The sequence below is a fragment of the Eulemur rufifrons genome, chromosome 9, assembly GCF_041146395.1.
Source record: "Eulemur rufifrons isolate Redbay chromosome 9, OSU_ERuf_1, whole genome shotgun sequence".
Lineage (NCBI taxonomy): Eukaryota > Metazoa > Chordata > Mammalia > Primates > Lemuridae > Eulemur > Eulemur rufifrons.
The window spans coordinates 53,376,789-53,516,262 of NC_090991.1; the positions used below are offsets into that span (position 1 = coordinate 53,376,789).

Sequence of the window (139,474 nt, forward strand, 5' to 3'; positions counted from 1 at the left end):
ATTATTTACACCTCTGATAAATAGACTAATACTGATCCAGGGGCCGTTCTGTCTACAAGTATTTGTGAGAACCAGTGCCAGGGACCGGGCCGGCCAGACAGGCTCAGCACTGGCCCTGACGCCACCCAGACTTCAGCGGGCACTGCCCTGGTTCTCCCACCCGGAAAGTTCCGGTTTCTAGCCTGGACCCTCTTCCGTCACCTTCACAAGCTCCGGCCTAAGAGCACCCGAAGCCATTCCAGGTAGGATTACACGAAGGGGGGTGCCAGAATGGCCCCCCACACTGCTCCCACCACTGTTCTGGCAAAAGATATTTCCAGAGATGCTCACCAACACGAAAGAGATCAGAGGAGCCGTGGCGACACAGCCCTGCGGAGATCCGCGGCTCCTCACCTGCCTCCTGGCGGCAGCGCTCTACGCCAGCCCGGCCCAGGGTCGTGGAGATGGCGGCAGCCACCTGCTCTGCCCAGACCGGCATGCTGGCCTGGCTGGGCGGCAGGAGCCGCCTGGAGAGTCCCTGAGAGAACGGCAGGAGAGCGCTGGCCCGGGCGGGCGGGCCACTTGCTCACGTGCCCCATGGGGAAAAGGGTTCCAAGAGGGTGACCTTGGCCCTCTCGTCCCACTGCACCCTCTGAGCAGAGACCCGCTTCCCCTCGAGGGGACCCACCCCAAAGCTTCCAGAGTAGTCCAGTTAGGGCCGGCTGAGGCAGAAAAAGCTGAAACCCCAAGGGGCTCAGGCAGGACCTACTCGTCCTCTACAACGAGGACTGGAGTTTGGGGAGGAGAAGAAAAACCAAATATGAAACAGTCAGGTCATCCCGGACCCTCTGTCGGGATAACCTTCCTCACAGTTTTGGTTATTAGGTATTTAGCTCAAGGAAAATGCTGACTTTCTACTTTAAAGCCCAACAAGAACTTGGATTCTGAAGGAGAGAAACAACGCAAGCGTCCAGTCACTCGTCTCCTCTCCTCGGCGCCCCGCAGGCACTTGGGATGGAACAGCAGCTGCCGGAGCTGCGACCTGCACCTGCTGCGGCCGCCGGGCCCGGCCAACAGGCCCCGCAGCCTGACCGCGTCGTCCGGAGATCTCACTGCGCCTGCTGCACCCTCTGCGTCCTCTGCGGCACCCTCCCTGTCACCCCCTCGCCCAGACGAGCACCCGGCCGCGAGCTCCCCCCCACCCCCGGCTCCGGAGCACAGGGGGGCGGGCGGCCTGCCCAGGCTGACACCGCAGCAGCGGCCCAGGGAGCTCCTCTCTAGGGTGAAGCTCCCCAAACCAGATGGGCAGAGGCACCCGAACAGTGCTATGCTCTTTTTTTTTTAAAAAAAAAAAAAAACAAAAAAAAACAAAAAAAACCCCAAAAATAGATCTTTATAGTACGTGGCTTCTCTTCCTTCCCACCATTTTCTTAACATAGAATAATATATCAATACATGTATTTATGGTGCAGGGGTGAAGGCTTCTCCACGGGGAATCCACCAAGAGGTAAACAGTCCGCTCCGAGCTCTGCTATCAGACCCGCTGAGCGGAGGCTGGCAGGAGGCTGCTCTGCCGACAGCAGCTCTGCTCTGCTCAGAGAGAAGGTTCAGGAACCCGTGCTGGACAGGCAGCAGGCCCCTCTTCCCAGTAATAACTGCCCACCCTTCTCCCATTTAAAAAAAAAATAGCAAAAGCTGAAGCTAGTCTCTAGGAATTGGGGGCGGGGCCCGGTGGAGAGGACACCCGTTGGCGGCGCGTCCGTGAGGCCGGGAGACGGGCGGGGAGACGGCGCCGGGCTCCGCGGGCCTCGTGGCTGACGCCCTGGGCTCGCTCAGTGTCTTTTCGTGGAAGAGACCTTCTTTTTCCGCGCTGCGAGCATCTCGTAGAAAGGGTCCCTGCTGATGGCTGCTCTGGAGCACAGAAAGGGGAGAAAACAGAGGCGTGAGGGACACGGCCACGGAGACACGGTCCTGGGTGGGGGCTGCTCGGGGCCTCGTGCCCCCCCAACTATCCCACAGAGGCCAAGTCAGTGCGTCAACTCTTGCTGCGACCACACAGGGCTTACAGTGACCCGCTTCACAAGAGACACACAGGGACACATGACAAGATAATTTTTTTTGCCCGTTTCAATCTAATAATTAATTTACATTTAGGAACAGAATCGTTACACATTCTTACAGCTATATTCTAATTCAGAGAAAAAGACCACACGTGGGACTTTAGTGCCACGCTGACATCTGGCTTTCCTGCATGGCAGTGATCGCCGTGTCAAGCATGTCACGTGGCAGTCACCTGAGCACCTGAGCTCTGCGTGGTGGCAGCGAGTGCAGCTTCCTGAGGCACACTGCTCAGGCCAGGGGAGCAGCACCACCCTGTGTGGCTCTGGACAACTGACGTAACCCTGCTGTGCCTCAGTTTCCTCATCTGTGAGACGGGGAGATGCCTCGTGACGGGATTAAAGAGGCTGCGCTGGCAGAGCGCGGAGGGGCCTGCGAGTCCAAGGCTGGGCCAGGGAGTCCGGACGGACCGGAGGAGCGGAGCCGTCCGGGGGGCTCGGCTTCGCTGCAGCTACAGCACTGACCGATTCCACGTGTGGCTCTAAAGAACGCTTAGTTCTCCCGGCCACAGAGGTCAAAACTGTATGAGGGACAGAATGCACGACACCAGCCAAAACTGTTCTGAGAGAACGGTGGGGGGAGGGCAGCGGCGGGAAGGCTGCAGGGCCAGGGCAGCGCGGGTTGGTCCTGAGCGACACGCGGAGCAGCAGAGGCTAACCCGCGTGGGACTCGGTACTAACTAAGGGGCGTGTCACATCGGTGGGGAGAAACCCGTTGATCAATAAATGGTATCGGGTCAATCAGCTATTCATTCAGTTGTGAGAACAAAATTACAACCCTTACTTCAAACCCTGTACAAAAAAATAAATTTCATAACAATTGAGTTAAATTTTAAAAACATATGTTAAAAAGAAGACATGAAATGTGTAGGTGACATCCACCTGGCCACAGGTCCCCAGACCACAGGGCCAGCGCCATGACTGGCAGCAACTCTGACAGCTCTGCGGTGCTGCACACGCCCAGTGGGGAGTGGACCAGGCCCACCCAAGGCCACACTTCCAATGACAGCCACGAGCCCAGGGAAGCTGCCCAAGTCCAGGCAGTGGCTGGCACGCCCACTGCACACTCTGGCTGGATCCTCTAAAGAGCCCAGCGAGTTAGGAGTGACCTCCATCAGCCGGAAGGGGGAGGTCACCTGCCCTGCCAGAGACGCGCACGGTCTCAGCACAGGGTGACCGGACGCCAGACCCACACTCCCCCTGCCCAGTTCTTGTCTCAAGGCTGCTTTTGTGGGAATAAATCATTTCCTTCTTCCCACCTCCATCTTTAGTCACTCAGTACTTAAATGTGGCCAAAACACTATACTGGTTTGAGTAGAAATACCAAAAAATAAAACAAAACGAAGATTAGAGAATATTCACCCCCGTGGGGGGCTGCAGCTGGGTGGGAGAAAGCCCATCACACAGACTAACACGGGCCTCAGAGGAAACAGCTGGGCACTTCTGAAGGCTGGAGAACCCAGGAGGGAGAACAAGGAGGCGCTCTGGGGAGCCGCGATCGCCGAGAGGATGAAAAGCCAGAATGCTCAGTGCCAACCCCCACAGCAGACGGGGGCAGTTTGCACCGGGTTGCACACGGTCCCAGAGAGGAATGTTAGGGAAGAGAAGCTGCTTAGGTTCAGAAATTGCATTTCCAGACACCTGCCACATCAGGATATCTCTGTCCCTGTAATGAACCTTACACGTATGTGACCTGGAGGAGCGGACAGAGTCCGGGGTCTGCGGCTCTGTTCTTAGCTGTATGGCCCGGAGGCAGCGTTTCCCTCCTCCCAGACCCTCAGCTTCCTCCCAGCGCAGTGCGGCGTGGTGCCAAGGGACTTCTGGCAAATTTCTTAACCTCTATGGGCCTCAGTTTCCTCAGGTGTAAATGGGAAAATGGTGTCTTACAGGAGTAACAAATTATAAAACATGATCACTATCTCTACTGAGCTGTCTCCGTGAAAATGAGATCTGCTGCCTTAGACACAGAAAGACAGCTCAGCAGATGGCACCACGCCTAAGAGCTCGCTCACCTGGGGAACCCAGGCAGGAGGCGCTCTCTTAAAACTGCATAACGGCCAAGAATCCACAGGTCTCCTGGGAGGTACTCGGGGAAGCACAACCGAACCATTCCCTGGGGACCTAACACGGAGCAGGGACACGGGGGAGGCAGGGCAGTGGATTCCAGAGCTGGGACGATCGGTGTCTGACAGTGTGAGTCACGGTCAGGCAGGCCGCGCTCCTGTTTGCAGACGGCACTTACTTAATGCACTTGATCCACTCCTCCTTCTCCTCAGGCGTGGGGGCTGAGATGCGGTACACAGTGTGGTTCCCCTCCACCACGCGCCCGTCCGCCTCGGTCTTGCAGGCCTTGATCACTTGGTCTTTGTTGTCGGGGATGTACAGCTCAAAGCAGTTCTGACAAGTGACAGGGGAGAGGTGGAACAAAGGTCTTAGGGAGCTGCTGACCAGAAAAACGTTCATTTATTTCCCAAAACACTCCTTATCTGACCTTCATAAAATACAGGCAATATGTGTCTGCCCGTGGAAAAGAGGAGCCCAGGAGCAGAGCTCTAGAGAGTGTGGCTGGACGTGAACAGGGTTTATTGGCAAAGACGTCACCCAGAGCCACGGCGAGAGCCAGTTACCTCATCCTTTCTAAAGCCAAGGCGATGATATCATGATAGTCCAAAACACAGAAAAAATATTAATAAAGCATCCGAGGCATAAAATAAGCAGCCCGACCCTGAGTGCTTCCTGCTGCCATTCAGGGAGGGACAGTTTCTGCACCTCAGGTGGTGGTCATTGATACTACAGCAGACAGAAAAAAAGGTGATGCAGAGTCTCACCTTTTGGCTTCAGTGCTAAAGATAATCCAAAAAATTAGACTAAATTAAAGGCATGATACTACTTTTCAGTTTTTTTTTTTAAAACAAACAAACAAACAAACAAAGAAAACTCCGAAATTTCATTCCTTTCCAAAGAACTTCATGCTCGCTCCCTTCCTCCCCCCAAAATTTCTCAGCAAAGATACTCACTGGTTTTTTTGAGTCCTCCACTTCCCGGATACTCAGATTCTCTAAAGGGATGATGCCACGGGGCTCCTTATCCTACAGGACAGTTGAAGAGAGGGAGACGTCACCGCCCAGTTACGGACACACGCACTGTTCCACTCCTTCCCAGAGGCTCATCCTAACTCTCCTGCCTCCTCCATGACATGAAAGTCACACGTCAGCTCGAGGGACAACCCCTCATGTTCTAAAGCAAGAAGAGGTATGGAAGTATCTGGGGATCATCCCTATAACCAAAACGCCTTTGCAAGTGGAAAGCCCCGGAGGTTCAACAGATGCCAGAAGGCCCTGCCCCGCCCCCGCTTCTCGCCCTGCTCTCCTGCTCACCTCCCCCGGCCTCAGTTCTGGCGTCGGCAGCTCTAGGAAGCATTTCCTCAGCTCATCCAGTGCCCTGCTCTGTGCCCCCAATGCCCGGGACCGCAGCTGGGGCACAGACCATTCCGTACGCACTGTCTCTGCGTGCCTCCCACCTCCCCCCCCCCCCACGCCACCACCCTCCTGACAACTCTACCTGTATCTAAGGAGGCACCGAAACTCCTGCCCTGGACAGAGCAACCCCACCCCCACCGGTCCGCCCTGGCAACTCATCCTAACTCCCTGCCTCCTCCCACGACATGAAGCTCACAGCTCAGCTCGAGGGACCACCCCTTACGCCCTCCCCTCACAGCAGAGCCCCTGCACACACTTGCCCAGGTCTGCCGTCGTTGTATCTGATCAGAGTTACACATGCAAAAAGTGTTTAAAAGATCAAGTTCTACAGGTTTTGTAAACGCAAAACAGTCTTTCAGCCTTTTCCTCATCCCTGGGGGCAACTATTTCAACTGCCTTAAACCAATCTGTTCAGTCTCTACCGCTGTGTCTCACTCGTCTCTAGGATACCATGTTTGAACTGCTGCCTTTTGCGTGTTCGGTTTCAGACGTTACCTATAGCAGAAGAGGACATGGCTCCTGCTCTCGCCCTGGCGTGTTCACACTCCCCATCCTCCAAAGGAAGTATCCGGTACTTTGGGTTAGGGCCCTACACGGCGTTTGCATTAGCACTGCTTTTGTCTTCAGACTTGTGCCACATGGTAACCTTTTTCACTTTTTTTTTCCAGAAAATCTCCTCTCCCTCGACCCCCCGAACTCAAAATTACCTTTTACTGGGGGTAAGTGTTGTTTCTTTTATTTATTTTTCTATGACCTTAAAACCCAAATCAATTATAAATGGCTCACCTCTTATCACAATCTCCTTTCTACAGCTAACTGGTACCAGGCAGCCGTTAACTGCAACTTCCCGATGGCACCTCCCCGAGCCTGTTCCACCCCGGCTGCCTCAGGCTGGGCTCTCCCTCCCGCTCCTCTCTCCCTGCTTAGCGCCCCAGGCTGGCAGAGCACCCCCTCCGCCTGCATCCTGAGGGTGTGTGGGTGGGAACGTTTCTGAGATCCTGCTTGTTCAGCAATGTTTCTACTCGGCCCTCACACCTGGCTGACAGTGTGGCCGGGCGTGACGGCCCAGGCTGGACACAGTCCTCCTCCGGGACTGTGACGGGCAGCATCCTCGTCTAGCTTTCAACATCACCCTGTCCAAAGTCACTGCGGTTGCTGATGCCTTGCCTGTGACTGCTGTGCCCTTTGTCCTCAGCGTTCAGAGACTCCACGAGGATGCAGACTTGGTGGGACCTATTTTCAGCCATTACGCAGGGCACTCAGCCTTTCAACCTGGAAACATACATTCTTCATTTGGGGGGAACTTAAAAAAAATCGTCTTGTCAAGGGTCACCTCCTCTGCTTCCTTAGTCCTCTCTGGAGCATGGCGGACCTCCTGGACTGGTTCTTTTCTCTTTAAAACAATCTTTCCTTTATTATTTCCCATCTCTTTGCCTTTCTACTCTTTCTGGGAGATATTCTTGGTGTTTTTCATCCAACCCTTCAATTAAGTTTTTATTTCTACCATACTTTTAGTTCTCAAGAGTGTTTTTGATTATTTTTGTCCTTGGCTTAACACAGCTGTAGGAAGTCACCCCTTTGAGGTGTCCGAGAGTCTCTGTGACTGGTACTGGGGCTTTCTTCTCCCTAGAATCCCTGTCCTCCAAGCTGCTCCCTTGCCGTCTGGCTGTTTTGGTCTCCACCTGCTCAGGTTGGGGCGCTCAGACGTCTGGGACTGCCCGGTTGTCCCACCTGAAGAGCAGAACACTAAGTGGGGAGATTCCAGGCTGTGGGCTGCGAGTGTCTAGAAGGCCCCTCTCACTAGGCTGCCTGGTGGAGAATCTGATTTAATACCTATACGTTTCTCTTCATGTCCCTCTTCTTGGGCTGAGCAGTCTCCCACTGTCTGCAAGTTACAGACCTGGCCGCCTGTGTTCTGACACCTGCGCGGGCAGCGGGGGGAGGCCTAGCATTCAGCGTGCCTGAGTGTGTCCAGAACTCCTGTTTGGGTACGATGCCCCCACCCTCAACTGTGCCAGGGTCCCTTAGTCCAGAAACATTCAGCGCTGCCCTCTCCCGAGAAGGAGCCCTTGGACTGCTGCATGGGGGGTAGGGGCAGGCACTTAGGGGCATGGAGTGAGGGAGACAGCTGGTCTTTTTCCTAAACCGATTCTGGTTTTCACCCTCTTCACGCCCATCTCTAGGGTTATCTGGCGCCTGAACCTTTTGGGGATTCTGCTAGGCCACATGGGTTGAGTCACTGCCAGGTGAGCAAGTGAGCGGGTGAAGAGTTAGCATAATCTGGACCTTAACGAGGCTGTGACTTCATTCACACTGAGACTGCTGGGGCCTGCGACATCTGGGTTATGTGCATGATGCATGTTCTCCATGTAAGGTGATTTTAAACAGACAAGATTTACACTCTGGTCTCCAGTAGGCAGTAGGGAGCAGATGATAAGGTGACCCTTATCACCACTGGGGAACCCCGCTGGAGATCCTGGATCTTTCCCTGCCCCTGCCTGAGCCACCCTGCTGCATCGGGAACAACGCAGCCCTCCTTCCTCTTCTGCCCACACCCATCCTCTGCTTGAGACCGGCCGGCGCGAGCCAGCGCCACTCACAGGAGCACACTCCATCCCGCGGATGCTGCGGCGGAAGCAGACCGAGGGAAACTGATGGAAACGGACGATAAGCTCCTGGGCAACCATGTAAAGTCCCAAACGCGGAGAGGGCTCCCTGTCCGGGGTCCTCCTTCCTGGAACTAAGTGGACGGTCAGGCCTCAGGACAGGTAGCCGGCACGCATCACTGACGACTGTGCGCCCGGTAATCACCATGTCCCCAGGAAGACAGCACTAACCAGCACTAATGTCTTTGGCTTATCGGATTTTTCTTTAAGAACAATCACCGTTGTTTTTATAAAAACAATTGCCCATTAAAAGACCTTAAAATACTGCAGAGAAGAAAAAAGGGAAAGGTTTAAAAGCACTCCAAATCCAATCACTCCTAAATTATCACTGCTGACCTTAGGTGAAGATACTTTGTGTACAGAGGGAGAGATACAGGTTTTATGAAAATGGTATATTTTAGTTGGTATCATTTCCATAAAAGACTTTCCATTGTAATTTTACAGAATTTAAAAGAAGAAAAAAATGGAAACAGAAACTGGAGAAGCCTTGAACTTCAAAGTAAATGTTTCTTTACCCTAAGAGTTCCTAAGATGACTTTATTCAAGTTAAGAAAAAAAAGCTTATGAAAAACATTAAGAAATTTTAGTCATTCTTTTTTTAAAAAAATATGTGTTTCAATTTTACCTGTTGCTGAGGCTGGAGTGCAGTGAGGCGATCACGGCTCACCGCAGCCTCGAACTCCTGGGCTCAAGCGATCCTCCTGCCTCAGCCTCTCAAAGTGCTGAGATGATAGGCATGAGCCACCATGCCCAGGTTAACAGTATTTCTTGACTCTTTGTTTTGAAAGATAAAAAATATTCTCATAATTCTTCACATCTTTCCTCCTCCTACCTCCTGATTTTTGTTGATTATTTCATTTTTGCATTGCCCAGGTTTGTAACATTCATAGACTGTTCTGTTGCCACAATTTCCAGTTACTTACTATTAGTCCTATATCTAGCTGTATGTTAGCATTGGTTCTATGTTTCAGTATACTTTAGTATTAGTCTTACATTTATGTTAGTGTTAGTTCTATATTTAGGTGTATGCTGGAGCTAGTTCTGTGTTTCGGTGCATTAGTTCGATGCTCACCACTGGGCTTTTACTTCCTGGGGCCTTTCTTCGATTCATTCTCTTCCTGGCTAGATGCTACTGTCAAGTAGGGTTTTTCACAGTCCCAGGGTGCTACGGTTCATGTTTTCTTCTATCGTAAGGCCACTAGCTGTTACTCACTTAAATGATAATGGGTCTAGATGAAGGCTGCTGGGTCATCTTCCCCTCACACCTGTGGAGACCTTGAACCACCAGCTTCTGGCACTGAAAGCTGTCCGAGATGGTCTGCTTTTGCCAACTGAACGGCCAGAGGCCTTGCTCCAAGTTCGACTGTCTGAAGGGCTAGTTAGGCCTCGGGGCCAAGTTTTCTGTAAGTTTCCTGAAATACGGTGCACTCTATTGATTTGTACATTCAGAGTTTTTCCTCCTTTTCAGGCAAATAATCTCATGACACATCATACTTTGATTTTGCAGGCACCAATTATTCTGGTATTGGGATCATCTTCTGTCCCCCACATCCACTAGCTTTTATCTAATTGTTTCAATTCTTGTCTTTTTCTGATACAACTTCTGTGATCAGCTCAAGCCCTTCCTCCAGGACATGATTACATTTTCTGCTAATCTGTTCCACTCCTGAAAGTTTTAACTTGTGTGTTAATAAGCTATAATTCAATAATTATATAGTTACATTACAAATATATTACATAGTTTTGGTGCTCACTTGTTTTAAGACTGCAACCTCTCTTTTCTAGTCTCCCGGCTCATTCTGGTCACTCCACGAGTGGCTCCTGATTCCCTCCCCTGGATCTCTGACCACTGACTTGAGGTGGAGGGTCAGGTGGTTTGCATTCTAGCACTTTCTATAGTCTCCTAAGAGAGTGGTGAGTGAAGGAGAGCTCATCTAAGACGCTCCCTGAGCTCTGACCTCTCTTCTGGGATTGTGAATGTCCAGCGTCAGGGTTTGCTCCGCCTAGCTCAGGGCGTCACGGTACTTAGGGGAGCCCTCCATGGACGGTTTTCCCAACTGAACACATAGTCCTGAGCCTTCACCTGTGTCACAGTTAGCCCTGTTCTTTCACTTCCTATTTCACCAATTTCTACCCAGCAGCAGATTTTGCTCCTCCTTGATCAGAGGGGAAAAGAACAATTCCCACTCAGAGTGCTTCCCCCGGCCTGAGGGCACCCGCAAGGGCCGCTGTCACCTCCCAGGCCTGTGAGCTGGGACCCTCCACTCTGCTCCCGGAGCTGCTGCAGATGCCCTGCGGCCAGCGGCTGGAGTTCACCGAATTACTCAGGCTCCTTTCCTCGCTTGGTTGCTGTTTTGCCTCACTCATTTTTACTAGTTTCCTGCTCTGTTAGACAATTCTGTGTGGAAGTTTCAATCTACCATCTTAACCCCGGCAACTCCCTCTCTGCAGCTTAAGGAAAGCATTCGCCTCTGTGTTTCCATTGCCTGATAAAATGCTGGCATTTTGCTGAATAAATGTTGCTGAATTGAGTTGAGGTGACGCCACCATGGTCAGCATCACAAGGAACACAGGATTCTATCACACAATCTCAGAGTACCGGGACTGCCTAGCACCTAGGACTACACTGCTTAGAAGCCTGAGCAAGTTTCACTTTGACCCACGGGACAGTGAAAAAAATCCAAACAAGATGTTAGTGTAGATATCTTCAAGAAAAAGGCAAAATATGGGCAGAAGGTGAACAAAACAGAAAGAAATTTACCGAGCTGTTCATAGTGATACTTTGAGGGGAGAAACAGGGAGAATCTTTCTTTTTACTACTTTCTGTATTTGAAGTGGATCACTTCATGTGAAAAGACTGTAATACCGGGAAAGTAAAGCCAGCTGCAGAACTTGCATGGCATGAGTAGAGCCCCCAGAACACACACAGTCCTGGTCAGAATTCCCTTGCAAGTTATTTCATATCATAATGAGCAGTCCACCATCAGAATGAGTGGCCTGACTTACAACCCGACACTGTGGTGAAGCTCATTCCCTGTGCAAGAAGCTACACTAGTACGATGTCCACAACGATGGGGAACACTGCAAAGTGTCAAATGCAATGGAAACCCACCCTTGCTCCCGACAGCAGTGAAACGCCAAGGCATGCACCTGTGTACTGGGCCCTAATAATCTGTCTCTAATGTGGCTAGGATTTTCCTTAAGCACAATTTTGCTCTACATTCACTAGAAAAGATAATTCTAAGTCTTAATTTTCTCAGTGGGATCAATGACTTTTACACAGTGAACATATGCTTGGACAACAAAAGTGAAGCTTTCCCAACTCAACTGCCTGGAGTTGCTTCGAGACACAAGTCCAGTGCTGCCGGCAGTACAACCATTTCGCTCCTCAGACGACCAAGAGGAGTGACAGAAATGAAAGAGCATCAAGTCTCCAGCGTGGGAGCCACAGTTTGGGCAGCAGCCACTAACCTGCCAGCCTTCCCAGGTGCTCTGCTCAGAGGAGGGAGCTCTGGAAAGAGTTTTATTTTACCATTTTTATGCTCATTGGCTATTTTACCAAAGTGATGCATATGTAACACAGACTTGCAGTTGTTAATCTCTTCCACTGAGTAAAAACCAAAACTTCCATAGTTTAAGAAAACCTCAATTCTTAAAACTTCAGATAATCTCAATTTAACTTTTCCCGTTTCACTTTACTTCTTTTTCCCCCATTATATATTTTACCCCTTGGGCTGTTTCTTCTGAATCAAAGCCTTCAGCATTTCTGCTACCCCAGAACGTCTGAATTCTCCAAATCACTATTATTTCTTTTCTTTCCATCTCCCTTTCAATAGGGCCACAGACTCTTTCCTGGCAACTGATGCCAGCTCCTTCCTTGTAGCCCAGCTCCCAAACACGGCGTCTAACGCAGTCTCTCCCCTTTCCTCCTGGCCAGGCGTCGCTGCCACCCAGGTCCCATGCTTGCTATGAACCACAGCTCCTTTCTAGGCACTCAACATCCTCTGTCGGGTTCCCCATTCTGAGATGCACCTTAGTTCTTCTACTTTGCTTAAACTCTCCCCTGACCCCTAAAGATGTGGAAGGACAATCTGACTGTCTCCCCACTGCCTCCTCTAGCCGGGCTTGGTTAGGGCCGTTTAGAAATGGACGCCTGGCCCATCCCTAGTCCCGAGGCAGACCAGCAGGTGCTCACCGTGGTATATTCAAAGTAGTAAAGGCAGTTGTCAGTCAGAATGAACCAGCGTCTTTTCCAAGTCTTTACCCTGCCACCTGCAGAGCAAAAAGAGATGCACGTTCGACCGAGACAGCCGGGCAAGCGCAGGCTCCATAACGCACAAAGCTCTCTTCTCAGAGAGGGGGAGGGGGGTGGGGGGAAGGGCTGGGCATCAGGAGAACATTTAGACCACAAATTTTACATCAGTAACGAGACACAGAGCCAAAACAGAAGCATCTTTCACAAAGTGAAAGTCTGTGGGTACAAGCGGAGCAAGCGCGTCTAGGTGACACCTGGAGATGAGATCAGGACAGCAGGATGAGAGAGCATGGGTTTGTGGAGGAAAACCCAGGGCAATAATGACGGCAATGCAAATTTGCCTCGGGCCGGAGAACCGTCAGCAAAAAGCCTGCGTGGCAGAAATGGGCAAGGAGAGAGCGGCGAGGGCCAGCGTCCCGGTGCAGGCCACGCTGCCGCCGACACGCAGCTCGGCAGAGAGCAGGCGAGCAGGGGAAGTAGGACTGAGACACTGCAGGCCCTTCACAATCAAATCCACACTTCCTTGGAACAGGAAACCAAACCCCTGCGGGTTTACCCTCACCTCACCTTCCTGATTGTACTGAATTTCTACACTGGCTTTTAGCCTCCCGGGCCAGTGTCCTGAAACCAACCTCTTCCCAGAGACCTGGGTGAGAATCAAAGCAAAATGCCTTTACTGGGGAGGAATCAACTTATAAGGAGAGGTTGGCTCAGGAGCCTTTTCAGGTCTTGGTTCTCACCCGAGCTTTTAACAAAAAGCAGCTAGCAGAGGCGGCCCTTGCTGGGAGCTGGCAAGAGCCCCCTTAGTCCCGTTCAGTATTTCTCAGTAAATAACGTGATGTCATGGAGTTACATAGAGACGGATACTAAGGAGGAAAACTTTAACTGTGGCCTCTCTGAAGGAAGCCACACCCTGGTCTCAGGACCACAAGCCTCTCTTTTCCTGCACTTCCCTCGGGTCAAGTGAAAACTTTCCAAATATGAAATTATCTGGGCCAGGCACAGTGGTACATGCCTGTAATCCCAGATGCCCAGGAGGCTGAGGTTGGAGGATTGCTTGAGCCCAAGAGTTCAAGGCCAGCCTGGGCAACATATTGAGACCCGCCTCTTTAAAAAAAATTATCCCTAAGGCCTTCACATGCTAAGCTATCCATGGCCTTCCAGAAACACTTGTGCCCTGCTCTTTTGAGCCTATGCTCTTTGGCTAAGACTTAACCTACACGGAACATCACTTCCCCAATATTCATAAAAAGCAAGGACCACAGGGCACAAATCTTGTCCCACCCGGTCATGCTTTCTCTCTTGCCCTCACCACAAACAGGTGAGCAGAGGGTGGTCTTATAGGGACTAAGTCCAACTGCCAGGACCTGCCTGCATGCTCATGCCAGAGAAGCCCAAGAGGAGAATGCAAATTGTGTCCAGTGTAAATCCTGGCAGACAAGTGTCAGGACCATGGGACTCTTAGGCTCATTTTACACTCTGCTTGGGTGCCTGAACTCTAGGGGGGCTTAAGCGACTGATCATTAACTGCCAAGATTCTATAAGACACAGACCTAGGTCATGTGAGGGAGTTTGCCGTCAGCAGGCACGTGCCACCCACCCACCCATCCTGTGCTGGTAGCAAGCAAATTGAGACTCTCTCCCTCCAGTGACTTGTGAGTTTGAGCACTTGACGCTGGTCCCCATGGGTTATATGGCATGAATAATAAAAAACTGTAAATGGATAAATATGACATGCATGTGGAAAACAGGAAGGCTGGGCAGAATTAAAATAAATAAGGAAGAGAAAGAAGACAAGGAATATATTCAGAATTGGAGCCAACTTGTTCTTAAAAAGGAACCCCCTCCCCCATTTCAGGGTCTGAGAACTTCGGTCGTCCAGCCTTGGGGGCCTCTGGTTCTCCCCGCCGGGCTTGGCACACAAGGAACATCAACCCATGCTGACCTCCCATGCACTCTGCCACAGGACGCTACCGTGGGTGACGCTCGGGACTTAGGAGATCATGGAAAAGCAGGTCAGATGCCAAAGGAACGAGATGGAAGGAAATCAAGGAGAAAAAGCAAAGCCGTAGGAAACTTTCTGCCTGATTACAAAAGCTTGGTTATTTCCCTGGACGATGTGTTGCGTTACAGAGACCTCTGCTATAAAGCATCACTGCGGGCCCATGGGGAGCATTTCCACGTGGAAAGAAAAACAGACATGAAACAAGCAGACAGATCAATGCGCGCCTAGGACAGTCCCTGTGGAACTCACAGGACCACCTCCCCGTGCACGGCTCCTCGTGCCCTCCTGTGACCCCTCAGATAGGAAGGCCAGATGCCATCTTCCCCTACAGCTGAGAACCTGACAAGTCCCTAAAACCCTTGAATAAATGTCAGTGTTTGGGGCTGTTCTTTTTAAGTTAGCTCTGCTCAAGGGATGCTTAGGCGCAAACCTGAGGAGCTCTTGGGCTAGGAAAAATGTGTTTCCCCCAAATCAGCAAATGGAGATTAGATACCAACAACAGAACTGAGAAGCCAATTTGGGGTTTTAAAAATGACTCCCTGAAAAGGAGGAGGGAACAAAACAAAAACAGAGCTGAGGCTATAATGCCCTTCCCTGACACCCAGAAAATACAAGGACTTCAGCTAGGAATTTTTGGGTTTTAGGGTTCTTTTTAAACTTTACTTGGTGCCAGTTTGAGTTTAGGAAACATCATTTCCCTTTTTCATGCAAAGGCAAGTGTCCTAAATGTCGCCTAATTTAATGCTTTTCCTAACTTGCTTTTCAATCATGGTATGTCAGAAGCACATGGCTTTGGGACTTCATTCCCTTCCTCCTCTTCCCCACTTCAGAAATTACTTTCAGTCAAGTTGATTCATGGATGTCAATTTGAATTTAACAAACATAGCACATGCTTAGCCAATAATTCCAAGTGAAAATGCAATGAATGCTTTTTTTGCTTTTTATAAACCTGCTCTTAGCATGTTTCCTTGCATTACTGCATTCAGCAAGTTAGATTACTGCACAGCTTGGTGCCTAGCTGTCCGATGCACTGTATACTGCCCCAAAAGGGAAAACATAAGAAGTGCTACAAACCCCCAGCCTGAACAGTTCCCTAGGGACTGTACGCTAAGTTAGAAGCAGCAGTAACACTACCACCAGCAATTAAAAAACAAAATAACCAAAAATAACAAAATAAGAAAACGCTGCAGCAATGACAGTGGCCTGGGCAGAGCGCGAGCACGGTGAGGGGTTACATACCTCCTGGAGTTTGGGGCAAGGAAAAGGAGAGCCAAAATCATGGAAACATACAAATGAGGGAGAAAAGAAAATTAAAACAAAGAAATCAAACCCGATTCCTTAATCTTAAAAGTGCAACGTATCAGTCACATTCATGTCTGCCTGGGGAGGGAGCTGAACTAAAAACACCGGTGGGGCAGATGACCCCCTGCTGCTGGCCGGCACGGGAACCAGAGTACATCCTACGTGCCGCAGCCCACCTGGTCAAGGCGAGATTTGAGGCTCTACTGACAACCTGGCCCCAAAGATGCCACAAATCAGTCTTTACAAAGCCAGCATTTATTGGATTGGTATATCCAGAACCGGAGCAAAGAAAGCAAAGATTACTTCAGGGAAATTAAATGTCTTTTCTTAGATGGCTGTCACTTTTTAACGTGTGTGTAAGAATGCACACACATATACCCATGAAGACACATGTACGTATGTGTATACACAGGAATACACATTCTTATGGCTATATGCATACACAGACATATACACACAACTACAGATGGCTGGAGGCCCTGCCTTCTGCAGCACATAAACACAAAGGAGTGATTCTAAGTGTGCTACAATAAAACACAATATTAAGAGTTTAGAAGGGTTTGGTGGACCGTTAGAAAAAGTAATGCAATGAGCTAAAACTGAGTCCCACATTTAGTCAATTTTTTTCTTTTTAAAAATATGGGATGCCTCATGAATTTGCATGTCATCCTGGTGCAAGAACCAAGATAATCTTTGTACTGTTCTAATTTTAGTATCTGGGCTGTCAAAGCCAACACTTAGCATTACCATTTAAACAAATTTCACTGGAGGGGGAAGTAAATCCAAACTTGGACACACTTTAAAAATTTCTAGTAGGTTTCCTTTTAACTCTATCCGTTTGACAATGAGAATGTGGAGCAGAAGGTTGCCTATGGGTTAGTAATTTTAGAGCCTTAACTTCAAAGATTCTACTGGCTTAAAGATACATGAAATGATGGCCAATTCAAGAGATATTTAAAGCTCCGCTCAGTGAAGTGGTGCTTTAAGGGGAATTTATGAATTAAGTCATTATGTATAAGCTCAAGGACATGGGATATGCTTTTGAAAGGAAATATAAATCCTACTGCTATCTGAACTCGTCAGAAATAAAAGATTCCATTTTATTCTTCCCAGATGTGTCAGTGACCAAGCGAGTAATGACTTCTAATCACTGTGGCAAGTAATTGAGATGGTAGAGGCAGGTCATTTGAATGGAACACCCCCTGCTAATGTGGGACCCCACCTCATCAAAGCCGAGGCAGGAGAAAGCAGAGGAAAAGTACTCTCTTAGTGGCCAAAAACGGACATCATGTCCAGAAGGCCTAGAGCTCTATGTTCTGAAACAATTACTAAAATCATCATATGTGGGCAGGAATGTGTATAGAAACCCTACTAATTTTTTTCCTTTGTTTACTTTGTCACCTTCATGGTGAGGCATGACCGCAAATCTCAGCAACACAAGCTCACTTTTAGCAGAGGAAAGAGGAATACACTTTCAACTTTTCTGAATGAACAAAATCATTAATGTGGCTGATTCGGATTGGGAAGGAGCGGGGGGAAAAAAAAACCACTGCCCGAGAATGAGTAAGAGTGCTGTGGATTGCGCTGCAGCCGGCGGCTCTAGGTTTGCCATGCAACTGCCTGTGGGGAGCCAGATGCAGAAGGCGGTGATGATGCGCTGGGGTGGGGCGGGAGCGCCAGATACACGTCTGGGTGACGCAAGTAGAAAGATGGACAAGGCTGGCTACCCTCCCTGTGGGTCAGGGGACAGGGAAGGGAACGGACCAGGTCCCCAGGGAACCACCTTGAAACAAAACCGGGCCAGTCGACTCAAGACTGGAAACGTGGAGCACAAACACGTGGGCACTGTTTGTGGCGGACTGAAGTCTGCCCCCCATAGTCTCCGAGTCCCGTGGGCGTGCTGACTGTGCAAGTCACTTCCTTTCTGGAGGTGGACCTTTGTTAGAATAGAACTGCTACCAAAGTCTCTCCAGAGGGCCCCGAAAGCCACCCTCTTCTCACACTGCACGTGTGTGCCTTTCTTCCCGCGTCCCTGGCTTTAAGAGCCCTCACCCAGAGACAGCACTTACCGAGTTTCAACAGCCAGCCTTCTCGGTCGGGGTTGAAGAAAGTGTGCGTGAGGTCATTCCCATCATCTTCTGGGATTTTAAAGGGTTCGTTTTTTATGCTCTCATACAGATTCTGGGATAAAAGAGGAAACTGCATGTCTCTGATTCTGGAAATATCTTTTCTTCCTCCCCTTCCTCTTCATTCATTCCACAAACATTCATTATGTGCCCACAGTAAGCCACGCACCCTACTGGGCACTGAGGCTAGAAGAACGTGACCGTTTCTGCTTTCAGGCGGCTCTCAGTGACAAAATAAATAAGATGCCCATTGGATAATTAGGAAAGAAAAGAAAGCGGCTTGACTTCTATTCAGGCCTTTAGTTTCAGATTTACAAACCACTGTCCCCTTCCTAACTCCTTAGCTAGGCCTCACTACCAATTTCTTAATGAAATTCACATAATTAAAGGAATTAAAAGAGGAGACATTTGATAAATCCTATGTCTTTCTCCTCTCCTACAAAAGAAGACGCTGTTCCAGTGAACTTTCTTGACTCCAGCGAAGGCCGAGCTCACCCGGAGCAGCTCCTCGGGCAGGTCTCCCCCATCGTTGATGCCTCGATTCATGGCGATGAACCTCTCCACGGTGGGCTTATCTTTGACATTGGGGTTGTGCAGGCTGGTGTTCAACATGATGATGGCAAAGGAGAGGACGTAACAAGTGTCTGGAGACGAGAGAAAAGCAAAGGAGAGCCCTTGTATGTTCAGAAGATCAGAAACATCCCACCCAGAAGAACAGGAAATGCCAGATGAAATCAGGAATAAGAAGCCACGCTCTCAAAAGAAGGGGACAAGTCCACACAGGTGGGTACCCCAGGGCACGCTCCTATCAGAAAGGAGCAAGGCACAAAACGTACATCAAGTATTCAAGACTTAAAGATGCTTATTTTTCAGATTGAAAAAGGAGGATGCGTACACCGTAGATCTCAAAAATGACACAATGTATAAAAAAGAAAATACAAATTACCCATGTCAATAAAAATTCTTTATGAAAACACGATTTTTAATAGTTGTGTATTTCACAGTTCAGAGGTACCGTGACTTATATTCCAAGGGCCTTAGTGTTGCACTTTTGGATTATTTTCAACTTTTTACTATTAAAAATACCATTAAATTCATGTTCCTAGGCATGAATCCAGGATCTTCAGCCCTTTTAGTAATTGTCCAGTGCCAAGAAAAGAATTCAGTGTAAATGCCCATCACACGCCAGGGCGGGTGCTCCCACGTACCCGTGGACTGGAAGACTCCGTTATTGCACTGACAGTAGCGCTGGGCGAATGCCTCCATCATCCGGTCGATCTTCTGCGCCTCCCCCGGTAGCCGGAAGCTCCACAGGAACTGCCTGAGTGGTGAGACAGGGTGAGTTCCAGGACTTGGGGAAACAATGTGTCTCTCTGTGGATCGTGAAACTCCCAGTGACTTTTAACAGGAACGAGTAAAGGGAGAACTGCCAGACTGCAGCCTTCTGGAACTCTGACCAGATGCAAACTTGCCACTCCACGTCACTGTTATCTTAATCAAAAGTGAAGTACTTAGGAAAAACTGAAAAATTAAGCTTTTCCAATTCAAAAGAATGGTTCTCAGAATACTACACAGGACTAAAATATAGATAATGCTCATCTTAAACAAACTCCACTTCCAGATAACAAGATGGGGTGGCAGGAAAAGACAAGAATGCCTTATCAAAGCATTCACAGTTGATCCCCGTAAGTCAGAGGGAGACTCATGGCCGACGGGTTTAATTCTGCATTATTTCATCCATCTAAATGGCAGCACAAAAGATACTATTTACACCTACAGCAGTGAAAACACAGAAGGACAATTTCTCAAGAAGCACAAGGTAACAGTAAAAAAGTTTACTTTTTTCATTCTAAAATGAAACTCACTACTACTTATTCTAGGGCAAGAAATTAAAGGATTTTCTAACTTAAAGACTGGAAAAGTTTAAGTATTTATCAATTTCCGAAGTTTCAAATATAAGACCCAACGAAGAGTTTTTGACGTAATCTGTTTTCAAGACATATCTATCATAGGCCAATAGATTGCTTTCCTTCAAAATACGTCAAGATATTCAAAATAGTCCCCAAAGGTATGATTTCAATAAAACGCCACCCAAGAGACATGCACAACAAAGGCCTGTGCCTACCCCTTCCCGGGTGCTCGCCTCGCGAACACTCACCGTAGCGCCTGGACAAGGTTAAGGTCGGTGAACTCGTGCAACTCCACAAACGCATGAAGAACCTGGATGTTAAACTCATCTCTACCAAGAAAAGACAAAAGATGGAGAAAGCAGGAGTCAGACACCGACTGAGAATCCAAGACCCATCCCCATCCCTGGCTGGGCAGTGTCTCCCATGCTGCGTCCCGGTGTCATGTGGCCACCCAGACAGCCACCCCCCACCCCCCACAGAGTCAGCAAGAAGCCTGGCCAGCTCTGTTTACTGGCTAACCACGCAAGGTGTCCCCACACCCCCCAGACAGACCCACCACCATTCCCCAGGACAGCTCCCCTCAATGCCAGCGTGGTTACTGCTGCCTCAGAACAAAAGCCCGTCCAGGAACCGGGAGCACTGGGAGCTGGTTTCTGCTCGTCATCCACGACCAGCCCCTCTAGCAGGCCTCACCTCTCCCCGAGGTAGTCCCCGATGGCTGTCTTGTTGAGCCCTTCGCCTTTGTACAAGAACTGGGCGATGTCTTCACACGTGTTCTTCAGCAGATCATTCTCTATTAAGAACTGGATCCCCTAGAAAGGACAAGAAATACGCCGATGGTGCTAGGCCTAGACAGCCAGAGAGAAGGGGAAAAGGCAGAGGAAGGAGCGGGTGTGGGAGCACTGGACACCGAGCATCTCATAAATACCTGCCCACTGACACAAAGGGTCAGGGGTCACAGTTGAGGAGCCAGGGCTTGCAACTCCAGACAAGCCAGGGTCTACTGCATGGCATTTGCTGCACACAGTGCAGTGCGAACTGTAACACTTGTGAAAACACCTTTGGGTTCTACCTGAGCACTGCAGAAAACCCATCCTAAAGACTCCGGGCTGTGGCCACTTCCCTCTTACTTACCTTCTTAGGGTCCATGTTAAATTTTTTCCTGCCCATGGCTACCTGTTTGTTCCTCTGCATGTTTTTCCTGTAAAACAACCAACACAGCCATTTTAGTACTTTAGGCAACTGGAAAGTTTTGAAAGACTAATATAATCCCCACACACATCCACTAATTTACAGGTATTTTTGAAAGATTTATCCAGGAAAGCAACAGGTTGGTCTAACTATGAAAGGTCAGCTGAAACCCCGACTTGGCTCCACGCTCATTTGTACGCCTTCTACCCCAGATCAGTGGTTTTCTTTTTAAACATGATTTTTTAAAAAAGCTTTATCATGGTATAATTTACTTGTCAAATAGTATACCTATTTTAAGTATACATGCGAATAATTTTAGCAATCTTATTGAATTGTGCAACCATCACCATAATCCAGTTTCTGAACATTTTCATCACCCCAATAAAATTCCTCACACCCATTTACAGTTAATTCTCACTCCTAACTCCACCCCCAGGCAACTACTCATCTATTTTCTATCTCCACGGATCTGCCTATTCTGACATTTCATATAAACAGAATCATAAAGTATCTGGACTTTCATATCAGGCTTCTTTCGCTTAGTACAATGTTTCATGGCTCCTCTGGCCAGCACTGCACTCCCTCTCACTGCTGAACACAACTCCACAGCACACACACGCCGCATCTGCTTATCCACTCGCCACGTGAGGGACATTTCGGCTGTTTGCAGTTTGGAGCTTCTATGGATAAGGTTGCTGTCAGCATCTGTGTACACGTCTTTGTGTGGACATATGTTTTTGTTTCTCTTGGGGAGATACCGAGGGGTGGACACGGCTAGATCATATGGTAAATACATACTTAACTTTTTTAAGAAACTGTCAAATGACCAGCAGTTTTCCCGACTGTGCATCAGAATGAAAAACGCAGATTCACAGACCGTGCTTCTCAAAGTGTGGCGCACACACCGGCAGCCTCGGAAGCACGCCCGACACGAAGAATCTCAGTTCTCGTATGTGTGTGCGTGTCAGCTGGGGCCTCGTTGAAGCAGATTCTGACTCTGCGTCTGCAAAGGGCCTGTGTTTCTGCACGTTTCACATGATCCCACGTGTTGACTCTGAGTAGCAAAGGACCAGCTAACTCATTCAGAACTTCAAGGGGCAGAGCCTAGGAATCTGAAGTTTTAAAACTTCCCATGGCAATCTGCCGTGCACCCAAATTTGGGAAAGACTGCAATCAATGGCAATAGTAATTTTATAATTTCAGACAGCAAAACAGTTGTTCAGAATGGAATTATAAAATGTTATTGCCTTGGGGAACAAATGTCTTCTCTGGCTAAATCCACAGTGGGGGGCGGGAATGTTCCTAAGTGTTTTGAGGTATCAGAACTTCAGGGTGTGAGATAATCAGGGATCCCCTGTGAACAGCTGCCTTAAAATACAAAGTCACAGAGGGAACACACAGTTTAATTTCAGCTAAAATGAAGGGTTATGACTAGATATGTAGAAATTCCTATTTAATTTGAATGGTTGTCTGACCTTTCTTCCTAAATCCAGAAAGATTACTTTGATCAGTATTTCCAAACAAATACCACAAGGAAAGCCTGTTCCTGACTTCCAGTAAGACGGATGTGGCAACTTCAGAGGCACCTACAGAAGCAAAGTGTGAAACCGCTAAGAATCCTCAGTTTAATCTCTAAGTAAAGCTTTCCTGTGGCCACCAGAAAGTACACTCCCAGACCTCTGCCAATCAGTTTCTGCCGTGTGACTGCCTCGCCAGAGCTGTCCCCTAATTTCATCAGCCAGCCCACCCGCTTCTCCGCCTCCCCTCATGGAGACCCTGTGGTTCTAGGTCCGAGGCGGGCACTTCTTCGGGGGCTTTCCTCAGTCCCCAGACAGGGCTGTCCCCCTGGCAGGGTCCCCAAAGCGAAACAGCCATGTTACTGCTCTCATACCACCTTAGTTAACCAACGTGTATAAACTTCAGAAAGTTTTAAATGTTTCAGTATGTGAACTATTACTTGTATTTGATTAAAGAATATTTAGTGTCATTTTACAAAATGTTGGCATCAGGTCTTTGATTAAAAACATGAATTCTTCTCCTGTGGAAAAGCTGGAACAAATGTGACACCTGTCTGAGGAACAAATCCACGTGAATCTGAGAATTATCCATGTGGAGTCTCAGGGATCTGCAGAGGAACTCCCTTTTTGGGGCTTTCAATACTGGAAAACCATTTTGAGTTCCACATTAAAAAAATGATGATAACCTTATTACCACTCCCTGACTCCCAGCTCCAGACGCAGCTGAGGGGAGCTACCAGCCTCCATAAACTCACTAGCTGAGGACAGCTGTGTGCATACATAATATGTATCACTAATATTTTCTCCCAGTCTGTGGCCTGCCTATTCACTCTTTTAACAGTTATCTTTTATAAGAGCAGGAATTTTTAAATTTTGATGAACTGCACTTCATCCATTTCTTTTAAACTATGATTGTTTAAATGGAAAGTTAGAAAGCTGTAATCCAAAACACCGAACGGACAATATAGAGCCTGGCAGTGACGCCCCGGCTGCCTTCTGTGGACACCCAGCTTCACTAACCCCAACAGCACTGCCCACAAGAGTCTAAAATAACAAACCGAACGGTCTTATGAAGCCAGACAGGGAGACTTAGGCTTAGAAAAATACAGACATAGAGTGAACTGGAAACAGACCATTTATCGCATTAAGCAGTTAGAAAACGGTCTGGGAACCCCATTCAAAACTAAACTCTCAAGGTCACTAACATTTCATGTAATTAAAATAAAAAATTCAAATGGGCCTTGCCATTTTACACCATAATTTCATTTCTACATTCTCTTCCCGTAAGCATTAGGGGAGGTACAAATAAGTCCCCAATTATACCCAGACATAACTGCGTATTCCAGCCTTTTGAAATTGTATTAGAAGAATTCATCAAGCTTTTCCTTTACACAAAGGAAAATCAGAAACTTTACAATATAAACATGGTGCACAACAGAGGGGAGTAATTCACATAAAAATTTAAGAGTAGTTTAAAGCTTTCTGGGACTCCTGAAGTTCTCTAGTTCAATCTTTGGAACAACGTAAAAAGCTTCTATAGATCAGGAGTTCCAGCAGCGAAGGCTGGAAGGCAGAAAGTATGGGTATGAACGTGCTCGTCCGGAACAGAAAGACATAAAACTTACTTTCTCTTTGCACGTGCCTGGTCAGCGCAATTAAAGCCTCTGCACTTTGAGAAGCCACAACCACAAAAACCACCCGACAGGAGGGCGACCCACCTTTCTTCTGTGGATCCCAGGTTTTCAATTTCATTAGCTACTTCTGCTATCTCATCCTTCAGCCTCTATAAAACAGACAGTCCAGAGTTACTGGAAGAGGAACATACAAATTAAGGCTTACGAAATCACACATAACCCCCTCCAACCAAAAACAAAATAAAAGCAAAACGAAATAAGACAAAAAAAATCCAAGAAAGTAAATTAGGGAAATTCATCTATTCAACAAATATTTATTGAGCTCCTACCAGACACTAAGCATTCTAGAAAACACAAAGGTAGAACAAGATGTAGCTCCTGACCTCAAAGAATTTATAGTCTAGGAAAGTTATAAGCACAGACGCTATGTAAAAAAACGCATGTTCCACTGGAAAATGGCTGCTTTATTACAGTCTTTCAGGACAAATCCGCAGCTTCCTAAACACAAGTGTGATGGAGGCTCCCAGGACAAACTCTTCCACGCGGAGCCCAGGCTGCAGTCAGCAGCAGCTGTGCCGGGCCAACACTGCCGCCAAGTGGCCAGCAGAGGGAATGTCTGCTCAAAGCGGCTGTCCGTCCACACCACCCGTCCCGTCCACATCACCCTCCCCGTTGCAGCAGGTCCTCGGTCAGAACAGACGAATTCTCACAGCAAAGGGGACCTGAGCTGAGAACTACTTAGCTTTTCTCAGCATCGACCAAGGAAACAGAAACCAAAGAATCAGGGCAAACTATGAAAATACACTCAAATTCACACCAGAGCAAGTCAAGTCTTTCCCCACTACATTGTGCCACTTTGGGGTAACTGGGTTCCCTCTCTCACCCCACCCCAATGGTTTATAAAAAATTCTAGAAGAATACCAATTGCTGCCTCAGGGCTAAAATAATCCAATTATTGGCTCCTATGACATTTCTTACAAAGCTTGACAGTTATGGAGAGAAACTTGGAAAAAGAAGAAAATTGCTAACACTGACTCGTACATCTAGGGACCAGAAATTATGCTACATCTTTTATAAGCAATAATTCATTTAATCCTTACAATCACCTGTGAAGCAGGAGTTTTCGTTCATATCTTACAGACGAAGAAACTGAAGTTCAAAGAACCAAAACTCTCTTATCTCAAACCATTTGCTAATAAGTGGCACAGCCAGGACCAGGGTGTCTAGCTTAACCCAAAGCCGTGTTCTCATCATCTCCCCTCACCCGCTCTCCACCCAGCATGGCAAACACAGCAGTGACAACTTTGCTCAGAAGACAGGGGACCTGGGAGTCCCTCCAGCTCTGAGAAGTGACAGCTGAACTTTTACAAACCACCCAACCCCTTTGAGATTCCATTTTCTCACTTGTAAAGCAAAGGTGACAATCAATACTACACACTGTGCAGAGCTGTAGTGAGAGCAGGTGACAAGTGTCGTGAGAAGACACTCTGTAAAGCACACATTTTTACACAAATAGAACTGTCGCTGTGGTTTTTACGTCGGCAAAGCCACCGTGCCGTCTCCCACCTGAATGTCGGCCAGCAGCTCCTGCTTGCGTCGTCGGATGTTCTCCAGCTCTTGCCGCTCCTCGGCAGTCAGGTCACTGGGAACTACAAAAATGGAGGGAAATGTTACTAAGAAAGCTTTTAGCTCACCCAAAATAAAGTAAAATCCAGAGACCACAAAAGGAGAAAGATACCAAGAAAGAAGCTAGAAGCCAGTTCCAGAAATGACCAACTGCCAGGAGTAGCTCTGGCTCCAACTCTCAACAGGTTTTCTAAAGAAGGAAGACCTTAAATCACACAGAAAAGCTCTGAGAAAGGAACCCTGGGAAGGAAAAACCAGAGAGAAAAGATCGCTGGAGGCTAAACTGGGATGGCTGTGCGTGAAAGAGCATGAATGACCAGCTGACTGCCTCCCTGTCTTCATCTCTCCCAGCTGGAAGACTTGGGCCACTTCTAATCAATCGCTCGAGGCCTCAGCTTCCCAGTGGTCAGAAAAAGAACATCACCACCTCACTGGGCTGGACAACGTGGAAAGATGGCCCTGACACCCTGAAGTGGGGAGGGGGTGGCAAGCTGCAAAGCAGCATGGATAGTTTTGTGCCTTTTCTGGGAGCGGTTGGAGGAAAGAGACTGTATGTACAGAAAAAACACGTAAAAGGATATCACCAACCTAAGTCGGTGCTTAACTCACGGGACTGGGATTACGGGACTTTCCCTTTGTGCTTTGTATCCTTCTATATTGTGTGAGTAATGTTTTAAAATGTGTTCCTATCATCAGAACAAAGTTACTTGATCCCGGATCCCAGTTCGCACCATGAAATACTTCTGGAGTCCTCCAATGACTCGATCCCCCTTGCCTATGCAAACAGGGGCTCGGAGAGACGCCCTCCAGGATGACCCTTCCATGCGTACTGTGGGAGCCATGTGGACCAATGGGAAGGACAAGCATTGGAACCAGCCAAACCAGGTTCAAATCCAGCTTCGATCTACCATATGCCAAACTGGGTCCCTTTGGACAAGTTACTCAACCTATTTGGGCCAAATTTTGTCGTTAATAAAGTGGACATACCATCACCCACTGCACAAGGCTGCTGTGAGGACAAAGGGAAATAGAGTGAATAAAGTGCCTGGACCCCTGCCTGGTGCTCAGCAGGAGCTCAAAAGGGTTGGCTCCTGTTCCCTCTGTGGCAAAGTAAAAGGCAGCCACAACCCCAAGGGGAAAGGCAGGACACAGGTCCTCCTATCCTTCTAGTAGGTGCCTAAATGAATTACAGCTGCATTGTATAATATGACATGGTGGTCACAAGCCCCCTGTGATATTGAGCACCTGAAATGTGACTGCTCAGTTTGATGTGTGCTGTACGTATAAAATACACACCACACTTACTACAGCAAGTAAAATATCACTCAAATAATATTTTATATTGATTATACATTGATACGACAGTAACTTGATAAATAAAACATACCATTTTAATTGATTTCACAGGGGCTACTAGGAAATAAAATTGCATTTGTGGCTTATATTAATATTATATTTCTACTGGACAGCACAGAGTTGGAATAACATCTCTGCCTGAGAGCCAGTTAGGATACACACACTTCAATGCTTGTGGCATTAAAACTTAATCTACTACATTCAAAGGGCAGTTATTTTTCCCAAAATATTTCATAAAAACCACGACAATAAAAGAGATTAGAAACAGATCGCAGTGAAGCCTACAGAATGGGTTCATTAGCTACATTAGAAAAGCTGCTTTTTTCTTTTTTATCCAGCTTTTCCCATCCTTCTCTAGAAAAGTATCTTTTAAACTTCTCCAAAATCCACAATAAGAAATGCATTTTATATCATAACCCAATCTCCCTCACATGCGAAAGTATCAAGAATAATACATCGTGTGAAATGCACTGGTATTTTCTGTGATTTCCCTGTTAGTTTCCTTAGCAATGGCTGTAGTCCAACTAAACTGATTTCATAAACTACCTAATGCATTGAGTCCTGTAGTTTGAAAAACACTCTTCTACTTTAGAGGCTGGAAAAGACAGTCACTCTGAAGATTCCAACAGACGCAGGTCATCTTCATAAGAGTGGGCCTCAGACTGCACCCCTGAGAACTGGGGGTGATCCCCAGGGATGTGTGGCAGGGTGGAGCCACAAACAGTATCACCCGCACACCTGCTCTCCGGCCTATCCCTGTGTCCAGCTCAGCAACCCGCTGGCATTACAAGGATTCTCATCTCCCCTAGTTTCTCCCCAGCCTAGGCAGTTCCCCAAAAATAAAAATAAAGAAAACATTTTAAAAACCCTACCTGCTTCAGGAGAAAGATAAATAACAAGTTAGCTCTAGTTATGGCAAAAACCACTTTGAAAAACAACATGAACTCTACTAATACATACCCCACTTAGAGAAAAACGTGCTTAAAGGAATCCATTACAATTTTTCTGGGCTTCACAGATCAGAAAAATTTCTAGTCCATGAAGACCAGAAGATCCCTTTAAGAAACTAATTTCCTGAGGTTCTAGAAGACAAATATTCATTCTAATATAACATGGTTTTGAAATTGAGGCAACAGTTCATTTTTTAAAACAGCTACTCCATGAGGGGGCTCAACAATCGGGGTTTGATTTTGGAGCTACAGAACTGGCTAACTCCGATCAGCAGTCTCTGCCCATGCAGAAGCAGGACCAAATCCGGGGTCCTTATAACCAGGCTGATGAAAACCAGGCACCATGTAAAAAACTCCTATCTCGAGACTGCTGTGTACCCTGAGAAACCAACTTCTATCATTCTGAACTGGGAACTCCCAGTGGTTGCTTTCTTTTCAGAATCTGAGCACCCAATTATTCTAGGTTAGTATTCACAGATGACAATTTTTCCAGAAGGTCACAATCTAGTTTCTGTGCTATAAATTCAAAATGTGCTGCCAGTCCTCTACCTTCCCAGCCACTATTTTAAAAATAGTAAAGGAATAAAAAAATCCATGAACCTGTAATATCAAAGAGTATGCAGAGAAGGGCCATTGGAAGAGACTTCAACAAACTCCCAGACAGAGAACGCAAAGGAAGAGTGCTAAGTGCTAATACCTTCTTGCAGAGCGTAAACTCCAGGAGGGCAGGGACCTTGCCTGCCTCCGACACTCTCGTGTTTGTGGTACCCAGCACGGGCCTAGCATACTAAGGATTCTGAAAATACAAATACCCGCAGGCAAAACCAAAAGAACGGAACCAATTTTCTGGTGAGTGGGCAGTGAGTGCGGAGCTGGTGCCCAGGGTGAAGCCCGTGTATTCTGACACTGGGAGATCTGAGAGTACCCTCCTGCAAAGTGGGTGCCCACTCACCCCAAAGCCCAGCCTCCCTGTCCACACGGCCCAGTCCACACACAGAGCTCCCCCTGGGCCACCTCTGCTTCATTCTTCCACTTACAGAGATGACCACACCTCCAGCATGAGGGAGAAAGAACGAGAGGGAACAGAAAAACCCACCCAGGACCACAGACAATGAGGGGGCAAAAGAAAACTTTAAAAGAATAGAAACTCTGGAAAAGGGACAATTACAGAAAAGGAACACATCCTCGCAAATTAAACGTATTTTTGCCCCTTATGCCTCCCTCCAAAATAAAAAAGTCAATAAGGAATTAAAAGATAAAGTTGAGGCATTCTTGTAGAACAAGGGCAAAAAGAAAAGACTTGAAAAATATAAGCAAAACTGAAAACAGAAGCAAAAACATCAACTCATTCAGTCTGATAAAACCTTTTTTTTTTTTTAAGTTCTGGAGAGAAATATTCATAGGAAAAATTCAGAAGTTCAAGGAGTAAGGAAATTCCTAAAGCATGCATGGAGGAGGGGGTGGGGCGGTGATTAATCAGACCGCCCGGAAGGCAGACTCTGGCTGGTGTCAGAATGAGAACACAGGGCACTGAAGACAGCGAGGTGCAGCTTTCAAACTTCTAAACAAAAATGACTTGAACCTAGAATTCTCAATCAAGCAGGAGGGTAAAACAGAATCATTTCAGACACACAAGGACCAGGAAGTTTGTCTCCCGTGCACCCCTTCCGAAGCAGCTACTTCAGGAGGAAGAAGATGTGAACACGAAGACCGAGACTGACTCCGGAGTCTGAGGATAACAAACACAGAAACTGGACAGACAGAAGGAAACCGGACCGGGTCAGAACAGGAAGCCAAACGGCTGCAAGAAGAATGTCACCACAAAGAATGAAATCGATAAGAAACCAGGGAGGGAAGGAGAAAGCTCCTGAGAAATATTTGGGATATGAGCGGGCATCGTTCATTCTCCTCTCAAGAGGATAAAAAGTACCAGGAGACAGGAAAAGCTACAGTAAAAGGAACCATGGAAAGAATGAAACAAGCCACGTGTGGCATCATCCGGGCCATGTAGGAACAGCTCCCTCTAAGTGGGCTGCTGGCTCTGGGGTGAGCAGCATTTACATTCTTGTCACGGTGCTGTTTACTGGTGGTTAACTTTTAGAATCAACCTGTACACAAAGCCCCAAAGACTACCCAGGCTAGAGAAGAAAAGCTACCTGTTATCAATGGTGAAGGAAGAGCTGGCACAAGTGTGAAGGATGTGGGGGCAAAGTTGAGAGACAAGCAGGGTCCCCACAGCTTCCTCCTACGACGCTGGAGACCAGAGGCACAAGCAAGGCTGATGGAACAAGAAATCCGAGCAGTAGACATGCTTGTGGAAGTTTCAATGGTACAAATATAGGAAGTGAAAATTGGGATAAACTATCAAACATGGATAGGCAGAATGATGTGAGTTGTATCCTCACCCATCACGGGAGGAAGGCAGGAGACAATCTTTGACAAAATAACCAGCAATGTAAGAACTTGGCAGCGTCTTACAGAAGATCTAAAATCAGAAAAAGTTAATTAATAGTGGCTGCTTTGGTACCTACGAATAAATTTACCCAAGGAGGTAAAAGATCTCTATAAGGTAAACTACAAAACACTGATGGTAGAAATTGAAGTGGACACAAACAAATGGAAAGACATTCCATGTTCATGGATTGTAAGACTTAATATCATTAAAATGACAATACTGCCCAAAGCAATCAACAGATTCAATGTGATCCCTATCAAAATGCCAATGTCATTTTTCACAGAATTAGAAAAAACAATCCTAAAACTCATACAGAACCAGAAAAGAACCTGAATAGCCAAAGCAATCCTGAGCAAAAAGAACAAAGCTAGAGGCATCAAACTACCTGACCTCAAAATATATTATTACAAGCCTATAGTAACCAAAACAGCATGATATTGGTATAAAACAGACACATAGATCAATGGAACAGAATAGAGAATCCAGAAATAAAGCCACATATTTACAGCCAATAGGTTTTCAACAAAGGTACCAAGAACATACACTGGGGAAAGGACACCTTTTTCAATAAATGGAGCTGGGAAGATTAGATATCCATATGCAGAAGAATGAAAGTGGACCCCCATCTCTCATTACATACAAAAATTAACTCAAGATGGATTAAAAACTTAAACATAAGACCCCAAAACTATAAAACTACTAGAAGGAACCATAGGGAAAACACTTCAGGACATTGATCTAGGCAAAGATTTTATGGCCAAGACCTCAAAAGCATAGACAACAAAAACAATAATAGACAAATAACTATATTAAACTTAAAAAGCTTCTGCACAGCAAAGGAAGCCATCAACAGAGTGAAGAGACAACCTATTGAATGGAGGGAGATATTTGTAAACTATTTATCTGACAAGGGGCTAATATCCAGAAAATGCAAGGAACTCAAATCAACAGTAAAAAGAAAAAATAATCCCATTAAAAAGTGAGCAAAAGACATGAATAGACACTTCTCAAAAGAAGACACACAAATGGCCAACAACTATACAAAAAATGCTCAACATCACTAGTCACCAGGGAAATGCAAATCAAAACCACAATGAGATATCATCTTACCCCAGTTAAAATGTCGATTAATAAAAAGACAAAAAATAACAGATGCTGATGAGGACGCAGAGAAAAGGGAACTCTTATCCAGTAATCTCACAACTGGGTATTTATCCAAAAGAATCAGTATATCAATCAGATACCTGCACTCACATGTTTATCACAGCACTTTTCACAATAGCAAAGGTAGGGAACCAACCTAAGTGTTCACCAAGGACAAACTGATAAAGATGTGGTATATACAAACAATGGAATACTATTCAGCCATAAAAATAATGAAATCATGTCATTTGCAGCAATATGGATGGAAGCGGAGGTCATAATGTTAAATAAAATACGCCAGGCACAAAAAGACAAATATTGTATGTTCCCACTCATATGTAGGAGCCAAAAACTTGATGTCACGGAGGCAGAGAATAGAATGACAGATACCAGGGGCCAAGAAGGGAGTGTGGGTGGGAGCGGGAACGAAGACAGGTTGGTCAGTGGGTAGCAACACACAGCTGGATGGAAGAGAGAAGTTCTAATATTCTGCAACAGAGTACGGTGACCACAGTCAGCAACAACGTACTGTATATTTCAAAGAAGCTAGAAGAGAGGATTTGAAACCTTCCCAACACAGAAATGACAAACACTCAAGGTAACAGAAACCCCAAATACCCTTACTTAATTATACATTCTATGCATGTAATACTCACATGTACCCCATAAATATGTAAAATATGTATCAATAAAAAAATGGTGGCTGCTTTTAGGAGTGGGTCTGGGAGTGGAGAGATGGAATGTACTAGCCCCTGAATACTTGCTTTGAAATAAATACATGTTATGTACTATGACAATTTAAAAACAAAAGATAAAAATGTTAATCTATGGTTACTAGAAAAGATGGGCCTTCTGTGTCCTTTGGTCAGACAGAAAAAGCTTCTAGCCAGTTTTCAGCTAGAACAAACAAGACATGTATTCACATTTATTTGATCCAGTCTGCTGACATTAGGCTCACGATTTCTCAACTACTTCTTTATCCCGTACTTAGTAACCTTAACCCACAATGCTGCTTCACTCTGGTTCAACAAATCGTTTAAGAACTTAAAAAAAAAAAAAGCTGATCTAGATTTCATTTTTCTAGAGGAATTTTGTTTGGAGAAGAGGAAAAATCTAACATTTTAACAAAAGTATTTATTTTCCTCTGCATAAGCTTATCAATGCAACATCAAATCTTTAATTCAAGCCTTCATTCTCATGCTGACCATGAGAGAAAAAAATTTCGAAGACAAAATGCTTGGTTTCATTTAACGGCATAAAGAATCAACGCTATTGCTGGAGAGCAGGAGGTGTCACTGATTCCCACAATCTTGGCTGGTGTCTTAAGGATGCTGCCAAGGCCACAGCTAGGACAGGAAAGGAAGAGCTGGTACTTTACACCCCGGGAGTTTCTGGGAAAGCAGCGTGAGCACCCTGGGAAGGCGGTCTATTCACGCTGCTTCTCTCCCGAGTAGCCATGAGGGTTAAACTGTAAAAGAACGGCTGGCTCCGAGGGGCCAGATGGCAGAGCAACACACAACTCCTCCCTCCCCCAACTGCCACGTGCTGCAGCCACGCTTATGTGCCAGGGAGGCGGCCAAATTCTTTTCTCTTTAGAAGAATGGACACTGGGGAGGGCAGCAGGCTGTCCCTGCCACCGGCCTGAGCACAATGGAGATGATCAGAGGGGGAGCCGCCCCGACACACCACCCACCCGCCCTCCTCGCCCACTGCCAGAGAGGCTCGGGAATCCATGCCTGCGAAGGTTAATCTGCAAGGTGTCCGGCTGGCAGTGAGGGGACGTCCAGCATCAGCCCCCTCACCGTCTCTTTCCAGGGTTCCAATTTAATGAAGGAGATTAAAGTAAGGAAAACAACAGGGGCCATTGTGCTCTGCTGTGAATAGAAAAGCCACACAAGGGAAGCTTTCATTTATTTATTTATTTAAATGTTGCTTTGCAGATTTTAACAGTCCGCAGAAACCCAGAGCTGAAATGGGTTCCATCAGCGCATACAAAGGAGGACTGTCTTAAAGGGACAGACCCTCTTTCCAAGCCAGGGGACCATTAATGAGCACATGGCCAGCTCTGGTCAAAAACCCTGCAATCCCCGCTCCACTGGCCACAGGCAGATGCCCAGTGACACGCCATGAAGTTCCATTGAAAATGCAGCCCTCTGGCAGCAGGTTCTGCTCGCAGACACACAGCAGCTGCCACCCACATGGACCACACTGTCCTCCCGCAGTCTTAACTCCCCACGGGTGATGCAAGTGTCCAAAAGGCATGCTTTAGGACCTAGGTGTCACTCTTTGAGGTCATCCTGCTACCACCAGATCCCTCTGCCCAAGAAACCACTTATTTTTTCCACCATCATTATTAACTGGCATCCTTCCTGTAGCCCCTGCCTTTCAGTGGATAAAAAGGGTCCACATTTAAACCAGTACTGCAGAGAAACATTCTAAAAAGTAATTAAGAAGCGAGCCCAAGTGTCCCAAGAGGCCTACTGTTCTGTCACTTGTGGAGAAGGTAAATATAGCTAGTTAGAGCTCCTCCCAGGCCAAGGAGGTCATGGCCATTTCCTCTTCAGCCCCCAGGTTGCCTGCTCCCAGGGGTGCCCTCCTGCTAATGGAGGCCGTGGCCCTTTACAGACCAGGGAGTTCCATGAACACTGAAAGCAGTGGAGAAATAAAGCGGCAAGCTTTCTACATCCTGTAGAAACTGCCACCTGCTCGGGGGGACAACTGACTACCTACAGACTGGGCTTTTAGGTTCAATTTCCGGCAAATTTAGGAAACCACCTCCACAGACACAGCGATCGCAGAGCCTGAGGGGGAAAGAAAACTCTGAATGTCCTGAGCACCAGCGACAGCATTCAGTACCCGCTGACCACACACCCGTAGATCCTACGAGTCAGACCCCGAACAAAACGGCCTGTTCGCCGCCCTCTGCACCACCCTACGAGCGTTTTTGTCTCCCAGGAAATCCCAGTGATTTATAATTTGAAAAACTTCAAAATACTGGGAAGAACTCAGGCTTTGGAGGCATACCAATGTTTGGCAAACTCCTAACCTCTCTGAGCCTCAGTTTGTCCATCTGTAAAACGGAATTGTCGCGCTCGACTGTTGGCACTGTTGTGAGGAGTAAGTGAAGGAAAAGAAGATAAAACAGCTGGCACAAGCAGGTGCCCAACAAATGCCAAGTTTCTTTCCTTTATCTAATTAATTATCTAATCTTCCTCTTTTGTTTCTTTCCACCTACGTCATCATTGACTCATTCAATATGTTTACTGCTTGCCTGGTAAGTGCAAGGCCATGGGGACACAACACTGAAGAGACAGATCTGGGTCCTTCCTATAGGAGGGACAGTTGCAGGAAACATCTGCAGATGCAATGACAACTTCAGGAGCGTGTGTTAAAGGGGGACCACGTGGGACATGGTATGAGTCCACAGCAGGGGCACCTCACCCAACTTCTGGGGCTGGTTTGGGGACTGCCACTCTACCTGTGGTGGTCTTGGGGTCCTAACCCCAGCCTAGGTCCACGCTCACCAGCTGCGTGACCTTGGGCGAGTTACTTCACCTATCTGTGCCTCAAAGCAAACGGTAAGATAAGAGGTTCCTTCCTGAGCAGGATGTTCTTTAAAACAGACTACAGCTTTTACACTGTAGGAGGAAAACACAAACCACCCTCAGCAATACAAAATCTGGTAAGTTAAAAACTGCAGGTTGAGAAGTTAGTGCTGTGAGGCATAGTTAAGAACTGCGGGTAAGGCAGCAAAGAAGAAAAAAAAAAGTCAAGTGCTTAAAGATAAAGTTCTTATATAGATCATTACTACACTTGGAGAATGGGTTGGTTTAGGAAAATTTTTCTCCCTAAGAAAAGTAATTTTCAACTTTCACAAAACTCTCAATTCCATGCTCACATTACAAATACGATCTTTAAGACAAGGATAAGAATGCAACCAAAAGTCAGAGTAACTTTCAGGTAAAAGGCAACAGAACAGAAATGTAAAACAAAAAGCTTGCGATTCTAAGATTTCACTGAATTCCTTAAATTTAGAGATAGGCCTCAGGATAGTTGTTAGGGATCATAGCACATGGGAAGGTAGATAGAGAAAAGGGGGTGGGACTGGAGCCCTGAGACCAGGGTGACACACGTTCTGCCAATAACATGCATACAAGTTCACTTCACACCTTTACAGAAAGTCTGTCAACTCTGGGAAACCAATTACATTTCCTTCCTATTGAGTCAAAATCATAGCAATATTTTCTAAAATTTAAACCACATCTTTCAGCCTTAAAAAGGAAGGAAATTCTGATGCATGCTACCGCATGGATGAACCTTGAGGACACTGTGCTAAGTGAAATAAGCCAGTCACAAAAGGACAAACACTGAGTAATTCTACTGACATGCGGTCCCCAGAGCAGACAAGAGACAGCAGAATGGAGGGGAGATGGACAGAAAGCTAGGATGGGGGGGGAGGAATGGGGAGTTGGTGTTTTTAATGGGGACAGAGTTTCAACTCTGCAAGATGAAAAAAAAGTTTTGGTAACTGGGTTGTACAACGATGTGAATATATTTAATACCATTGAACTGAAAATGGTTAAGAAGATAAATTTTTTGTTATATGTATTTTACCACAATTAAAAATAAATTGAATAAACATCTTAGACAAGGAAACATGAAAAAATAATAAACAAAAATTTAATAGCAATATTCTAACTTCCCAATTTCTGCTTACCTTAGTCGCTTTCCCAAGAAACTATGATTTGACTTTTGTGTAGAGCGCTTTAAAACAAGTGTCTCACCACCAACTTGCAGCCTAAGATATTTCTAAAAGAATTTACACACATTACCAGGATCAAAGAGTTAAATTAGCACACAGCTGGCATAAACGGTATTCAACACGGAGAGCCAGAGGTGCCTTCCAGCTAATTGCCAATATGAATATTTGGACTATTCTAGTTTAAATTCTTTCCATGCAAAAATCATCCAGTCTCCCCAGTAGAAGTAAGTCTGTTAAAGATTTGATTACCACATTCTGCATTTTTAAGGAAGACTTCATTGCGGTTCTCAGGCTTAGAGATATCTCCCCTAACAACTACTCTAAGAACTACCCTAACAACTGAACTCAGATGCGACGCTGCCCAGGGTTAAGAGGGGGAGGCGGGAGACACCTGCGTGGGTTTTCACTGACCACTTTCTGACCTTGGGCAGACCGTGACTTCCTCCCACCACCACTGTATGTAATGGGCATGTCATTGATGCAGCCCTTCTCCAATGAAAGAATGCATATTAAAAAAAACCGCCACGAACTGTCTTATAAATGAAAAGTATTTTACTATCTTATCTTAATCCTAGAACTCAAAGACTTAGTTTGCATGTTATGATTTATCCAGTAAATCAAAGAGAAATGAGGTCACATTTCAAGGCAGTAACAGAAACTAAGTCATAAAATTTTACCCTAAGAATGTGGTTTAGAAAAACAAAGTTAACATCTGCTTTCCATAACCGATAAAAACTAGAAAACAATTATTTTAAGATGCTTAACCTTTCCTAAAACCTCACAGTGACAACATCTGATACAGCTGGGGTTTCACAGCAGCTTCTTCCTGGCACTCAGACTTCCAGCGTCTGCCTCCACGGCTGCTTCTGGAAGGATCACAGGGACTGAAGGCAGAGCTGGGACGAGCTCAGCAGGGAAGAGCCCTCTTCCACCGCGGGCCTCCTTGAGACAAGAGGCCTGGTCCTGAACTCCAGGGAAAGCCTGTGCTTCCTGCTGCCACCAAACAAACCAAATCCTCTGTGCTCGTCCCTCCTCCCAAGGGGGCAGGGTGAAGCACTGCCACTCCTGCGCCTGCCAGCTGCAATCACTGTCAGCCTGCACAGCTGGGCCACCACACCCCTTCTGTGTTCAAAACAGAGGCTTGGTGGGGGTTTTAAGAGTCAGTTCTCTCTCACTGTACCCTCATTCCTAAAATCTATTTGTATGCCAGGCCTTTGTAAAACCCTGGATTTTTCTGTACACTTAAACGTCCTCCCTCAGTATGTCTAACAGCTGGACAGGACCCCTGGATCAAGTTAGATGTACAATTCCAACTCCTTTTCTGGGTGTACTGCTGGAAAGAGGGCTACCCATGCCCAGGAAAGGTTCCAAAGCCCGCAGGGAGCGAAACAGAAACTCGTGGGCAGGCAGGCCTAAAGGGGAAGAATCACCCCAAATTTGCCCCTCTGCTTTCTGCCACCCTATTTCTAACCTCACCAAAGCCGGAAAGGAAATTGATGTTATTGGCATGTTCCTAAGTCTCAGGCCTGGAAGAAACTAAACTGAATGCTTGAATACCTATCCAAAGCTGCCAGCGGAAAAACCCTCGGAGAAGAGAGCACAGAATGCGGAACCAAAGAACAGACATGCAGAGAAGCATCAGCTCCCGCTGCTGGCTACTGGGTGGGAGAAGAAGCAGGCAGCAGCACATAACGGGGGACCCGCAGACGTGGCTCACACACCACCCACCCGGCCTCTTACCCACAGCGAGTCCCCTCTCCTATGGCCCCGTGTCCTGGCAAGCCCTGGGAAGCAACATCAAAGCCTCGGCAGGTCGCAGTGCTCCACGTCAGAGGCCATGGTGGCTCTGTGCAGCGATCCCACAGTCCCAGGCTGCCGGGAGCTCCCACAGCTCTAGGTGCAGGGAGAGCAGCAGCAAGGACAGCATGTGTGTGCCAGCACAGCAGGGGCAGAGAAGGAGGTGTCCAGAAGAAACAAAAGCCGAGCCCCAGGTGTAAATGCGCTGAGCCTGGTAGGGAAGGCTGGCTGGAGCGGGGAGCTGGGTGCGCGGAGCTACAGCCGGGGCTGACGCGGAGTGTGTGCTGCTCGCGTCCATGAATGCGATCACAGCCCGCCCCTCCTACTACCCCCATTCCCGGCCTGGGGGAGGGGAAGCACCACCAGCATTTGCTCCCAGGCTCCACGGGCTTTCTTCTCCCCCTTAGAAGCTGAACCCTGATGGCTGCCCTCACTGGAAGGATGTTAACCCCTTACTCAAGATGCCCTCTCCTCACCGCATGGATACACAGGAGGCCGGATCTGGGGAGCGGATGCTCTGTCACCCCCAGGGCACAAAAGCCCAGCCCTTGCCACTGCTTTGCACCAGGTCAACAGCTGACCAGACTGCTGCAACACCATCCTGGAGGGGCTGCCGAGGCACTGTCCTCTGCACCACTCCTCCGGGGGGCCCCAAGCCCTCCATCTCCACATGCGCTGCTCCAGCCCTTTTAGGACTCCCCTCCTACTCCGTGTGCTCGCCGGCCGCTATCCCCACACCGCCCACAGGTCTTTCTCCACCAGAGGCTGCAGCATCGCCTTTGAGGACACTCTAGTCGGGATAAGTTAGGCAAGTGGATTTTAGGGGTGACAATATAAGATGGCAGAGGATGAAAAACACGGCCCCAGCCTGAGTGCAGCAGCTTGCAAACTTCTGAGGGCTCGAGAGTCACCAAGAGCACTTGTTAAACACACAGATTTGGGACCCCAGTCCCCAAAGCACAAGCTTCACACAGCCAGCCTCCCCACATTAAACAGAACACAAGGTGACTACAGACCACACTGAGAAATACAGTATGTTTCACCAACAAGGGGAGAGATATAGGTTTTTTAAACAGTTATAAAATAAGCAAGGAGGAAAAACAAAAATAAATCACTGTGCTAGACCAGGGCAGCACTGACATTTGGAGATCATGCTTTGCTGTGGGGGCTTCCCCGGGCATTGTAGGGTGTGTAGCTGCATCCCTGGCCTCTATCCACTAGATGCCAGCAGCATCCCTACCACCATCACCTCTTCCCTACAACCAACTGTGACAACCAAAAATGTCCCCAGACATTGCCAAATGTCCCCTTGGGGCTGAAACTGCCCTGGTTAAGAACTACTGTTCCAGATAAACAACAAAGAGGGGAACCCTAAAAACACCCCCATGCCCTCCCTCCTTTCCAGTCTTCTGCCACTAGGAAGTCACTAACGGAGGCACCCACCCCTCTGCGAGCCCTGCCCGGTGCCATGCCACGGGGGTTGGGCCCACCTAGGGAACTCAGACAGACTTCTTCATCACCAGGCAGTGCCACCAGCCCTGACCCAAATACTCTGGCTCTACATTCCAGCTTGTGTCTTTTAAGAAACAGCCATAGTATGAACAATTTTACTTTAGTGTCAAGATGGTAGTACTCATTTAAAAGAATCATACCAAGTCTGTGAAAAACAAACCCTAAAATTATAAAATTTTTGCTTTAAGCTATAAAAGGACACAAGTTTTCAACAAAAATGTGGACTGAGCATCCCAGTGCCACACGTGCCTTGGCCGCCTGTCTTCTTGCCTCTCACTGTCTGGTGAGCTGCCCCACCTCTCCTCCCTGGCTCCCCCCAGGTGCTCGGGCCCACTCTCTTTGCTTCTTTCTTCTTGAGGGCTCATCTTCGCCACCCATCACAGGGCAGGACTCCCCAGTTACTCCAGCCGAGCTCCTGGCTCCTTTTACGTGTACTAACCAGCCCTGGAGCTCTTCTGAGTCCACACTGTCTTCTCTGTGTTCGTATCATGCAATTTACCATCTGGTCATACACCACCTTGTTCCCAGGGATTTCACATGTACATGAAATTAAGCTCTCGCTTTTCAGGAGTAATGTCTTATACCATGAGTGTTCTCATAGTACCTTTCAGTCCTAAGAGGTGTACCCCTTATTTTGAGGTAACATCACTGGTTTTTATACAAGTACACATACATTCCAGGGACCGAAAGACCCCAGCAGGTGAATCCCGACCTATCACTTCCTAGGAAAGACCCAGTGGTCACGTGCAAGGCCCTGTGGCTCTGCCTTTAACCTGGCCAGCTTCCACTGAAGTATCCACAGCTGGGAGTTACTTGCAGCGTCTGAATCCAGGCCAGAGGCAGCTGGTAGCAAAGCCTGCACCGACAGTCAATTCTAGGCACAAACAACAGGACACAAGGACGGGAGCAGGTAAGAAGAGAAAAAAGCTACAAACAAAAAGTCCACAGTGTGGCCCTTCTCATATCTACAGAATACAGACGCCAAAATAAACTGTGGCACACTCAAGTTTATGAAATCACAGTGACCAGAGAGCAGAGAAAATGACTGCTCACAGAATAGGAATCTCAGGAATCCCAACACAGAAAAGGAAAGTTTTTAAAAATAATTTTCTGAGACTCATAATTCAACAATCTTAAAAAAAAAAAAAAAAGGCTGTCCATATACACAGGCACCCTATCAGGAACTGTGGAAGATACGAAGCTGGAGAGACATGGCTTTGGCCCTCAAAGAGCTCACACATTACTAGCCTTTTAACAAAAAATTAATCAGGCAACCCCTAAGTGCCAAATAAATGCTGCCCACAAGGGGCCGCTCGGGGTTGGGGGACAGAGAAGAGCGTGGCCGAGGTTAGCTCAGGACGGCTGCTCGGGAGAGCTGGGACTGCCACCGAGCCTCGGGGCGAGCCAGGACAGAGCGGGCATCCCCGCAGAGGTGGGAAGGGCATTGCCCAGGGGCCCTGCCAGGAAAAGCAAGCTCCAGTCAGAGCCTCTGAATCGGACGCTGGGAGCCGGCTCCGGCTGGCGCCTGCTCTGCTGTCAGGCTGGGTGAGATAAAGAAAGCAGCACTTCCGGAATAGCAAGAAGTGGCGGTGCCTCGTCATGAGAAAGCAGAGGGGCTGGAAGCTCTCCAGTGGTCGCAAGGGTTGCAAAGGATGCAGGGCATTTGTCCAATGCGGTAAAAACCGGGTCAGAAGTGGTAGCAAAGAAGTGTTTTCTCCCTCTTCTCGTGGCTCACAGCTTAGATTACCACCTCACCCAGTACTGATTCCCCAAACGCCATGGCCAACTCCCCACCTCTCCTCAGTTCTGTCTCAGGCACAGGACTGCTGGAACCAGACTGTGACCCTCTGAAACGTGTGCCCGGGGAATGGGCATCAGCCACTTTGTTTCCCTGACAGCTTCTGAAGTGGAAAACAAGGTGCAGAGGCTACACAAGTATCGTGCACACAAAGACCCTTGGTGCACATGAGGGTTACCCAACCCCAAATTACCTGGGCCACAGGTTCTAAGCACCAACAGGCATGATAAGCACGAAGCCTATAGGCCAATCGTAGGGTCCCAATCTCCCCTCCTTCTGTCTCCCAGAGCCCTGGAGTTTTTTTTTGTTTGTTTGTTTTTTTAACTCTACTCCATTCCTTATACTTAAAAATGCCTCGTTATTCTTTAGTAAAAGCTAGAAGCATAAAATGCTTCTTCAAAGAAGCAAAAGCTGGCTCCTGCTCCTGCTCTGAGAAGGGACTGAAGATTTCTTGGGAGGGAATTTGTTTCTACTCCCCTCAGAGAGTAGGGAACTGCCTCCAGGACCAGACATCACACACTGCAGGTAGGGTGCAAATTCATGCAACATTTGGCACTACCAAAATTTAAAATGCACACACCTTTTGATTTGATGTGAATCAAAGTTAAGATTTTTTTTTTTTTTTTTTTTTTTTTGAGACAGAGTCTTGCTCTGTCACCCAGGCTGGAGTGCAGTGGCATGATTGTAACTCACTGCAGCCTCCAACTCCTGGGCTCAAGCAATCCTCCTGACTCAGCCTCCTGAGTAGCTGGGACTACAGGTGCCACCCACCACACTCAGCTAATTTTTTCTATTTTTAGTAGAGACAGGGTCTCACTCTTGCTGTGGCTAGTCTGAAACTCCTGACCTCAAGTGATCCTCCTGCCTTGGCCTCCTGGAGTGCTAAGATTATAGGCATCAGCCGCAGCATCCAGCCAAGTTTAAGAATTGGAGTCTTAAATTCTATTTAAGAGTTTACCCAGCTGGGTGCAGTGGCTCATGCCTGTATTCCCAGCACTTTGGGAGGCCAAGGTGGGAGGATCACTTGAAGCCAGGAGTTCTAGACCAGCCTGGGCAACACAGTGAGACCCCTTCTCTACAAAAAATTTAAAAATCATCCAGGCAGTCATCTGTAGTCCTAGCTACTTGGAAGGCTGAGGCAGGAAGATCACTCGAGCCCAGGAGTTCAAAGTTATAGTGAGCTATGATCACATCACTGCACTCCAGCCTGGGCGACACAGCAAGACCCAGTCTCAAAAAAAAAAAAAAAAAAAAGAAGAAGAAGAAGAGAAAAAACAGTTTACCCATTGGATACTGTTGCAAAATTTGGAAACTACTTAAACACTATGTGGTGATTAAAAGAATGGGGTGATTTGTAATGCTAATATAAAAAGATCTCTAAGACACGTTAAAGGCAGCAGGAATGTACAGATCACTGTGTAAGGATGCCTTCTCGCATGTGACACGTGTGTGTGGTAAGTACACAGGGCTCCTGAGAAGGACCCACTTGACACCACTGGCAATGATCACCTTTAGAAGGACTGACTGTGGACGGGAGCGAGGGCAGGCTTTGACTCTTCCTTTTCTGCCTTGCTGTATATTTGGATCCATAAATAACACAAAATTTGATGTTAAAATTTCTATTCAAAGAAAATACAAAAATGCTACCAGCCACTTACATTTCTCAGGTTGGTGCTAAGTATTTCTTTTGTCGAAGAAATCCCTGAGTTCTATTCTAACATCCATGAGATACCTGTTGTAACAACACCCATTCTGCTATAATTTCACATGTAGTCTTTCACCTAAATTCTCTGACTCAGAACCCTGACTCTCAACAGAAAATACAAAGGGAAAGAGACTTTAGATGCCAGAAAGAAAGGAGAATCAGAAACAGCCACTGATTCAGAAAAGAAATTCACTGGATCTTTTTTAGGTCAGAAGTTGAGCTTTCATGATTCCTCAACAGAGGAAGGAAGAACATGACACAAGTCAAGAAGTTATATTCTGGACTGGGTGTGGTGGCTCATGCCTGTAATCTTAGCACTCTGGGAGGCCCAGGGAGGAGGATCACTGGAGGTCAGGAGTTCAAGAACAGCCTGAGCAAGAGCGAGACCCCGTCTTTGCTAAAAAATAGAAAAAATTAGCCGAGCAACTAAAAAAAACAAAAACAAAAACAAAAAAAAACCTAGCCAGGCATGGTGGCACGAGCCTGTAGTCCCAGCTACTCAGGAGGCTGAGGTGGGAGGATCACTTGAGTCCAGGAGTTAGAGGTTGCTGTGAGCTAGGCTGATGCCATGGCACTATAGCCAGGGCTACAGTGAGACTCTGTCTCAAAAAAAAAAAAAAGTTATTTTCTTAAGAAAGGAAGGAATGTGCTGGGATGAGTGCTCACACACCAGCTGATCTGTAGGGCAGCAGGACTTGACTTCTCTGTCTCCATTTTTTCCCCTAGTGTTTTATTTAGGTCTAGAGAATCAAACACACCATGTAGTCAGGAGAAAAACAAAAAGGTAACTATTAATAGTAACATATGAGACCATCCTATCTCAACAATGGCTATTTAACTTAAATTTCTGGCTGATGTTGGCTCCGTTTTCAGAGAGTCCCTGCCAGGGGCCACAGCAATGGCTTTTATTTGCAGAGCTGACCAGGGCTGGACTAGATAACTTCCAAGGCACCTCATGGCTTTAAATGTCCTTGATTACACTGCTTTTAGTGACTCTGTCTCAGCTAATTAGTTCATGGCTCCATCTGCAAGAGGAAACCCATCTGAATTCCCTACAAGTTGAAGTTCTTCAGAAGGTCAGCAGGAGAAGATGGCAGTAGTTACAAGAGTCCTTTTTTAAAAAGGAAATCTCAGCTGAGCCGAAAACAAACAGAAAGAAGAACAGAGACAAGAATCCCATAAATTTGGTAAAGTTGTCTTTGGAGGGCTGTCAAAATCCAAGAGAAAAATGAGAGATGGATACTATAAAAAAAATCCAGAAGGTCTAGCCCTCCATCTGTGATTTAACCAGCAGTAAACTATATGTTGGTTCCGTCAGCCCCCAGCCACAAACACATTCCAGCAAACCTTTCTGAACCACAGGCAGGGCTGAACAAAAACTGAAATGTCTCCTGTTTCCTCAGGCCACTCCTGCCCCATCTCTGACTCCTACCTGGACCTACAGCACCTGACTTTGTCCTCACCTCAGCTGACCCCTCTGCAGGCTGAGAAAGGCTCTTACTACCTCAGATCCTTGCCCGCCAAGACCCACAATACCTGCCTTTTCTTTCCACTAATACTGGCTTCTTAGAAAATTCCACCTGCTGCCTTCCACATTCCTCCTGTCCAACTGGACTTTGGGTCATGACCACCCCCAGCCACTCCTATGCTTTTATTAGTATTAATATATCCCATAACTAAGAGCAAACCTGGCAGACAACAGGAAGCCTCCGACAATGGAGAAAACTCAACTTCTTTCAGAGGGGCAAAATCCAAGCCCTTGTTTCTATTCACTGCCTTCACTAAGAAGAAAGGGCAGTTCTAACTCTGTGCAACACCACGAGAATTCATCTCCGGGATGCTCAGTACGAAAGCCTTTAAAATTCAAACCAGAGCAAGTCCCCTTCAAAACTTGTCACAGCAGATGGTGATGCAGGTTTCTTGCTATGATGTGTACTTCGTACAATGCCAAACATGCTCCTGCTTAAAAATAAAGATGTAACCATTTTTGATTCTGCAAAATACAAACCCAATCCATAAGGAAGGGAGTGAGAAATATCTATGGGGATATTCATTTATAGTTACAGTGCCTCGGGTGTTCCTGCTAATACCTCAACCTAAGCAACTGTCCAACGCCAGGCTAGCACAATCACAAGGAATGCAGTAAAAGAACGGGAAAATGCAGAAAGTTAGTATCAAGGTTATCATTTGAGATGCAACCTGAAAATCCGATGTCCCATTAGAGAGGCACTATACTTAATTCTATTTGACATATTTTCCTACAAACAATACTATTTTATACTCACATGGTATCTTATAGCTTAAAATGTTTTTTTCATTTCCATTTTTCTTAACTTTACAGCATAGCTCAAATATAAACTCTGAAAATTTCCTGACATTAAACTATTCACTGTTCCCATCAGTTTACAGATGAGGTAAAAGGCTCAACAAGTCATAACTAATCTACCTAAGGTAAGCCGCCAACAGGCAGAGCCCACTCACACTTGGGGTCACTGGCGGTGTCCTCCGCTCCGTCTTTTTTCTTACTGGGGTACACGGATTTACTTCATCTCAGCATTTACTGAGCATCTGCCACAGGCGCAGCCTGTGCTTGGAGCTGGGATTTAAATAGATCCAGTCCCTGCCCCGCGTGGAGCGTGAAGGCCAGTGGGGAGAGGCGTGTAAGCCCGTAACAGCAACACACCAGGCCACCAAGCACTCAGAGAATGCCCAGGCATGCCCGGAGGCTTCAGAGAGGGGCCAGCCTCCGCGCCAGGACTTGAAGGACCAACAGAGTCCCCAAATGGAGAATTGGAGAAAATGGCGCACACCAAACAAGGTGAGGTGGCTGGGGAGTGACTGGGAGTCAGGGACAACAGCCACATCACAGGTCAGGCCCAGGGCACAGGTGGCACCAGGAAGAGGGCTTAGCATATGCCTGTGAAGGGCCTCAGGGCCCACACCAAGGAGTTTGAATTTCATCCCAAAGAGAGGGTTCAAAGGCAAATCAAGGGGAACTAACTGTTAAAAAAGACAAGATTAAACAGCAAAACCCCCCAATGTATAGCAGTTAAGAAAACAGTGCCCAGTTAATTACACTGGTTAATTCTCACCTATACATACACACGTAATACTGGAATGAAAATGGACGACTGTATGCACCAGGTAAGGATGGAAATAGAACGCAACGTTTTTGACTTAAGGATCATGGGTTTGAGATCAGCACAACAGGAAAGAGTCTGCCCTCCTTAAAGAGTATTTTCAAAAGCCCCACCCACCCTTTATTAGGTGTGCTCTTCAGGGCAGTAGATCTAGTAAAGGCACCTCTAGGAGGAGCAAATGCTGACACTTAACTTCTATCTTCCCCTGGGATCTTGGGGACCTGCCAGGGAAAACTCCATTTGTTCTCTTCACTCTCACACCTGCCTAAATGCCACTCTCTCCTCTAAGTACCTACGGCATCTATTTCAGCAGTGGTTAGAAGGGCAATGTTGTCCCCCTACTGCCTCAGACAGACAACACCCCAGAACGGGGTGAGGGAAATGGAGAGGCACCGGCTCTTTCAGGTTACTTAATCAAAGCAAAGTTGTTCAGCAATCCAATCTCTAAAGTCCCTGCCCCAAATCATGTCCCAGACCCACTGCACCTACTGTGGAATCAAAGGTACACATATGGGGCAGTTTATGTTGAATTTTTAAGCCTCTAGGATGGCCAGGGGCCGAGGACATATGAGCCCTCTGACTTAGACTCTGCAGGCATTATCAAACAGCACCCCGAGTGGGTCTGACGCTGGGCTCACCAGAACCACCAGAAGCAAGTAAGCGTGAGGGACCACGGCCAGGCCTGGCGTACCCACTGTCCCAACACAATCAGTATAGTATCCTCCGCCACTCTCACAAGTGTTCCCTCTGGAAATAAAGACCTTGGCTAGTGTGGACTTATCCTTCAGACACAAAAACACCCACGTGGGCAGGTCAGCCTGGCCTGGAACTGCCCCTCACTGCTGCGCCCTGGTTCAAATGCAAGCGTGGCACCCCCAACACCTGTACGTCCTTCTCTCCCAAAGTCTCTCACACACGGTACAGCTTTCCGAGTCACCCCACGGACACTGTCCACGATCACCTGCACTTAGATGTGAGACTTTAAAATATGTGTTTTATAGGAAAAACATAAAAAGGATCGCCCAAATTTATTATAACTTTCACAAGATTCACCTTGAAATGCAGTCTAATGTTCATTTCAAACTTACTGGTATCACTGATTACCAGCTACAAATCAGCACATATTCTTCTATTTTGTCGTGCGGCATGCAAACATTGTCATCTGATGAAGGCACTGCAACGAAATACACGCACATCCACACACTCCTGTGCTGACCTAGGGTGCTTGAAGACACAGTTCTTTGGCACGATCTTTTAGGATTTAGAAGCCACCAAGTTTGTCATCCCATTACTCATAGCTCCACTGTTTACGGTATGGGTGTGGAGCAGATGAAGGAAGTCCTAGAGCCGTGAGGCTTTAAACACTCTAATACCAAAAGAGGAAGACCAAATTAATTATGTCTTTTCTCTTGGTTACATTTTATTTAAGAAAAATATTATTTATCCGGAATCTCACTGGTGCTTTCAATCTGGTCTCTAACTTCTTACGTTTTAGTATCAGATTCATTCTGGATATTCCAGAACTTTTCACCAACTGTTATTCATATACAGGAAGTATAGACACAATCACCACGTACAAAGCAATAATCCACTAAGAAACACCCATGGCGGAACTCGAACAAAAGCAAGACTGGAAGGGGGACCTCTGGTTTAAAAACACAATGATTTACCTTATTCTCTCTCTCTCTCTCTCTCTCTCACACACACACACAAACACACACCAACGAGAGCCTCAGCTTCTTAACCACTACAGCACTATGTAGCCTTTCTCCTGAAAACAGTAAGATAAAAACTACAGTCTGGGTTGGTCCTTAACTCTCCCCGCCCTCCCCTCAGTAAAATTGTCTTCACAGAATTTCACAGATTGATCCAAAGAGAGACCTAAAACTCCACTCCATTCGACATAGGCCGCCTCAGTCCTGGACTGGGGCTGTGACTCACCATCTTCCCCTTCGGTTTTAAGGACCATCTTGTTCCCTTACAGCACAACACGAAAGGTTTGCTCCTTTCTGTCCTTCAAAGGAGAGCTGTAACTAACTCCAAGCCAAGTTTTCCTGTGGGGTACGACTGGGAGGGCCCAGGGATACCTGAGGGGCTGTCCAGCCACTGGGACAGCCCAGAGCTGCTTCCTGAATGGGCGGGGAAGGGCTGGCTGCAGGCCTGGCCAATCAGCCTCCAGTCTCAAAGCAGCGGCACTCCCAGTCGCTGCCACCACCCAGTTCCTGAAGTCAAGCTCGGGCACCTTGCGAGTGCATTAACCACCTGCTTCCTGACACAGTCTCACACTGCAGCCGGACGGGCTCAGTGCAGCTCCTCGTCTCCTCTCAGACGCGGCCGAAGCAAGGCATGGGCTTGCTGCGGGCTTTCTCTTGGCTTCCTAGCACAACTGTCCCTCGGCAGCCACGGGGGACTGGTGCCAGACCCCACCCCAGATACCAAAATCCACGTTCAAGTCCCTCACATAAAATGGTGTAGCATTTCATATAACCTATATGAATCCACCTGTATACTTTAAATCACCTCTACTTATCAGTGTAAATGCTACATAAATAATTGTCATACTACATTAAGGGAATAATGACAAGGAAAACAAAGTCTGTACATGTTCAGTACAGACTCAACTACCCTTTTTTCGCCCCTGAATATTTTTGATCCATACCTGGCCCATGGATATGGAGGGCCAACTATAATTTCTTACAAAGGAATCACTTAGAACCCCTGGTCCTCTCACAATGATATAACAGCACGTTGCCCAAGTGAATGACTAAGAGATCGTAATGTATGAGGTCACAGACTAAAACCACAAGGGAAGTTTTAGAGGCAAAAAACATCCAAGGGCCAAACTCCCAATACGTTTAATTTTATGCTCATTATAATTTCTAATGTGTTGCACCAAATAAGACTTTTCTGCATGATGTGTTCACGATACATACATGATTAGAAAACACTGATAAGGGAAAAAACACCTTGATCCTATCTCCTAGTGATAACCACTAATGACATTTTAGTGTGTATTTTTCAGACTTTTGTTATATTTATTCTCTTTCTCTTTACATACATACACACACACACACACACACACACACCCCTGGATATTTTACGTGCTGTTATAACCACCTATACATAGAACATTTTTCCAAAACTATAAATGGTCATCTATCACATTTTTTATTACTCACGGTCTAGACATAATATTTAACCAGACCCCTATTTAAAGACTTTTATTAGTAAATGGTTTCCATTTTTCTGCCAATCTCAATACCCATGTGCATACCTTTTGTCATATCTCTTTAATTCTCTCCATAGAAAAGATTCTTAGAAGTAGAATTGCTGGATTTGGATATAGCGTCCATGTGCACATGGGAAGGGCTAAGGGGTCCCATAACTCAGTTATTTATACTTACAAGGAACAAGTGACAGAAGAACAACCTGTACCTGGTGCATCACCATTGTAGGTGATGCTGTCTACTTTGTGCCCAGCTTGAGGTGACCTAACTCATGTCATCCTAAAAGCACCTGTGTGGTCTGTGTCCTCTCCATCCCCAGTTCCCGAGGACAAGCACCCAGAAAGGACATGTGGCTCGCCCGGAGTCTGGGACCTGGCTGCCGAGCCCACTCCGGGCACCCTGCTCTCTGCTGGACTCCCAGGGCCCTCTCCTGTTAGTGCTGGTATAAACGCAAACCCCCGCTGCAGCTCTCCAGGAGGCTGGGCCCTGCTGGACTCTGGCCAGGTCCCCATTTTGGAGTAAGAGACACATGCATCTACAGCAAGACAGCAGAGCACTGTCTCCAGTCACACTCTGAAGGTGACCACAGGTGCTGACATGCCTCAAGGGCAGTGGTTCCATCCCACTCTCTTCCTTCTTGCTTAATAAATATATATGCATGTACTTTTTAAAAAAAAAACACTTTGTTTTTAGAGGCAACTAATATAAATCCAACTTATTACCTTTTAGCTTAGTGTGTCAAAATAGTGTGCTTTGTCCTTTCCAATCCCCATCCACACTAAATCCCAGTGTAAGTTTTCCACCACGAGCCATTTCAAAACCTAAGTTCAATGATTCCCAAATTGGCCTTTCTATCTTCTGATGTGAGCTCTGATTCATACATGGTGATCCTAACTTACAAGAGGACAGGTCACTTCTATTTTCTACCCACTGTCAAATGGCACAGCACTTCCCTGGAACAGACACCCAACGGCAGAACAGCTGGTCAGGAGTCTGAGTACTCAGCGTTCACGGACGCTGCCAAAGTGCCTGCCCCTTCCCTGATGGAACAAACGGAATTTCTGCCAGTCTCATATGGAAAATGGTTTCTCAACACTGTTGACAGCTTGCACCGACCTGACTACCGGTGATGGTGACTGCCTTTCCATACCTTTTGAGGGATATGCTTGCTCTCTTGCGAATTGCTTGTTCAAATCCTTTGCCCACTTTCCTACCGGTTATCATTTTTCTTAATGATTTCTAGATTACTAATATTTTGTATTAAATGTTGCAAGTATTTTCTCAGAATCTGTCATCTGTTTTTAACTCTGTCTCTTGTCTTACAGATGTTTTTATTTTGTAATAATCAAATCCAAAATCTTATCATTTGTTTCATTCAACAAACATTCGATAAGCACACTGAGCACACTGCATGCCAGGCACTAGGGAGACTTCAGAGAACCAAACAGATGAAACACCTGTCCTCATGGCGTGTCTGCTTCACTGAGACGGAAAACACAGCGAGACAAACAAGGAAGAAAAGGATGCAGCGTGCCAGGTGCTGAGCGCTACTCGGGGACAGCCAGCAGGCCAGCGCAGGGGAGTGGAAGAGACAGTCTGAGGAGTGAGGAGGGTGATGGAGGGCTCCATGGGGGCTTGGGGGCTATTTTAAGGGCTCTGGTTTCTATTTTGGCTGAGATGGGTGGCCGCTGCCAGGCTTCTGAGCAACACAGAGCAAAGTGACTTCCTCAGTAACAAGACCACTCTAGCTGTGGATAAGAACAGACTGGGACAGCAAGGGCAGGAGCTAGAGACCAGCTGGGAGGCTGCTACAGTCCTCCAGAGGAGACAGAGTGGAGGCTTAAGTAGCAAAAGTGGCCAGATTTTGCTACATTTACTTTTAAGCTAGAGCCAAGGACCTGCCAATGGATTCCATGTAAGGTGTGAGACACGTCAAGGGTGATTCCACGCTTTCTGGCTTGGCAAGTAGAAGAATGGAGTTGCCATCTTCTGAGCAGGAAATGGCTGCCAGCTGGATCCCTACTCTCCACCTGCACAGCCTCTGCCCCGTCCACCCACAGTCCCTTCCGTCCCCCACTTCTCTGGACCTCGAGACTTTCAGCTTCTGCCCCCACTACTCAGTGTCTCATCCTTGCTATACTTCCCAGTTCACATCCTCAAAAGAGGGAATCTGATGGTTCATGTAGCAGCCACCATCCCTACTGGGCACGGTGGCCATCTTCTAGGCTCCTGGCCAGCCTATGTGCTGGCTGCCTTCAGGACAGGTTTGTGTCCCAGTTCCCATAAGCCCCCAGCCGAAGAGCTGCCCCGTAGGCTGTGTGAGCCAGGCAGCATCCTTTAAAGCATCCCTAAGAGCATACCTGGCCCAACACCATATTGGCATCTGTTTGATTTTTGTTGTTCTAAAGCTAGTGCAACAAACACTGTTAAAAAAGGAAATAATGAAGAGACAGGTCTTAAATTCCTTAAAATAGACATTTAACCACTGAATCACCAAATTATATGTTTGACTCACTCATGAGGAAAGTGACTATATAAGTTATTGTCCATATTGGGACATTTGTGAGATTGAAAGTGGGTGCTATAAATAATTACATCAGCGAATCGGCATAAACTGGGACTATTTCTGGCAAACTAAATATATGGCCACCCAACCAATAAGGTGCATCTATAATCCATCCCAAACAGAATGGTATAGAAAGATTACAATATATTTATCTAAATGGAAACTGTTAAAAAGTTTCAAAGTACACTTTCAAATAACTAGAAAAATAAGGGCACATTACAGAACCAGAACAACTGTCCAGGCCTCAGGGCCGTGTCTGAGCGGATGACGTGGGGAATACGCAGGAGCTGGCACAGGCCCTGTAAGCATGAAACCAACAAAGTAAACACCAGACAGTCACTCGTATCAAAACCATACACTAGAGTATTCCCATGCAGGTGTCTGACTCAGGACATTTTATATTTTCAACTAATAAATGCCTTAAATAGACTCCATGCTTGACTCCAGACTCACCCCCTCTGGTGGATAAGATGAGAATACACAAACAAGTAATGGTTTAAACTGACACTAGAAAACAATTTACATGAATATTCACGCAATACTGTAGGGAAAGTTTGTTTTTTTAGAGCATAATACCCACATCAGTCATAATCCCAAAGAGACAGAAACATACTCAGAGCAAAAGTCTGGAGAGAGTTACGAAGGGCATTATCGATTAACAGTGCACGCAGAGTTCAGGGACACCACGCGGGAGTGATGAGGCACCATGGCTGGCAACAAGGGTGGCCACATCACGGTCCAGTCAGAGGGCCGAGGTGCCCACGCTGCCGCTGAAGATGGCCACGGAGAGGCCACCTGGTCAGAGCACTGGGAGGGGATTCAGCGAGCCCTCCACTACCTGGCAGGGCCTCTCTCTTCTCCACCCTCCAATCTCCTGGCCAAGCCTCACGGGGAACCAGAGGGCCCGGAAGCAGGCAGACGCGCTCTGTCCAGGGCAGCCTCCAGTAGAGAGCAGGGAGGAGACAGGCAGGAAGTGGAGCTGGGGGTAAAATGAAGGCATCTGACACAGCCCCCAGAGGATCACAGGGGCCAGGTTTCCCACTGTTGGAAAAGGCATTTGGAAATATGGAAAGGGGAAAGGCTAGAAGAACCCCAAGGCTGGAATGGCAGGGCCGGCGTTTTTCACTGTGGCCCTGTGTGTATATATTGTAATTTACTCAGCCAGTTCTACCGCTGCACATCCACCCCCACTTCCCTCCCAGCCCATATAACCCAGCAACGTCCTGTGCCTTCGCCTCTGCTCAGCTCCAACTGGCTCCTGGGGCTTCACTCCTAGAAGTGAACTTAAGGGTTGGTCAAAACACTCAACCTATTTCACGGCTCCCTATAGGTGCCATGGAATCAATTTCCAAAATAACTGTTTCCATTACCAGCTGTTTTTCAAAGTGCTTGCCTCACCACAGCTAAATGCCCAGCAAGGATTATCATTGAAAACGTGCCAAGTAGATGCACAGACAGTAGTATTTTAACGTCTATGCTTCCGTGGTACAGTGATACCAGGGCTTTCTGTTGTGTCTATTTAATGTGGACATTTGTCCACAGCTCCACCCCCTTGTGATGGCCACTGAGCTGTGTGCCCAACCCAAACCCTTCCCAGCTCCACCCCCTTGTGATGGCCACTGAGCTGTGTGCCCAACCCAAACCTGCACATGTCGCTGGACCCTGGTCTGGCATCTCACGGCGGTTTTGAAGCCCCCCCCTTGATTCGACCCTGCTGCCTCTCCAGCCTCGGCTCTCAACACTCCTGCCTGTTTTTTTCCTTTAGCCAAAATAACACGCACACAAGATTTTAAAAGCACACAGAAAACCACAGTTTCCTAACTCTACCCCCACCCCCTGAATCCTACTCCACAGAGGTAGCTCCTTTTGCTATTTCTTCTACTAATTACCTGCCTGTTTCTAAATCACATGCCCACACCACTCACTCTCTCAACGTTTTGCCTCTAGAACATCAACCTCCTTCCCGGGATGACGAAGACTTGTCTTCCTCCCCACCCCACCCCACGCCACAAACATGCACACCCACTCGGCATAGTTACATGTACATTTGTATTAGATCAGCATTTAGTATTTGCACACCCACTCAGCATAGTTACATGTACATTTGTATTAGATCAGCATTTAGTATTTGCACACCCACTCAGCATAGTTACATGTACATTTGTATTAGATCAGCATTTAGTATTTCTACAAATATTGCTCACAACTAAGCTGTATGCTGTACCATGATTAAAATTACCATAGAGGCATTAAGTCATTTTTCTATTTGCTTAGTTTTCTATGTCTATAACCAATTAATTGCCAGGCTTTCCACCGAGGTATAAGATGCTGCCAGCAGGGTCAAACACACCATGTGATGTGTTTTCTGAGGTGCCCTCCAGAAATCACCCCCCGCCATCCAGTCTGGCTGCTCTTGCTGCTTTCACAGCCATCGTCCTGGGAACGCCCTTCACCCCTGTCCGATGCCGGATCCTGTTTCTTTGATTCTGTGTTTCTTTCTTGGATCTTGCTCGTTTTGGCAGAGCACATTCTTTAATAACTTAGGAGAAACAACGTGTAGGGGTGGATTTTTCATTGTTGTTCAGAATTTTGCATGTCTAAAAATACCTTGCTTCTTTTCACACACTTGACTGACATCTTGGCTGGGTATAGAACTCTTAAGCTGAAATTATTTTTCCTCAGAATGAAGAAAACAGCCCCGCCTTTTCTAGCTTCCCATCTTGCTGTTAGTTATGGTGCCATTCTGATGCCCACTATTTTCTATCTGACCTTTTCCTCCCTCTCAAAAATCTTTCAGGACCTTATCTTTACCCTTAGTGCTGTGAAATTTCATGAACTGTCTAGAAGTGAGTCTTTTCACACTTTATGCCAGCCACGAGATAGAGACCAGTTCTGAAGTCTTATATTCTTTAACAGTTTCCTATTCTCCTGTTTTCCAGTTCTCATTTTTTGGAATTTCTATTAGCTGGACACTGGATCTCCACTGTGGATCCTTTAATTTTTCTCATCTTTTCACTCCTACTTTTCATCTCCTTTTTGAGTTGCTTTCTAGTAAGTATTCTCTAGTTTATCTTCCAGCCTTCCCATTGACTGTCATATTTCTATTTTTAATTTGCAAGAATTCACTCTTAATCTCTGAATACAAGTTGAGCATCCCTAATCCAAAAACCCAATATCTGAAATGCTCCAAAATCTGAAACTTTCTGAATGCCAACATGATGCTCAAAGGAAATATTCATTGGAGCATTTTGGATTTCAAATTTTAAGATTAGGGATGCTCAACCAGTAAGTATAATGCAAACATTCCCAAATCCAACCTGTACTCGTTTTTTATAGCATCCTATTCTTGTTTCATTAAATATTTGAGACTCGTAAATATATAGTTTTTAAAGCTGCCTTCTGTATCTTCCATGACCTATTTCCTCCAACTTCTTCTGTTTGCTTTGTTCTCTTGTTAATGTTAAGGATTTTCCGTAAACGTCTAGTAAACATGGCTGTTTCTTCACATTTAAGAGGGAGGCACCAACAACCTGATCAGAAGCTCTGTGTAGTAGGCGTGGCCTATAGATTGGTGGGTAGCATTGCAATAAAGCAGCAATGTGTAGAGGCCCCACATGTAGGGCTCTAAGGGTTCTTTTTGCTTGGGCCAGTTACCCGAAGAAGTATTCTCCAATCTCCCACCTAGGCTGTGTGGCCTATAAACCTGGCCACCAGTATTTGGGGAACCAGGTAGACGGAGAAAGGATGAGGACCTCACAATTAAGTACGTGGACTTTCACTCACTCTCTTTGCCTTCACAGCCTTATTCAGAAATTAAATCTTCATGTTTTACCAAAAGTGCAAGAGAAAGTACTTTGCTGCAGGAGATAGAGAGGAGATCTGGGAGTCTTCACTGCCCACCACGAACACTTTCAACCTACCCTCCATGCTCAGAGGTCTTGGGTACCCTAAGGCCTTTCTGGAATATGGGGATAATTCATTTTGCTCCCTGGTGACCCTCCCCTCTACAGCTTAGATCTTTCTCACAAGCTGCCAGTGAGAGATAGCTTGGGGCACACAATCATGCAAACGTCCTCAAAGACCTGGAAGTTCATCTGCAGGTTGGGGTGGAGAGTGACAAAGATGTGCCAAGCCTCTGTAGGCAAAAATCCAGACCCCTGGAAACACTGCAAAATTCCTTCAAAGGTTACTTATACTTTGGTTAACTTAAAAACATGGATTTATGCTTTTTTTTCCGTACAGACATGAATAGCATCAATTAGACCTTGAAAAAAAAAAAAAAAAAAAGACTTGACAACAAAAGATATATGTAATGTGTCACAAAGAATTCAAAGAATGTTACCATGTCTTGCTGTGTGCCCACCGTGTACCTAGCAAAGCAAGGTATGGAATTTCTGATCACATCTGCCAGTAGGTACCTTTATGAGACAGAATTTTTGGCACTTTTATCATCAAAAGAAAACCTCAAAACCAATTAGATGTTAAAAAAAAAAAACAAACCCTAAGCCATGACCTTTGTTTTATCTACACAATTTGAAGTTATTTAAATTTTCTTTAAAAAAAGGCCATTAACTTCTGCAAGAAAGTAATAATAAGAAAGGAGTGATGCATTATAAAAACTGACCTTATTCTCTATGGCAATAAAATCCATTATCAGTGCCACAGAATGCCACAAAACTGAAAAACTGTGTGGTTTTGAGTTCATGTACATTTTGGAACTTTGTTCTTTCTGAGAAGGGGCTCAGATTCTCAGGGAGGACTATTGTCGGGGGGACTTCCTGGCGACTGCAGTCTTCTCGGCACACAGTGGGTCGGGGAGCATCATCAAGACCTAGGAGAGCTCTGGTTCAAGTGACCCCTGCATCCTGGAGGCAAGGGGACAAGCCCCTCAGGGCCCCAGCACTGCCAGCCCGTGTCAAGATGACTGGAAAATGTGAATCTGACGTATTCATGAGGCTAAAGTAAACAGAAACATCTTCCCCCATAAAGATGAAGAAGAAACAGTATGATTCACAAGTGAGAAAAAAGAATAATAAACCTGAACTGAACCAAACTTCAGACCACAGCTGGAAGCAGTGGCTACGGTAGTTCCAAAGGCCCTTTAAAGCCAAGTCAGAAGCCCTGAAGGAGCCGTGCTGTGCGTTCCGTCTGCGCTGCCCTCTGCTGGCTGAGTGAAGAGATTGTTAAAAGGCTGCCACAGACTTTCCGCTAATAAACTCAATCACCTTTTCCATGTACACAGGGAGAGAAGAGGCAATTCGTGTTCTGCCTGGCATGTGGGCCTGGCTCTGGTAATATTCACCAGGACTTATTCTCTGAAAGGGCGTTGCTGATATGAACATTGCTTTGTCCTCTGTCCACACAGGCTGGCTAACTCGGGGAATAAGTAATAGCCAATATGGGTTCATAGGGCACAGGCAGATACAGCCAGAAAAGCAATATACGCAGTCAACAATAAATTAAACAGCACGCCAGAAAGCGATGGGTGCTGGGGGAAAGAAAGACATCAGAAGTGCACGGTGGGGGCGGCAGGGATTATTAAGTTTTAAATGAGATGGTCAGAACAGGAATCACCGACAAGATGAAGTCTGAACCTTGTTACTTCTCCCCACCCCCCAAAAGACACTGTATTCAGGCTTTCCTTTCCTAAAACTCTATGGTATACAAAATGCATTTGTATTCTTCACTGAACCTCCTACTTCTTTCTATTCTGCACCATGTGGACTAATGAAATTATGCAACATCTGCAAGACGTGATTACAAAGACCATTTCTCCATGAAGAAACCTGAGCTCCGGGACCCGCGATGTGGCAACTAAGCTTCCCACTTCCTTGTGTCTTCTTAGGGTAAAATCTCACCATCTGGTAAGCTGAGATACTCCTACTTTCTACCTGAAAGAACCTAATGCCCTCAGAATAACTGTTGTTCCATTTTCTAGCTGGTGTTCACACACACATTACTCATCACAATAAAAAAAAGTATATGCTGAATACTCTGCATTCATTCAAAAAAGAGGTGACTCTATGGCGTGCTCATTCTAAATGATGCATATTGAACTGTGCTGAGTACCCCGTTAGCGAGGTGCCAGGCCTACAAAGACAAAGGGAACACAGCACCTCCCCTTCAAACCATGACAGCTCACTGGAGGACACAAGCAGCGGTGGCAGCGCTAAAATAAATCCCATGCGGCAGGCTGAGGATGGGCTGTGAAGGCCCAGGGCGCTCCAAGCTCATAGTGTAGAAGACCAAAAAGTCCCTGGGAGAGGCAGGGAGCATGCTGGAGTAGGCATCCTAGAAAGTGGGGGGAGGGGGATGACTTTTAAGAAAATCCACTATCTTAGCAGCACTATCTGGTCTTTAGGAGGAGACCTGGAGAGATTAAAATACTGCAGTGTGGTCACAATCTTGAAGGATCGAGAAACCAATGTCGGGGGTGAGGAGGAAGGACATTTTCAGACAGAGCTGTGCAGCACAAGAGACCCTCAAGACCTGGTGCTGTCTGGTTCCCCAAACTGGTCTACTGCAACCCCCGCACAGACCCCATCATCCACAGAGACCCACCCATGTTTCTGTACTTGCGTGATGAAGTCCCATCCTTCCAAGAATCTAGCCCCCGACCTAACTTTTCTCTCCCAAACAAATCCTCAGGCTAGTTTTTCTACTGTCTTTCAAAATGATTTTACGCCCGAAGTCACAGAACAAATATTTGTGTTGGCTGAACTGCACATTCCCTTCCCAGCCAACAAACCTACCTGGAGAAGTTTACATAAAAAAAGGGGCCTAGGAAAAGCAGATTCAGAGATAAAAGGGTGGGAAAGTCTTAACAAGAAACAGGCTCATCAAGCTGTTAGCCAAATAAGGTCACGATAAAGAGACAGCAACTGCTATCTGAGAATCAGCCAGGTAATTTTTAAAAGCATGTATCAGTTTGCAAAAAATACAGAAATACTTTCACAGAAATACAGAGTCTCTTTTGAGCGTCACAATAGCCGCCGTCACGTAGAGAGGCCATCCCTCCTACCATCATTGTCCCATCTCATAATGAAGTGTGCTCAGGACACACACCTGCAGAGTGGCAGGAGCCACTTCAACTGGGACCTGCCAACAGGAAACCCGGTGGAGTCACCTTCTGCCACGTGCCACTCTCCCCACTATCTGGGGACCCTCCTCCACCCTCTGTTCTCCTTGGAGCTCCTTCCACAGAAACTAGAGAGACACATACTACTTGGAAGTCTTTAGTTTTCCTTAACTCTGAAATTGCCTAAATGACAGCTCCTCTCCACTGAAACAAGTTTAAGAGCTACAAACATGAACCAGCAGGAAAGTTTTCCTAAAGCCTAAATTCTGGTCTGTTTTCATCAAAGTAAGTTATGTGCTAAAGAAAGCATAAATATTAAATGATCACCCTGAGTTTTTTTTTTTTTTTAACACAAAAAAAAGAATTATCTCATTGAAGGCAGAATATGCCATACTTACTTTCTTCTTGTTTTTAAATTACAGAAGAAATACATGATTATCGCACTTTTGGGGGGAGAAAAGGGGTACAGAGCACATAAAATACAAAAAGTAAGAGTCCCCTTTTACTGCCCTCTCCCAAATCTACTAACCTCCCCAGACGAAATCACTATTAACACTTTGATACTATCATTCCAGACCTGTTTCTTTGTATCTAACAAACATATACACATATAGCTCTACACGAAAGGTTTTTATTTTCTATGTAACAAAGATGAAAGAATATATGTTTTTCTACAAGTTACTTCTTTCAATTAATATGTGTTAGAGGCCATGTGTGGTGGCTCACGCCTGCAATCCTAGCACTCTGGGAGGCCAAGGCAGGACGATTACTTGAGGCCAGGAGTTTAAGACCAGCCTGAGCAAAAGCAAGACCTCGTCTCTACAAAAAATAGAAAAATTAGCCAGATATGGTGGCGCATGCCTGTAGCCCCAGCCACTTGGGAGGCTGAGGCAGGAGGATCGCTCCAGCTCAGGAATTTGAGGTTGCAGTGAGCTGTGATGACGCCATTGCACTTTAGCCCAGGCAACAGAGTGAGACCCTGTCTCACAAAAAAAAAAAAAAAAAAAAGTTAGAAATTTTTCTATGTCAGAATATAGGTCTACCTAAGTTTTTTTTTTTTTTAATTATTTTAATTTTTTCTTTTTAAGAGACAGAACCTCACTATATTGCTCACACTGGCCTATTTTGTACTTTCCCTGCTCCAGACCTGGGATCAACCACTTCCCAAGGATTCCTGGGTTTCTTTTAACAGAGAATGGTGTTAGAAACCAAGGTCTGGGCACTGGGTGTACCACACGAGCACTTTCAACTGTGACAGACACAGCCCGGTTCCTTCTGAAAGACTGCACCAATGACTCCTGGCACACACTACCCAACTCCATTTCCTCACAACCTCACCAATGCTCTTTTGCACTTTGATAATCTGAGGGCTGCTTTACATTGCCCCGCTTGTTAGGAATACAGAACACATATTTAGTGGCTATGTTCCTTCAATGAATTCACACCTTTGTCCTCCTTTTCTATTGTCTTTGGATTGGTTTCTGGGTATTCTTCATGTACTCTGGACAGCAATCCTTTGCTTATGTGTGCTGCAGATATTTTCTCCAACTATACTACCTGTCTTGACTTTACTTATGAGCAACTTCTATCATGTAAAAGTTCATTTACATGTAGTTAATGTCTGTTAACTGTTTTTTCTTTTTGAGACTTTTGGCTTTTGTGACCTACTTAGAAGTAGTGTTCCTTCCCAATAAAATTGTAAAAATATTCACTCTAAAATTTACATGTATATTTTCTAATATGTATTTTATAATTATACATCAAATGTATGTTACATATTTTATATTTTGATACATAATACATATATATGACCTGTAATCCATCTGTAGTTTTTTATTTTTATTTATTTTTTTTTTGAGACAGAGTCTCACTTTGTTGCCCAGGCTAGAGTGAGTGCCGTGGCGTCAGCCTAGCTCACAGCAACCTCAAACTCCTGGGCTCAAGCGATCCTCCTGCCTCAGCCTCCCGAGTAGCTGGGACTACAGGCATGCGCCACTATGCCCGGCTAATTTTTCTATATATATATATTTTTAGTTGTCCATATAATTTTTTTCTATTTTTAGTAGAGTCGAGGTCTCGCTCTTGCTCAGGCTGGTCTCGAACTCCTGACCTTGAGTGATCCACCCACCTCGGCCTCCCAGAGTGCTAGGATTACAGGCGTGAGCCACCGCGCCCGGCCTATTTTTTTTTAAGTACAGAATGACAAAGGGAATCTAAATGTTTTCTAAATGGTTAATCAACTGTCATCACAATTTGCTGAAATGATCTGAAATGTCACTAGGACCAGCACAAGCCCAGGAGTCCACTGCCCAGGTGTTAGCTCTGGTTCCACCTCTGCTATTATTCACATGCAGGTTGCTCTCCGTCTTGTAGTGTTCTCAGCTAGGAAATGGAGAAAGTTTTCCCACTTCATAGGGTTATTGTAAAAGTGCTTAAAACATCACAGACAACTAGGAAACATTTAATACACGTTAGCTGTGATTATCATAAACTAAATTTGCACACACAAACATTCATCCATCTAGACCAGTGCTGTCCCCACAAAATACAACGTGAGCCAAATATGTATTTTTAAATTTTCTAGTAATCACATTAATCTACTACAGCAAACAGGTGAAATTAACTTTAATAATATATTTTATTTAACCCAATGCATCTGAAAAATTATCATTTCAACATGTAATCAATATCAAAATTATTAATAAACTGTTTTGCACTTTTGTGTATGTGTATTTCGAGTGCTTAACAGTGGTTACCATACAGGACAGTGCGGGGCTAGGCTATGTCACTGATTTAGTTGTTAAGTTCTTATGACAATATCACAGAGGTACATGCGAAAAAGTGTTCAAATAATTGAGCATCCATTCATAACTAAAAAAACAAATCCCTTCTCAAACCAGACACAAAAGATGTTTTCACATGATAAACATTACACTTGGGGGGTCACTGTTGAAAGCTTTTCCCTTAACATTGGGAAAAAAGGAAGGGTGCCCACTGTCAGCATCTCTAGTCACACCGTGCTGGAGAATTTACCAACCCAATCTCTCCCAACCAGGAATCCCCAAGAGAATTAAGCCCTCCTGCCCTAGCCAATTAAATAGGGCAAGAAAAAATTTATAAGGATAGGAGGGTGAGAAATGAGACCATTATTATTCACAAAGTTGGTGTGACTGTCCACATAGAAAAAGTAAAAGAACTTAAAGACAAATCATCTGAATCATTAACAGAGCTCACCAAGGCTGCCGATTACAAAATCAATACACAACGCATCAACAACCAACAGTAATTAAGTACCTAGTAATAAATCTATCAACAATGTGCCAGACTTTTATGGGAAAAGGTTCTAAATTTTATTGAAAGACTTTAAAGAAAATAAGTGGAGAGAGAAACTGCTCATAGAGACATGGACTCCATCTACTAAGATGTCAATTTTCTTCCAGACAATCTACACATTCAATCCACTGCAAATCATAACCCCACCAGGTTTTAGCTGTTTGTTTTAAGTACTGTACGATACCGTGGTACTGCCCTTGAACACACCAACAGAGCAGGATACAGAGCCCAGAAACGACTCTACACAGCTATAACTCTTGACACACGACAGAGCTGGCCACACAGATCAGTGGGAAAGGATCAGTTTTTCCATGAATGCTGCTGGGGATACAGCCTTCACATGAATACCAGGAAACAGGAACATAAATGTTCATAGTAGCATTTGTAGCAATAATGCAAAACTGGAAACTCCCTAAATGCCCATCAAAAATGAAACAGATAGTTGTTTTAAATTATGGTACATTCAAACAACGAAATACTATAGGTTGGTAAAATGAACAAACTATGGCTACATGCAACATGGATAAGCCTCATGAACATTGTGTTGGGCAAAAAAAAAGCCCTCAAAATTGGAAGAAAACTTTATTGGAAGAATTTTACAGCAAATCCAAAAAAACACATGAGAACAGATTAAGACATTTTCTAATACCAAACTCAGAACACAGACCTCCCCCATATCTTTTACTAGGAAGCTTCTAGAGAATGTGCATCTGCGAACTTAAGGTAAACCAAAAACAGGAAAGACATGGGACCTAGGAAGAGTGACCCGACAGAGAGGCATGATACACTGTAGTCCCAGAACAACTCCGAAGGGACATCAAAACCCAAAGGAGACACAGCAGAGCCAGGAACAACTCATCCAGATTCGAGCAGGAAAATGACCAGCATGAGGTGGATCAGCACTGACCAGTGTGCTCACGCAGACAGAACACAGAATTGATAGAACAGAATAGCTGCTTATCCATAAGCATGAGGCAGAGATGGAGTATGTTAAAAAACAACTGGTACCAGCCTGATGAACAGAAAGTCAATAGATACTGTCTGAAATTAGCAATCAAGAAATAGTAGGAGAATATTTTAAATTTGGAGGTAAATCATGTCACAAACAGCTAGAAAAATTCAAAATTGTTGCCCCTAGGAAAAGGGTCCCAAGGTGGAGCGGGGAACTGCTATTTTTCCTTATAACCCTTTTAATTCTGCATGATCTTTTTCTTTTCTCCAAGATGGCAAATGTGTATGTGTATCTATTATTTAGAAGACATGTTTATATACTAGGTAGATTTTCAAATAAGAGGCTGAAATTAATGCAGTGCTGCCAAATATAAAAGATCAATTAGAATTAGTGTTGGTTACATAGAAGGCTCCACAATATATGTGAAGAGTTAACAGTATTTTTTAAATGACTTTAACCTGAAAATAGTACCAACATATTGAATCCCCTTAAGGTAGAATTTTTAAAAATTGAGATATAATTCACAAGCCATAAAATTCACTCTTTTAAAGCACACACTTCAGTAGTTTTTAGTATATTCACAGATTTATGTAACCATCACCACTATCTAATTCTAGAACATTTTCATCACACCTAAAAGAAAACTCCATACCATTGGCAGTCACTCCCCATGCCCCTCAGCCCCCTCCCCCAGCCCCTGGCAACCACTAATCTACTTTCTGTTTCTACTGATTTGCCGAAGTACGTACTAATTTGCCGAAAGTTCGATACATGGCTTCTTGGCATAGTTTTCAAGTTCAGCCATGCTGTAGCATGTGTCAGGACTTCATTCCTTTTTATAGCTAAATAATCTTCCACGGAAGGATTTTGTTTATCCTTTCATTAGGTGATGGACATTTGGGTTGTTTCTACCTTTTGGCTATTATGAAAAATGCTGCTATGAGCATGCATGTAAATTTTTGTGTTGTATATGATCTTTAAAACTATAAAATTTTATTTTTTTATTTTTTTTTTCAGCTCATTATGGGGGTACAAAAGATCAGGTTATATATACTGCCCATGCCTCCCCATCTCCCCGATATATCACTTTGATTAAGATAAATTTTATGATATTTTCTACTTTTCTGAATCCTACCTATTCTTCAAAGTACAGCTCTGGAGACTTCTCCCCTCCCTCTCACTGTCGCCCACCCTGACCCAGTTTGTAGGGAACAAACTGAAGGCACTGACCCAGGTTTACAATAAGTTTCACCTCTAATCATTCCCTCATTCTATGAGCTACAGGTCCCATCCTCCAAGATGAAAAATGTCTACTGAGTGGCTTTATGTGTTTGTACGTGATCACCGAGTCCTCACGGCAGGTGACCCATCAGCTCAGTGTTAAGTACGGATCGCCCCACTGTGTGGGGAACGGATGGTTTCAGCACAGCCCTGGGTCAAAGGAAATGTTTAAAGATCAAGCAAGCACAGTGGTCACTGCAGAGGCACAACTACGACTAGGCTACCAGGAAACTGCACTCCTTAACTGCATTAAAGTAACGCATTACAAGCGCCAGCTGATCCGGGATAAACACAATTGGTCTTTGCAAACATGATCTTTCCAATACTTCTGCTACTTGGGAAAATACAAGATAACTGTATGGAGAAGGGGGGAGGGAGATTATTAAATTCACTGAGTTTTCTGTGCACTTTTAAACCAAATTCTACTAGTAACTTTTACTGAAAAATTCCAGTCTTAACTAAACATGAAACCAGTTGATCATCACGGTGTGAAATTCAAGCAATGAAAGCAAAGTTCTCTGACAACTCAAAGAGCAGGTAAAAACCGGGGTGGGGTTTGGAGATCTCTGAGGCATGAGCACTGCAGATCCCCTTCCTGTTTCCTTTGTGATCCTTCAGCCTTACTAATTATACATCACCCCTTTCTCTGTAAAACCACAAGGCCAATGTTACAAAATTGGTGTACTCCACCCATCCTTCTACTCAGCTGACGCAGAGCAAAGTGAACCAGTGGAGCCGTGCCACCACCCTGAAGACGAAACCATCATGTGACCGGGGCGCTTGCAAGGAGAACAGAGCACACCCACGCTCTGTGTGGAGCAGAGAAGAGGCGGCAGAAGACAGTGTCACCACGGTCAGCCAGTCCAAAGTTCTTCTTGATATCGGTTATTGATTTTAAAACAAACTAAGCAGAAACCATTGTTTAGTCTAAAATCTTATCTGTTTTAGAAAGCACGTGGTTTCAGGAAAAAAAAAAAAGAAAACAACTCTAAAACAATCTATTCTTGAAATGGTGGATTTTTTTTAAGAATGTCTCAAGGCTTTTACTTAACCCATTGTTCAGATGTTTATTTTCCCTAAAAGAAATTCCCTTCCAGTTCCAAAAATATCCTTTACAGGTTTAGAAGCAGTTCTCAAATTGCAGAAGCTACCATTACCCAAAGAAATACCAAGTGTTCCCACAATAATACGGAGTATTTATTCCACGAAATATTTCTCAGCCTGTCCCTCGGGGTCTGTCTGAAAAGGGACAGCAAATCAACTGTTGGGCAGTGAGAAGTATGGTCTTCCACGTGCCCAGAGGGAAAGAACTGTTGCTCCGTGTTCTGAGCAACTTCCATTTTGTGCATGTCCAGAAATGACCAGGCAAGCACTACCTTTGGACTCATCTGGGGGTTACAAATAAACTTTAGTGATAGGCAGATTCACAAATACAAAACCCATAAATAATGAGGACTACATAAATTTGGGAAGTATCAGAGTATAGGTAGTACCTAAAGCTTTTGGTTATATCAAATGATAATTCCAAACAGTGTGGTTCAAAGATGCTATTACTGGAAAAGAAATAGGTAGAAATTTAACCTATGTTAGAAATTTGCAACATATCTCCCAGATCCCTGAAGTTAGGGGAACTCGTCCATCTCCCTCTCTTCACCAGTCACAAGGCTGATATTAGGTTATTAAGTACGGAATGCCCCATTTCCTAAGGTACTAAGCTTGACAGCTGATATCTCTGTAATCTCACTTTGACCCTTCCTGTTTATTTTATTGTGAAGGTACATCCTCATTCTTTCAAATGCACATTTTGGCTTGTGATTATCTTTCAAATTTTTTTAGAGCAATTTTTGTGAAACCATGGGTAAATAAAAAATTCGTGTTACTTTCTAATATGAGTTCCATCGTGGAACCAATGCAGTGCAGACAGCTTGAAATATCAACGAAGTGTTTGGGAAGGATGTGGCCAATGAATGCACAGCATGTCAATGGTGTGAGAAGTTCCCTTCTGGTGATTTTAATCTTGAAAATGAGCCATGTGGGTGACCTGAGACTAAGGTCGGTAATGATGAGCTGAAAACTATAGTGGAAGCAAATCTACCTCAACCTACGTGTGAATTAGCAGCAAGGTCTGACATTACTATTCCAACAATATTGGACCATTTGAAATAAATGGGCAAGGTAAAGAAGCTGGATATATGGGTACTGCATAAATTAAATGAGCGTCAGAAGAGAAATGATCTTGAAGCTTGCCTTTCTTTGCTGTCATGACATTTCTGTACTGTATTGTTAAGCGTCATGAAAAATGGAACCTTTTTGATAATCACGAGTGTTTGGCACAATGGTTGGATAAAGATGAAGTGCTGAAACACAGTCCAAAACTGAATATTTATCAAAAAAAGCTAATGGTGTGTGTTTGGTGGTCCAGCGCTGGTATCATCTACAGCTTCATGAAACCCGGTCAACTGATTACAGCGGATGTCTACTGCAACCAATTGGACAAAACGATGAGGATGCTTGCTATTAAACAGCAGAGATTGGTCAATAGAGACAGGTCAATCCTCTTGCAAGACAACGCTTGACCACATGTCACAAAAAAAAAACTCTGCTCAAACGACAGAAGCTGGACGTGGAAACTCTCTGTCATCCGCCGTATTCACCAGACCTTACACCAACTGACTAGCACTTCTTCCAGGTTTTGGACCACTTCTTGCAAGGGAAAATATTCAATTTTCAACAAGCTGTGGAAAACGTCTTTCGAGATTTCAGGCTTCTTTGCTGCTGGCATAAGCAAGCTACCGTTAAGATGGCAAAAATGTGTCGACAGTTTAGGCACATACTTTGATTAATTGTACTGCTTCTTATTTGAGATATAATACACTAAACTTTTGATTCGAAATAGGACATTTCATATTTAATGACCTAATAGTTTGATCTCCATTTTCTGATTCTTTTTTCTATTTCCAGTAGGTTCAGAACTTAGGAGGAAAAGAAAGAAATTTTATTTATTGTGCTCTCTCACTGTAAAGGAAATTTTTTTTCATATGCACTGTATAGAGATTGTCATAGAAATTATCTTTAAAAAGTACCTATTCAGACGAAAGTCTCTACTATCAATGAACAGATCTACAGCTACATAAACAATGTTGCCGGTGGTCATGGAGAAGACTGAAACTCCTCAAAAGCAAATAAGGTTGTATTTTGACCAAATAAACAGTAAGTAACGTCACACACCTCACATCAGGTGATTATACAGATTAAGTATTACACTGAAAATGTTTAAATGCCTAATTAAATACAAAGCTATAAGTAGTACTACAGAACATGAAACTTTTTGTTTGTTTTTTAGCTCAAGATTGGTCCTGCCAAAAAGTCACGTACAATCTTGGTTGGGAAACAAGACCCACAGAACACATCCAAAAGAAGAGAGTGTGCTCAGGGTTACCAAATCTCCCCTGAAGATTTACTCTCCCTTTCCCCAAAGTCTTAAGGCACATGCATGAGTGAGTTTGAGGGCAAGGTGGGAGAGGGGCGCTGGAGCCCAGGACCATGGGACGACGGACAAAGCCTCTTATGTCACCCCAACTGCTAACAGACTCCACAAAGGGTCAGAGGCCTGCTGGCATTTCTTGTTAATCACATGTGGTTTATGCACTGACCCTAGGGAATCTAGCAGTAGAAAACAAACGTTAATTAAGCAGTAATAACAATTAAGACAGAAAATAGTACATAGTAAGATACTAAGTGGTCTAAATAGGTGATTTAGCATACCACAATTATGAAAAGACCAATTTCTCTAAACTTTAAATTAAGTTTAATTACTTTTAACTCCTGCCATCTACCTCATTTAGGGACATAAATCACTGGCTCATTAGAATAACCTCTAATTAAAACTTTAGTTCCAAAGTAGATCATCTACCTACTAGCTCATCAAAAACCCCTAAACAACAGAATTATTCTAAAATTATTTTTTAATAATCCCTTTAAAAACATATATAGCACCCCCCCCCCCCTCACTTTTCTAAAGAAGATTTACTACTCTGAGCAGCGGTGGTGTAGTCACTCGGCAGGCTGCAGAAGCCTGGCTGCTGACATGAGCGCAATCCTCTCCTCCAGGTGCGCTGGGGAGAGGAAGGAGGCTAGGCCAGGTCATGTGCCATGAACGTCATGGACAAAGCCACTGAGGAGAAGCCTGTCCAGACATACAAAGAAACTCCGGAAAGGAAAGGCACAGGAATCGCATGCACGTGACGCTGACAGAACTCTGAGAGCACGCTGTCTTCTCTGATTTCTGCCTTGCTCCAAAAACAAACTTTAAGTGATGTGGCCACTTGTAAGAATTTATACTTTCAAATTTATGCATGACTTTCCCTCCAATTTTAAGGAAGTACAAAGTTGTGATATTTTTAGTGCAAGAACAGAAAATAGATTTTTGCATTTAGTTTATGACTAAAGTTTTATATCACTTTTTTTCAGGTAAATCCAGGGTTTTTTTGATTGATGCGAAATGATAACATACTTTAATAATCTCTAACTGATTTGCACATCATACTTATATACTTCAGTAAAAGCTTTTCTAAGACTTATTTTAAAACTGGCGACATACCACTTGTACATTCCATTCCTTATTACCTCCATTACATTTGATACATAATAAAAGATACTTAAGGGGAAAAGAAAAAACCCTGCCATAGAACCCAGACATTCCACTCACAGGTGTTACATAACTCAATAGAAACGAACACGTATCCACACGCTGACGTTACATGAACGCTCACAGCAGTTGTATTCACAACAGCCAGACTGGAAACAACTCGCACGCTCATCAACAGGTGACAGATAAATAAAACGCAGTACAGCCACACAGCGGAACCCTACTCAGCAGTAAAAAAGAACCGACACACCCAACAATGAATGTCAAACACATCGTCCTGAGTGAAAACCAGACACAACAGAGTATATATTATGTGCCTGCGCTCACATACTACACAATTCCAGGAAGTAAAAACTAACCTGTACTGACCAGGGGCTGCATGGGGCGAGGGGGGGAGGGACCACTGCAAAAGGACAAGAAGCATCTTTTCAGGGCAATGGACATGCTCTGTGTCTTGACTGGAACAGTGGTTTCACTGGTGTACAACTCTGTGGATTATATCACATCAAATACTACATTTTAAATGGACACAGTTTATTGTATGTAAATTATATCTCAGTGAAGTTTATTTTTTAAAAAAAACTACGAGGAGGAGGAACTTGAAAAGTTTGTAGCAAACAGATAAATGGAAATTAATGTACTTACTATCACCGATTATATTAATAGATGCTTAGTATGTCACATTTGGCATCCTTAGTTTCCTGCTGAGGCTATATGAAGTCCCTGAGAGTGCGCTGATGGTGACACTCACCAGGCACCTGCTAGGTGTCAGACATCCACTCCTCTGACTGATGTGCGTGGACCACCTTCACGATAACCCCATGAAGCAGGCACAACTGTGTCATTACTCCAATTCTACAGGAAGATGGTGTCCTTAGAGAAGACAGATACTTGCCCAAGGCACAAGACAGTATTAGAGGCTACAGTAAAAAAAATTAGGCCTAATTAATGAAAGATTCATAAAAACGCATTTTGAAAAGAGTATTAAAAGACAAAGCTAAAAAAAAAAAAAAAGAAAAAAAAAGACAAAGCTATGAAACAAAGCGTGAGCTTCTTTCAACTGGGTGTCCTGGAACAAGCACTGTCTACACTACACAAACATAAAAGAATTTTAAAACCTATCTATTCAGAACTGAATCATGATCTCAGTGGACTCATTTTTAAAAATATTTAACACATTTTGGAGACACAGTTGTGCCTTCACAGTCACAAGGGGACACAGGAACATTGAGAAGTTAGGAACACAAAGTTCAACCACTGGTCTACGTTCAATAAACATGGCAAAACTTAGACTAAGATTATTCACAAGGAGGAAAGGCAGGCAGTTTTCACCAAAACTTAACTCTTAAGAAACTGTCAGGTCGGGGCTGGCGGGAAGGGATGGGTGTATACCTACTTGATGAGTGCGATGCGCACTGCCTGGGAAATGGACACGATTGAAGTTCTGACTGGGGGGGATGGGGTGGGGGGAGGGGAGGAGTGCACACCTACATGATGAGAGTGATGTGCACTGTCTAGGGAATGGACACAACTAAAGCTCAGACTCGGGGGGATGGGGAGGCATGGGCAATGTATATAGCCTGATCTTTTGTACCCCCTTAATGAGCTGAAAAACAAACAAAAAAATAAAAATAAAAAAATAAAATAAAATAAAATAAAAGAAACCGTCAGGCCAGGCGTGGTCGCTCATGCTTGTAATCCTAGCACTTTGGGAGACTGAGGCAGGACGATGGCTTAAGACCAGGAGTTTGAAACCAGCCTGAGCAATAGAGAGACCCTGTCTCTACAAAAAAAATTAAAAAATTAGCCAGGCGTGGTGGCACACACCTGTAATGCCAGCTACTCAGGATGTTGAGGCAGGAGGATCACTTGAGCCTAGAAGTTTGAGGTTGCAGTGAGCTATGACGAGGCCACTGGCACTCTAGAATGGGCAACAGAGTGAGACATTCTGTCTCAAAAAAGAAAAAAAAAAAAAGAAGAGAGGGAAGGGAAGGAAAAAGAGAAGGGAAGGGAAAGGAAGGAAGAAGGGAAGGGAAGACAGGAAAAAAAGGAAGAAAGCAAGCCTCATCTGAATTCACCAGAAAAATGAAACCGAATGAAACATTCACTATCCTGAGAAATCAGCTCTCTTTCTTGGTTAAAGGTCAAAGTTTTCCTTCTGTCTAGAATGTGATGTTCCTGAGAACTCTATTCATGTCTAAAGCTCAAGGCCCACAGAGTGCTCAGCTCATAACAGGTCTTTGATTAGTATCTGTTGAATAAGTGAATTTAAAAATGATCTTGGAAAGAAGCTGCTATAATTTTCCCATTCTGACTTATATAGACACTAGGTAAGGTTCTTATGGGAACAAAGTTCATCCTGCCAACACTGAGAGGAGAAAAAAATTTTTAATTATATGGAAAAACCAAATGATTTAAAAGAATTCAATGTTGGGAAGGATAAATTAACAAATATCATCATGTACTGGTGTGAGATGTAAACTGACAGAAGTTTCTGAAAATCCATTTGGCAGTACATATCAAGGGACTAAAAAGTTAAACTCACCAACCCAGTGAGTTCACTTATAGGAATCTAGCCTAAGAAAATAATTAGAAATGTGGGCAAAATTTTACCAACAAGAATGTTACAGGGTTATCTCTTATAGGAACAAAGTGGAAATTTCCAAATAACCAACAAGAGAAGATGATTAATTAAATTATGGTATATCCATATGATCCTGCGTTTAGCAGAGGTGTCCAGCAGGGGCCCTGAGCATCCCTGCATGTCCTTGCCGAGTGTCCCAAACTGCAAAGTCTAACCATCTTTCTGTAGCTAGTGACATTAAGTTAGTCAAGGAGACCACAGCGTGACACACTCGCTCCCAGGGGAGGACTGGCTTGTCTGCTTCTTGCCACAAAAGGTGCTAAGCCCTTGGTCCTTGGTTCCTAAGCTGCAGAACAACCCGATTCACACACAGCCATCACCTGGGCCCACCATGTTGGCCCATGAGATTTGGGGTCAGGGAACCAGTACTGTCAGGCCGATGCTCCTGCCACCTGCTGTGCCATACGTACTGACCAGGCTCATTCTGATCCAGTGTCTCACTATCTACTTCCGGCATCTATGGAGCTATGGCAAGCAGACTTGCTTGCCTGTAGTCTTCTTTGGAGTCTTGCTCTCCTACCTGTCCTCTAGGACTATAGTCCCCAGTGCCCAGGCCGCAGCCTGGTACCGGTCCGTGGCTGTTAGGGCCGTGCATCACCACCCAAGCTCCGCCTCCCTGCTACCCCACCCAGTAGGAAAACTGTCTTCCATCAAATTTAGAAACTGGGCTGCACAGCAGGAGGTGAGCAGTGGGCAAATGAGCAAAGCTTCATCTGTATATACAGCTGCTCCCCATCACTTGCATCACCGGCTGAGCTCTGCCTTCCCCCCACCCCCACTCCCTGTGGAAAAACTGTCTTCCCTGAAACCAGTCCCTGGTGCCAAAAAGCTTAGGGACCACTACTCTAGGAGGTTGGGGTCTTTCTCTAACAGATGCCACTACAAACTGTGTAAGTACAAATTTTAATAACAGAGAAAAACACATTGGTTAAAAAAAAAAAACAACAAAATAGAGCAAGCTACAAAACATTTTACATCCTACATTTTCCAGAAAGGACTTGACAGGTAAACACGTAGGACCATGCATGGAAAAAAGGCTGAAAGGTAATTACACCAAAATGTTAATGGCATTGGGCCCGGGGGGTTCATTACACTCTTCCCTCTACTTTTGCATGTTTGAAAACTTCGGTAAAAATTTTTTCAAAGTTTGTCCAAGTGCTAAAGTAAGAAGGGCACTATTATAGCCAATCCAAGCACACTGCCTAAAGTGGCCTCATTTTCAGACTGTGCACCAACAGGCCCTGAGGAGAGACCAGAGCCACTCAGAAGACCCTCTGGGCAAGGGGACTTGGCCTCAGTCCTTCGCAGGGTCTCGTGTGCCTGAGAACCCATGTCCCAGTGCGAGCCAAGTCCCTACTTCATCCAAGCGGGAAAAGTGAAAGGAGCTTTTTAGGTCACTTCCTCTCTGTTGTACAAGCTCTCACCCTGGCACCTGTCCAGCGGCTGCCTAGCAACAGGTGCACCATAAAGGGAAGGTATCTCTTAAAAGGAACAGAACAGAAAACCACAGGAAGACACTTGGGGAAGCTAAAGTGGATAGGTAGACACACCTGGTAGCTAAAAAAAAAAGAGTTTAAAAAAATCCAAAGTGGGTTATTTTTTGGTTCTTTGATCTGTTGAGCCTCTTCTTAAAAACCTCTGAAAGCTCAAAACCCTCTGAGGGAAATACTGAATGGCCTAAAGCAAAACCACAGAAACTAGACAGTTAGAGCTAGAGAAATGCATTTAACACTCAGCCGTCCCTTCTTACAATCGTGGGCACACACACTCTTGTAAAATCATTATATAGAATCAATATAGGAAACAAAGGAAACCATCTCTGGTCTAGTCAACCCAAGCCACAGCCAACCTGCACAATGTGCCACTCTGAGGTTCCCGAGAGTGGGTCTTCTATACCTAGGGTCCCCAAATCTATAAGCTTCAAAAATATGCGTGTATGTGGATGTGTGTGTATATACGTGTGTATGTTGTATGTACTCATTCATTCTTTCCTGGATCCAACCCTGGGGGATCCTGGTTCATTAGGCATAGCTAGAGTAGGGCCCCAGAATAAACTGCTTTTTAAAAAAAATTCACTGAGGTAAATGCAGGCTAGTCAAATATGGGAACCACTATTTTAAACCAAATTTACTAGATTACTAACTTTAAATAGGTAGGTTAAACAAACCACTTTTACATGTTCATCTGTGAAGGACACCTGACTACTCCATTTGCAAAAGGTACTCAAAAGTTCTCTGGAACTGAAAAGTAAATACATGGTTATTTTACAAATATAATCCATAAAGGCCAAAAACTCAAGAGATATTAATTCCCTCTTTTGATCACTGATGTTTTAATTCTGGCCTCTCATCCAGATAACTAGGGGTTTTTTTCTACAGTTTAACAAAGAATGCAGCAGTATTTTACTAGCTTAAAGTCCTTTTTTCTTTTATTTTATATCAGACGGGTAATGTGCCACCCACCGTCACAAGGTCAGAGGGAGGCACATCTCACACAGGCGCATGAAAACCTAATCATCGTGCTTGTAAACTACAAAAGGACCTACAATACTCTTTTATAACAGCAAAGAAAATTAAAATACCACTCCAATAGACCTTAAGATTTTAAAAACAGAAGTGAAAAGTAATTTTTCACAGAAAGCATCACATATCTTTCTAAAAGTTACAGATATCAAATAAGTCTGATGACATCACTTCTTGAAATCCCAATTTATCCCAGATGCTTCTCAACTTACAGTAGGGGTTACATCCTGATAAACCCATCCTCAAGTCAAAAAGTCATAATTTGAATCATCTTAAGTCAGGGACAGTCTGTACATATTTTCTTGCTAACTAGGATATTTTATGAGCAACCTGTTTTTCCACTTGGCATCACAGGACCGTCCTCCTCATCTGTACAAACATCTCCCATACTTTTTAAAGGCTCATTTAGTATTCTTTTTTTTTTTTTTTTTTTAGATAGAGTCTTGTTCTGTCACCCCAGGTAGAGTGCAGTCGTGGCATCATAGCTCACTGCAACCTCAAACTCCTGGGCTCAAGTGATTTTCCTGCCTCAGCCTCCTGAGTAGCTGGGACTAAAGGCGCATGCCACCACGCCTGGCTAATTTTAATTTTTTCTATTTTTAGTAGAGACAGGGTCTTGCTCTTGCTCAGGCTGGTCTCGAACTCCTGAGCTCAAGCAATCCTCCTGCCTCGGCCTCCCAGACTGCTAGGATTACAGGTGTGAGCCACCACACCCAGCTCATTTAATATTCTGTAATGTAAATATATAATAATATATTGAATCACTTCCTTACCAATGGACATTTAAGCCGTTTCCAAGTTTTCATTCCTGTGGCAGTGCTATAGTAAACATCCTTGCTCACATATTCTCACACACGTGAACAGTTTCCCACCCTTTGAGTTCAAACTGTTCTGAGGTTGTTGTTTTCTCCAAGTTTCGGATCTCTAAGGGTAACTAATTCTGATAGGAACAGTTTTCTTCCAGTTCTGCTTTAGGCTGCAGGGGTGATGTGTAACCTCTTTTGTGTCAAAATCAAGTGACCTTGAGGATACGATAATATAGGGAACTGAAATCACTCAAATGTCTTAAAGACCAACAGAACCACTTTAAAAATCACAAGTGATTCTAACTATATGCTTTTCTCTATCAGTTGATTTCTACTATAAGTATGTATTACTTTTATAAATGTTTTAAAGAATTTCAAATTCCTCTTATCAGAATGCTATACATACACACATTTATATGTTCAAGAAAATGAGAAATTAAAGCAAGAGCAGAAAAGGGAAAAAACAATAGTATTTAGCCAGATATTTGGTTTTGTATCCTTGAAATCTATTCAGGAGGGACATTAAATCAGATGATCCTTTAACATGAACGTGTGAAAGAGTAACAGCACCTAGCCTGCCTCCTCCGCACAATGAGGTGTCCATCATGTGACATGTGGAAAGGCAGATGTCTAGGAAAATAATCGCCAGACAGTGTCATGCCAGTATCTCCTTCTAGAATAATGAACTCCTTTTTCCTACTAAGATCCATTGTTTGGGGATACTTTCAATTACCTGAAATCAAGAAAAATTATCTTTACTCTCAAAGAGAGTGCTAAAACATTCCCAAGAAAGGACAGCAACAACATAACCTCTGACTCAAGAAATTCTCTGGTCTGGTAATTTGATGACAAAAAGGGCTGCTGATGAGCAGAAGGCCGGGTGCCAGGGTCAGGGCTGGCTGCTGCTTTTGCACATGCCTTCCCCTGCCTTTGAATTAGGAGCATTCTTCTAAAACTAGAAATGCTGAACAAAGCTAGACAAAGTCTACGTCAACACCATAATACCTAATATCCACATGGCACATCTCCTCAAGAAGAAAAAGATACACGGAAAAGGTTAAACTGCCTATCCTCACTAAAAACATGGCAGGGACAAAAGCAGTGGGTGGATGTGGTCAGCAGAATAACGGCCCCAAAGATGTCCACATCCTAATCCCCAGAACCTGTGAATATGTTAAATAACATGGCAAAAGGGGATTAAGGTTGCAAGTGGAATTAAATTTGCTAATCAGTCAACTTTCAAAGAGGGAGACTATCCTGGATTATCCAGGTGGGCACAAGTGTCCTTAAAAGTGGAGGAGGCACTCTGAGAGGCCGAGGCAGGAGGATCACTCGAGCTCAGCAGTTTGAGACCAGCCTGAGCAAGAGCAAAATCCCGTCTCTACTAAAAACAGAAAGAAATTAGGAGGACAACTAAAAATATATAGGGAAAATTAGCCGGGCATGGTGGCACATGCCTGTAGTCCCAGCTACTCGGGAGGCTGAGGTAGGAGGATCGCTTAAGCCCAGGAGTTTGAGGTTGCAGTGAGCTAGGCTGACACCACGGCACTCTAGCCTGGGCAACAGGGCGAGACTCTGTCTCAAAAAAAAAAAAAAAAAGCGGAGGAGGGAAGCAGGACAGTCAGGGTCAGATTTATGGACGTGAGCCAGACTCAACTGGCCGTTGTTGGCTTTGAAGATGGAGGAAGGGCCGAGAGCCACGGAATACGGGTGGCCTCTAGAAGCTGGAAAAGGCAAGAAAACGGATCTGCCCTGGAGTTTGCAGAAGGAACACTGCCCTGCTGATACAGTGATTTTAGCCCAGGGAGACTCATTCCAGACTTCTGACCTCCAGGGCTATAAGATAATAAATGAATGTTGTTTTAAGCCACTAAATTTGTGATAATTTGTTGCAGCAGCAACAGGAAACTAATACAGTGGAGCCACTTCTTTTATCTCTCTACAGTGTGTTGAGGGCACATCCCAAATCAAAGCAGCATTCTATCAAGATGTCTATCAGCTGCTTTTTGGATTTTTTTAAATCATGAAAAAAAAAAAACCTGCCAATATTTAATCCCTTTCAAGATACACACATTTGTCAAACACCATAACACTTTCTAGAATAAAGTGGACTCACGGCCGGGCGCAATGGCTCACGCCTGTAATCCTAGCACTCTGGGAGGCCATGGCGGGAGGATCGCTCGAGGTCAGGAGTTTGAGACCAACCTGAGCAAGAGTGAGACCCCCTGAAGGCATCAACAGACTCAAAGAGGAGTTTCTGGTGTGTACCATGGAACACCAGAAAGTGGCGGTGCCTTCTAGAGTTAGACCCCAAGGTCTAGGGTACAATCTCTATTTCTTTTAGGATATTATAAACCCATAAAATAATCTTTCAATTCTAATTCTGGGCATCTTTTCAGAATTTCATTTCCTCCATGCTTTGTCACTATAGTCTCGGCACAAGAGGAAATCACAGAAGTCTCCGTCAAAGTTAGAGAGCAGGCTGAAGAAGAAATCGCCCCCTTCAACAGAAGAGGAAAAGTCAGTGTGGACACAGACGAGCCTGAAGTAGGCTATTCAGAAGACCAGGAGGGCATCAACTCCAAGCAAGACACTGGTGGGACCTTTGACAGCTATATCAGACTCGATTTTGCTGTCAGGCTATCATCCAAAGAAAAGAATGACGGTCCACCAGGAGACAAAAACCAAGAGGCCAGAACAAGAAGACACCAGTATTTCCAGGGCTCCCAGCACGTGCTCCCGAGAACCAGGGTCCACAGCTGAGCTGAGAGCAGCCAATGATCAAAATCTGATTTTTAAAAAAATCCTTCAAAGACAGTAATAAATTGGCATTGTTATTTAATGGTTATGAATCTGGGCCCCAAATTCTACTTAGAACCAGTAAAGCTGGGGTCTTATCTCAGGACCCTCAGTGACCTCAGCAAGGTACTCACATCCTGATGAAACCTGATAAGACCCTGTCAAAAACCAGCCTCTCCTCTGGCCAGGGACAAAGCTGCCAAGCCAGGTCTCAGGCAGGAAACTGGGAGACGCTCTGCAGCTCCCCTGAAGAAACGCCATTCTCCTGCCAGCGTTCTCCTGTTTCACTGCTGAGTGCTCTTCCAACAGCCTTTATATTTAGCCACAAAGGGCCCCTGGAAGGGGCTGAGAGGTGAGCTCAGTGCAGATTTGTAAGAGGCAGGATCACTAACACTAACCTTTACCTAGTTACCTGGATTTCTCATAAATCCTGGTTGCCCAACCACAAAACGTGTTCTGGCTCCAGGAACGCATCCAAGGCCAGGCTGCAAAGCTCCTGCGGCCGCAGCACCAGCCCCCGTTCGCCAGAGGCCCTGGGAGGAAACAGAGGTCTCTAAACCACCACCATCCACCTCCACCGCGTGGTCCCACGAACTCCTCAAATCTCCACCCTCAGATTAACAACGGCTCTTTCAATATAAATTTGTCTAATAACCCACAACACAAGTTTAACCAAAAAACTGCCCAAACTATATATATCAAGACATGGAACTCTGTGCCCTAATTCCAGGAGAAAGATGGAAAGCTTAGAAAGTACTTAAAAAGTGTATTAGGTATATAAAAGTGTAAGTACATTCAAATGAAGAGAGTGATGTGAAACAACAGGAAATGAGGAGGAGCAGGCAGTGCAGACGCAGCCCATTAAAAGCAAGACCTCTGGAGTCTGAGAGATCTGAGTTCCGACACCAGCCAGACCACTAGTCAGCTATGTCACTTTACACAAACAATCTCTCAATGTCTCCATTTCCTCACCTGTAAAACAGACACAGTATTTGGTTCTACCACACAGGGTAACTGTGAGGAATAAATAAGAACTTATGAGACCGGACACAGGGGCTCACACCTGTAATCCCAGCACTTTGGAAGGCTGAGGCGAGAGGATCACTTGAGGCCAGGAATTCAAGATCAGCCTGGGCAACACAGTGAGACCCTATCTCTACCAAAAATAAGAAAAAATATCCAGGCATGGTGGTGCACACCTGGAGTCCCAGCTACTTGGGAGGTGGGAGGATCACTTGAGCCCAGGAATTCAAGGCTGCAATAAACTGTGATCACGCCACTGCACTCCAGCCTGGATGACAGAGCGAGACCTTAGTTCTTAAAAAAAAGAATTTATGAAAAATGTTCAGCAATGAACCTGGTACACAGCAATTAACTAACTACTACTGTAGAAGTAGTTACGGCAGTAATATATGCTCTGGAACGCTCCCATCTCATTTGACCTCAGTGGTTAGGTGGTTTACTCAAAAGTATTTTTCACCAAGAACACACTGAAAACTGAAAGCCTCCAAGCTCCCATAGCATTTGTTGATATCTCCATCACAGCACCTGCTGCACACTTGAAATGTTTCAACTTGTCAACTGCCCTACACTATGAGCTTCTTGAAAGCAGGGCCTGTCTTTTAAAATTCTTCATATCCTGAGTATCAGGCAAAGACTCTGACACAAAGAAGATAATTTTGAAACAGTTGAATATGCTGGGCACAGTGGCTCATGCCTGTAAACCCAACAACTTAGGAGGCTGAGGCAGGAAGATCACTTGAGGCCAGGAGTTCGAGACCAGTCTAGGCAAAATAGCAAGACCTCGTCTCTACAAAAAAAAATTTAAAAAATTAGCGTGGTGTGGTGGCATGCGCCTGTAGTCCCAGCTACTGGAGGCTGGGGCAGGAGCATCAGATCACTTGAGCCTAGGAATTGGAGGCTGCAGTCTGCTGCGAGTGGGCCACTGCACTCCAGCTTGGGTGACAGAGTGAGACCCAGTCTCTAAAAAATAAAAAAGTTTGAATAGATGACAAATGCATGGATAGATAAATGGAAAATAATTTAAAGGCAAGAAGGAGAAAAGAATCAAATGCTTTTTCAAGCTAGAATAACTGGGGTGATAAGTAAATGGTGATAAAAGTTAAAAAATTAGGGAAGTCCTTGGGAACACGTGAATGAAGACGGGCAACAGCACGCCTTAGACATGCTGAATCTTAGATGACGATGGAATGTCCAAGCGGAAATGTCCAGGAAGCAGTTGAAAATGCCAGAAAACAGCTAAAAACTGAAACGCCCTCTTAATTTCAATCATTAGGGCTGTTGGAAGTTATATTTCAGGGCATTAGAGAACACAAGAGAAAGTAACTTAAGCTAAATAGGCTGTAGAAACACATGCAGTCTGCAGCTGCTGGGTGCAGAAGCCCAAACAGACAAAATGAAACATGAGCCCAGTCCCACTGGAGGTTTACAATTCACAGTGTACCAATACTTTAATTCAAGACTGGTTCAGAATAATTTTCAAAATGCATACGAGAGTCTACAGACAATCTTAAATATCCCAATTAAAAACAACAAGCTCTCCATTCGGCATCACCTTCCTGCTACTGCTCTCTCTCTCTCTCTCTCCATTTACCCGTGTAGTTACTTGAAGAGTTATACGACATCTGCCTTCAAAGTCTCCTTTTCAGACCTCTTCGTCTACGTGGTACCCCAACAATGACATCACTGGACCTCTCAGTCAGCATGTGGCATCACCCATTCCTGGGTTCCACTCCCACTCACGTGTTGATTATCTCTTGAGTTCCAGGTCCAAATCCAACTGTCTAAATGGGCCTCTCAAAGTGGAGAGTTTGCGTAACTCTTCACTTTGCATGACATTCCGTAAGTACTGCAAACCCCATACAGTACACGTCCCAAACCGAAATCTTGTGTTCAAATCTAGACACCCTCAGTCTACAAGCTCTCCAAGCAGTCATCCAAAGACAGAAGCCAGGCCCTCATCTAAACCCTGTTTCCCGTATCTCCTTTCAATGCTATGCCCCTCCCAAATGCTGCCAACTTCGTATCTCTCACTGCTCTTGTATTTCCTCTCTCCTTTCTCCTATTCCTACTGCCTTCATTCAGGCCCTCCTTCTCTCTCTCACTTGGAAAGGGTGCAACAGTTTCTTAAGGCTGTGGTCCCCAACCCCCAGTCCGAGGCTTGTTAGGAACCGAGCAGCAGAGCTCTTCACCCCCCCTTTCCCTACCCTCACCCTCCCCATAACCCTCCCCAGTTGGTGGAAAAATTGTCTTCCATGAAACTTAGGAACCGGGTTTGCCAGGAACCGGGAGGGCATGGCGCACAGCACAAGGTGAGTAGCTGGTGAGCTTTGCCAAGCTTCAAGCTTCGCTGTTCCCCATCGCTGGCATCACCGCCTAAGCTCTGCCTCCCCACAGCAGTGGAAAAACCGTCTTCCACAAAACTGGTCCCTGGTGCCAAAAAGGTTGGGGACCACTGCCTTAAGGGTCTCTCCACTGGCCAATCTGAACCACACTAAGTCAGAGGAATCTTTATAAAATGCAAAATAATCATCATAAAATATCCCCAATTTAAGCCCTTCCCTGGCTCCTTGTGGCCCGGAGAATAAGCCCTTCCTAGCAATACACGCTGAGGCTGCCACAGTTCTGCGCCCCCTTTCCTCTAACCCTGTCTCTGGCCCCCTCGCTCCAGCTCACACCCTGCTCTCCAGGCACTCAGAACCACTTGCAGCTCCCCAAAGGTGCCAAGCTACTTCACACCTCCTGGCCTCTGCTCGTTCTCTTTGCCTACAATCTATTTCTTTGCCATTTTCTCCTAGTTGGCACCAACTCATCTTTCACAATCCAGCTCAAGTGCCAGCTCCTCTATGAACCTTCCCCTGCCCAATCCAGTTCCATCCCAGTGCCGGGGGGAGTGACACTGCTCTCCTTGGCTCACCTAAGTTTTTCATGCATACACCTGCCACATCCACTCTGGCACTACTTTGAGGCTTGCCATGTCTGTCTCCTCCTTCTGTACTCAAAGCATCGTGACAATAAAGACCGCATGGTGTGGAGTGGTCACTAATGCTTGTTGAATAAGCAGCTATAAATTGCTAACAGAAACCAAACCTGTGATATAACCATAGAAAAGGAAAGGTTTTTTAATAGCCTTACACCAATTCCATCATTCATGCCCCACATTACTAATTACAATATATTAATAGATTGTGTTAGGACACGGTGGCTCACGCCTGTAATCCCAACACTTTGGGAGGCTGAGGCAGGGTATCATTTGAGGCCAGGAGTTCGAGACCAGCCTGGGCAATAGCAAGACCCTGTCTCTATGAAAAAATAAAATAAAATAAAATAAAATTAGCTGGCCGTGGTGTATACACCTGTAGTCCCAGCTACTCAGGAGGCTGAATAAGGAGGACTGCTTGAGCCTAGGAGTTTGAGGTTACAGTGAGCTGTGATGACACCACTGCACTCTAGCCAGGGCAACACAGTAAGACCCTGCTGCAAAAGAAAAAAAATATATATACATATATATATAGAGAGAGAGAGAGAGAGTGAGAGAGATCGTAACAATGCAAGATAAGGGCATGCTTCTGAAATAGAAACCTCCTTGACGGCTCAAAAAAAAAAAAAAAAGGTGGAAAATATGAAAAGACTCAGATAAGTAAGGTTATCCTGACCTTTGCTATAAAATTCAGTCATCACAGAAAACAGCTAATAACTATCTCACTACCACAAAAGCAGAAATACACAATTCATGCTACCTTGGAAATTGAAGAGTGATAAAAATCCCCTAAACACCCTTGTGTTTTTCTGTAGTCAGTGCAGAGAGAGAAGCAAAACAACATTACCAGCAGTTTCAGAGGATGTGGGATTCACTTCTTGAACATTTCTAAATAATTTTCCACCTCCTCCATGCCTCTATTATTGCAACTGAAACTAGGCAACAATAATTAGAGAGACAATCAAGAAGTAGTGTGGCAATGGAGCAAATGGGCAGGTTCAGGCAAAGGACTTTTCTTCAGAAGCCCACTCTCCAAGACTTTCATCTTGGGGGGTGAGCAGGAAAGGGGAGGGTAATGTAAGGAGAGGAGTCTCTGCCACACACACAGCTGTCAAGCTGAAGTTTCCCAACCTCTGTAGCACCGCACAGCACAACACACACGTCTCCTCCTCCTGCCCCACTGGCCTATGATGTGTGTCTCCACCCTGGAAATGAGAGGGCAATCTCCTTGTAATTCTCACTGTAGGGTGAGTAGCCTAACAATCATGGATGCAAGAAATATACAAGAAAAAAATCTATTTGGCAAGACCTTTTTTTAACACGTGGAACATTTAGAAAGGAGCAGGTATGATCCATAAAATTTCACAAACAACTGTTTATCATTATAACCCAGACCAACAAGATCTATTTAATTCACAATTTCTCCTCTAAAGGAAACATTTTGTATTTTGCCATAAGACAATATATGAGTTGAGAGATCTTTCATCTTTAAGAGAAAAATTAAGGAAAGGTAAATAAGTGACTACTACAATTAGCCAAAATCTGACCCAAACTCCAGTCAAAACTGATACATATTTTCCCCATGCTTAAAATATCAAAGTGAAAGAAACCTATAAATCACTTGTTTGATAGCAGCCATAAAAAAGGGTTAATCTCAGTTAAATAAAGAAACCATCATCCCATATTAAATAGCCAGTTTATAATACACAAATATGGAAAAAACAATTTCAAGCTAGCTAGTAATCAATAGATTTAATGAGACACCATTCTATAACCACTAAATTCTTTTTTTTAAAAAAAAGCTCTTAAATATTAATCTTCACTGGTGGCACATTTGCACTGATACTGGTGCATGTACCCATACATTGCTAAGAGCAGGGTAAATTGGTATAGACCTTTTGGAAAGCAAATTGGCACCATGCATCAAGAACTCTAAAAATGTTTACACTCTTGACATGTTAATGTCACCCCTGGGATTCTATCTTAAAGACCACAAAGTGTATAATTATGGCAACCATATGTTCCAGATTTTCTAAGAAAGCCCTCACTTCATATAATTGTGTTACTTTCAATAAAGGCAAATCATTAAGTGTGTAACTAAATTTGAGAACAACGGAAGTCATCCATAGCACAGAAAAACAAAGAAAACTGGTTCTGTAGAGATTCAAAAATGTATAGAAAAGTGTTCTTGTTTCCACTTGAGATGGAGAGTTGAAGACAAAAACTCAAACTCGCTGCACAGTAAGTAACTTTTGCCAGGTGGAACTTGGTTTGATCTGTTATCCCCTCAGCACTTGCTGGGCTGCCTCCCTCTGCTGGGTCCCAGCCCATGCTTGTTGTGGAGGCACAAAGATGAAAAGCAAATTTCTCCTAAATGCAACGGGCTCCCCTCCCCATCCCACAGCAGCGCCCAGGCACGCCGCTGTCCACACCTCACTTTACCTTCTGATGACGAAGGCGAACGCAGGTTGAGACCAGCACTCCACCCATTCACACTGGAGCTTATTTCCTAAAGGCCAGTTCCTCCTCGTGTTAAATCAGGGACAAGTCTGAAGCGAATAAGGAGCAGGAGCAGCAGAAGCTGTGCTCAGGGAACAGTCCCGAGTGGCACCGTGAACTCCATGGTCTTCTGAAGAGCCCACCTAGGAAAGCTGATCGCTCTGATGCAGAATCGTCACCACTAACATTTCCAACTGCTACTCCTGGGTGACTCTGCCAGTCTCACTCTCATCACCTGTCCTAGGAGAGGCATAAAGCACACCAGCAACCACGGGATTAGGGATTCCTGGCGTCAGGGCCTTTTGAGAACCTGATTAGAGCTAAGGACATTCCAAAATTGCACATACACAGCAACTGTCACATACAATTTCAGAAGGATCCCAGGAGTCCACTAAGAGGTCAACTCCGGGTTAAAAACATCTGCTCAAGTTCAGGAGTCACCAAGAGGAAACACAAAAGCCATAGAGTAGCTGAGTTTGTTCCTGGGCAGGGTATCCTATGAAAGGAAAAATACCTCTTCCTTTTGCAACTGAGAACTGGGAAGTGCAGGAAGTGCAGTGATCTAATAAGAAAGTAATGGGACCCTCAAAAAAAAAAAAAAAAAAACTGCCCAATTATTATTCACAGTGTTTAGAGAGAAACCAGAGGAACACATGCCAACCATAGCTACAAGCAACAGGAACACCTTTCTTAAAATGTCGATTAAGCTTTTAGAAAAATTTTCTAAGAAAAATAGGCAAAAAAATTATTTTTCATGTTCTACCTTCTTGCCACCCGTACACAGGTTTCCATGGTTCATGGTATAGCATGATCAGCTCTTTTTATAATTTTGATACAAATTCTCCTTTTATCCAAGGTCTTTGGTCACAAACCAGAATACAACACACGCAAACTGGTCCCAACTTTCCCACCATCCGTACTGGAGTTTATGCCTGTGGTACAGCTCCTTTCTGTCAAGACACAGAAGAAACTCTCTTTTTAATCAACCCCCTGAAGAATCTACCAGAGCGTCTAGCACGGGAAATCGGGTTAGAACTCCACAGGCAGGCCCCACCTGCAGCTGACGTCACGCACGGCTCCACAGCCAGGCTCACAGGGAACTGCCCATCCGCACCTGCAGCGACCCCAGCTCCAGAGCGCCTCACCGTCCACCAACCACAGGGTTAGTTCTCCCCAGGTCCTCATGGCACCACACCTGCCATGCACAGAAACCCGGCCAGACACCCGGCCAGTCTCCAGTGATCCAAGGGGGCTAATCCAAGGGGGACAGACTGAAGTGAATGATTAAAAGTGATCCTGAAGCTAGGTGTGGCTCCCGCCTGCAGGCCCACCTATGGAGACTGAGGCAGGAGAATCAACTGAGGCCAGTGTTGGCAGCTAGATTATTATTAATATATTAGAGACAGAAATAATTTCAGGAGTTTTGCAAGGCTTTGCCCTAAAAAAATATGTGAATGTGTTAGTTCACGTATCAAAAACTGCCTCACCTCAGGAGGGCGTCTCAATGGTCAATAACAATTACTTTCCAAAGTGACACTACAGGCTCAAAGCTGTGGTTCTCGCCTACTTTAAAAGACAAAACAGGTTTACATAGAGCCACGGGACAGAAAACTAATCAAAGACATATCACCCAAAAGACAGACACCTATAACTAAAAACAATTAACCTAAAAGACAACTCTTACTTGACTTCTAAAAAATCTATCTCAGTACACAATAACTAAATAAAATATAAAACCACTATGTCTCTAACTTTTCTACTAAAATAATTGTTTTATCTTAAAACTTAAAAATTTAGCCTAAAAAATTTTATAACCATTTACTCACATAAATAAAATTAATTAAGGGAACTATAAAAGCCTTTTAAAAAACTTTAAGCCTAAAACAAACTACCTATTATTATATAAATCTATTACCCTTGACAACTGATCACTATACCTATAAATACTAATATAAAACTTCAGTCTTGGCCTCAAAATTCACAAAAATATTTTAAAGACACCCAAACACCCTCACTTTTTCTATATTCATAAATCTATTCTTTATAAACTATATTTTTACCTTCCTATATTATTTCTATTTTCTATTATTTTTTCATCCTTTACAATGACCCCTGCCTCAGTGATCCAGTTCTTTACTAAAAACATAACTCCCCACAGGCCAGGAGTTCCAGAACAGCCTGAGCAACATAGCAAAACCAGTCTCTTTAAAAAAAAAAAGAGATCCTGAAAGCCTCAGGTGCTAAGTGTTCTTTATTCTTTCTCTCACCCCTGCCCTGAGAATCCCCTCATACACTTTCAAGGGCCAAAGCTGAAGACTGCAGGTATGTTTTTATGCAGTTGCACCTCAGTAATTCTTGCTATATGCAAATCAACCGTTTTCTTGAATGCTTTACCCCACCACTCTCCCTCTACAGAGAAACTGAAACCTAGTTTTCTCAACTCCAGCTGAAAACACTCATATTCTAACTTAAAATCAGTTCCACCTTGCTTGCATTAGATAATGAATCTGAGAGCTCAACATAAAGATTACATCCAAGGCAAATGAAAATTAAGGTATTTCAGAAGCTGAATAAGAAAGGACATTTTGCAGACTCTTTTTAAAGAAATAAACTTCTTTTTCATGTGAAAACTTACATAAAAATTATAGGAAATTCTCTGTTGACAATTTGCCCAAATGAAGCTAACTTCTTGAAAGGAGCAAAAATAAGACATGCGTTTGCTGTGAACATGGTAAATTCCAAGGACTCTCACTTTAAATTTTTATATGGAAATTATTCTTTAAAAGGAGGCATATAATTGATTCAAGGCAAAACTGATGACCGTTACAGTGTAGCAGGATGAAAATACTCTCTGGAAAATCCCTTAAATACTCCCTATAAAGTGCATTACATGTGGTCTTGTCTTTACAGCCCTGTATAATATTTCACAGAAACGCACACTGATTACAGTCATACACAGTATGTATGTTATAGAGAAATGTACATAAAATTTAATTTCACATTTTTTTTCTTTTTCCTGAGCACAAACAGTTGCATATATGTAAGTTAACAGTTTGTTGGGTGGTACTCCACGGTGCCATAAGCAGGTTTTTTAAAAACCAGTAAAGGCACATCCCACATATGTGCAGTTTGAACCAAATTGTCCCTGTCTCATGAATACCAAAGAGTATTGCAGTAGAGAAAGGCCTTTTTGTTTTTGAAATTCTCTTTAATTGAACAGAGAAACTCTAAGACTCTCTTTCTTTAGCATATTATAAATGAGTTGTGTTTCAGAAGTTTTGTAATGCCAAAATGGTAGTGAGGAAGTCATAATGCATTTCCCCAAAGAAGTAATTCTAAAAACAGTGGTAAAGTGTCCTAGGCTGACTCATAAAACCTTACCAATTTACAAGGCAGGACAGGTGCCTGAGCAGAGGAAACACTGCTGACACATTAGCACATACAAAAAGTCAATACTGTGAGAAAAAGTTTCTCATTATTTTGAAAACCAAACATTAAGATTTAAGTGTAGAAGAAAATAATGGAATGAGGGAATCGCTGGACGTGCCATTTTATATGCTTTATGAATCCATACCACACATCTCCTTTTTTTTTTATTATTTTTATTTTTCAGCTGCTCTGACGCAAGGAAACGTTTCCTTTTAAAATGTGGGATCCAGTCAAGATAAATTCTCTGTAAAACCTGTGAGGGAAATGGACATTTCTGGAGACTACCATAAACTGTAAAGAAGTAGGAGTCTTACTCTTCATATGATCATCTTACACTATTAGGTACTTTTATGTGGTGACCCTATAGGTTGGGAATCTCCTTTAACGCAATCTTTTAGCTCCTCCAAAATAAAAAGACAACGTTTTAAAAATGTGTAAGGGGCTGCGCACAGTGGCTCACACCTGCAATCCCAACACTTTAGGAGGCCGAGGCAGGATGATCAGTTGGGACCAGCAGCTGGAGACCAGCCTGGGCAACACAGCAAGAACCCATCTCTAAAAAAAAATAAGAGAAACGATCAGCTGCGTGTGGTGGCGCACACCTGTTGTCCCAGCCTCCGTCAGCTGAGGCAAGAGGATCGCTTGAGCCTGGGAGGTCAAGGCTGCAGGGAACTATGGTTGCGCCACCGCACTCCAGTCACAGCAACACAGTGAGACTCTGCCTCAAAGAAAAACAAAACTCTATAAAGGGGAAGAATAAACTCCTTTCTCATCTGTGTGTGTGGCAGGCAGAATAATGGCCCCAAAGATGTTCATGTCCTAATCCCCAGAACCTGTGAACATGTTACCTCACATGGCAGAAGGGGAATTAAGGTTACAGATGGACCTAAGGTTGTTAATCCTCATCCTGGACTATAATGGGGTCCCCTGCAATCTCAAGGGTCCTAATAAGAGGGAGGTGGGAGGTCTAAGAGAAAGGAGAAGATGCTACCTGAAGATGCTTTGAAGATGGAAGGGGCCCTTGGGCCAAGGAAAGCAGCTAGGCTCTAGAAGCTGGAAAAGGCATGGAAACGGACGCTCCCCTCCAGCCTCCAGAAAGAACCAGCCCCGCGGACACCTTGGTTTCAGCCCAGTGAGACCCGTTTTGCCTTCTGAACTACAGAACTGTAAAATAATAAATGTACGATATTTGAACCACCACGTGTGTGGTTATTTGTCATAGCAGCTATAGGAAAAGAATACACCCTGCTTCCATCTCCCTCTTCTAAGTACAAGATCATGTCACGCCTGATGGCAAAGAAGTCACCGTATTGAAACGACCAGACCAATAGCTTCCTGCCTGCCTAGCGGGCAAGAACACCAGGAGTGGGCAAGAAGAAAGCCCGGCAGGCAGAACACTGGGATCAGAGGGAAATTAAATGGCAAAAGGAGGCAGGAAACGAGCAGCAGGCAAAGCTGGTGAAGGCTTCTCCGCGGTGGGCAGATCAAGGGAAGTCAGGAGGGGCTGAGCAATCTTTTAGGGACAGCCAGTGGGTGATTTTTTTTTTCAATCACCAAAGGAAAGCACACGCTGCTTTTACTTGAAGGTAACACGGGGCCATCGGGTAGGGACGCACCCCGAATGTTCACGCTTCTGAGCTTCGGTGTCAAGCTGCCCACCAGCAAGTAGTTCTTCAATGACTCACTTATAAATTAGCAGAAAACCGTAACAAGCTTCCCTTTTTACATTGTAACCTAGCCCACGTCAAAGCTTGCCCCCTACAATATAAGAAACGTCCCATTAGTCAATAAACTAGGATTTGGTTCCCTTTGGCCACACGAGCGGTTTAAGTTCTGCGGTATTTGTACTTCGCTACCAAGCCACGAAAGTTCCGCACTCGCTCCGTTTGCCGCGTTCTTTAATTGCACACGAGCGGACTGTTAATAAATTAACTAAAGCACGTCAAATACCCCTGGCAGCCCCGGCAGTCTCTCGCTTCCTGAAGGCGAACGCCGGGTGACGGCCGGCAGGCTCGGGGCACGGGGAGCGAGCAGCCCCGACACCGTCCGCTGCTGCCCCGCGGAGGGCGCCGCGCGCCGCCCCCGGTGCGGTCTCCGGGCCGCAGACAGCGCGGGCGGCACCGGGGCTCCCGGCCGAACAAAGAAGCGCGCCCGGCACACAACTCGGACGCCGCGCCCGGCCGGGAGCTGCGGGGACCGCGACCCGAGCCCGAGCACCGCCGGCCGACGACCCCCGACCCTCGTCACTCAGCGTCCCCGGCCACCCCCGGCGCGGCGACCCCGGCCTGCGACCCCCGCCAGGTGCCCCTAGTCCCTCAGCGCCCCGGCCCCGGACGGTGACCCTGGCCCCAGCGACCCTCCTCCCTCGGCGCCCCAGGCCACCCCCGCCCCTGCGGAGGGCCCCGCGCGCTACCCGCCCGCAGCCCGGGCTCCGCGTTCCGCACCGCCGTCCCCGGGAAACGTGTGCCGCCAGGGGCGCCGCCGGGCCCCGAGGGGACGCGACGAGACGGGGAGAGGGCGTCCGCGCCCGGCCGCGGGCCGCACTGACCGTAGCTGTCGTCCTCCTCCATGGTGCCGCTGCCGGCGCCGGGCTCCGCGCCCCGGCTAGCCGTTCGCGCCCCGCCGCGCCGCCCGCGCCCCCGCTTGCCTCAGCCGGCCCGGAGCCCCGCCCCCCGCGCCGCGCCCGGCGCTGCCCCTAGCCTCCCGCGGGGCTGCCTCCCGGGCCGCGCCTGCGCACGCGCGCCGCTCGAGCTCCGCCCCCGAACCTAGCCCCGCCCACCATCCGCGCGCGCCCCGCCCCCGGAACTCGGCCACGTCCCGGGCCCGCGCCTGCGCACGCGCGAGCACCCGAGGCTCCGCCCCCGTCCGCCGCAGGCCCCGCCCCTAGGTCCCGCCCCCGCCCGCCCCCGCGGGGCCGCGCAGGTTTCGGTTGCGCAAGGGCGGTGCAGCCGCGGGGGTGGTGCGCTGGGCGGGGCCAGGCCACAGCCGGTGCCAGGCTGCCCTCGAAGGCCTGGGTTCGTGTCTGGCCACCGAGGGCAGGGTGGTCTTTGCTGACGTCAGGCCCGGCCCAGCTTGCCGGGGAGGCCAGGCCTTGGCTGAAGGCCACAGAAGCCATGGTAATTCGCTTATTCCTGCGGTCTGAACCTTTACGTGTGAATGTCGCAAGTTTACTGCTTATACTTCCTCATCTTTGTCGTCTGAATTTACCTGGATCACGTTCCAAAGGGGGCATCCCGCCTCCCAGCACTGCAGGATGTGAGTGAAGCTGACTCCTGCGCCTGTTAAAGTCACAGGTTTCTGGACCGTCTCCTGCACGGCTCACGTTCTGTTTGCCCGCGCTGGATGAACGAGTTGAGCTGCCCTCTGCTGAACCTTGGGCAGTAGCAGTTGAGCACGTAGAGGTTACCCAGTCCTCAGTAGGTGTCTCCTAATTGAACAACTGATGAGCCGCCTAATGCGCTGGGAAGGCTGTTAGCACCCTGCCCCATGAACTCTCAGACAAGAAAACTGATGCCCAAAAACGTCTAGGGGCCCGGGTCGCACACAGAGGCTGAGGCAGGACTAGGTAGTAGGTCCCTGTCCAGGACATCTCCCATATGCCATGCTAGATCCTACCCACTCCATGACAGCATACCTGTCCCTTTGAAATAATTGCTTAAAATACAGCAAGAAATGCAAGAAGGGGCCAAAGGAGACACTGGGAAATTTGAGGGCCTTTCTCCTTCTTTGTGACGAAGAGGAAAACCCCCATGCTACAGAATGGCATTCCCAGAACCAACCTCTCCCCTCCAATGACTCATGGCTTCCCCTTCCCTACACAGAACACGGCCTGGAGAACTCCATGGAGATCCCTGGACCTCTGGGGCTTTTTTGGCCAGCTGAGAGTAGAAACTACAAAACTTTTCTGTGGGCCCTCCTGTCCTGAGTTCGTTTTCTTTGTTGAATGAGCTGCAGCAGCCATTCCTTCCTGAGGGTGTCAGCAAAATCTGCAGCAAGAGCACAAAATCTTTGTGTACTTTTAATGTATTCTAATCCCCAATACACTACCACACCTGTCCACTTTAAAAACCTTGCTGATAGGTATAAACACTACATATACATGTATATACACATGTGCTGCTATATGCATTAACATTTTTTTTCTAGAAGGATACAGAAAGATTAACAGGAATAAACTGTAGGACGAGGGGATGTCAAGACCTACTTTTCATTTTATAGTTTTTCATTATCTTTCTGTGCTGTCTGGTTGTTTTTAAACATGTGAATGCATTACTTTTTAAAAAAAGAAAATAAAATTCCAGTCCCAGATGCATAGCTCTTTCTTGGTTTGATGCTAGCTATAAAGATTACAAGAGTTTTAGTTGGGACCTTCAGGATCACATGTCCACACGAAGGTAGTCTAGGACCATCATGGTACGGGGACCACGTGACACCTAGCACAGTGTGCCACACCCAGGAGCTGCTCCAGGAGAGCCCAGCCCAAGGCACTGGCAATGACCCTAAAAGGCAGCAGGACCTGTCTTGGAAATCCCCATTGGGGAGGTGTGACCCCTCCCATCGGCCTATTTCATTATTGGTCAACTCTAAATGTGCCTCACTGGACTTCCCAAACATTGACTCTCGTTCTAGATAACAAGAAATGCAGTTTCCTCTCCTGGAAAAGAAATAAATGGGTTAGGAAATTGTGCTTTCATTCCAGATTTGCTTTTAATTAGCTGTGTGACCTGGACAAATACCCGACCTGGACCTGTTTCCGGCTGTGAAACGCTGGCTTCACCCAGAGTTGATCCATCTGACAACCTTCTTGGGGGGAGGTGCCTCCTCCTTTAGCCACCCCTGTCTTGCATCATAATCTCAAAAAAACAGAATTATCAAATTTTTAAAGTAGAGGTAACTCAAAATATATTTTGCCTGTGTATATGCTCTGGTGTTGAAAACATCTTTAGGAACAACCTCAACATTCATCAACAGGAAGCAGGTTAAATATATTATGATACTTTCCTACAAGGGAGCACTCAGAGGCTTTAAAAAGATTGAGGCAGAGTTCTGTATTTACTAACGAGAGACAATTTCCAAGCTATATTAATTGAAAAAGGCCAGGACAGAACAGTGGTGTATGATATATAATCATTTGCAATAAAAATACATATATATGTGCTGTACACTTATACTTGTATATTCAGTCATTCCACAAATATTGGTTGGGGACCTGTGCCGTACTGGGCACTGTTGAAGGTGCTGGGGGCACAGCTGGACAATGAAGAGAGCAGCCAAAAGCCTTGACCTGCTGCGGCTCCCGTGTTAGTGGGTAAGCACCAGGGACCCTTGGCGAAGTACAGCCGGGACGGGTGGCCACGAGTGTCTCTGGGAAGAGAACCTTTCATGCTGTTGTGGGTTGAATTGTGTCCCACCAAAAGATATGTTGAAGTCCTAACCCACAGTACCTATTAATTATGACCTTGTTTGGAAATGGGGTCTTTGCAGAAGCAATCAAGTTAAGATGAGGTCATTAGTGTGGGCCCTGATCCAGTATGACTGGTATCCTAATAGGAAGGGGGGGATTTGGACACACAGACACACAGGAAAGGTGGCCACGTGAAGAGGGAAGCAGAGATCGGAGTGAGGTGGCCACAAGCCAAGGAACACATGGAGCCACCTGGAAGAGGCAGGATTCTCGCCTGCAGAGGGCGTGCAGCCCTGCCAACACCTGATTCAGACTTCTGGCCTTCAGGACTGTGACAGAGAGAACATGTTCCCGTTGTTTCCAGCCATTCAGTTTGTGGTACTTTGTTGGCAGCCCTAGAAAATTAATGCACACAGCTTTTAAGTTAAATTTTAAATTTCTATATTCATGTTTTACCTATTTTATAATTGAGACAGGGTCTCACTCTGTTGCCCAGGCTAGAGTGCTGTTGGCATCATCATGGCTCACTGCAATGATCCTCCTTCCTCAGTCTCCTGAGTAGCTGGGACTATAGACATGTGCCACAATGCCTGGTTAATTTTTTTATTTTTTGTAGAGATGGGGTCTACGTTGCTGAGGCTGGTCTTGAACTCCTAGCCTCAGGCGATCCTCTGGTCTCGGCCTCCCAAAGTGCTAGGATTACAGGCATGAGCCACCACACTTGGTGTATTACGTATTTTAAATTAGTTTGTACAATAAAACTTTTAGAGGGTGTTTACCATATAGATGCTATGCTAAGGGATTTTACTGTTATCTTCCAGTTCTTCCTAATGTCCCTATTTTATCTGGGTCCTTTTTCTAAGACCATTAATTGTATCTCCTTGCCCTTCCATTCTCCCAGTGAGCAGAATGGGTGCCGGGCAGAACGTGCAAGCTGGCGAGTCTCGTAGAAGGGAGGACTGTGTGTCCTCTCTGCCTGAGTGCTGACACCCCCCACCACTACCCCATACTGAAGAAACAACCAACAGCCCAGCCGACACCTGCTCAAATAACAGATGGAGGAAGGGACCTTGGGCCGAGGACGAAATGTGGATGTGGAGAGACTCTGGGCCACAGTGTCAGTGCCGCTGAGGCCGACAGAGCACCAGACACCACGACATCCTCTGAGGCCTCTCCCTCAACACAGTTGTCAGCAGCTCCCTGATGAGCCATCCCTCGCCTCTGCATCTCGCCAGAGGTGGGGACAGCAGGGACCGCCAGGGCTGAGAAATGCATCAGGACACCCACTTCACAAAAAAAAAAAAAAAAAAAAACAGGCTCAGCTGGGCTGTCACTTGGCCAATCACTACCTGAGCCCTTTGGACTCCCCCAGACCAAGCAAAAGGAGGTGACCTAGGCAGGGGGCAGTAGCTCTTCTAGAAGCCAGCCTCCCCCTGGGTCTGAACACAGTGGTTAGGCCTTCAATTCAGGTGTCCTCAATAAATCATTAAAAGAAGATGAGGGGCCAGGCTTAGTGGCTCACGCCTGTAATCCTAGCACTCTGGGAGGCCGAGGCGGGTGGATCGCTCAAGGTCAGGAGTTCGAGACCAGCCTGAGCAACAGCGAGACCCCCATCTCTACTAAAAATAGAAAAAAATTATCTGGCCAACTAAAATATATATAGAAAAAATTAGCCGGGTATGGTAGCGCATGCCTGTAGTCCCAGCTACTTCGGAGGCTGAGGCGGTAGGATCGCTTAAGCCCAGGAGTTTGAGGTTGCTGTGAGCTAGGCTGACGCCATGGCACTCACTCTAGCCCGGGCAACAAAGCGAGACTCTGTCTCAAAAAAAAAAAAAAAAAAGACAACGACGGATGCAGCGGCTCAGCCAGGGAGCGATCCTCTCCTGGACTCGCCGATTCTGTAGTCTGGACTGTGCAGAGAGCGCAGTACGCTGGGGAAGAAAGGGTGCTGGGTACACGTCGGAGACCGCAAGCAAACTGCTCGCACAGGCTGGGATTGGGGCATTGTCTTGCTTTGAAAACCCCCGGATTCTATTTTGCTGAAGCTTGCAATTTCTTCTGTGTGTCAATGGCACTTAAAATCTGTTTGTAATGGAACTTGATTGTATCCAGCTGTCACCAACTGTTCCCATGCCACCCAAAAGACAGCTGGCCACGTGCCACGGTTTGGGCATTCACTCAGAACAGAGGAGCTAATGCTCTCGTTCCCACTAGGCTTCACCAAAATGTTTTCACGTATGAAAAAAAACCAAGAAGGGGTGGGGGTAGGGTGCAGAGAAGGCAACGCAAAGGGGAGCTGGTGTGAGGAGAACGTGGAGCCCGTGTCTGGCGGAGGGTGGGCCGGCCGCTTCCTGCGCAGAGTCTGAGCGCGTGCTCACAAACCACCGCCCTCCAGTAGCTTTCCCAGTTCACTCATCCAGCAAATACTTCCTGGTGGCCGGTACGCGCTGGGCCCTGGATGGGGACAACCACCATCGGTCCCTGCCAAGGGGACGTATCTAACTGGAGCCACTTAAGACAGAGAATGGCAGAATCATACATTTAAAAGGGGACAAAAAGCATATTAAACATTGACCATTTCTAACATCATAAGAACAAAAAACTACACGAGGTACATTTTAACAACCCCAACTCCCAACATGGGATACTGAAGGTTGACACATTCATTTAAAAACGGCCATGGAAAAGTCATTGGTTTAAGTAAAAGAACCTAGATTCCCTACACGCATTCACAGCAAGTATTTGCTGTGTTCTTAGACTGTGGGTTGAAATCTGGTCCTACTATGGCAATGGGCCACCTAAATATCTAGAACCTGCTTAAAGGACAGCAATTCTGAGAGCATGTTTCTCACATGACACCTAATGGATATTCAGCAGCCGAGTCCTACCACTTCCTCTCATCGTCAGCCTCCTGCATGATGCAGACGAAGAACCAGTGACACACGCACCCAAGGCAGCGAGAGTGACTGCTGACAGGCACGATGACTGTACTCTAACCTCTACATTTTAAAGGAGAAAACCACACATTGACCCAAATTCACGGTGCTAACTCGGCAGACTCCTTAGAACACAGGCCTCGTTGCTCAGTCTGGCCGCCTCGCTGTCACCAGGCACAATTCAAACCCGGCTCCAACCTGCCCCCACCTTAATCCTTCTGCAGCGGGGACACGTACGGTAGTTCTTTGAGAAAGCAACGAGCGTGAGCGATGATTTCAGACAGACTGCGATGAGAGCAAGCCCATTCCTACTCTCGGCACCCCGCAGCGGGTGGCTTCTCGCCACACCTCGGTGCGGCCTGAGGTCCTGGGACTTGGTGTCGGACAGCTGCCTAGTGGCCTTCAGGAGACTGTATTCTTTGGGGGTGGGAAACCTTATGTTGGGGAAGGATTTGATTAGTGTTTCTTGTCTTAAAAGACTGTCCTGGGAAGGTGGGGGGGAAGCAGGAAGGTGGTTTGGATCCAGGAGAGAAAAGATGGCGACCCATGCAGAGATTCAGGCGGTGGGGGCGGGGGGGGGGGGAGCCAGACCTTGACAACTGACACATGTGGGTGGCAGGAGGGAGGGGCGGAGGGTGGCACTGAGCTTCCGGCTTTGGTGACAGGGTGGATGGGGGCCCCCAAGTGCGGGAGGAGGGCAGACAGAGCACTGAATTCCTGGCCAGGGAGTTGCCAGTGGCATACCCAGGAAAATGCGTTCAGTGGGATCTGTTGCTTGGAGTTGGTTGGTTCTGGGCTCAGCCTACACACTGAGTGTTCGTCAAATGCAACAGACTCATTTAATGGACAAAAGAGCTCTTGGGGCTGGGGGTGAATGGTGTCTGTCAAACCCTGGGCAGAAGTCATCAGCCCAAGTGCCACTGAGATTTGGGAATCGGGTCCCTGAGTGGTGCGATGAGGGGGGAGTGGTCTGGGGGCTCCGCAGGGTGAAGGTGCAGAGAGCAAACTGAAGGTTGGCTGAGGGGGGGGCGGTTGGCTGGGAGGGGACAGAAGAAAATGGGGCTTTTTAGGGTGGGAAAGGAGTGTGTTCACAGAAGGAAGGGAGAAGTGTGACATGCAGGAGGGAGATGGGAGATGTAGTGGAGCAGGGTCCCCAAGCAGTGGAGGGTCAGCCTCCAGAGCAGGTCTGGTGTCTGGTCTGGCATCAGCAGAGGTCCCAACAGGAGGTCCAAGCCACAGTCCCCTGAGGGCTTCTTCCATCTCTGCACCGGACTTTCCTTCTCATTCTCCCACCCCAGCCCCACCCACACCTGAGAACCACAAAGTCAGAACACCAGGTCCGCCAGCCAGCGTGGTCCGTGCCCAGCTGCAGCAGCCGCTGTCCCTGGGAACGTCAGAAATGCAAATTCTCAGGCCCCATCCCAAGAGAGCTGGTCTGAAACAGAATGTGGGGGGAGGGGCCGAGGGGGCCCAGCAACCTGTGTCTCAAGGACCCCATGGGGACTCCGGTGCTCACCCAAGTTTGAAACACGGGACAAGGACAGCAGCTCTCCGTCCTTGCTGTCCACTAAGATCACTTGTTTTCACAGGCGTCGCCCGCAATTCTCACTGCGCTCACCTGACTGCTGAGTGACTTCCCCAGGTGCTCCTGCACCATAAGCCACCACCATGAGCGCTGGGAACTCCCAGGGTGGAGGGAAAAGGGAACAGATGCAGACAAGTTGGTTTTAGCCTTCGTTTTCCCATGATCTGTGTGTTTTGGGGGGGTGGGAGAATTCTTGTAGCAGGATTAGAAATCATTTGCCAAGAGTACTGGGCACACGGGCAGTCGGAGGGCAAAACGTTTGCAGTAACCACTGGAAAAGAGAGACAGCAGCTGCTGGAGGGCCAGGGACAGACATCCCAAAGGACAAGCGCAGCCCAGCTGAGATGGGCAACCAGACGCCCCCGAGAGCAGCTGGATGATCTCCTCCGCCGCTACTCAGCCAGCAGCAGGGAAGGAGGACTCCGAACCAACTGCACTGCCCAGCATCGAGTGACCCCACCCACGACAGCTCTATCAGCGTCCTCGTCTATGTAGAGCTTGTCCAAGCTACCGGGGCAGGGACTCTCGCCACAGCGCCCAGCATAGCACTGGCCCTCAGTGCCTGTCACTGCCACGCCTCCTGTGTGCCCAGGGCTTGTGAACAGACGCCCACCCGGTTACCCAGGCATCCAGACAACTGGATGTTTTCTTAATTGGAAGATTCAGGTCACCAATTGCCCACTTCTCTTTTCTGTGACTGTCCCTGGGTTCTCCGTCCTGGTAACGTGTCAATACCACCTAAACACCTCCCTGAAACCAACAGCCAGCCTGGCCTCCCAAATGACTACAGGCGCCTCTTCTCTAGATTCCATCAGGTGACCCCACCCCAACCGCTGCTCTCCACCCCGCCCCCAGGCTGTCCGCAGACTGTCAGTCTCAGGAGTCTGCAAGGCAAATTGGGCCTTGGCAACCCTCCCTGCCTAAGTCACCAACCCAGCCACACCTGCGCTTCTGCTTTGCCAACGGACCTAGGGCTATCCGGGAGTCCTGTGGGCATGACCCCCACTCCCACCACCCTCTCAGAACATCACCCCACCTGGGCACTTCAGGCAGAGCTGCCACATGCTCCTCGTGGCCCCCACGTGTCTCTGTGACAGCAATCGCCCCACCTGGAGCTGCGGGGCCTGCCACGAGACCATACGCCACCTGTGCGGGAACTTCACCGTGTGCACCTTTATATGTACCCAGAACCAGCCATGTCAGGAGGCAGCTGTTACCAGTGAAAAAGCCATGGTCTCCCCTATCCTCCCAGGTCTCAGAACCCCACCCCACCCACTGTCCGGACTGTGACTGGAAGTTTGGCTGGCAAAGGCCCCGTCAGTCTGCCCGGCTCCCTGCAACCCACCTGTGCCTCCCGCTTTGGTTTGGGTCCTGCCGCCTTGCCTGCCCTGCTCTTACCTGGCTGTCCTCATTTTGAGGTGCTGGGCCAAACCCCTGAGGTAACTGCGGGTAGTATCTTGTGTTTGATGGCTGTGTCTCGGTGGAGAGAGCGTCGAGAAGTCACCGAGGGAGGTGAGCAGCCGCAGGAGTCAGATAACAGAACTGCCAAGCACCACTCCGGACAGAAGCCACTGGACTGGGAACCCAGCTCCGCCCCAGGACTCATGGAGTTTCTTGATCACCCGTCCACTAGGGCTGCTCTCGCCAAGTGCAACCTCCCGATCACCAGGCGCCCCTGCAGGATCTGCCTGCCCCTCGGGCCTGACCTCAACTTCCAGGACAGGTGGAACCAGCAGACCCTGATCCCTGCTCAACACAGCCCCTCTGTGGCCGGGACAGATCTGCTTAACACCAGCAACTTCCATACTTGCCTAAGTTAAATTCCTGTATCAACAGAGAATTCCAGTTCATACAAAAACCATGTCCTTACCATACCCCGCTCATCTGTGGCTGAAGTTGCTGGGACGTGGCAGGACGGAGGGGACTGCACTGGCACTAACCCCGGGGCTGCACCTGCTCCTGTCTGCACAAGCAAAGCTCGGGAGATCCAAGTCCAAGTGCCTGCCCCATTCTTCCAGCTGTGAGGAAATCTCAAAGTAAAATCTGTCATTTCTCCCTCATCTTTCCCTGCAGAAATCCAAACATTATTCAGTTAAAAAAAAAAAAAATACAAAAAACCTCAGGGGTATTGAGTTTCCTTAATATAGTATTCACTCAAAATCCCCCACAAAGTTTAGTGAACCAATTCAGATTTCTTTTTATTCCTGAATTTAAGTAAGTATTTAAATAAATTTAAGTATCTCTCTCTATTCCTCTTTATTCCTAAATAAGACCTGCTCTAAGTGTTTCCACCACAGAGAGCCGGAGGCACCAGTTTCCCCGTAACCGATGGCCACCTGCGAGCCGACAGAGAGGACCGCTCGTTTGCACTGGGAGACAGACTGGGGTGGCTGGGATGTGCCTTTTCGAAAGTCAAACAAAAACCAGACCAGACAGGGGAAGGACTCACAAAAGCACAATGTTTATTGCACCAAGACTGTGGCAACGTGGGGCTCCCAGGCCCCAGAGAGGAGGCGCAGTGCCCAGGGACACAGACCTGTACACGCACAGGTGACACGGCCAGGGCGTGGGACAGGTGAGTGCGGGGACACGAGCCCTGGGAGGTGGCCATCGCACAAGGGCCCCCGCTCCCCTCCAGCTCCCCCCAAGCACAAAGTTAATCAGACCCAGATCCTAAGTCAGCCAGGTGACTGCCAGCGTAAAGGCTTTAGTCATTTATGTTCATATATGTACATGTCACCTAGAGCTCGGACTGATTCTCTGGGCCTTGTCCTTTCCCTTCCGTGTTTGGCCGACGGCTTTCTGTGGAAGGAAAGGAGTGGACGACGACAGTGATAAATGCTGTAGAAGGTCAGGCCAGCACTCACCACTGCCCGAGAAATAATGGATACATTTTCCTCAGGAAAAGGTTTCGTAATTATCTAGTGGAGAAAGAAGAGCATGATTTGGAGGAGAGGGAGAGGAAGAAAGGAGACAAAATCGGGTCTAGCAGACAACTGAGGTTTTCAACGACAGAACATCACAGAAAAAAACACGGCAGGGCAAACAGTTCCCGCAGGAATGAACGTCAACACCTCAAGGGGAAAAGAAAGGCCTGCCCCAAAGGTGGCTGTGTCCCTCACGATGGTAGTGTACGAGCCACCGAACACTCAGGTCAGCCCTCTGGGGGAGGCCCCCCGGCACCCTCCGTCACCCGCTGCCGGGACCGGAAGCAGCGGCCCTGATCAGGCACAGGTATCACTACGCTCTCCCAGCTTTTGTAAAAAGAGAAATATGAAAATAGGAAGGAAAAACCAAAAAGAACCACCCACATAGAAAAATGACTATATCTCCTCATATAAAGAAAGCAGCTCTCCTTCCTCTACCCCTGCATGAACCCAGACCCCAAGCGGGGGGCGGAACAGAAACAGCTCCAACCGAAGGGGGTGCCGTGAAGAGGCCACAAAGTCAGAAAGTGCCGGGCCGAGAACAGCCTGAGTGCTACATGAGTCCCCTCCACCTGTGACGGCCCAGGGGCGAAGACGAGGACGTGCACCTGTGGAGCAGGTTCAGACCGGCTCCTGAACCTCTGGTACTACTAGGCCACTTGTCTTTCTTCTTGCAAATCATCACCTTCACCGAGGACTTCCCATATTTATTAAATTAAAAGTTTGCAGGCACAGCTTGAGCAAGATAAAAAATAATCTTCAAGTTATACAATTCATCTAAATTCAAAAGCACTCACAAAATTGAGCAAAGCCGGCATGTGCGTATTAGGGAAAGGAAACACATTGCTAATGGAAGCCACAGGCCTGGCCAGAAGTAAATGTTTTCTACTGTTAAGTAGTAAAATAAATGGATATTTCTACCCCAGACACCATCTCAGTGAGACCCGTGGTAGCTGCAGCTGCCGAGGAGGCTCCAGCAAAGACGCCCCAGAAGGACCAGCAGCCTCAGACACAGCTGTGCTCGCAGGTGACGCAGGGCCGCCCCACAGGCCCTGCTCTCCGGTCTCCAGTCACGTACAGGGAAGGTGCACTGTAGGGCCACCCCCCAATTCCATCAAAGGGAGAGGTGGCCATGTGGGGTGGCCTCAGGGCTCTTCCTTTCTGAGGACAGATAAGGCGCACAGGCAGAGGCCCCGCGGACACGGGCAGGGCCGTGCTCAGAGGCAGCACCAGCTGCGAGAAGCAAGGGACAGCTCGCCAAGAGCAGCAGCCCACCGCACGTCTGTCACCCCGAGAGCCATGAAGACACCCGCGAGTGGTGAACACCGTCCCTCGCCCTCTCTGACAGCCCCAGACCCGGGGCAGACACCTGCTGGTACAGATTCCACTGTCCACGAATACAAGGAGGGTCGGCCTGTTCCAGATGTCCCGCAGGTGTGCTGTCATCTCTGCTTGACACACATGCTATGGTTTCTCTTGCAGGGTTTGTCATGAATGTCACCACAGACGTCCTGGCCTATAGAAGCCCAAAAGCCTCTGCATTGGGTCATCTGCAGAAAGTGGTGCCAGGAGAGCCCCCACCATGGCAGGTTCACAGTGCAGCGGCCTGGAGGTGACAGGACAGCAGAGTCTCCATAGACAGAGCCCTCAGATCCAGGAAGTGATGCCTTGTCTCCGGGAGGCTGGGGGACAAAGCACATTGGTCCTGACAGTGAGCAATGAGACCTACCATTCCCACTGCCACCCTCGGGCATGAGTCCAACGCAGGAAACCAACACATGGCGTCTGACTGTAGCTGGAAAACACCACGCGGTCCTCTCCTGCAACTGGCTGGTACGCGCCCCCGAGACACACCCACCCACCCACATCTCACACACACCCACGTCTCTCTCTTTCTCTCTCTCTCTCTCTCTCTCTCACGCACACACACACACACACACACACACCCGCCATGAAACTGACCTGTTTCCACAGCAGCATCTTCAGCGGCGATAGCTGAGGCTGGTAGCCTTGGCGGGGTGAGTCACAGCCCAAAAGTTCCGTCTACTCTGAAGCTTCTGGAAGGCGTTGAAGTTCCTCTTCTTCTCTCTCTTGAATTTTTTAATTTTCTTTTCCTACATCAAGAATTATTTGGTGTCACAGTTCCCAAAAAGACTCCCACCTAACCCATGGTGGCTCCTTCTCGCACATACGCTGGCAGCTTGCTCTGTGCAGACACAACTCTCACGTGCTTGCGCATAGAGTTATTCTCCAGGACACCCTCCCGTGGGAGGTCCCTGCTGCCTCTGCTTCACTGAGGAAGGAACCACACGCTGGGCTGGGACGGGCTGGTGCTGCCCCTCAGCTGCTCTGAGCCCAGGTCCTCCCTGCTCCATCAAGCCCACTGTCATGACCATGCATCGTACCTTCCCTCGGTCAAACTCTTCATCCCAGGCATCAACCACAGTCTCGGCCCGGGCCAGTCTGCTGTCTTCCATGGCATCCCGACTGATCGCCGACATCTCGCCAGCCCAGGTCAAAACTGTAAGACAGACACGCAGTGTCAGCATGTTCGTGGATTACCTGCTACCCTGCGGATCGATGTCAAGAATGTCGTTTGCCAACTAGACTGTTCTAATTCAAAATTTTTGAGTGCCACCTTTTGGTGAAACTGCACAACGAAAGGACAAGGGGAGGACAGAGTGACACGATGTGTGCAGGATGTTCAGCACAGAAACCTCACCGGCAACTCTCTTCATCATCATCGTGTCCCCAACCCTGAAGTTCAGTTCTTTTAAACCCAGGCCCTCCTTTGAAGAACAAAGATCTTGTGTTCATTCTCAATTCAGACTCACAAAAGTAACACTCCACGTAAGAACCAGTGTTACCGAGGCTGGAAGGGCTTTTTCACTCTGCCCCTTGTCCCGACCAGAGACCCTAACACTCTGCCTGGCCCGGCCCTCCCAGAGGCACCTGTTCTGCTCCTGGATCCCCGGGAGAAGCTATTCTGGATGCCTCCATGGACAGAACCCCCTGCCGTGGCCAAGGGGTTAAAGAGATTCCAACAAGCGTTAGATTCCTCTTCCCATTCTTAAAGCCAAGCAATGCCTTCCCTCCACGTTCACAACACACCAGGATCCACCCCACACCTTCCCGCCTCTGAAACAAACCAACCCAAGGAAAACAGAAGTCCCATCTCAAAGCCGGTACCTTTTCTCCCGTAGGCTTTGTCGGATGAATATTTGAGCAATTCCTGGACCACATCGGATTCTCGCTCTCTGTTCCAGGATACAAGAGGAGCCTGTCCCAGCCCTGCAATCACAGTAGCATTTACATACGTTTAAAATAAACCACAAGGAAGCAATCTCACGATTTTTACTTGTAACAGAATTGCAAAACTTACTAATGATACTAACAAAGACCTTACGTAACAGAAAGGGCTCTCATCCAAGTCAATTTGTGAAAAACAGAAGATGGAAAACAACAAAAAGGCTAAACACACTGCTGGTTATAAGGGATTTTTTTGGTTTGTAAGTCCTCGCTGGGGAGAGGGGAGAGACCTAGCTCTGAATGGAACCCACCTCACCTACTGGAGCCAGCCTGAAGCCACGTACCGCTGTGGAGCTGGGGGACAGCCAAGTGCCGCCATAAGGGGCCCCTCAAGCTCCCAAGCTCTGTCCAGGGGAGAACCCAGTCACTGTCAACACTGTGCGGGTCTACCTGGCACGTCTGGGCTAGGACAGCAGTCAGCACCCTCCCTGGGCTCTGGAAACAATTTCTGAACTAGTCCTCCGCCTCCTGCCCAGTCCCCTCGTACCCATGAACACACAACTCCCGAACGTGCTCCCCTCCCTGCACAAAAACCTGACCTTGTCTCTCCCACCTCCAATTCTTCAGTGACTCCAGTGACTTCTGGGCCCAGTGACCCCAGCACAAGGGCGTCCACAGCCCCCCTCTCCTGCCTCCCCTCAGCATAGCCCTGGGACCTGGCCATGCAGAGCCACTTGCCTGCTCTTGACATGCTACGTCTCTCCTGCCTGGAGACCAGGAACACCCAGCTCCACTCAGCCACTCTCCTCAGTGCTCAGTTCCGAGAACAGAGCGGGGGGTGCTCTCCTCCAGGGCCCATGCAGCTGAGCACCGGCCCGCTGTGTGCAAAACGTCCCTGCCTGGCTCTGGCATAGGGTGGTTAGCCTTGAGGGCCTGGGCAGCATGATCTGGGACGTTTGACCAGCACCCAGCACTGTCCCAGGCACACTGCAAGCGCTTAACCACGTTCCTCAGTGCCCTGCACGAACAAGCCAGCTCCCCTGCTCTCAGGACTGCATGGAGCACGGCCTGTCACCACTTAGTGCAGCCTCTTCTGGAACAATCTGCTGGCCAGCAACACACACAGTGCTCACCGCGCAGCGGTAGTATTCTGCAATACAATTCATACCATTCCAGCTTTATTGCTAAGTTCCTTTCTTGGGAGGTTTTTCTGTTTTGTTTTGTTTTTTTGTGAGACAGAGTCTCCTTTTGTCACCTGGGCTAGAGTACAATGGTGTCATCTTGGTTCACTGGGCTCAAGCGATCCTCCTGCCTCAGCCTCCCAAGTAGCTGGGACTACAGGCAAGAGCCACCACACCGCACCCAGCCCCTTTCTTGGGAGTTTGAATAAATATGAATCAATCTCTAGGGTCCTATCTGACCCCAAATGCACTAACATAACTGGGTCCCCCAGACCGCAGGGCAGGCTCAGTCAAGCCCAGCTGCGTGCGCCCAAGCGGCGATGACTTTCTCTGCCCGTTGCTTGGCAGACGTGTCTATGGCAAGAGGCTGCTGAGGCCTGCCCCAGCCGGCCCTGAAGAAAACGAGAAAACCAAACACACTCCAGTGGGGGGTGGTGTCTGAGGACAGCCACAGACTCCCAGCAGCAAGAGAACGACGCTATCTCCAGGAAGGCCCAGTGACATGAAGAGGTAGAGGAAGATTAACTTTGAACCCAAGTCCTCTGTGGGAAGCCTCGAATCAGAAGACCCACTGCTCGTGTCCACAGAAAGGTCTGAGATTCATGGGTACCGAGTCTCCTCCTGTGGGAGGTTTCGGTCAGTTGGATGCTCTGATTCCAAGAAGCTTCGACCTTGCCGCCCCAGGGAACAGACTGGGGGGAACAAAGGTAAGCGGAGCCCCTGGGTCTTCCGTACCTTCGCCCTCCCATCCCCAGGACCCTGCAAGCCCAGGCGCGTACCCACGCGGCCCCCAGGATGCTGGTGGCTCCCAGACGGCTCTGGGGCTGCGGCGTCACGGGGCCTGGCGCTCCTCTGGCCTTCTGGAGGCTCGTTCTCTTCTGCTTCCCGCTGTGACTCTGGCTTCCTTCTTTTCCTTTTCTTTTTCCTCGGAGACTCTGCCATGGGCTCAGGCTCGCCGCCGTCCGTGGGAGAGCAGCTGCTGGGAAGTCAGAGGCAACAGTCAGCTCTCTGCAAACCGGAGGCAGAGCAGGGGTTCACGGACAGACAGCCCCAACTCTGTAGAAAACACCACCCCATGGGACCCAGGGCACAGAGCAGGCTGGCTGTCCCCTGCAACATCGTCCCTTGGGCACGTGAGCACGTGCTCTGCGGGGCTGGAAAAGCGGCGGACTTGCAAGCGCCTGCTGCCCACAGCCACACGTCCCTTCCTAAGTGGGGCACGTCCAACGAGCTGGAAGTGCAGGCTGCTCGTAACCGCAGAGCCTGACCTGGGCCAGGGTCCTTGGGCCATCTTGTGCATACAGCAGTGGCCAAGATCTGGACATTGCTGTCCATCCCACTGTCACTTTCAGAAATAATGCATTAATGTTTTGTTTTCTTTAGAGACAGAGTCTCAGTCTATTGCCTGGGCTAGAGTGCAGTGGTGTCATCGTAGCTCGCTGCAACCTCAAACTCCTGGCATCAAGCCATCCTCCCGCCTTGGCCTCCCAGAGTGCTAGGATTACAGGCGTGAGCCACCACGCCCGGCCTCAATCCACTGACATTTATTGCAGTAGACATTTTACCATATGCTCACATTTTAGAAGTTCAGATCAGTATACCACACGTCCAGACCACACCTACCTGAGAAGGGACGGTTTTGTTTGTGCCTTGCTTCCTGGGGGAGGCACAGAGGCGCTGCCTCACTCCTGCCCTTACCTGTGCCAAGATGGGTCCTGGTGGAGGCCATCTTCTTCACCAAGTCCCTCCGCTTCCTTCCTCCTCCTCTTCCTGTTTCTCACGTGGTGGCCGCCCACGACACGTCCCATCTGCTGGCCATTCACCTGTGGCCGCGTGCCCTTGTCCTCTGGTCTGTCGGCAGGCAGCTCTGTCTGGCCCTTCTTCCTGCACTCAGGGCTCCAAGGCCGTCCCTGCATCTGCCCCTCCTGCGGGATGGCTGTGGCCGTGTCCCCTGGGCGCTTCCTCTTCTTCTTTTTCCTCTTCCCGTGCGGCGTGGGGGCAGCAGTGGCCCCCTCGAGGTGCTGTGGGAGGCACGTCTCTGAGCCTGACCCCTGGAGCTCTCCCACGCAGCTCTTTTTCCTCTTCTCAGAGGGGCTCTGGGGGGACTCGCTGGCCTCTGGCAGCTGGTGTGGAAGGGACATGAAGTCCCTGTTGACCTGAGGCACGGCCGTTGAGGCAGAGGGGTGGCTCCGTGGCTCCGATGTCCCTGGGGGCTGGGGGCGACTGGACAGTGACGCGGAGTTGGGGCTGATGGGAGGCTGCGGACGGCTGGGTGATCGGGGAGCAGGTGGCACAGCCCTGTGGGGACAGCCAGGCAATGGGGAGACGCTGTTCTGAGACCGAGGACCCAGGCGGAGCCACTCCTCTGCCCACCCTCACCCCCTCCCTCCACCTAAGCATTTCAAAAAGGTTTTTCCCTGTTAATTCTCAGATATACATAAATTACACGTATGTTTCAAAGACAGGTTGATGATAAATTCAAAGTCTATTTAAGATCAAAGTTAGTAAGAATTGTTCTGTGTCGCAGTTTCTTGTCACCAAGCAGTTCAAAGCATTTTTGCAAACTCTAATTTCTAAAATTTTTAATACAAATGTGTTACATTAAAGGAAGCCGTAAATGGTAAGATTAAAAAAATCCTGTTACGATTAACTTTCCAACCTCCCAAAGGCTCAGGGTGTTCCCATGCAGGCAACGAGCCTCGTGAGGGTAAGTCTGGGCACGACGCACCTTCCACTATTGTCTGCCTCTGAGCGCGGAGCCGGGAGGCTGGGGAGACAGGTGTGCGAGGCCGGGTTACATGCGGCACGCGTGGGGGTGGCAGCCCGCGCCACGCCAGGCGAGCCTCTCTGAGCCCCCAGGAAAGGTAACTCCCCCTCTGAGCTGCAGCATCCCTGTCTGTCAGTGAGTGGCAGTCACACCTATCTCACACGGTCACTGAACCACACGGGACTGTCATCATCATCATCTAAGCCTAAACAAACCATCATGGCTGTGCCAATGGCACTATAATGCTGTACCATACCACTCTAAGTGTTTTCCGGAATTTTTTCGAAAAAGGTTACATGACAAAGAGACAAAGAAAAAATACCCAATATGCTTCAAATGTTTAAGGACCTCCCATGTGCAAAAATATCAATGCTATGGCTGTGTGTGTGTGTGTGTGTGTGTGTGAGAGAGAGAGAGGGAGAGAGAGGGAGAGAGAGGGAGAGGTGGCCGAGGCCGCGGGAACACACCCAGACGGGCCCAGGCCATGCCGGGGAGAGGCGGGCGTGTGCACTGGCGCGACAGTGGGCTCAGACCCAGCAGCGCCAAGGCAAATTGTAATCACCCCGCCCACCTCCCCGCCCACCCGTCACTCTTTCCTTCCTCCCCAGCTACCAAAGGCTGTCACGTCCCCATAAGCCATCAGACAGCCACCGTCACTGATTCTCAACCTGCCATTCAACACAGCCCGGAGGTCAAGGCCTCCCTGTGCGACAGCCTCCACAGGGAGGGAAGGGTCCGAACCTTCAGGAAGCATCTGCCAGCGTGCCGGGACAGGAGCCCCAGGCAGGGAGCTCGGCAGGGCGGAGACCCCAACCAGACCTCGGCCCGGGGAGTCCTGGTGGGGAGCCACGACACGGCAAGACGGCCCTGAAGGGGCTCCCGGGACCCCGGGCTCACTCAGGGCCTTTCAGGGCTACAGGCCAGGCCAGGTCACCACACGGATGTGGCACGCAGGCAAAAACAAAGAGCATCGGCACGTCATGACTGTGGAGACCGACTGCCTCTGACCACCCAGGCTCCTTCGTCACACGGGCAGACGAGGGGGCCCTCGGGCAGGACGCCCCTGTACCTCCGCAGCGCACGGCGCCGTCCGCTCCTCTGCAGCCAAGCGCACGCGGCCGCAGGGAGACCGAGTCGGCACCCGGCACGGCCCGTGCCCAAAGCTTACCTGGCTTTAGGGACAGGCCACGCAGCGGCAACGACGGGGTGAGAGGTTTTCATGGGGTGGGTGAGGTCGGAGGATGGTGAGGGGGGAGGTGGACGGAGGTCACTGCCGGTCGCCCTCCGCAGGGTGCTGGCCTGCAGTTATCGACATAAATAAAAACTTGGTGGTCTAAAAGAGGTTTCCGTGAGTGAAGAGGGAAAATAAAAGTAACAAAAAATAAAAACAAAAAAATAACAAAGCCCAGAAAGAAAGATGAGGAACAGAAGGAAGAAAAAAAGGGGGTGGTGAGGGGTGGGGGGAAGGGTAGAAGAAGAATCAGAAAAGTGTTTTTGGTTAGAAACAAAAAGGAAAAAACGAAGGAAATTTTAACAAAACTCTCAGCAAGACAATTACATCCTCGTGCCGCCGCCACCTCGCCAGCTGCCTGCTACGGAGGCGCCAGCCAGCCCCACAGCCTCTGCTCTCTGGGCTCCTCCCGCCGGGCCCAAGCACCTAGATGTGTCCCAGTGGGGCCCGCTCTCCTCTGGGGCTCAGTCAGGACATTCCCATCTACAAAAATAGGGAACTGCCATCTCGCCGACCGCCACGAGCCACATGGAAGTGTCACTGGATGACCAAGAGTCCCTCAAACCCTCCACCGCTTTCATCCCAGGACAGCCCTTTTGTAACCTGCACGTGACCAGGAAAGTCTGGAAACCACTTTGTTCCCCTGGAACAAGGGAGGCCCAAAGCCCCTGGACAATGTCCCCCATCCCCCAAACTGTAATCAGACCTTCTCTTTGAGCCCTGCCAACACGTTCCAGCAACAAAACCCCTGCACACCCACCTTCTTGGCAGAAAGAGCCAGCTTCTTGGCGGGTGGTGGAGACATGATGCTCGCGGGCTCGGGGGCGGAGCTACTCAGGACAGGGGACTTCGGCTTCACCACCTTGGAATCCGCTCCATTTGGTGGGGCTTTGGAGGGACCAGTGGCAGAACCATTTGTTTCCTGAGAATCACAGAAAGGGGCAGCTCCACTCTTGGGGTTCTGGGGGCCCTTGGCAGAGTCACTGCTGGCAGAGTGTTCCGGGCTGGAGCTGCTGGAATGCCCCGTCTCGGGGTCGGAGCTCCCGTCACTCCCCTTCGGCCCGTGCCCGTTGGCAGCGGCTCTGGCCAGGAGCTTAGGTGAGGTAGAGTGGGCGGTGTCCCTGCCGTCCCAGGAGCCCTGCCTTCGGCTCCCACATTTGCTGCTACTTAACGTGCTGGTACCAGGTGGCCCCTGAGAAGTTTTGAGAGGTGGGGAAAAGTGCTGTAGGGGTGCCGACTTCTTCACCTTCTTTCCGGGCTCATCCAGGACGGTCGGTGCATGTGTGGGGGTTTGGGGCAGTCTAGGGGAAGGGGACCCCACAGGTGGCTTTGGAAGAACATATCCATTCTGTGACTTCAGGCCTGGAACGGAACCATTCCTAGAAATGGGCACACCAATCTCCTCAGTGGTGTGGAGCTTTTTCGTCGTCACCGAGTCTTGTCGCTGAAGGACAACAAAGCAGAAGACACAGTCAGAACCCCCGAGGAAGACCCGCTTCCTCACGGCAGCTCTCCCGCAAGGCCAGAGCCTGTTCTCAGAGCAGCACGGCCTTCCATCGGCAAACCCAAGACCAAGCGTTTCCTCAGTAAAGATGCCGTTACTTTTGCCAACAGCCTCAGTCTTCGGTGACCTGAGTGCATATGAGTGTCTGTCTACCTTCATGCCCACTTTGCTATGAAAGCAGTATGTCTGCATCAGCATTTAAGAAATACAAAAAAGTATAAAGAGAAAAAAACGTCTGAAAGCTCCATCACCTAACGATGACCATTTATCAACATACTAGCGTTTTCTCCTTTTGGTCTTTTCTTCTCAGTGGCTTGGCCTGCACAGCTACACCCCAGTTTTATCTTAATGCTATAATCCGAAGCATTTTTTATAGGTTATATTCTCAACAAATGTCCTTAATGTTTGACTAGCAACCGCCTCACTGTATGGTTAATGTAACCTATACTGTCTCCAACTGCCAATGTAATTAACAGTAAAGTAACATGCACGAGTATCCTTTCTCCTTCATAACCCTTATCACGATGTAGGAAAACAGTTACCCTGGACTTAAAGGCTTAACGTGGGCCGTCCTCTGTCAAACCCCCATTGGGCTGCACCTTCTCTCTCGCTGGCTACGACAACCCCCACACTAGCGCAAGGGGCTGGTATCCAGTGAGTGCTTAAAAAGTACTGGTTGAAGGCCAGGCACGGTGGCTCACGCCTGTAATCCTAGCACTCTGGGAGGCCGAGGCGGGAGGCTCGCTCGAGGTCAGGAGTTCGAGACCAGCCTGAGCAAGAGCGAGACCCCGTCTCTACTAAAAATAGAAAGAAATTATCTGGCCAACTAAAACATATATAGAAAAAAAAATTAGCCGGGCATGGTGGCGCATGCCTATAGTCCCAGCTACTCAGGAGGCTGAGGCAGTAGGATCGCTTGAGCCCAGGAGTTTGAGGTTGCTGTGAGCTAGGCTGACGCCACGACACTCACTCTAGCCCGGGCAACAAAGCGAGACTCTGTCTCAAAAAAATAAATAAATAAATAAATAAATACTGGTTGAACAAACAATCAAAAGATTGAAGCTTTTTCTGTACTTAACACTCCATGCTCATACTCTGGAAATGGAGTTACCAGATTAGGACTATTTTCACAAAATTTGACGCATTCCGCCAAAGTGCATTTGCCGTTCCCTGATCTGAATGTGTATTTCTTTTTCAAAACATTTGCTATTAGATAATCTGACACTACTTTTGGCTCTTATCACTTTAACATTCATATCCTCTGCACGTGCACTGGAGTGATTTTCAATCCTTGGAATGAGCTCTTTATGTTACAAATGTTAATCTTTTGTTATAAACATTTTAAGTTTTAGTCTTTTTTATTTCTAATATTTTAGGTACAAAAATTTAAATTTTAGTTTAGCCAATCTATAATTTTTCTACATTTCATCCCTCAATTTTTTTAAATTTCAAAATATTAAGGGGATACCAATGTTTTGGTTAAATGGATAGTTTTACAATGCTTCAGGCAGGGCCATTAGTGTGCCCATCACCTGAGCAGTGTTCACTGTACCTGACAGGTCATCTACCAATTTTAAGCTTACAAAGTCTTCCCTCTTCCATAGGTTTACTGAGAATTCACTAGTGAGTTCTTTCTCTTTTTTCCCCCTACATTTTATAAAGTTTATTCTTTATTAACACTGTTTTCTAAAAGGAATCCATCTTTCTACTGCACTGCAAAACTCTTTCATTTGTTGAACATTTACATATACAATGGAACTTGTACACTGTTACTTAGAATAAAATGACTTTTATCCAGTCACACTGTACGTGGAAAACTATTTTTGTAATAAAACTGGCCGGGCCCAGTGGCTCACGCCTATAATCCTAGCACTCTGGGAGCAGAGGCAGGAGGATCGTTTGAGCTCAGGAGTTCGAGACCAGCCTGAGCAAAAGTGAGACTCTGTCTCTACTAAAAAAATAGAAAGAAATTAGCTGGACAACTAAAAACATGTAGAAAAAATTAGCCGGGCATGGTGGAGCACACCTGTAGTCCCAGCTACTCGGGAGGCTGAGGCAGGAGGATCGCTCAAGCCCAGGAGTTGGAGGCTGCTGTGAGCTAGGCTGATGCCACAGCACTCTAGCCAGGGCAACAGAGTGAGACTCTGTCTCAAAAAAATAAAATAAAATAAAATAAAAAAATAAAACTGCTGATGATCAGGGAGGTAGCCTTGCAGGTGTGCCTTACCCGGGGGACACTCTTGGCGAGCCCAGCTTCATCCCTGGGCAGAATGCTCTGCCCCTCAGAGCTCCCGCAGCAAGTGAGGCTTCCTGGCTTCCTGGTCTGGGCTGTAGTGACCATCAACTTTGCAAGCAGATCATGTATCTTTTAATTGTTACTTCAATTCCAATGCTTCTAATTTCAGCTTATATTTTCTTCAGTGTTGGAAGGGAAATAGATTTATGTAAATGACTAAAACCCCTTCAGATTGTAAGAGGCTCTGCCTGCCTGTGTGTGGGTTCAGCTCTTCAGTCTGAAGAGGATCGCACAGAAAGTCATCGAGAGGGTTCACCAAGCTTTAAATGATCAATCATGTTATAAAGAGGAAACTGCTCACCACTCTGCTAATGAAACTGAGTTCTTAGCTGTCTTAGCACACAAAGATAACTCTAAGCGTATTTCCTAATTGTTAACGTTTTCCTACGAAAGCTTCATCATTTTCTCTCTACATAGATGGGTATGTGTGATACCTGTGTGTATACATGCATGAACACGAATGCACATACCGACACATACTACATTTCTGAACCATCTGAGTAAAGTGCAGACACGATGTCCTTTTCCCCTCCCTAAATATGCCCGTGTGCATTGCCTAAGAACAAAGACATTCTCTTACATAACCACAGCCTAAGTACCCAAATCAGGACATTAACACTAGTAGAAATTACTCATGTTTTCTGTGTTAAAATGTGAGGACATTTTCCCCAGATGTTCAGGGTTAAGAGTTGCTTGGCAAATGTGTCCTGGCACTTCTGAATGACAGTTGATCCAAGGAGCAGGACATACCTGTGAATTATCATTTTAATTTCCTGGGTCAGGTTTTCTCATCACTGCCCCCTCTTTCTCTGTACCCAATGTCAGCTGATGACCAATTTAAGAAATAATATTGACTAAAATAGCACAAACTGCCTGCAAAGCACTCCCGTTGCAGCCAAGCTCCCCAGCATGCAGGGGTCTGCGGAGGAGCTCAAAGGCCACTGCACCAGCCTGGATCATTTTAAACAAGTACCTTTCCCATCAGCGGGGAGGAAATAATCCCGTTGCCAACATTCTTCTTGGTGTGATCTGGAACGATGCTCGGGCGTCTGGGAAGGGAGGGGACCGTTCTGGAGATGGGGCCCTCGGGACTTTTCTTAGACCCTGGAATTCTGTCAAAGGAAGAAAACAAGTCAGGGAAATCCTCTTACTAAAGCTAGACAGGCGTCACAGAAATGGAAGGTGAGAAAACCAGAGTAAGTTAAAGCCAAGGTTACAATGACATTTTTTGAAAAGGCAGGGCAAAGGCAGAAACAGCCCGAGGGAAACCTGACCACGCAACCCACTTCTCCGGAATCCCACCTTGCCCTTCACCCGCTATGAAGTAGTTACAGCGAGCCTCAGATGTCTGCTCAAAATAAGCAGAGCACAGAGCAAATTACAGTCAGAGCTCTCCAACATGACATTCTCAACATGCCAGAAAGCAAGAGAGACCTCTCAGCGCTTCCTCCAAACTCAGCCAAGTTGTGTGAAACAGCAAACATGCCTTGTCTGCCGCGCCCTCCAACCTCCAGGTTGGTGACAACCAGCGCGAAGGGAAGGCCCCTCCCGACGGCGCTCTGCCGTAGCTCCCCACCAACTTCCTTCCCTGCCCGCAGGGACCGCTTCCCTGCAGAGGACGGGCACGCTGGCTGGCCGCCATCTAAAGGCCACACAGCTACTTCAGGGACACTGTCCCATTTACATTCAAAGTAGCATCAATGTGGGGGCAGACGGAATCCTGTCTCGACCTTTCCCCAAGGCTTTAACTCAACCAGGTAGAGCTGGTCTAGAAAGGGTCCTTCCCAGAGGATGCTCTCCATTGTGCGTGACTGGGGAGGCGGCAGCTGCCCACTATCTTCTCTGCTATGGCATTCCCAAGCACCTCCAGACAGAACGAGGCCAGGGAGGCCCACTGGTACAAGAAAAGAACAAGAAAAGGAGCGAGTCCATCTGGGGAGGGCGTGAGTTCATTACCGCAGGTAGAACAGCACATAGGCCTGCTGGTTCAGAACCACCTTGATGTTGCTGGAATGGACCAAGGAATCATTCATCTGGTACCACTGTCCGTTGCTTGCCTGAAGCAGCACAGGGAGTTGCAGAAAACAAGACAGTCAACAAACATCCCATAATCCTCACTTTTAAAAAGGGAATAAAAAATCTGCTGTTAGTTGCTGCTACGCCCATGTGCTAATTAACCAATAGAGATTTCCTATTAAAATGTGGAATACTTGCATAACTCTGAAGGTGACCCCAAAGTGTGCTTTGAGCCCCAGTTCCCTCCTGATGCCCCAACAGATGTCAACTGTCCTTATAAAGGAAATTTAGGGCAGTCTCATCACCACGGCATCTCCCACCAACACTCAGCTTTCACCAAGCCATCCTTAGGGTTCTGACAAGGCCCCAGAGGCAGCTACTCTCCGGTGTCGCACAAGTCCAAGAACACTACAGATTCCAGTGGAACCCGAATACGAGAACAGAACGTGCGCTTTCCGCGGAGGAAGTGCTCTGCAGAGGCAGGGGCACGGGCGCTGCACGCGGCCCCCGGCGCAGCCGACCTGCACCCCCAGCCTCTCACCTTCACGTAGCAGTAGTAGTGCCCGGCGTGGCAGCTGTAGCCCGAGTGGACCAGGACAGCATAGAGCCCGTACATGACAGGCTCCCCACTATTCTGGGACATGTACGGCCGGATGTTCAGGAATTCTGGATAGCCCACATCCTGTTTGAAAAGTCAAGGAAAAGACAAACGAAATTCATCTCTGTGAGTAACAGTCAGTTCCCCCTCCATCCACAGCCACACAAATGCCCGGTGTAGCTGGACTTTAACGATCTGTGGCCACCGGGCAGGGGCGCTGCTGTGGCGGGAGCGCCTGGGCGGTGATTACGGAACAGGATGCTGGGAGGTGAGTCTTCTCCAACAGACCTGTGGGAAACTGCACTGTCCTGCCCCATCCAATGACTTAGGATCCATTCCTGTCGCTGTCATGCATCTAAACTAGCTCTCTCACTACCTGGTTCCCAGCGTAAACTAGCTCTCTCACTACCTGGTTCCCAGCGTAAACTAGCTCTCTCACTACCTGGTTCCCAACGAGAAGAATCCACTCGTTTTCCCTCCCTCCATGCCACGGGAGCCTTGGTGGGAGGGAGGGGGGGAACGCTGGGGTTCAGGTCTTCAGAAAAGGTGCTGAATCAACACAGCCGATTTCTACAGCAAGCTGAGGTTTTATGAACTGGGTCAGAACAAAGGTCAAGGCCATACCAAAATTTATTTATTCCCAAAACTTACAATTTTTGGTAGGAAAATATATCTTTAAAAATTGTCTTTGAATGACAGGAGATATATCTGCATTTATGCCTACACATACAGATCCTTCTTTAAAAAACAAGTATAACTTGTAGAATTTGCAGAAATGCAGAGATCTCAGGTACCCAGTTCAATGAGTTTTGCTAGGTGGGCACTGAAGGAAGCCACTCTCCAGTCACCCTCGAGAAAATTCCCTTGTGGCCAGTCGCTGCCCCTGTCCACTGCTGTTTCTGTCACCACTGGTTACTTTTGCCTATTCTTGAACTTCACACACAGCGATGCACCACGTAACGACCTTTCAGTCAACAACAGACTGTACAAACAGTGGCCCCATAAAACTATAACGCTGTACCTCACTGTTCCTTTTCTATGTTCAGGTACATTTAGATACACAAATACTTACCATTGTGTTACAATTGCCTACAGTATTCAGGACAGTAGCATGTACAGGTTTGCAGCCAGGGAACAACAGGCCATACCACACAGCCCACTTGTGTGACAGGCCCTACCATCTAGGTTTGTGTAAGTGCACTCCATAATGTCCCCACAAAATCGCCTAACGACACATTTCTCAGAACATATCCCCGTCGTGAATCAACACGTGACTACACAACATAAACACCTTGCAGACATGTCTGGGAAATGCTGATCTAAGCAAGTCCCTCCCATGACTAGTAAGGAAACTGAGGCACAGACAAGTGCCTTGTCCCAAACCACATAACCAGGCTCTAAGAACAGAACCAAGTTTTTACGGAACAGACATCCTTTACTGAAATGCCATTGTGCAAACAGTAGCTTCTCTACTCCATAGTCCACGAAAGCCACAGCAAGCACTTGGAAAACCCTGACCTTCCACGTCGGGACCCCCAGGTACAGGCACGCTGGGGGAAAATCCAGCAAGACAGTGGTTCTCAAACTTCACTGTGCAGAACAATCCTCTAGAGATTCTGAAAAATGCAGATTCCTGGGCCACGTCCTCCAGAGATTCACATTCATTGGCTCTGGGGTAGAGCCAGAAGTATGTATTTTTAAAAAGCAAGCCACGTGGTTCTGACACAAACCGTGGCCCACGGAGCAGCCTGGGATACTGCCCTGAACACTCACCTTGGTGATCTTCCCCCCACTGAAGTTGGCAAAGCGCTTGAGGGAGAGGGTTAAGACGTTGGATGTCCTATGAATGGTGAAGCGCTTGCTGGCTGGAACCTTCTTCTTGCACCTGTGAGGAAGGGGAATGGCAGGTACCGTTTATGCTCTGACAGCACACTCCACATGCTGTCTTCACACTACGTCAGTAACAGCAACAACTGCTCTGCAACAGCGGAGTCTTCTTACACAAGATTTGTGTCCTTTGTACCCCTAAAAATCACAATCAACATGCCTCAAGCAATGGAAAGCTATCGCAGGGAAACAAAGGCCAGAGAAAAGGTGGAGATTACAAAGCAAAAATAAAGTACTTTGCTACCCAGAAGACTAAATAAGACGCAGAAAAAGTTGCTTTGAGATAACAGGAAAGAGCGAGTTAGAGCAGACGTGGCCCATGGATGAAACAGGCGAGTGGCAACCGACGTCGACACAGCACAGAGGGAGGAACAGGCAGAAAGGCACAGCACCTCAGGTGAAGGGAAACGCGTTTAAACAGGTAAACACGGGGCCCAAAATGAGAAACTTGACAAGCAGAATTAAGAAAATACTCTGTAGTGATTACGGCTTTAAAATGACCTAGATACAGAGACACCCACCCAGTAGGACTGCGCAACCATCAAAAGGACAAGGTGAGAGTCCCCACGGAAATGGAAAATGCCCAAGATCGCTGAGGTAAAACCCGGGAAACGTCCCCTAAGGGGCAGACGGCCGGTGGTGGGGCACAGCCCCCGGCGCAGCCCGTCCAGCGAGAAGCCGGCTGAGCCCCTGCCCCGCCACGTCTTATCAGTGTGACCTCAGCCAGCTGCTTCGCCTCTGTGCGCCTCAGTTTCCCCATCCTGGGCAATGGGAAACAAGAGTTCCTCCCTCGCAAGGTAACACCTGCAGGGCCGTTAGAAGAGGGGCAGCACTCTGTGAATGGCGGCTGGGAAAAGCATGGCTATCACTGCACGTGTGTGACTGAGGTCTGTTTCTAACACAGGCTCCTCGGGAAACGTGAGCAGCCGTCGCCTCTGAGGAGGGGCCAGGCACAGGAGTGCGGGCTGAGGCAGCTTATTTCACGTCTTTCTGGATGGTTCGAGCTTCCGCCGCGGCAACGGGGACTTACTTGGCGCACATGTAGGCATTCTCTCCACTCAGGGCATCTGGCTTCACAAACAGTTCCAGAGCACGCACGATGTTTGCAGCTTGCTGAGGAGGACAGAAACAGAGTGAGACAACAGAAGAAAAAGGCTGACTCAAGAAATGCCAGACTTAAGGTCTTTTTCAGGCTGAGACAGCAAATCACAAAATTTTACTTGCATGAGCTGCCCGCTAGCCGCCACCTTCTGAGACACGGAACACCCACCACAAAGGAGCAGGGGGCCAGACTGGGACCCCTTCTCCAGTGGTAAGAAAGGCCACCATGAGGGGTCTGCCCGCATCAGGCACTCCTGGAGCTCAACTGGCCCGGGGAAGGCTGACAGCCACCTGCGGGCCGGCCGGACCAGAGCGCCAGCGCTGGTCAGGAGGGCTCCCCCAGGCAACGGACACAGCCGCCAAGCTCCACACCTGCACACACCTGTGCCACAGCCGCCCACAGCCCCTGACAGACTCTCTTCAAGCCTTGTGTGACAGTATTGTCCCCACTTTTGCCTTAGGACAGAAAACTCAATTTTACTTTTTTTTTTTTTTTAAATGAAAGGAACAGGAAAAAGGCTGGAGAGAACTAGGCAAAAATGATGGTCTCTCCGTATGGCAGGGGGAATCTAGCATTTCTCTCCATCTTGTGACATTGTGCCTTTCCCGTTCTGTCTGTCCCGTGTCACCCGCCGGCCCCGCCCTCCTACTGTGCACACGCATGGCGGAAGCGGTGGGTCTGTACCCGGATCTCCAGCGCGATGTCCAAGTAGGGGTCGTAGGTGTCCGAGACGCTCTTGCACACAGAGCACTTCACTGCAACACAACAGGGAGCCAGTGGGGAGGGCGCGGCCCCCAGCAGTGGGGCACCCCTGGTTGCCAAGACCTAGACCTGGGAGGCCGACTCTAACCGGGCTTTGGCCAAAGACAATGATCCCACCTGGCCCTGGAGAGTCCCGGTGTCTGGACAGCGCTCCTTTGCCACCGGAGTTCCCGAGATCTGTGCCAGCGCCTTCCCACCCCATGGGCCCACCCCACGCTGCTGGCCTCAGCGAGGCATGGAGGAACCGAGGAAGAGGAGAGGGGAAATAACGCCATCACCCCTTCCCACGTGCACAGCGCTCTTCTCCAGGCCCACTCGTGGGCTACTAGAACTGGGCAAAGCGGCCGGCAGGCGAGGGTCTCTCAGAGAGGAAAGCAAGGCTCAAGCCCCCAGTGACCTGCCAAGTCCACACGGCTAGGAAAGAACCCCCGGCCGTGCTTGAGCTCCTAGGATTTCCTGGGTTAATATCCCAATCCTGGTAAGAAGGGACAGAGACAATGTCACCACTTACCACGTGATCTGAGATACCCTCCAAAAATCTGATGGACCAGAGTAGTGGCCTGTGTTTGACGATCCAACCTGAAAAGGACGCGACAGCCTTCAAGAGAACCACAGGAGACCACGCGGCCTGTCCCAGCTCAGCAGGACCCCCGGGTCCCCAGGCTCCCTTGTCCTCCACCCTCAGTGGCTCCATGTTGTCTGGTGGTCTCTCCACAGAGCTCTGACTCCCCAGGTCCCCACAACGGGTTCTTGGCATGGGCTTCAGGGCAGACTGCCCAGCATTCAAACCCCCAGCACCGTTTACTAACTGGGGTCCAGGTGACCCTGGGACTCGAGGCCTGGCACCCCCTGCTCTACAGAGCTGCTGAGTATTCATTTGCTGGGTGGCTATTCACGCCACGAAGACGTGAAGAGTCTGAAAATGACACGCTATGTCGAGTCTCTGCTCCCTGTTCTCACTAGCGACCCACTGCATCCGGTTCCGACTCACTCCTCTGAAACCGTCTTCTGCTCGGAGTCACCAAAGACCTCCAGGCACAAACCCTGCTGGCTTTGGAGTGGTTTTACCAGAAGGCTACGCAACAAGGCAGTGCGGCCCACCCCGAGACAAGCTTCCTCCTCCTCCGAGGCTCTCCTGGGTCCCCATCTCCCCAGCTGCCTCCTCCGACTTCCCCCAGTGCAGTGTCCCCAGCCAGGTACTCGGCGGTGCTGCTCCCAGGGCCCTGCCCACGGCCATGGCTCTGCCAACCCCGGGAACGCGCTGACCGCACATCCCCAGCCTCTCGTCCTGTCTGTGCCACTACTGATCACAGCGCTTCCCAGACTGTGGGTGCTCAAAGTGTTTGGAGGACCAACAAAGGGCCACCAAATTTTTATTTTGCAAAGTTAGAAGATGAAAAATCAACTGCCACCATCTACTGTCACCACCATTCCTCAAAAGAAGGGATGTTTTAACTCCAAAAACTAGCAAGGCCGCAATCTCAGAGCAGCCTGGGAACTCGAGGGTGGCTGCATGTGATGGCAGCTGCCGACATCCAGGCTGCCCCAAGCGTCCCGCAGCCAGTGAGAGCCACCCAGAACCCAGCACTGGCCCAGCCTGGAGCAGAGGAAGCACCCTTGCCAAGTCACCCGCAAGGGGAAATAAAGTTAGGTTCCAGCAAGCTCCCCTCACACGCCCACCCCAGCCTTGGGGACAAGGGCGGTAGGGACAACTGAGCAGGGAGGACAAGGGGCATAGAGGTGGCCAAGAAGACGACTAGAGGGGACAGGCAGCACGTGGCTGAGTCAGCCGTCCCCAAAGGCACGAGCTGTCAGGGGAGAAGGGAGAAGGCAGCCAGGCGTCCTCAGGAGACTGGGTGGAGAAGAGCAAGAGCCTCAGTTTGGTCCTGGAAAAACCCCGACTGTGAGGGGCAATCCGACCCCTCTGCCCCAGAGAAAGAGCCATCCATGGAAGAGGGTGTGCATCACTCTGCTGACAGGCGGCACCCTCGGATGAAGGATCTAGAGAACCGCCAGGTCCGCAGCAGGAATGAAACGCAGTCTAAGTCTAGCACACCTTAAGTAACAGCAGCAACACGCTTCACTGGATGAAAACCACCCCCCAGAAAACACGCACAAAGCAGAGGGAGGCGGCAACACCAAAGCCCAAACGCACCACACAGCCCCAGACACCGTGAGACGGCCTCGGACTTCCCCGGCTGGGACCCTGTATATATGCGCCCTCCCAGAGGAATCTTCTAGAGCTGCGGTCCCCAACTCCCGGGCCAGGGACTGGTATCCCACCCCCACCCCCTGCATGGGGCTACCGTACATGGCAGGAGGTGAGTGGTGGGGGCGAGGGGGCAAGCGAGCGAGCAAAGCTTCCTCTGTACTTACAGCTGCTCCCCATCACCGGCATCACTGCCTGAGCTCCCCGCCCCACCCCCATCCAGGGAAAAATTATCTTCCATGAAACGGGTCCCTACTGCCAAAAGGTTTGGGGCTGCTGCTCTAGAGGACAGAATTCGCCCAGCCAAGGGGGCCGGGAGGTGCCAGCAGGAGGGCGGACGGCAAGCACCAGGAAGATTTACCTGTAGCCCAAGGCTCAAACAGAAGGAGGGGACAGGGCAAGAAAGGGACGTCACCTACCACGTGCCAACAGAAAGAGGACAATGCCAACTAAAAGTGCGAGGGAGAGGAGAGAGGGGATAGGAAAGGAGGTCACTGAGAACCCACAGACCACCAGGGTCGAAAAACCACGGCCAAGGGCATCTCAGAAAGGTCTGTGGACAACGTAGTCCCTAGAACAAAATACAGATCTTCTTGAACATCAAAAGAAATTTAAAAAATTAACAAGAAAAATTAGATAAAGAAGCACAGCAAATACGCTACATATAATTATCATAAAACACATTAATGTGACAAAGCTCAGAGCAAACTTTAGCAGTCTTAACAATAAACGTGAAGGATCTTAATTTGCCTTTGTTGGTTGTTTTTTGAAACAGAGTCTCGCTGTGGTGCCGAGGCCAGAGTGCAGTGTTGCGATCACAGCTCAATGCGGCGTCCCATTGCAGGGCTCAAGCGACCCTCCTGCCTCAGCCTCCATGCACGGCTTCACCTCGCCTGTTACAAGACGCTCAACCGGCTTGCGAACAAGACCAAAGCTCAGGAGTGCCCGAAACAAAGCGCTCACAAAGCGACAGGCAGAGGCTAAGGGGCAGGCGGATGCTTCACAAGGCAGGGCTGCGGTTCTGATGCTGGCACAGTACTACAGAATTCAAGCCACAGGCATTAATGTGACACGCGCTTTGTCATGCTAACAGCAACAATTCTCAATGAAGACAGGACAGTCATAAACATCTAATTGCAGCCATCTGTGTAAAGCAAAATGACACGAGGAGCAAGGAGACAGAAAACACCCGTCATCGCGAGTTTAACACACATTCTCAATGAACAGACAAAGGAAGCACGTCGTGCGCACGGAGACGAAAACATCATCAACAGGACAGATCTGCGCAGACACAGCCAACCCTGCACCCCGACAATCTGAGGATTTACCATCTCTAGTGCTCAGAACATTCACTAACACCGATGACATATCAGGCCACAGAGAAAACAACAGGAAGTTCCATGAAATAGAAACATAAACACACTCCGATTGCAATGCAAATAATACCAAAAATCATGAACAGAACAAAAACCAACAAGGTCCTCCTGCCTGCAGACTAGATGGAATCATTGGGCTTTATGAAAGGCTCGCCACTCGTGAGTCTTATTTTTTCTCACCCCGTGACCTTTCGCCACAGACCAGCGGAAGCTCTCTTGCGGACGGCTGTTTGGGGAGCAGCCATCTCTCCCCTGGGCATCCAGCAAGGCCCGGCCAGCGTCCAGCAAGGCCTGGCCATCTGACGCTCGGCCTCCCTCCCCTTCCCCCGCCCTTGTGCCAGCGTCTGGCTGGGCACCGCCTACCCTGCTGCCCAGGCCACACATCGGTCTCCTCCCTCCCATAGCCCCGAGTCCGAACCCTAGGCATCCACCCCTCCTGAATTTCTCTCACCTGCTGACTCTGCTTCACTGGCCTGGGCTGGGGCCCAGGCGTCAGTTCTTGTTCTAGGAGTTCCCACGTGGCAGCACCCCATGCCCAGAGCTGGGAACCCCGCTGTGGACTCACTGCGCCCACCTGGAGGTGCTGGCAACGCCACAGTCCTCCCACCTACCTCACTCCTCATTCAGCCTCCCGCGCTCAGCCTCAGGGGCCGCTTCTCCCAGGAAGCCCCCTCTGGGGCAGGTGACCCTCTGGGGTGTGGCTGCCAGTCTCCCTCCAAGACGTTTCCCACACAGCGCTGTCAACACTAGTGGGGCTCCCTGTCCTCGCCAGTTGCACCGCCAGCTCCTCAGACTCGAGGACCATGGCTTTAACCTCCGAACGCCCAGTGCCAGCAGCACAAGCATTCACCAAATAGCCACTCAGTCAAGTGGGGGGCAGCAAGGGAGGCTCAAGCCCCGTCAGGGCAAGGGCAAGAACAGGCGACCAAACCCTCAGAGAGGCAAAAGCATTCTAGGAACCCAGTAAAAGCTGTATTTGTGTCAAGTTACTTAAGTAAGTTTTATTCTGTGAGGCTCATTCACCTAAGAATCTCACCCACGGAAGCCGCTGCTATCCCATGTCACTCACTCACCGCTACGACTCGACTCGCTTCTTCTCTAAAGAACGTTCCAGGCAGGTTTCCTAAATTGTCTAAGCTATTTCCAGTATTCTAAGCCCAGGCAATAAGCAGGAAATCGTGAGCATTTCCTATCTATTTTCTTTCGTCTGAACCCACGAACCCAGGAACGACAAAGAAACAGTTCTCGACGTAACCATCACACCAGGTGGCACGAAGCAACCAACTGTTACACGTGTACATTCTGTGCTTTCATTTGAAATTAAGAAATTGTGACCAGGCAGAGTAAAGTCATAAAAATTTTAAGTTCCTAACCTCAAATTTTCCTGTATGCTTTTACCTTATATTATGGAGACATCATATTTTCTACCACTGCCATCCTCCGTATCAAAATAATGAAGTGATGTTTAAAAGACTGGAAAAGCCCATGGCAATAGCGGAACATTCTAAAAGAGATATGCTGAAGCACCCCCCTCAACTGAGCTGCCGAGACAGAGCTCCCGTCACTCCGCTGCACCCAGACGGCCCTTCCCCAGAATGTGCTAGGAGACGGCCCTTCCCCAGAAGCCAGGGAAACCCCGTGTCTGGGCTGCAGCAGGTCAGACACCGAGACGCAGAGTCTGCCGCGTCCACCGGAAGAAGCTGGGCAGAGGGGACCAGGGCCGGCTGCCTCCACAACAATGCCCTGCTGCTGCCACCATCAAAAGACGTCCCAGCACCCTCGGGAAAGGTGGCCGAGGCGAGGCACGTACTTGGCATAGCCGTTCAGGCAGGCCTTCTGCATGGCGTCGATGGTGTACCGCAGAAACTCGTGCGCGTCCTCTTGGTTCCCAAAGCGGAAATGCCGGGCAATCTCTAAAGGGGGAAGAAAGGGAGGGAAGACCTTGTGCCCAGCCTGCCGCCGCCTCCCCTAGTCAATTCCTAGCTGGCGCAGGGCGAAGACAGTCCGTCCACCTTTCCAAAGTGGCAACTGAGGAAAACAACAGCTCCACATAAATTCCCATAGCCCAGCTATGGCTCATCACAGCCATTATTTTCTCAGGGAGATCTGAGACTTGAACCCTCACTGCTTCACAGAAAAGCCCAGGAGTTTGAGGCTGAAGTGAGCTGTGAAGACACCACCGCACTCTAGCCCAGGTGACAGAGCAAGACCTTGTCTCCAAACAAAAAGTAAAGTCCGAGTAACCAGTTCTCCAAGAGCCCCTACAGAACACAGATGGATTATAATTATGTCATAGTGCTATAATATACACAGGTTTCAAAAGCCAAGAATGGACCTCTCTTTTCTGCCAAGTGAATGGGAAATGAGACTTTTACAGCACAGGACAACTGGTTCCTAACATCCAGAAAGCAGTTGGTACATTCCTCATCCATCCTCTTCCCAGCTCTCTGCCTGCCCAGAACATGCAACAACGCCTTCCACCTGGCCAAAACCTACCTGTCGTGACCGACCCCATGGAAGCCTCCCCAACTGACGCCAGCCCCCGTGTCTCCAACCTACTGTTCTTTGGTCTGCACCGCCACATGCAGACACTTAGCACATGGGATTCCTAGGGCTTCACCCACAACTCTCCTTTCCCTTGAACCAACTCTCTAGCACCTACTACCGAGCAAGCCCTTAGCAGGCATTCAATGCATCGATTCTTACTTTTCAGGTCCCGGATGAAGGAGACGGGCTTGATAGCGTTGCCGCTGTTAGCAAAGGCCTGGACGATGTGGTTCTGCATGACACACAGCATACAGAAGCTCCCCTGGTGACCTGCAACACGGGAGGAGCCACTGTAAGACAAAAGCTTGAGAAAGAATCCAGGATGATGCCCACACCCCAACATAGCAAAGACAGCAGCACAGGCAGGTAAGAGCACACCAGTCTGTGAAAGGATGGCTAGCCAGAGACCCCAGACTCCTGACACCGCGTGGTGATCACCAAGGAAACGCTTGGGGGCCCTGACTCCTCCAAAGCTGTAACCCTAACCATCTCACACCGTCACCTTGAGTTAAGGTCGATGACCCATGCAGGAACCTCTCCGTATCTCCACAGTATTACTTACTTGTTGGAAAAATGTCTTCTCTAATTTCTAAGTTACATTGTATGGTCAATAGGCTAAAATATTTTAGGGCTTCCTGACAGCCCCTTAGTGTGTTCCTCAAATGTGGGAACCTTTGCTCTATTGCTTCTAATAAACACCTCACTGCTATTTATCAGGGGTCGAACATTTTTTCTGTGAAGATCCCGAGAATAAATATTTTCTGCTTTGTGGACTATACACACAGGCTGTTTTGACTGTGCCATCTTGCCACTAGGGAGCAAAAGCAGGCAGACAGTATGTAAACAAATGGGCATGGACATGTTCAATAAAACTTTATTTACAAACACAGGTAGTTGTCAGATTAGTCTGCCAACCCTGCTATATATCAAACGACTTGTTCCTCACTAGGCTTGACAGTGTACACTCTTACCTTTAAAATTATGACATTTTAAATACAAAGAAATGTACAAAGAGTGTACCACCACCCAGCTCTACTCCATTTTAAGTATTTTTTTAAGTAAAACATTGGTACAGTAGTTGAACGCCCCCTCAATTCCATTTTCCACGTTCCTTTATCCAAAGTAACCACTGTGCTGAATCAGGCAACCATTACTGCCATATTTATGTACCGATACACAGGGGTCTATCCATAAACAATGAATGGTATCCGTGTCTACAAACTTACTTTACATAAACTGTACCACACAACTATGTACCATTCAGCAACCTGCTTTTTTAAAATCCATGTTGCTAGACTTAGCTCTAGTTTCTTCAATCTTACCGCCAGAATATTTCAGAGTGAATATAGACCAGTTTGTTTATGTATCTACTAACATGCACTTGGCCTTTCCATTTTGTCTGTTGTCACAAACATGCTGCAATGAATAACCGTATACCTGTCTCCTTGTGCACATGGGTGAGTTTCTCTAAGGTATAAACCTAGAAGATAAATTTCTGGATCAAAAGGCAAATAAGTTTTCATTTCTGCAAGATGCTGTCTAGATCACAGTGCGTTACCTTTTCAAGTAGACCCGTCTCATAACACAAAATTCAACCTAAATCAGTTTTTTCCACCTCAATAGCTCTAATTACTCAGAGGTACTGAATAATAATAAAAATCTTAGACCTATCTCAAACTCAGTAATGGACTAGAATGCAGCCTGCTTACCACAGATAGATAAAAATGCTAGTATTTACAAAAAAATAATTCTCAGAGATACATGTTATTACCTAAATTTACGTAAAGAGGAGGCTTTTATTTTTCGTTTAGACTTTTGTTTGACTTTCTAACTGTATTCATTTATTACTTTTATGTAGATTATTATTTAGTGTTCTTCAGTCAAGGTTTTCTATACATATTTTGCTAAATTTAGGTCTAATTACTTTATTGTGTACTTTGCTGTCATAAATTTCTTCATGATAGTTTTTTTTTTTTTGAGATAGGGTCTTGCTCTGTTGCCTGGGCTAGAGCACAGTGGCATTGGCATAGACCTCCAACTCCTGGGCTCAAACGATCCTCCCGCCTCAGCCTCCTGAGCAGCTGGACTACCTGAGTGTGCCACCAGGCCCAGCTGACCTTCCTCTTTTAATCTGTTAACACAGTAATAGTAATTCATTGAGGTGGCAACATCAGCAGTCACTTGTGCTTACTGTGTGCCAAGGACTATGTCAAGCACTTTACAGAATTCCAACCTCACAACAACTCAGTCAGGAAGACGAGGGGCAGGAGGCAGGAAGAGGTCACGTAACACACTCCAGGACTCACAGCTAGGAAGGGGCAGAGCTGGGACGCAAACCCACAGGCCAGGCTCCGGCGTCCTGCTTTTAACTGCCGTGCTAGCTCCGTAATTATGTTCATAGATATTCTTGTTACATCTTTGCATCCCTAGGATAAACACAATAGCTTACAGTTTTTTAAAAACTGTGCCATTTGCTAGCATTTTTCCTAGAATTTTTATATCTATGTTCATGAATAAGATGGGATTGTAATTCCTCTTTCTCGTATTGTCCTTGTTTTATTTTTGTTATTCGAGTTGTAAGAACCTCACAGAATGAGCTAGGGAATATTCTCTCCTTTCTATTCTTCACAAGAGTTTGTAAAGGATTGGAATGATTTATCTGTCGTAAGTTTCACAGAACACACCTGTACAATCGTCTCCACTTGGTGTTTTTTCCATGGACGATTATAAATCACTAGTTTCTTTAACACATTAACTGTCATGTGAGTCGCATTTAACTCAAACTAATTTTGAGCCCGGCGCCTCATGCAGCAAAACCTGGGCAAAACCCTGCAGCTGGTTTGTGAAAATATTACCTGTTGATGTTCTTATTGTTACAATTAATGCTGACAATTCTAAAAACGTGGATTAAATGAATAGACGTAACAAATTTTTAATTAAATTAGAAAGGATCATTTTGTTTTCGAAGTTTTTATTCTATTTTCATAAGATACCATGACTCCAAGGAAAAAAATTTTTTTCCAGTGTGGCATTCAGTGTGTATTGACTCTGCAGACTTTCTATTTCCTTCAGTTTTGGGTCAGTTATATTTTATTTCACCTTTATTTTACTCATTTTTAATTTTTGCTTTGAGGCATACTTTATAATGTACACAAATCTATTGGTACAACAGATGCATAAAATAACTGAATACACGTATTTTGGAGGTATCTTTTGCAAACTTTCTGTTTGGGTGATCGTCTTTAGGAAAGTTTGGCGAGAGTGACCCGACCCGACTGATTCACTTTCATGGCCCGTCCTGCAGCAGACACCAATCAAATTTAGGTTGGATCGGCTGCTACATCACGAACTTCACTCCTGAATTTGACTGAATCCAGACTGAAAACGGCAGTGCCACAAGCACGTGGGCTGCCCAATGCCGAGGACTCAAAGCCAAGCCCGACTGCAAAGTCGTACTCACAGCTGCGAGCGTGCTCCCTGGAGAGCAGGTAGTTGGCCAGCGGCGGCGTGTAGGTCAAGCACTGGATGGTGGAGTTCAGGAAGCAGGTGTTGCCAAGGTTGTGGAGTCCCGCACCAACGCGGAAGACCCGCTCCCACCGCAAACACAGGCGCTCCATGGGGAAGAGCACTTTCTGTGGGGCTGGGACTCCGTCGCCACAGCTCTCGTACGCATACTCACTGCCTGAGAGATACAGGGACACGGGACAAAAAAGAGGACATCAGTCTACACACAGGTAGACCACAATAATAAATTCCTGATATGTATGCTTAGCATGCAGTTGCTCAGAATACAGCCTCACGGGATAACTGGTGTGCTCATTTACTGGACATCCTAGAAAGCTCGGGAGTAAACCCAGTCATTCCACAGACCCGCCAGACCGCTTAGGTCTAGAATCGAAGACCCCCATATGGATGGGAGGACAGGATTCAGAGTGGGCGGCAAAGGAACCAAGCCCCGGCTCTCCGCACCGTGCTGTGCCCACATGCAGCCCACCCCATTTCCCTGTCTTGTTTCCAAGGCCTACTTTTGATCCTATTAAACCCGGGGCAGGGGGGCAACTTCCAAGGAATATCCAAGTACGCAGATCTCCTCCCTACTGACGCAGGAAAGTGACTCCCAATGCTGGGAGCCACTTAACATCCCACTGGGTCCTCAGCTTCGTACAAGAAAGTATTCAGGGGTGAGCCAACAAGATAAAGTGAAAGTCAGATGTATTCAAAAACTACAGAGAGTTAGAAAGTCTACTCCACAGACAGAGTAGAGGCAAGTTCTCCCTACAGAAGAGAACCAGCCCCGTGCTTCCTGTTCTTTCTATTTAAGCACCTGGCTAAACAAGGGGAGGAATATTCATGAAGGGGCCATGTTCCGACACTATCTTGGTTCTAACCCGTCAGAACTTGCCCCGCCTTCATCTTGTTTTGATCAGGGCAATCAGAAACTTTGTTTTGACATTTCCTGACTCAGGAAGGCAGTGCTGCACCAATGCGGCACCCAAAGCAGTGCCTGCCAGTTCCTGTCTCACTACCAACCCTGCGCCACTACTTCTGTGACCGCAATCTACTGACCCCATGTGAAATTCGTAAGTGACCACATTCTGTTGGTGCTCCTACTAATCAGTCAACTTTAGTCCATCCACTCAATAAACACATAGTGAGGGCCTTTCTAACAATCTGTTACAAATCTGTACCCTGTCTTCTGGCCTGTGGTTCATCTCCACTCTTGTGACAACTGGCTCCCTCCGTTTTAGGGTTCAGCAACACATATTTGCTCTTTAAGGACTCCAGCTGGTAGGAGAAACTCTTGCTGGCTGGCTCAAACTCGATCTTCTGCAGAAGAACCTTCTTGGCAGAGGAGGCCAGAAGCTTCCCCAGCTCCCCATCATCGGCCGAGTCCTTGCGGCCGGGCTTCAGGGCTTCCTTCAGCTTATCCACTATCGGCATGGTGCATCACTGTGGGGACAAGAAGGAACACAGACCTGTGAAGAACTAAGGCTCGTGAACAAACACACAACTTCTCTTAAAATCCCCCCTTTGGTCACTAGGGATGCCAGACACCACAAAAGCTTTCCTGGATCAGCTGCCAGCCCTACCGAGGAGTGGGAAACAAGGAGACACGTCACTAATCGTCTGGACATATTAGAGTTCACGTGTCCTCTCTCAAGAAGACAAGGTGCCTCCACAGTAGAGCTACGCAGGCAGTGACTGCCCCTGCTGCATGCATCTCTTTAACAAACTCTCATCAAGTGGCTCTGGATGCACACTTGGTGCTATTTCCTTCCAAAGGCCATCGTGTCCTAATGTTAGCTCAAAACAGGGAAACACTACTCACACACACACAGACAAATCCATGCGATAAAGGAAGCAGCATGCAGGCCAGATTAACATGCATGTCTGTACAGACCTGCACTCTTCAATACGAAGCCCACAGGCCACACGTGGCTACTGAGCACGTGAAATGAAGCTAGTCCAAATTGAGATGTGCTATAAGTATAAAATACACACCAGATTCCAAAGACATAGTATAAGAAAAGAATGGAAAACATCTCAGTAATTTTTAGATTGGTTACAGGTTGAAATAATAGTATTTTACAAATATTAGGTTAAATAAATTAGGAAAACTCATGTCACCTTCTTAATTTTAATGTGGCTACTATTAAATTTTAAATTGTGGCTTGCATTATATTTTCACTAGACAGTCCTTGTACAAATTGTCTTTCTAGAAGTAGAGGAGGACCAAGGGAGAAGAGAAAGAGTAAGGCACAGCCCTGGAGAACAGCAAGACACCTGAACCCAAGCAGACGCTTCCCAGGCCACTCACCACAAGAGAGAACAAGAGCAAAGTGGGCCAGTGGGGAGATCCAGTCTCCTGGAGGCAGCAGCCCCAGGGACTTCTACCACCCTGTGCTATGAAACCCAGGGACAACTACTAGTAACTTCTCCAATTCTCCAGTTGTAAAATGGCCACGAAAATGACAAAAATAATAAGCTTAGGAAGTGCCGTAGAGCTTGCTACATATTAGCCCCTGACAGAGGCTTGAGGACATCGGGGCAGCTGCACAGACACTGTAACGAAGAGGAGACCCGTCCTGTTCATTGCTACACTGGTATCTGCCACTTCCCTTCCCACCCCCCAATCTCCCACCTCAGCCCTCCAGCCCAAGCTCAGGCTATCTGGATCACCATTAGAAAAATACATCCTTCAAACTGCGCACACACAGAGAAAGACGGCAACTCCCTCTGATACCCAGGAGCTGGCCTGCCCTGAAAGAATCGATGAGTCAGGTGTGCCCAGAAGTCTGCTCCAGTGAAAGCAGGGACCCCTCCTCCACCTCTTAAGTCATTCAAATTAATCAATGTATTGTCATCTAATTCTGTACATGGATCAAATATCTTTTCCTATAAAAGCCTCTATAAAAAACAGAAACATATAAAAGTGATTTTTTAAAAAACAAGCCTAAGTTCTCTGATTTGAGGAAATAAAAGAGCCTTTTCTTATGGGAATTATCTAAGACTTCTCACCAATTGAACAATCACTGTTGGGTCACATGCAGGTAACTGTGGAATGAAAAAATACACAGAAACCTTTGTAGGCTTACCTGGGATACGTGAACTTGGGCCTGCTACTTCCTCCTGCAGCATGGAATCAGGTTCTTGAGGGAGGGACCGGGCCGGACTGGGCAGGTGCTGCGCTGGGCCCTGGAATCCAAGGGTTCCTGCTCCTGGACTGTGGCCTGTTAAATCACCAAAGCTGCAGAATGGGTGTTGGCGCCTGTGGGATGAACAGTGAGACTGTCGTTCAAGGCTGACTCTCCTCCCACTGTCTCTTCAGCCACTTCCCATGGACCAGGTGTAGCGACTGCGACCATCTACCAGGAATAAGTTGTGATTACGGCTTAGGAATATCCACAGTGCTGAAGTCAGGAGAACTGTGCTAATTAGCCACAAATTACTGTTACGCACATGACATGGAAAACACTGCTGTCTGCTCTGTATCTTAACCCTGACACTGGAGACAGGTGCAGTGAACAAAAGCTCCCCACACTTGCCAGTCAACTGCAGTCTAATCTCATTTTCAAAGAGTAAAAGGTAATAATAATCATCCCAAGCTTTTCGATTTCATGAACCAGTAAAATTAAAAACAAAAACAACTGAAGGAACAGTAAGAGTTGCCAAATTTTTACTTTGCTAAGTGTGGATGTTTTCTTTCATTACGATCTACAATCACTATCAAATTAAGGTACTTAAGAATTTTTTACAGTGAAAATAGGCAAACACACACAAATGATGGCACATGCCTGTAGTCCCAGCTACACAGGAGGCTGAGGCAGGAGGATCACTTGAGTCCAGGCGTTCGAGGCTACAGTGAGCTATGATTGCATTGCTGCACTCCAGTCTGAGGGGCAGAGCAAGACCCCATCTCTTTAAAAAATCAAATCAAATCAGGAGTCCCCACTATTCAGCCTCAAGAACTATGTCCGAGCAATCCTGATTCGCCTCCCCGTCCCCAAGTTGCTTTACAGCAAATCTCACACCTATCATTTCATCTATAAATAAAAGCAGATCAACTCTCCCAAAACCATAGAGAATAAAGAACAATCTGCAAAGTGACGACATTCTATCTTCGATGCCATGGCTTTTTGTCAGGACTCACACCTCACAGTGGACAGGGCAGAACTTTGTCATGGACCATCAGCTAACCTTTGGGAACCACACAGCCAGGGGATAAACAAAACTTGAGATATTTAACCCAATTTCACTCAAGATAAGTAACTTAAACGTCACCCATTCCTTGATGCAGAGTCAGAGATTTCAGACAAACATGATTTTTCAGGTTGTAGCAGAATGATCAACCTCTACTTCACCAATTCCACCTAAAACATTAACCAATAACCTGAAAATGATCTCTCTGAGGTGTAGAAACCCAAGAAAAAAATGCTCTTGTAGCCATCAGCAAGCCCTGCATTGTGTGCACTTACTAACACACTCTCCAAACTCCCATGGTCCAGGAACAGCCCATACGTTAATACTTAGTATCTCTCTACCTCTGGGAGTACTCAAGCATAGCTTCCTCAGAACAAACACTATATATAAGCACGTTTTCTCTCCCTCCTCCCTTTAAATTCACTTTTCCAGGAAAAACTGTATTCAAGACTCACAGGGTCAACCACGTGCTGGGAGGAGGAGCCCAAGACAGAAGCAGGCCTCCCCTGGGCGCCCTCAGATTGGGGGGGGGGGGGCAGCTCCCCACAGAGCGCCCAGGGCATCACCCCGTTCCCCGAGGCCTGCTTCTCGGCGCCCGTCCCAGGAACCGGACCGTGCGGGCGCCGGGGTGTTCCCCTCGCCATCTGGCTCAGGATGCTGCTCCAGCACCCGGGGCCCCCGGGGACGCGCCGCAGCACCCTACTGGGATAACGGGTGTTTAGAAAGCGCACGTCGGCAACCGCGAGGAAGGTTACCTTCCCCGGGGCGAGCCCTTCCCGGATCTCCCGGGGAAAGGAAGCGAGACCCCCGTTCCGCAGCCGGACGGACCGCGCTCTCCGGACTCGGCTCAAGCAGCTCCGGAGAAAGCCCGGATCCTGCGTACCCGGCGCCGTGGTGGGTGCAGACCGTGCCCGTGACCACACACGGGCCGCCGCCTTCCCCCACCCGGAGCTCTCCGTGAACGGCGGGGCCGCCCGGCGTGGACCTTCCCGACCTCCCGGGCACCCCGGGCTCGGCCCTCCTCGGGGACCCCAAACTCCTGCGTGCACAGCGCACCCCGGCCTCTGCCGGAACGCCTGAGTCCCTGCGCGGACACGCCGGCCCCTCGCGCCCACGCACCCCCCCCAAGCGCCCCCGGTGCGCCCCGCGCCCAGCCCGGGGGAAGCCCCGCCGCCCCGACCTGGCTACAGCCTACCAGGGCCCCTGGGCCGGCCCGCTGCAGACCTGCGCGGCGCTGTCGTCTCCTGCGGCCCGCGGCCCCGCACGCGCACCATCCGGGCCTCCGGCGCCTCACACACGTGTCAACGCGACGCTTAAAGGCGCCGCACCCCGCGGCCACGCTGCGCACACACCGAAAGGTCCAGGCGGCTTTAAGAGGCGGGGCTAGCTTCGGCCGACTCCCTGGACCGGCCCACTACCGCCTTACGCGTCGCATACGCCACCTCCTCATCCCGGAACCCATCAGTCTACGCGATGACACAAGCGCGCAGAGGCCACGCCGTGCCCGCCCCCTGCGCCGCGGTCCCATGAGCTCCCGCGGCGCACGCGAGGCGCCGCCACTTCCGGCGGACGGGCCTGGTGCTGCCGGGCCTGCTCTGCCCGCCTCCCGGGCTTGCTCTGCCCGCCTCCCGGGCGTGGGGACGACGGGACGCTGCGGAGAGGCGGGGGCGGGGCCAGGGGACGGCTCGACCCGGGTTGGTGTTTGCCGTTTCTGGTCCCCGGCTCCGCTTGCTCCCTCCAGGGCTGCGTCCCGGGACTCCTGCGGAAGATGTCGGTTGAACGTCTGCACACGCGTGTTGCTTTTGCAGTGTTTTTAAAACCCCCTAGACCGGGAGCTTTCTCGAACCCCTTCCCCAGAGCGGGCGGAGAGAGCGTGCCCCGGTGCAGAAACGGAAAAGCAGGGCCCGGGGAGGGAGTAAACTACTTTTTCCAAAAGGCAGAGCTTTGCACACAGGGCCCCACCTGCTGTGTCATTCTGGACACATCAGTAGGAAGTGATGACATCGTTATACCCTAACTCGAATCTCGTGCCCTCTGGCGGGGTACCGCAGGGCCTGGGGATGGAGCGAGAATCTGTTCCAGGTGTAACTGGAACAGACGTCACCTGGTGCTTGTCACTTGGGTGCTGGTGTTCTTTGAAAAAGCGAACAAAGCCAGAACAAAACCCACCTAAGCCTGATTGCGACTGTGCCCTGTCTAGAAGAATTCTATAAGAATTGGAGATTGAAATTTATCCTTTCGTCCCCAGACTTGAGTTCACTGTCTGCCCAAAGGCAGTGATTCCAAAGAAGACAACTCTCACTATTTCAAGCTTGATATGTTGTATCAGATGAGTGATTAAAAGTAGTGGCGGGGACACTGGCAACTGGCAGGGGAATGAGGTGACCTGGGAATTAGGCCAGCTCTGCCCTAATTAGCAGGTTGCTTTGGACTGTCTTTAATATGCCCAGCCCTCAATTTCCTTGTCTGGGAAAAAAAGACCATCTGCAGCATGTCTTTAATTCTTCTAATAACAAAACCAATAGCATTTACTACCATTGCCAACTCATTAAGTGCCACATACCAAGCTGGTCGCTTTACCAACATTATCTCATTTAATCCTCATAGTGACCCTACAAAAAGAGATTATCGTTCCTATTTTACAGCTAAGAAGACGGAGGGTGGAAGATCCTAGCAAGCTAGTGGTAAAGTTTGAACCCAGGTCTTTCATAGTCCCAAGTTCACACCCGGAGCTCGAGCCCCCAGAGGTTACCCAAAATTCTTACATGAGATGACAGGACTTCCTGAGAGGCTGCACAGCCACACTCCTATTCACTCCCCTTTTCATGCCTCCTGGAAGCCTTTGGAGTAGCATTTCCTCAAGACGTGTTCACATGGGCCAGTGTAAAAGTCTTTTCTGAGGTGTGCTACCTCAACGGCCACCAGAAAATGCAAATTAAAACCACAGTGAGGTACATTTAACATCTACTGAAGTAACTAAAATTAAAAAGACTAAATGTTGGAGAGAATTGGGAGCAACTAGGACTCTCAAACTGCTGCTGAGAGTATAAATGAGGCAACTATTTTGGAAAATAATTTGAATGTTTCTTTTAAGTAAACAACTAACCTATGGCACATCCATTGCTGTAACTACCATACCTACCACCTGTAGGCTGGGAAATTCCAAATCTGCATGTGCAGACCTCCCCTCCCCACCTCGAATCTTGGAAGCAGGGTCCAGTGACCCCCTGTAAGCCCAGGAACTGCTAAACTCTCCCTGAATGTCCCACAAGCACCTCAAACTCACCATGTCCACCTTCCCGAGTTGGCCTCTCCTTTTCTGCCCTGTTGCCCACTTGGGCTGGTGTGCCGGCTCAGACCACATCCTTGCCCTTTTGCAGGTTTTGTCTGTGTTACTGAGTGCTGGCTGCGTTTCCCAGGCTCCCTTGTGAACTGATTTCCAGGTGGGGCAGGCCACCTGGGGGCACTGGTGAGACTGGAGGGCAGAGGGGAAGAGAAGCAGGTCCTTCCTCCCTCTCTGCTTTGGAATCTGGCAGAGGCTCCAGCTTCATCCAGAGAGGCAGGCTGTGGTTCCAGCCTCCCGTGTGCCTCCTCCCTGGGCTCTTGTAATGCAGCCTCCACGCTCTGTCCCTGCACTCTGGGGATGCTAGCATCTTCCTGCTGGTGGTCTCTGGGCTGCCCACTGTTTCCTTGTTGGCTTTTCAGGGAGTTTCTTCCATCAGGGTGTAACCAATCCCTGCATTAATTCCCTCTGTTCTGAAGGCAACACACAGAGGGGTTTGGGTTCCTGGTTGGACTGTAACTGACAATGACAGCAACCCCAACGTCCACCTTCCTGGCCAGCATCCTAGGCTCCTGTCTCTCCTCACCCCATGGAAATGATCAGTCAGCAAATGTTGCTAATGTTATCTCTCAGATATCTCTCAAACCATCCCCTCCCACCATCTGATTGACCTCAAACCATCCCCTCCCACCATCCGGTTGACCAAGTAAAGCCTCCCACCATCTTACTGGAATGGTCAGACACATTGCTCAAACTGCTGAGTAGAATAACATTTTAAAAGCTCACCTGACTGAGCCCCTTTCCCAGCTCTCGAGGCTGAGGAGAGAGGCCAGGCTTCCTAGCGTTGCCTCTCATGGTCCCTGGGGCCTGGCCCATGCCTGTGTAATTGGCCTCATTCCCAGCCACTCCCCGTTCTGGGTCCTTCAGCAGAGCCAAATCCAAATTACCGCAGCCCCACCTCATCCCCACTCAGGCTGGCCGTGCGCCAGGTTCAAGCTGGTCTTTGGCCTAGAATCCCTTTCCTGCTTGCCCTTCAACCTCGGCTCAGGCACCGCCTCCCTCAAGAAGTCTTTCTGGATTCCCTCCCTCCCTGCCATTAGGTTGCAATATCCTGTGGACTTCTCCTCCCTCTGTCACCATGACTCCTAAGGGCCAGGACCATGTGTCATTCATCTGTGTGTCTCTGCATCTGGCACGCTGGGGGCACACTGTGGACAGGTGTTCATGAAAGAGCACCAGATGGAAAATGAACTGCTTGAGATGAGACAGTTGGATAATCTCTAAATTCCGAAAGAGAAAACCAGGGAAACACTGAAGATGAAAGAAAAAAATATTCTCAATTTTAACAAGCTGTAACCAAAATGAATAACGTTAGAACTTATCTCAAGAAAAAAAAAAAAGTGCATTAACAGAATAGTAATATTGTCACCCAAAAGTCACCTGGTTGGCTTCCTGTCTTGGAGGTCGAGGTCAGCGGACTTGGCCCCTCTCCCAGTTCCGCAGCCCCTAGATGGCTGAAGGTTTGTACTAATTTCCAGAGAGACCGACACTGCATTTCTAACTGTAAATTAACAGTTCCCCTTCTGACTTGTACATCAGTCCTTGTGGGTTTTGGTTCCTGTAAGCTGCCCTTCTAGGCCTACACAAGCCTGACAATTTCCAGTTTCTAGAAACTGGCAGATTAAGAGTCAACCTTGTTTGGTTGAACCCAGCAAAGAAAAGCCACATGCAGGGGCTCTCAGAGCCACCTTCTCTCTTCTGTGCACTTGTTCATGGATGTATTTGGTGGTTTGGTCAAAAAGTAGCCCCCAGGCCTTAAATCCCTGTGCTGGCCTTGGCCACTGGACAGCCTCCTCCTTCCCCTCCCAGAAAAGATGTTCTGTCTTTAAAACAGCTAAGCCACCGTCAGTGCCACTAGTGAGATTTTCCCTGCGGCTTTAGGAACAGCTCTTCGCAACTGCGGACGTCAGTGCTGTCTGAATCCTCCCAGGGGCCGCTCCTGTCCCCACTCGCTCCAGACTTGCCACGACTCCCGCTTCATACGTGGGGCCGTCACTGATGTTGCAGATGGGGCTGGGCGGGGCTGGGCGGGGCTGGGTTGGTTTCTGTGTCACTCTGGTTATAGTTTGAGATGTGACGCTCCTTTGCACCGCTCTGTTACTGTTGTTTTTTTTTTTTTTCTTTTTGTGAGACAGAGTCTCACTCTGTTGCCCAGGCTAGAGTGAGTGCTGTGGCGTTAGCCTAGCTCACAGCAACCTCAAACTCCTGAGCTCAAGCGATCCTCCTGTCTCAGCCTCCCGAGTAGCTGGGACTACAGGCATGTACCACCATGCCCGGCTAATTTCTTTTTTTCTATATATATTTTTAGCTGTCCATATAATTTCTTTCTATTTTTAGTAGAGATGGGATCTCGCTCTTGCTCAGGCTGGTCTCGAACTCCTGAGCTCAAACGATCCGCCCACCTCGGCCTCCCAGAGTGCTAGGATTACAGGCGTGAGCCACCGCGCCCGGCCTGTTACTGTTGTTTGAAAGCAGTTGGTGTGTCTGTGTTTGGTCTCTAGGACTAGATCATATAAACTGTTCAACAGTGTTCCAGACACTGTCTTCTCAGTCCCAGTACGACCTTGTTCTGCCCCCTCCCCACGGCCCAAGGGGGCACGCGTAGTAGGCCCAATTCAGCTTCTCCTTGCACTGACACCTGCTA

General features: G+C 47.6%; 2 protein-coding genes, 1 non-coding gene and 1 pseudogene across 7 annotated transcripts; all 4 read right to left on the reverse strand.

Annotated features, from left to right (window-relative positions):
* Positions 1–1,332: 1,332 nt before the first annotated feature.
* On the reverse strand, positions 1,333–90,848 carry CYTH1 (cytohesin 1). Of its 3 annotated transcripts, none has more exons than XM_069481757.1 (13): positions 90,758–90,848; positions 25,748–25,830; positions 24,266–24,330; positions 20,974–21,040; positions 20,533–20,651; positions 20,088–20,168; positions 19,138–19,250; positions 18,425–18,573; positions 17,873–17,984; positions 12,437–12,513; positions 5,114–5,185; positions 4,339–4,493; positions 1,333–1,890 (listed from the first exon to the last, which is right to left on the reverse strand). In XM_069481757.1, the coding sequence occupies exons 1-13, from the start codon at positions 90,777–90,779 to the stop codon at positions 1,812–1,814; spliced, it is 1,194 nt and encodes a 397-aa protein (XP_069337858.1). In that variant the 5' UTR covers positions 90,780–90,848; the 3' UTR covers positions 1,333–1,811. The 3 variants fall into 3 exon arrangements, with proteins under 3 accessions (XP_069337858.1, XP_069337860.1, XP_069337857.1); XM_069481759.1 differs by lacking the exon at positions 90,758–90,848 and adding an exon at positions 69,870–69,927; XM_069481756.1 differs by lacking the exon at positions 90,758–90,848 and adding an exon at positions 48,367–48,412.
* On the reverse strand, positions 16,437–16,536 carry LOC138392734 (U6 spliceosomal RNA; annotated as a pseudogene).
* Positions 74,591–74,695, reverse strand: LOC138392796 (small nucleolar RNA U13). Its single transcript, XR_011235067.1, has one exon. It is a non-coding gene; the product is annotated as a small nucleolar RNA U13 (small nucleolar RNA).
* A 9,745-nt stretch (positions 90,849–100,593) lies between the features above and the next one.
* USP36 (ubiquitin specific peptidase 36) lies at positions 100,594–134,736 on the reverse strand. 3 transcript variants are annotated; one of them, XM_069482937.1, is made up of 22 exons: positions 134,668–134,736; positions 133,082–133,179; positions 132,383–132,555; positions 130,475–130,736; positions 129,247–129,468; positions 125,946–126,056; positions 125,050–125,152; positions 120,166–120,233; positions 119,577–119,647; positions 118,821–118,903; positions 117,677–117,788; positions 115,847–115,987; positions 115,246–115,346; positions 114,263–114,401; positions 110,250–110,933; positions 109,427–109,557; positions 107,190–107,789; positions 106,271–106,470; positions 104,251–104,352; positions 103,467–103,582; positions 103,024–103,175; positions 100,594–102,743 (listed from the first exon to the last, which is right to left on the reverse strand). In XM_069482937.1, exons 4-21 carry the CDS (start codon positions 130,725–130,727, stop codon positions 103,044–103,046), a joined length of 3,369 nt encoding a protein of 1,122 aa, XP_069339038.1. In that variant the 5' UTR covers positions 130,728–130,736; positions 132,383–132,555; positions 133,082–133,179; positions 134,668–134,736; the 3' UTR covers positions 100,594–102,743; positions 103,024–103,043. The 3 variants fall into 3 exon arrangements, with proteins under 3 accessions (XP_069339038.1, XP_069339039.1, XP_069339037.1); XM_069482938.1 differs by having other exon boundaries at positions 106,271–106,467; positions 134,683–134,721; XM_069482936.1 differs by having other exon boundaries at positions 134,683–134,721.
* Between the last annotated feature and the right edge of the window lie 4,738 nt (positions 134,737–139,474).

What these genes read in the sequence shown, in the direction of transcription:
- CYTH1 (XM_069481756.1), bottom strand. Translation starts at nt 48,394, where the DNA reads ATGGTCCTTAAAACCGAAGGGGAAGATG. An exon ending in TTAACATGGACCCTAAGAAG is followed by an intron (nt 20,652 to 20,973) that starts GTAAGTAAGAGG and finishes TGTCCTTTCTAG; the next exon opens with GGGATCCAGTTCTTAATAGA. An exon ending in GAGTGGATCAAGTGCATTAA is followed by an intron (nt 1,891 to 4,338) that starts GTAAGTGCCGTC and finishes TCTGTGCTCCAG; the next exon opens with AGCAGCCATCAGCAGGGACC.
- USP36 (XM_069482937.1), bottom strand. Translation starts at nt 130,727, where the DNA reads ATGCCGATAGTGGATAAGCTGAAGGAAGCCCTGAAGCCCGGCCGCAAG. An exon ending in TGGCTCTTTCTGCCAAGAAG is followed by an intron (nt 109,558 to 110,249) that starts GTGGGTGTGCAG and finishes CGATAACTGCAG; the next exon opens with GCCAGCACCCTGCGGAGGGC. An exon ending in TGGCCTGTCCCTAAAGCCAG is followed by an intron (nt 107,790 to 109,426) that starts GTAAGCTTTGGG and finishes CTGTCCCCACAG; the next exon opens with GGCTGTGCCACCTGCTCCCC.